Source organism: Paramormyrops kingsleyae, chromosome 8, assembly GCF_048594095.1.
Source record: "Paramormyrops kingsleyae isolate MSU_618 chromosome 8, PKINGS_0.4, whole genome shotgun sequence".
Lineage (NCBI taxonomy): Eukaryota > Metazoa > Chordata > Actinopteri > Osteoglossiformes > Mormyridae > Paramormyrops > Paramormyrops kingsleyae.
This window is the reverse complement of record NC_132804.1, coordinates 17,923,355-18,065,690: the sequence shown is the minus strand read 5'-3', so window position 1 is coordinate 18,065,690 and position 142,336 is coordinate 17,923,355. Positions and strand designations below refer to the sequence as shown.

The 142,336-nt window shown below is 42.6% G+C and overlaps 7 protein-coding genes, 1 long non-coding RNA gene and 1 other non-coding gene across 34 annotated transcripts; 5 read left to right on the top strand and 4 right to left on the bottom strand.

Annotated features, from left to right (window-relative positions):
* The first annotated feature begins 5,160 nt into the window (after positions 1-5,160).
* Positions 5,161-49,802, top strand: LOC111854512 (nck-associated protein 5-like). Of its 12 annotated transcripts, none has more exons than XM_023832544.2 (14): positions 5,161-5,226; positions 31,777-31,871; positions 33,640-33,784; positions 34,022-34,159; positions 36,649-36,717; positions 36,895-36,933; positions 37,706-37,825; positions 40,303-40,395; positions 41,318-44,496; positions 44,757-44,892; positions 44,975-45,050; positions 46,341-46,628; positions 46,858-47,003; positions 48,669-49,802. In XM_023832544.2, exons 3-14 carry the CDS (start codon positions 33,713-33,715, stop codon positions 48,924-48,926), a joined length of 4,614 nt encoding a protein of 1,537 aa, XP_023688312.2. In that variant the 5' UTR covers positions 5,161-5,226; positions 31,777-31,871; positions 33,640-33,712; the 3' UTR covers positions 48,927-49,802. The 12 variants fall into 12 exon arrangements, with proteins under 12 accessions (XP_023688312.2, XP_023688338.2, XP_023688375.2 ...); XM_023832580.2 differs by lacking the exon at positions 5,161-5,226 and adding an exon at positions 8,296-8,597 and having other exon boundaries at positions 33,640-33,679; XM_023832528.2 differs by lacking the exon at positions 5,161-5,226 and adding an exon at positions 8,296-8,597.
* LOC111855270 (small nucleolar RNA SNORA2/SNORA34 family) lies at positions 5,759-5,895 on the top strand. The gene has a single exon (XR_002840844.1). It is a non-coding gene; the product is annotated as a small nucleolar RNA SNORA2/SNORA34 family (small nucleolar RNA).
* A 5,409-nt stretch (positions 49,803-55,211) lies between the features above and the next one.
* LOC111854918 (ly6/PLAUR domain-containing protein 1-like) lies at positions 55,212-59,833 on the top strand. Its single transcript, XM_023833414.2, has 3 exons — positions 55,212-55,718; positions 57,550-57,687; positions 58,789-59,833. Exons 1-3 carry the CDS (start codon positions 55,610-55,612, stop codon positions 59,025-59,027), a joined length of 486 nt encoding a protein of 161 aa, XP_023689182.2. The 5' UTR covers positions 55,212-55,609; the 3' UTR covers positions 59,028-59,833.
* Positions 59,834-60,142: 309 nt separating this feature from the next.
* On the bottom strand, positions 60,143-75,326 carry tegt (testis enhanced gene transcript (BAX inhibitor 1)). Of its 2 annotated transcripts, none has more exons than XM_072715373.1 (11): positions 75,215-75,326; positions 73,347-73,439; positions 73,066-73,174; positions 72,765-72,885; positions 72,623-72,671; positions 72,143-72,240; positions 70,831-70,910; positions 70,229-70,329; positions 69,723-69,798; positions 63,235-65,152; positions 60,143-61,897 (listed from the first exon to the last, which is right to left on the bottom strand). In XM_072715373.1, the coding sequence occupies exons 2-10, from the start codon at positions 73,400-73,402 to the stop codon at positions 65,129-65,131; spliced, it is 714 nt and encodes a 237-aa protein (XP_072571474.1). In that variant the 5' UTR covers positions 73,403-73,439; positions 75,215-75,326; the 3' UTR covers positions 60,143-61,897; positions 63,235-65,128. The 2 variants fall into 2 exon arrangements, with proteins under 2 accessions (XP_072571474.1, XP_072571475.1); XM_072715374.1 differs by lacking the exon at positions 75,215-75,326 and adding an exon at positions 74,598-75,172.
* Positions 75,327-75,649: 323 nt separating this feature from the next.
* On the bottom strand, positions 75,650-86,480 carry avil (advillin). 5 transcript variants are annotated; one of them, XM_072715372.1, is made up of 20 exons: positions 85,175-86,480; positions 84,726-84,910; positions 84,553-84,627; positions 83,845-84,041; positions 82,081-82,189; positions 81,283-81,393; positions 80,929-81,134; positions 80,718-80,796; positions 80,456-80,554; positions 79,219-79,372; positions 78,827-78,927; positions 78,605-78,742; positions 78,333-78,491; positions 78,028-78,207; positions 77,792-77,937; positions 77,430-77,574; positions 76,685-76,873; positions 76,451-76,519; positions 76,150-76,269; positions 75,650-75,973 (listed from the first exon to the last, which is right to left on the bottom strand). In XM_072715372.1, exons 2-20 carry the CDS (start codon positions 84,783-84,785, stop codon positions 75,860-75,862), a joined length of 2,451 nt encoding a protein of 816 aa, XP_072571473.1. In that variant the 5' UTR covers positions 84,786-84,910; positions 85,175-86,480; the 3' UTR covers positions 75,650-75,859. The 5 variants fall into 5 exon arrangements, with proteins under 5 accessions (XP_072571473.1, XP_023688973.1, XP_023688948.1 ...); XM_023833205.2 differs by having other exon boundaries at positions 84,726-84,813; XM_023833180.2 differs by having other exon boundaries at positions 85,237-86,480.
* Positions 86,481-86,630: 150 nt separating this feature from the next.
* ctdsp2 (CTD (carboxy-terminal domain, RNA polymerase II, polypeptide A) small phosphatase 2) lies at positions 86,631-105,989 on the bottom strand. Its single transcript, XM_023833314.2, has 7 exons — positions 105,625-105,989; positions 96,843-96,994; positions 92,903-93,004; positions 92,741-92,797; positions 91,818-91,910; positions 91,242-91,427; positions 86,631-89,877 (listed from the first exon to the last, which is right to left on the bottom strand). The coding sequence occupies exons 1-7, from the start codon at positions 105,683-105,685 to the stop codon at positions 89,752-89,754; spliced, it is 777 nt and encodes a 258-aa protein (XP_023689082.2). The 5' UTR covers positions 105,686-105,989; the 3' UTR covers positions 86,631-89,751.
* A 50-nt stretch (positions 105,990-106,039) lies between these two features.
* Positions 106,040-117,767, top strand: LOC111854888 (HIG1 domain family member 1C-like). Of its 5 annotated transcripts, XM_023833369.2 has the most exons (6): positions 106,046-106,152; positions 108,084-108,173; positions 114,876-115,001; positions 116,409-116,513; positions 116,721-116,855; positions 117,223-117,767. In XM_023833369.2, the coding sequence occupies exons 4-6, from the start codon at positions 116,426-116,428 to the stop codon at positions 117,285-117,287; spliced, it is 288 nt and encodes a 95-aa protein (XP_023689137.1). In that variant the 5' UTR covers positions 106,046-106,152; positions 108,084-108,173; positions 114,876-115,001; positions 116,409-116,425; the 3' UTR covers positions 117,288-117,767. The 5 variants fall into 5 exon arrangements, with proteins under 5 accessions (XP_023689155.1, XP_023689147.1, XP_023689137.1 ...); XM_023833379.2 differs by lacking the exon at positions 114,876-115,001 and having other exon boundaries at positions 106,045-106,152; XM_023833387.2 differs by lacking the exons at positions 108,084-108,173; positions 114,876-115,001 and having other exon boundaries at positions 106,040-106,152.
* Positions 117,641-136,704, bottom strand: slc11a2 (solute carrier family 11 member 2). 6 transcript variants are annotated; one of them, XR_002840767.2, is made up of 18 exons: positions 136,570-136,704; positions 129,703-129,778; positions 127,985-128,109; positions 127,710-127,832; positions 127,505-127,624; positions 126,872-126,978; positions 126,710-126,780; positions 126,530-126,597; positions 126,280-126,435; positions 125,883-126,041; positions 125,708-125,794; positions 125,091-125,210; positions 124,846-124,995; positions 124,679-124,752; positions 124,367-124,520; positions 122,247-122,300; positions 120,302-120,508; positions 117,641-119,954 (listed from the first exon to the last, which is right to left on the bottom strand). XR_002840767.2 is itself a non-coding variant. In XM_023833219.2 (17 exons), exons 2-17 carry the CDS (start codon positions 129,734-129,736, stop codon positions 120,377-120,379), a joined length of 1,734 nt encoding a protein of 577 aa, XP_023688987.2. In that variant the 5' UTR covers positions 129,737-129,778; positions 136,570-136,704; the 3' UTR covers positions 117,641-120,376. The 6 variants fall into 6 exon arrangements, 5 of the variants coding, with proteins under 5 accessions (XP_023688987.2, XP_023689010.2, XP_023689001.2 ...); XM_023833219.2 differs by having other exon boundaries at positions 117,641-120,508; XM_023833242.2 differs by lacking the exon at positions 136,570-136,704 and adding an exon at positions 135,792-136,542 and having other exon boundaries at positions 117,641-120,508.
* On the top strand, positions 128,693-133,840 carry LOC140592278 (uncharacterized). The gene is made up of 2 exons (XR_011992619.1): positions 128,693-132,584; positions 132,993-133,840. It is a non-coding gene; the product is annotated as an uncharacterized lncRNA (long non-coding RNA).
* Positions 136,705-142,336: the final 5,632 nt, after the last annotated feature.

Sequence of the window (142,336 nt, the reverse complement as noted above, 5' to 3'; positions counted from 1 at the left end):
AACTATTCCCCCAGCTAAATCATTCCCAAGAATAAAAGAAACCCCTGCCACTGGTAACTGAGGCCGGAGTGCGACTTTAACAAACCCAGAGACAAGGTCAGAACGCAGATACACAGTATGCAGAGGAACCTTGACAATAGCAAGTTCAATGCCCTGAATCAGGACATCAGAACCACAACTAGAGTGATTAGAAAATGGTAGGACACTCTCCAAAATGAAGGACTGTGCGGCTCCAGTGTCCCTCAGAACACGCACGTACTTCTGCTCCGAGTCAGTGTCAGACAAGGAGACCATGCCATCCAAAACAAAGGGTTCAAAAACAGGGTCCACAGAAGAGAGCGAGTGCGTGGGGCTACTACACCTCGGCACTGTATGGACCAGTGCAGCACCCTTTGGAGGGGTTGATGCTCTCGGCTGGTTTTTACGCCTTAGTGCAGGACAGGAGGCAATTAGATGCCCCTTTTCATGGCAGTAAAAACATTCACGAGACTCGGATGGGAACACAGAGGACTGGCTGGTCCGGAGTGGGTTCTCAGGAGCCCTGAATTCACGTTCATAGGTATCCCGACGCGGAGTAGAAAAGCTGCTTTTGTGGGTGAGCACAAATTCATCTGCTAAAACAGCAGCATCAGAGAGTGCAGAGACTTTTTGCTCATTCAAATAAACAACAATCTTGTCAGGGAGGCAGTTCTTAAATTCTTCTAACAAGATCAATTCCTTTAGGTGCTCCAACGTGGAGACTTTAGTTGAAGCACACCATTTATCAAAGAGAGCAGTCTTCTCTCGAGCAAATTCAACAAAGGTTTGACCGGAGGTTTTACTATGTTTCCGGAACTTTTGCCGGTAGGCCTCAGGGACAAGTTCATAGGTCCGCAACACAGCAGCCTTAACAGCCTCATAGTCCAAACTCTGCTCTAATGATAGGGCAGAACACACCTCTTGTGCTTTCCCAACAAACTTGCATTGCAATAGTAAGGTCCAGATATTCTTTGGCCACTGTAACGTGAGAGCAATGCGCTCAAACACAGGAAAGTAGGTGTCCACTTCGCTTTCCCTGAACATAGGAACCAAGGCAATATGTCTGCTAATATCAAAGTCAGGGAAACTTACGAATGATGATCTCTGAGGCACAGGAGACGATGCCCCGACAGGCCCATGTGAAGTAGGCATAAGAGGAGTAGGTGCAGGTAAACTGGAAGGAAGAGGACGATCTGGATCAGACTTTCTTCTGAGCTCCAACTCCAACTCTTTCAGCCGGATATCCCTTTGTGTCTCAAGCTCCAGTGCTCGGACACGTAACTGCTGCTGTTGACACTGCTGTCTGCTCAATTCAAGCTCCAACTCCTTTAGCTTCAAGGCAACCAAGGGGTCTTTCAGTGATGGCTCTGGATCGACGGGTTCTATGTGTACTGGCTCCTCAGGTTTGGTTTCAGCCGTCGCCATAGCCAATCCCTCAGAAGGCCCTGGCGGAGATGCAACACCCAAGATCTTATCTCTTTCTGGTAAGATCTGCTGCTTTACCAGCTCGAGATACAGTGTGCTCTTCACAACCTTCTTAGCTGCACTCCGTGGCACAGGAATCCTGAAAAAGTCTGCTATAAGTAATAGATCATCCTTGCGGCAGCGCTCATACTGTTCCAGGGTAGGGTAAACAACAAAATTGTCCAACTCAAATCTAACGGCCATCTAACCAAACCACCAGATAACCGTTAGCACACAAAGCAAGAAAGTAAGACAATGGAGGAGATCCCGGACGAGCCCCCAATTTTGTTACGTCCCGGTCTAGGGTCAGGCGCAACAAAAGGTGGAGTGAGACCACTGTTTTGGTATTTGTGGTAGGTTTATTAATGGTGGGAACCACTTCAGGAGCCGACAAGGCCAAAATAACAAACAAAACACCTCTAACTGGAACCTAAACAAGATACCACTTACCTAACCAAAACAACAGAAAACAAAGGTACACAAAACTAATCTATCTCCCTGACTAATTCCAAAACAGTGAGAAAACTTAATCAAAGCAAAATGGCGTCGTGCTCCCTACTTCCCTAGCTACCCACGGAGAACCTCAATGGGTGCAGATAGGTACAGAAATTTACAAATGTTTACAAAACAGAATCCACAGCAACCAAATCCAAAGAAAAGGGCTAGGCAGAAATCAATGGTCAAACAGCAAAAAGGGGTCAAGCACAATAAATCATCAATCATATAGCAAATAACAAGCCAAGTACAAAGCAAGAGGCCTCCTTCTTCTTGGCCTGGACAGGCCTTATAAAGGAAGTGATAGGAGGAAACCCGGCCAATCAAAGCAGAGGGGAAGGTGATGCAACAGTGGGCAGGGCCAGGAACAGAATGACACACCCCCCCCCCGGCAGAAACATCCGCCCCTATAGGGAGTAACTTGTCCCTGGGGGTCGTAACACTAAATCAACCATTTATCGGATCATCAAGAACATCAAGGAGAGAGGTTTGATTGTTGTGAAGAAGGCTTCAGGGTGTCCAAGAAAGTCCTGCAAGCACCAGGATCATCTCCATTCAGCTGTGGGATCCACCAGTGCAGAGTTTGCTCAGGAACGGCAGCAGGCAGGTGTGAGTGCATCTGCACGCACAGTGAGGAGAAGAGGAAGGCCTGGTTTCAAGTCGGGTAATTTTCTCTGTTGAATCCCCTTTCCGATTGTTTAGGGCATCCGGAAAAAAAAGATTTTCTGGAGAAAAGGTGAGCGCTACCATCAGTCCTGTGTCATGCCAACAGTAAAGTATCCAGAGACCATTCATGTGTGGGGTTGCTTCACAGCCAAGGGAGTGGACTCACTCACAATTTTGCCTAAGAACACAGCCATGAATAAAGAATGGTACCAAAACATCCTCCGAGAGCAACTTCTCCTAACCATCCAAGAACAGTTTAGTGATGAACATGCCTCTTCCAGCTTGATGGCGCAGCGTTCCATAAGGCAGAAGTGATAACTAAGTGGCTTGGAGAACAAAACATCAACATTTTGGGTCCATGGGCAGGAAACTCCCCAGACCTTAATCCCATTGAGAACTTGTGGTCAATCCTCAACAGACGGGTGGACAAACAAAAACCTGCAAATTCTGACAAACCCCAAGCATTGATTATACAAGATTGGGCTGCCATCAGTCAGGTTTTGGCCCAGAAGTTGATTGACAGCACACCAGGGTGAATTGCAGAGGCCAACACTGCAAATATTGACTCTTTGCATAAACTTAATGTAATTGTCAATAAAAGCCTTTGACACTTATGAAATGCTCACAATTATACTTCAGCATACCATAGAAACATCTGACACTGAAGACGCCCAAGGGGGGAAGACACTGAAGCAGCAAACTTTGTGAAAACCAATACTTGTGTCATTCCCAAAACTTTCGGCCACGACTGTAGATATCATGAAGAGTTTTACTTTATTCCCGTTGCTGATCTGTATAAGTGGCGGTAAACCAATGTATGGAGTCATGTGGAACAGCAGAATTGTTATAATGACAACATTTTAAAATAACATACTAATTTATTTAGATTTTAGCTGAATTAAAATTCAATGTTTTGGGATAAGATCGAAATCTAAATCTGGAGAAAATTCAGTTTCTGCATTATAATATGTGCTTTATAATTCTTTCTTATCACTCATCTTTGGTGCCTTTTTAAAATACCTGCTTGCCTAACTAAGCAAAATAATAACAAAAATTGTCATAAAGTTGCACCAGCCACAGATGGCAAAAAGCAGCACATTCTATACTTCATTTCTATAATAACTTGTCATGTAAGCATGTTGAATAGGACCAGGACTGGACAGGGATTAAAAATTGGTCCTGGACTTTTCCTCAGACCCACCACCCATGCATTCCCATAATGAGTTTTGCAGGCACGGATATCCATTGGCCTACCAGAAAATTGACCGGTATGACAGATGGCCAGTCCGGGTCTGAATGGGACTTGGCTGCCCTCCGACCAGCCTGTCAGGCCTGAAATTTGGAGTGACTGAGGCTGACCCAAAATTTTGAAAACATTATTTCCCATTTTAAAGCAGGTGGTCTTCCCTGGGAATCAACTGAAATATGACAACTCAATACTGCAGTCAAAATAAATAGGCCTGCTGCAATCATGATATTTGTGCTGACTTTGCAATACAGTGCAGATGCTCCTGTAGTGGGGATCACAGCCACATGTGACTAAATAATGAGAATCTTTATTTACCCTAGTGAGCTGTTCAGGAATAATGAACTGGGCTACATTCCTGCTATATTGAATGTCTCCTGTAACTGTTGTGGAGGCAGAGACTGGCCGTTCTCCAGTAATTATGCACTTGCGTGATGTGTGGCTCTCTGATTAGAAGGTTGTTGGTTCAAATCCTGTGGTCACCTGACTGATTTAACTATTATGGCCTTGAACAAAGCCCTTAACCCCCAACTTCTCCAAGTGCTGGCTGCTTTTCAATTGTTTTGTTACTTTGGCAAGAAATGTCTGCCAAATAGATAAATGTCATTATATTATTCTGAATTGCAGAGGTTTCTCTCCTTGTTTTCTATATAAAAACTGCAAACAGTTATTCGGTCAGGGAGACAGATGAAATGCTGGCTGCCCAGGAATAGGCACAGTCTATCTGATTTATGTCTTATATCTGAGATTAAGTCATGGATTAAAATTTTTAAAGGAAACATGATAAATAATCTAATTAAATGTACTGTACTGGATTTAACATACCAATCATCGCATTACACATTGATACATAATTAGTAAGTATTTAATTTTCCTTGAGTGGCATGGCAGTTCAGTGGGAAACACGGTCATTTTATACCTGGATTGGAGGTTCAAATCTCACTACTGTGTGTGTGTGCGTGGAGTTTGCATGCTCTCCCAGTGATGGGGGGGGGGGGGGTTTCCTCCTGTAATCCAAAGACATATAGTTAAACTTTTCCTAATTGCCCATAATGTGTATGTATATATGTACGCTGTGAAAGACTGCCATGCAATCCAGGGAGCACTCTAACCTGACTGGGAAGAATGGGAGCCGTCCAGATCATTATGTAGTTTAATCAAAATGAAAAACCGCCCCTTTCAGTGTGGTCAATGCAGACGCTTTACGTCACACTCCAGCGCGGTAGGTGGCGGTATCGGCCTTTAAAATAGGATTGAAGCGCCATTACTGCCGTAGAGTAAGTGGACAGAAACGTGTTTAGTGTAGTTGGCGCTGCGTTCCAGTTAAGAGGTAACAGGTAAGGTAATTAAAGAAATGCTTTATGTGTTAAGGACTAAGATAATTTGTTGTGACGCAAATGCGAGATTTATTTCTAAATTGGGCTGTTTACAAAAAAATACACGTGTGTAACTGTTTTGATAAAATGGCTGTGCTTTTAAGCAAGACGTGGTGTGGACCGATGACGGCAGTATATCGTTAATGAAGTAGAAGTATTCCCATGTGTTTTTATCATCGGGATCTGCTGACTGTCTGCCAGTAATCCAGCATTATCTTTCGGTTCGGGCTCCTGGCGCTCGCCACGCAGTGTCCTGGCCACGTGAGGAGCCCCTCCGGACCACCGAATTGTTTTATTAATATGACTTCTTTAATGATGACGTTGTTATAAAGAATAAACAGCATCGGCTATATTTTGAAAATGGGCCCAATATGGTAGACTTTGAGAATGGACGTTGCGGGTACTTCTGCAGTTAAAAATAAAACGCAGCCCTCTCGTGCTCTTCGTTTTCCTTTGCATGCTCCCTTCCTCTGCCGGACCTGGGAAAGGTACTACGGCCCTGAATCAAGACCAGCAGTTGGCTGTAACTGCTGGTTTCAAACAGAGGCCAAAATTATAGCCTTTCAATGGTCTGTTGGGTATCCTCTGTGTTGGAAAAGGGGAAATCCAGTTCAGTTGGAAGGAACACTTGCTATTTTAAAGCCCTCGATTTTCTACTTGTAATCGAACATGTTCCACACTCTTGGTGCAGTGCTCCTCACCCCCAAACTCTCCACACTGTTCTGCTGTATAAAAATTTCCTCAAATTATTTGAATTCTTTCTTTGCACAGATATACAGCATATCCTGGAATCAGACTACCCGTGGCAGCCGTTGGCTGTTCATCACACTGGAGCCATGCTTGAAGGGATTAAGAACTGAAGGCTACACTGATATCTACTTAATTGTGTAGTTTTCTTGAATGGAATAAAGTTTAAAGTTGTTTAATGCTTTTCATTGGCTTTTCTTGTAATTTCCATGTATCAGCTTTAATATTTGCATGTTTGAATTGACTAGTTGTTTCTTTGGATGTACTTGGAATAAGATTATAGGTCAGTAATGAGGTGTTTGTATGTTTTTAAGATTGTGATGTAGGTGAGTAGCATCAGTAGGATCTCTTAATCTCTATACAGGATGCTGCAACTCCTCCATTGTGGAACAAAGCAAAGGGTGGTGAATTTTATTTTTTTATTTTTTTGCATATACTGTTTAAATAAAAAACCATTTCTGAAACTTAATATTAATTTATTGAGCACTATTAGTATGCAGTCCTTTTTAAGGGATCCTGAATGGGTGGAACTGCACTGTAATGTACATAGTACCCCCTGAAGGTCTGTGCTGTGATGCCAGAGACATGTCTGCCTTTCTAGTCTTTTCTCTTACAAGTGGCTTAATGACTTAATCTTTTCATATTTATGGGTGTGTGTATATATGTATATCTCTGCAAATACTTCAGTAAGTATCTTTCATTTCCTCTCTTCTGTATACACCCTAAATATAACTAGGTGACTAAGTGTTGGCTTGTCTGGAAGGAAGCAAATATTGTTGGTCTGCTTCCTGTTTACGGAAATTTTTGATTGGCCACTGTGTCTGAAATGAGGGCTGAGATTGATGTGGTTGTGTATTGAAAGGCCACCTTCCATTTAGCTTGCTATGTTGGTGTTTGGCATGCCTTGTTCTTGCACTAATGAGACAGATGGGGGCGCTTCTAAACTTCTGAAGGGAGAACCTAATGAAAAGAGCAGGGCCTTAAAACTAGCAATTGTGAGAGCAGGAAATTTGCTTGCCTGTTTTGGCTTGTTTAGATTAGAAAATTCGCTTTGACTTTAGAGGGTTCAGTGATTGAGAGTTAAGCCAAATAAGTATGTAAGTAAAATGTCATTAGTGACCCAGAATCATTAAAGTTCTCTGTAATGTCTACCCTGAATGTTTCCTTTTACAGATTATAGCATTTAAAATATAATGGACTGCATGATTAGTATGATTACATTACCAGTATATAATCCTGTGGGGTTTCCTGATAAAGTGATTTCAACTTTTTCCTGCAATAATTCAGTGAAAGTATCTTGTTCAAGGGGACAACTGCATATGTAATTAGATTTAAAATGTGTGTGTGTGTGTGTGTGTGTGTATATATATATATATATATATATATATATATATATATATATGTGTGTGTGTGTGTGTGTGTGTGTTTTGCTTCTAAGAAAGTGGTCTGAGATACCTGTTTGTTACACCTAATTCACAGTATGATTCAGATTTCATAGTTGGGGGGTGTGGATTGGTATGGTATAGTATTTTTTGTGTTTGTGTGTTTTTTGTTTTCTGATCTGGCACCTAAAGTAGTAACCAACATGTTTTAAGAAGTAGAATGTGGTGCACGTTAATGGATCATTTTACCTGCCTTCATCAATATTCAAGTTGCTCTGCATAATACGGAGTCGTTTAAGGCGTGAATGACCTTCCTATCCGGGAAGCTTCTGTAGGTCTTTTAAAATGGATTTTAAACATGGTATTGACGCTAGTATTAATATTGCCAACTCACCAACTAGTAATGTTTCGCCTTAACTGAGTGCTAGACTTAGTTACAGCTTTATGGGAAAACAGTGGCTGGATCAAAGACTTTTAAGCACAGTTGCTTTTTACTAATGAAGCTGTCCTCTGTCAAAAACCAGTCAGCTTGTAAAGACAGACGTTTGGATGTACGGGATGGGAACCGTGTTATTGTTTGATCTGTGTTTGCTTAATTACTAAGTATTCACATATCCATGTCTAATCTTTACGTGACCAGATTTTCGCTGGTTATTATGCACGTTATACACCATTCTTTTGGGCTAGTATTTAAAACGCGTGATAGAAAAAAAAACGCAACTTTTTTTCCCCACACTGGCACGGGATGCGACAGGAAAGTGAGTAAATACTACAGGCGGACAATCGGGTGAAGCGAAAGCCATGCAGATAGTCCCTTGCCTGTTTGTTTGTTTGTTTTATCTCGCCCAGTAAATCTGGCAGCACTTTAACATCGCATACCGTTTCCATCAGTAGAGCGTCCATTAGACGGAGCGATGGGCTTTTTAAAACGAGCCGTAAGGGGCCGCAGAGACTGGCTCTGCCGCCGAGCCCTAGGCGGCGAGTGCGCTTTAAAGCCATGACGTCACTTTTCCTGCCGAGAGTCTCCCGACGCGGAAAGACCTCCGAAAGGGTCCCAGCATAAAGGGGGAAATGCAGCTTTTTTGAGCAATAACAGATTGGGGCGTTTTTTCTTTCTTTCTTAATGTATGCGCGGAATGAGCAGTCGGGGTTGTGCCTGCGCCGTTATTTGCACTCCTTCCACGCTAGACTCTGACAAATGAGGTTGGTGGGGCTTTTTTTGTTTATTACCTTTATTCGCGGATTTTAATGGGTGCGCAAGCCGTGGCTGCGGCTTTCCGCGTAAAGATGCGGCACCGGGAAGCCGGGGACGGTGACCGATCGGAACCCTCGACACGGCTGCTCCTGTGTTCGGCTTTCAGATGCATTCTTACACCTAACAAAAAACGGCAGTCTCAGGGTTTATTCGGAGTAAAATAAGCCGGACCCATAGCTGAAGGCGTTGTGCTTGTTGCTTAGAACTGGACATTACGCGTCTGATGGTTGAAGGCAGCTTTACCCCGGGGATCTGTCGCAGGCCCCCCCTCTTTCCAAGTCCCCTCGCCCGGCAAGGCGCCGCTTATTTCTATCCAGCAGGCCTACGCTTGCCGCTACATTTTTTGGTGATTTAATGTTATCCAAATGACATTTAAGTACCAAGGACCAGGTGGGCTTCCGCTTACCGTAGGTGTGCCTGAATGCGGACCATAGCATTACATTGAATGTGGATGTGCATGTTTGCATCCAAAATCAGCGCATGTCTGTCTGCAACTCATATATGTGTGTTATTGAATAGTGAAAATTACATGGAAGCTCTACAGGATAGCGGTTCTGTGGCATTGCCTTAAGCTCGCTACCGGCAGATCAGTCATACTATTGGCTTTAAAAATAGCAACAGATATTTCCCCTCCTCTTGTTTTATTGACCAGTAATCGCTCTGTTATGGACTCCTGTCCTCTTCCAGCCAGACTAGGTCATGGAGATCTCTAAGCGTTAGACCCCGTCAGATTTTACCTGATGCACAGCGAGACAATAGAGCCGAATGTGTGTAAAACACACACGGTGCGTCCATGTGGGTGATCGCGAAGGTCCACATGCCCCGTGTGTGTGCAGCTGGTGTTGTTTGAAAGCCCCTTTACCTACCATAAAGGGAAATGTGGCTTCGCCGGTTTATTTTGGAGCCAGTGGACTGAGTTTTTGATTGCAAATTCACACGCACATTGTTCCTTTTGTGTGTGGGTTTTTTGTGCATTTATCAGTTTACCTTCGTCTGCACGACACGTTTTGTATCATTTCAGGCTTTGGGACAAAAGGTATAATATTCCGATAAAAGGCATTTAATCGTAGGTTAATCAGTCCGCAGTAAGGCGTCTCGATTTTATGTGTCTAATTTCTGGGTCTGGGGTAGCCTGGGACGTCACAAAATGAGTTTGAATATTTGAGTCTATGATGGTATAAAGAAAGGTTTATGGAGAGTGGATGGTATGGTATACCTCTTTTATATATGCAACACATGCGTTCTTAGTGACTTTTATTGAAGATATACATATGAAGACAATACTGTTTTCAGTCGGAACGGTATTTTTTCTGTCCTTGGGTTACCTCGTCCTTGCCAATATAGGTGGTATTACATTTTAATTCGTGTATTAATGCAAGGGACAGGTACAGTCTGAATTTCATACTACTTTATTGAGCTAGCTTTAGTCCATTATGTATTTGCATAATATGTGAAAGTCAGTGTCAAAGAGAGGGAAACTGAGGTTCTGATGGTTTTTCTACTAGAAACTGAATTAAAATATCTCTGCTATAACACAAGTGGTGTTGGGGGGTGGGGGGAATAATTAATATCTTGGCGATAACTTGAGTATGTACAGCTTAATTCTTATGAGAAAGAACATGAAAGCACCTTTAAGGGTAACATTTAAATGGTGTGCTAATTACAAACTACCCGCTGTGGCAGAAGTATTTGGAAAAGCAGGGATGTCTGTTACACTTAAACAGGCAGTCGGCAGACAGCCCTCTGCATCCTCCCTCCAAATCCTTATTGCGTCTCGTTATTCCAAGGCTGTAACCCCCTTTACATGCCAAGCAGTGGGTGGGCTCTTGGGGTTTCACTACTCTTCACCCCACCCATGCCTTCTGCCACAAAAAGAAAAAAAGATGAAATCAGGGAGCAGTTCAGTCGAGGCGTCCTTGCTGTTTGCGCTGACGGCATCTTGCTGCTGTGCGTGGACTTGTTTACTATCCTTTGCTGGGAGGGGGGTTAATCTCCCCCCAATATAACACACAAAATGTAAAAGGGAACAGAATTAGAAGAATGAGGTGCCCCCCCCCCCCCAAAAGATAAAGTTTACCATTTTTACAAGTTGCATGGTGTTTTTAAAGACATTCAGGTGTATTTTTGTCTAGATCAGGGTCACCAACATGGTGCCCGTGGGCACCAGGATGCCCCCAAGGACCACATGAGTCGTCCGCGGACCTGTTCTAAAAATAGCACAACTCACCAGTGTGCAGAGTCTAAAATTTAATTTTATCCTGTTGCTATTCTTCTTTAATCACATTTGCATTTATATAGATTTGAAAATGACAATATATAAAAAACATTTTAAACATGTTTATTATACTGAGCAAATTTGTTATTTAAGAAGTGTATGAAACTGGTATTCCTTCGTATGGCTCAGTACCCGTGAAGTAGCCCGTGAAGGATGGTGACCTCTGGTCTAGACAGCACATTTGTCGAGGCAGTTCACCTACAGTTTTTACAAGATTGGTTAGTACCTTATTCAAAGGTAAAACAGCAAGCCGTCTTTCTTCTGGGGCTTGAAGCAGCAAACCTTCTGTTACGTCAGTGTCCATAAGCTCACTTCTGTATTTAACATGTAGGGTTTATAGTTTTCATGGAATTCTTTTGGTATTCATAGGTTACTTGAAGGTCGCACTGCTCTGGTGCATATTAGTGTTGAAACAGTGATCTTTTGTTATGTTAGCTGACTATTACTGATGCCATTTGACCTTGTTAAAGAATCTCCATTACCATCGTGCCATGGTGATCACACACAGTGGGTTAAGCCCCCCTCTCCATCTCCCCAGCACACATATGAAGTTTTGTGCCACTGGTTGGTTTGAGTAACCCCCCCCCCCAACTCCAAATCCCAGCCTTCGTAAAGGTTTGCTTGCGATTGGCACTGCCTGTCCTGCCTTCCTCCAGATGCTGACTCTGATCCCTCCTGTTCCTCTTTGCCGTTACTGTAGCTCTGTGGAGATTTTAATTATTGACGCAACTGCAGTTCACAGAGAGCGGCTGTGGGGTTTGTGTGCATTTTGAGTCTTTTATTTGCTTCTATTTATGGATTCAGCTGTGAGTGTAAGACAGGAATGTGTCCAAAAAAAGTTGAGTAATAGAAGTTGCTATTTTCTCAGACTAGTGGTTTACTTTGGGTTTTAAGGGCATTTGGGCTCTGTGACTTCAGCCCTTGGGCCAGTCGTTGTGGTGCTTCTCACAGTGGAGGAGTGTTCATGTCACCATGGGTGTAACTCGGCTACTCAAGTGACGCTATACAATCAGTAATGTCATGGGATTGCATGTAACTCCCTTTGTATTTATGTTGTTTTAAAGCTGCCCCATGACCCATAGTAACGATCCATAATCATGCTGAAATCTGAGCATCTTAATTCTTATTCGACTAGAAGACTTTGATATGAAAACTGTAACTTCTGCTGCGTAATAAATGCTTTGCTTTTAAAAAGGCTGTTGGACCAGGAAGTGGTTTTAGGAAGCATGTATAACATTTTGGGTTTCTGCCCTTTAAAACAAAAAATGTGTCCATCCTCCCTCAATAAATCATATAGAAGTATGGTGCAAATGAACATGTTCCAAAATAACAAATCTTTTTTTTTTTTCATGGTGGTGAACCATTCTGTGCAGTCAATGATTCTCAGGAGCTGGGGAATTACACCGGTACCGTTTCATTCTCCGGTAGGATTAGAAGCGTGTTATTAGTCCCCTTTCAGAGGGCATTACGATTCTGTGTTTAAATGTGTAGCACATTGCAGCATCTTCGATTTTCTGTTGGAATTAAGATTTAAAAAATATCTGAATAATGGAAAAACAAAGAACAAGCTGGCATGGGTGGGTATTTTAGTCTCTCACGACGATATTTATTCAATGATGACAAAATACTCTTAGATATTTTTAAAAGGCTTTCATCTGTGCTGTTTCATTCAGTATTAAGCAGTTAATGGCGTATTTAACATGTAATTTTCATGATCTTATGGAAGCACAGTAGAAATATGAAATACAGTACAGATTCGTTTGGTCACTGTCCAGTGTTACATGTTGTATCGCATGGGAAATTAACAATAACAATTATATAAATATCTTTAGACACTTTATTCGTAGCATATCTGGGATTGCAGAGCATTGTTTCTAATTTATCGCACTTCTCTTTTCGTTGCTATATTGGTACAGTGTTCTGTGAATCATAATGCATTATGGGAAATAGTCTTTGCGCATTCAGCATCTTAATAAAATATGAACAGATTTTTGCTGGCGTGTGGTTGATGGTACCCTGTCTTCTTCCAAGTTACTTTTTTTTCCGCCTGTTTAAATAGTTTCTGTTTTGTATGGTGATAAAAAATGTACAGGAAGAGATATGAAATCTGACTTGGACCGTCTTCGCTGTCTCATCTGTCATTATCCGCTGTGTTTGTTGGCAGCACAATTCTGCCATTATGCTGAGAAATATATCCTGCAAATATGCTGTCTAAAGCCGCATCCTAGCTCTTCTGAATCACGACGGCAGGGAAGGTGAACAAGAAAAATCTGGCAGGTATTGAAGATGGGAATCGTAGCTAACAGGTGTGAAGGGTTTTCGTCTTATTAGGAATGCTGCAATGTTTTATACAGCTGTGCTGGATCCGCATTTCGGCTCCTTTAATGCGAATAAAAGCAGTGTTATCTGCAAACTGCACCATCCGCAGCAGAAAACACTGCAGGAAAATCATAAATTAAAGTGTAGTCCACTTAATAAACACAGCTTTTGGAACAGGCCTGTCTGTTTTTTGTGGGTTAGTTGTTAGAGCATATTTGTTTTATTTGTGTGTTTACTCATGTGCAGGCAGATGTGCCAACGTGTCATTTATTAAATCAACTTTGTGTGCCAGATGCCTGATTTGTTTTGAGCTGCAAATCCAGCAGATGTTCTCCATTTAACATCATGTTTCACCCATTTTCTTTCTTCAAAATTTTGGATCTACTGCCATGTCCTTTTAACTGTTAGTTCTAAATGTGATTTGCACATCGTTATGTAATGCTGGTGCTTCAGAGAAGAAAGGGAGTTTTGTTTAAACTTGCCAGTACCGCATATGTAAATAAGCATTGTATGAAATTTTTGTTAAACTGAAGTATATGCTTAGTCTGAAAAGAAAGCACAGGCGTAACGTTACTGGTTCAGGTCCTGTCAGGTGTCCTGATGTAAATTACTTCAGGTATTAAACTGTGTGATGTACAGTGATATCATAGTCAATCTCCTATCATAGTCAATGTCATGGGAGGCAGGGGGTTGGCTCTGGAGTGTCTCCCAGGTAATGCGACGCATGAGGCTGTGGTGCATCTTTGGTGGGATGCAGGTCCGTTACATACACATTCACAGTTATACCCTCTGGATGGGATGCAGGTCCGTTACATACACATTCACAGTTATACCCTCTGGATGGGATGCAGGTCCGTTACATACACATTCACAGTTATACGCTCTGGATGGGATGCAGGTCCGTCACATACACATTCACAGTTATACGCTCTGGATGGGATGCAGGTCCGTTACATACACATTCACAGTTATACGCTCTGGATGGGATGCAGGTCCGTTACATACACATTCACAGTTATACCCTCTGAGTGGGATGCAGGTCCGTTACATACACATTCACAGTTATACGCTCTGGATGGGATGCAGGTCCGTTACATACACATTCACAGTTATACGCTCTGGATGGGATGCAGGTCCGTCACATACACATTCACAGTTATACCCTCTGGATGGGATGCAGGTCCGTTACATACACATTCACAGTTATACGCTCTGAGTGGGATGCAGGTCCGTTACATACACATTCACAGTTATACGCTCTGGATGGGATGCAGGTCCGTTACATACACATTCACAGTTATACCCTCTGGATGGGATGCAGGTCCGTTACATACACATTCACAGTTATACGCTCTGGATGGGATGCAGGTCCGTTACATACACATTCACAGTTATATGCTCTGAGTGGGATGCAGGTCCGTTACATACACATTCACAGTTATACCCTCTGGATGGGATGCAGGTCCGTTACATACACATTCACAGTTATACGCTCTGGATGGGATGCAGGTCCGTCACATACACATTCACAGTTATACGCTCTGGATGGGATGCAGGTCCGTTACATACACATTCACAGTTATACGCTCTGAGTGGGATGCAGGTCTGTTACATACACATTCACAGTTATACGCTCTGGATGGGATGCAGGTCCGTCACATACACATTCACAGTTATACGCTCTGGATGGGATGCAGGTCCGTTACATACACATTCACAGTTATACGCTCTGGATGGGATGCAGGTCCGTTACATACACATTCACAGTTATACGCTCTGGATGGGATGCAGGTCCGTTACATACACATTCACAGTTATACGCTCTGGATGGGATGCAGGTCCGTTACATACACATTCACAGTTATACCCTCTGAGTGGGATGCAGGTCCGTTACATACACATTCACAGTTATACGCTCTGGATGGGATGCAGGTCCGTTACATACACATTCACAGTTATACCCTCTGGATGGGATGCAGGTCCGTCACATACACATTCACAGTTATACCCTCTGGATGGGATGCAGGTCCGTTACATACACATTCACAGTTATACGCTCTGGATGGGATGCAGGTCCGTTACATACACATTCACAGTTATACGCTCTGGATGGGATGCAGGTCAGTTACATACACATTCACAGTTATACCCTCTGGATGGGATGCAGGTCCGTTACATACACATTCACAGTTATACGCTCTGGATGGGATGCAGGTCCGTTACATACACATTCACAGTTATACCCTCTGAGTGGGATGCAGGTCCGTTACATACACATTCACAGTTATACGCTCTGGATGGGATGCAGGTCCGTTACATACACATTCACAGTTTTACGCTCTGAGTGGGATGCAGGTCCGTTACATACACATTCACAGTTATACGCTCTGGATGGGATGCAGGTCCGTTACATACACATTCACAGTTATACGCTCTGGATGGGATGCAGGTCCGTTACATACACATTCACAGTTATACCCTCTGGATGGGATGCAGGTCCGTTACATACACATTCACAGTTATACGCTCTGGATGGGATGCAGGTCCGTTACATACACATTCACAGTTATACGCTCTGGATGGGATGCAGGTCCGTTACATACACATTCACAATTTTACGCTCTGAGTGGGATGCAGGTCCGTCACATACACATTCACAGTTATACCCTCTGGATGGGATGCAGGTCCGTTACATACACATTCACAGTTATACGCTCTGGATGGGATGCAGGTCCGTTACATACACATTCACAGTTATACCCTCTGGATGGGATGCAGGTCCGTTACATACACATTCACAGTTATACGCTCTGAGTGGGATGCAGGTCCGTTACATACACATTCACAATTATACACTCTGGGCAATTTAGAGACTATTTTGGCAAACTGCATGTCTGTGGTTAGGCTGAGGAAACGATCAATGCAGCACATAGAGAACATGCAGGATCTATGTACAGCACAGAGGTGTGATTTGAACCCCCAGCCTGATAGGTGTGAGATCACCATGTTGCCCCAATAATATCTGACAGCATGATTTGATGCTTTGTAACCCAGTTTGGATCAGTGTTTCAAGTGGAATTCGGTATTGATGATGAACGTACTATGCAGAGACGCTACAGAATAGGATTTTGTTAGTGCGTGATTAAATCTGTACAGCGACTGCGAGATGGTGTTCCCTTTACACTGCGAGATGGCGTTCCCTTTACACTGCGAGATGGCGTTCCCTTTACACTGCGAGATGGCGTTCCCTTTACACTGCGAGATGGCGTTCCCTTTACACTGCGAGATGGCGTTCCCTTTACACTGCGAGGTGGCGTTCCCTTTACACTGCGAGGTGGCGTTCCCTTTACACTGCGAGATGGCGTTCCCTTTACACTGCGAGATGGCGTTCCCTTTACACTGCGAGATGGCGTTCCCTTTACACTGCGAGATGGCGTTCCCTTTACACTCCGAGATGGTGTTCCCTTTACACTCCGAGATGGTGTTCCCTTTACACTGACATGCTTACTGTTAACCCAGTGGCTGTGTTTGTGTGCAAATTCTTCAGCACGGGTTTAACCTCGTTTACCTTGTATGTCGTGTGACAAACAGAAAGCTGAAACCTTACAGTACCCAGAAAAAAAAACATTTAAATAAAGATTTGTGTAGATTTGTGCTTGGTAAATTCTGCTTTTTCCAATGATTCAGTCCTTCAGGGGAACTTGGTGGTTCTCATGGTGATCTGGGGGAATACAGATGTTCTGCCTAAATTCAAGATTATGAGAACATTCATTGAAAATACAATACGATTCCTGTGTTGAGATTGAGTCACTTTCATTGTATTTACTGGATGCCCTTTGTACTGGGGAGATGGAAACACAGAGGTCAGTGTCGTGACAGAAAGGAGGTTGTGACCTCACCACTCTGACACAAAGAGAAACCCCTTTGTCCTTTGCCCTCTAACATCTTATGTGGAGTGGGGGGGGGGCAGTAGTTCTTCTCTGAAGCTCTTCCTCCAGATGCTTGTTGTTAATTCTGAAATGGTCCACACTGAGTTCAGTGAAGCTCCAAGCTTTTCTAAATGTAATACTCCTGTACTTTCAACCCCCCACCCCCCCGCCGCCCGGAGAAAAGTTTAAGTGACACAAATGCACACAACCCTGAATATCTCAGGCACCACAGTACGGGCACTCCATCCGTTCCCCCATCTTTCTCTTTCTCTTGCCCTCTTTCTTTCACCCTTCCCCCCCCCTCCCTTTTTGGTTGCCATGGTTCTGCATCTGAGGACCAATTTGAAAGAGGTCTAGCATGTAGAAATATTCCACAGTTGCCTCCTGGAGCAGGAGAGCGATGCCTGGAACCCAGTGAGGTGGGGGTTGGACCTCCCACGGCTGGTGCTTTGATCTTTCACACACAGGAAGCCCCGTCTCTCTCTGCATCGGAGTCTCTTTGTAGCACAGCTGGCTGGGATGCACACCGGGTAATTACCATGTTGATGCAAATGCAATAATATGATATTAGGTATCAGATCTAGCTTGAGAGAGTTCAGAGGAATAACAGGGGATGCTCTGGTTCAGCAGAACCAGTGTAAGCCTCCCATTTCGAAACTGTCTCCTTATTCACAGCTTGTTTTGAAGATGGATATTTGATAAGTGGCCTTGCTATCGGTCTGAGTGAATGTCGATGCTGATGCAGGTACTCTGAGGTCTGGTATGACATGATAAGAGAATAGCTCTGTTATATTAAAGACTGTGAAAGTATTTGTGCATTTTTCCATGAATTGAGGTACATCTGCACATCATCGCCGTGAAAACTGCTTAGCTTCAATACGTCCAGTGACTTTAAAATGCAAAACTGGGTTTTGATGTTCTTGGTGTGTTGGAAATGAGGGCACATTTTGTTTGTACTAGAGAGAGTTTTATCAATAACACGTTTGAAGGGGACTAACCAGCTATGTGGGCTCGGTGGGTAGTTGGTGTGAGCTCATGGGTGACCTATGATGTAACCAACAGGTTTTACAGGTATTTTCCTGATACCAATGAAATGAGGAAACTCCAGTAATGCAACTTCCAGGTCCGCTGGCAAGCGGCTCCTAACAATGTATAGGTGGGCAGGTGAAATTTTGCATACTAGATACTGCCCATGCCAGTGTACCTGCAGCACCTAGTGCCAAAAAATGCTGGTGTTTGCTGTCTCAGGGGTGGCAGTTCTATGTCTGCTATTTCTATGTTTCTGCTAATTCTGGAAGCCATCTGCTGCCCACTGATTTGTTAAGGGCTTGATGTCTTTTTCACTTCAACGTCTTAGCGCATCGTGTTGGCCAGATAACAAGAGGCTGAGAGTGTGTCTCCTTTTCCTACTTACTGGTCTCACTCTGCTATCTGGTTTAACCCACTGGGAGTATTATAGAAATTTCCTTTCTCGCAATGCATTCGGATTCAAACAAAGAGACAAACAAAAGCACAAGTGTGTGTACTATGTCCTCAGAACCCCCTCCCAGGAGTGACGTGAGTAGAAGAGTCTTGCATCTGTCATGTTCAACTGTCACTATAGTGTTATGGCTCCCCCCAAAGTCAATACTGTGGTATTGCTGTGTTATTTTAATAACTTGGGAATTGCTAAGTATGAATGGGCTTTACTGTCTTACTGATCTTTTAATTCTTGAAATGTGGACTTGGTAGCATAGCCTGCGAGGATGGAACAGGCCCAGACGTAATTAAATTTGATCGAAAATATTTAATCTTTTATTTTCATTAATGGAGTATGTAAATGAATCGAAGGCATCTTTGCTGCGTCGAGCTTAATTCCATTTCTGCTGTGGGGGTTAGGCTTAGGAGAGGGTGGGGAGACAAAGATAAAAAGCTGAAATAATTGGAATTATTTTCCGCAGAGTGTGTTGTTAGACGTCCTCTGAGGTCTTCAGTGAGCCTGCGGGAGTCTCACCGTCCAGAGGCGACTACTGGGCTTGATCATGGCTCCTCTTGTGGTTCAGGGCTGGAATAAGGCTCATTAAGCCTGAAGATAAATCATCTGGACCCCCCCCCCCCCCAAAGATTTGTAATCCAGAAGACCAGGTAGTCACCAATTCATGCTCTATTGCTGAGCGATACTGGCATGAATTCCTGGCAGACTGAGATGTTGGGATGTCTCTGAACCACCCCCGATGCCCCCCCCCCGCCCGTGCTCCCGTCTAGGTTCAATCCACTGCCTCGGCTCCGCAGCCCCTAGAAATCCCCCCCAGCAAGTGGCTCAACCCAGATCGGACTGTTGAGCCGCTTGATCGTAAAGCTGCCGCACTCTAAGTATGACCGAGACACCAGCGCTGAGACTTGAACCGGCTTTAAACTTAAATGTAAATCCTCCAGAAGCAGTAGGAGCGAACAGAGTGTCGCTCTTCCTGTACATGTCTGGTGCATGTGGCACTCATATGAAATGGGGGCAGTCTTACCCGCACGGCTAAATCCTGACAGAATGGCATTTTCATTCGACTGCTAAAAGGGTCACTGTACTTTGTGAAACATCTATTAATTCGCTCCATAAGCCCTCACATGCTACAGTATGTTATTGCTTACAGATGTTGCCCCCCCTCCGCACCCCGCCCTGATGTGGATATAGGCACATAAGTGTTTGTGTAGGTGCAGCTTAGCCCAGGAGCGATAGCGGTCTGGGGAGAGGTGCAGAAAATCTCAGTAGCTTGACTTTATTTGGTCATGTCTTGAAGCCCAGGTGAAACTTTATTATTTTTCCTTCTATAAGATTTCCAGCAGTCATGTGAAGGTAGTTCAGCTGGAGTTTAGGTAGGCAGATGGACTGTAAAAACTGTCGCCTTATCTGGTTAGAGGTTGGGCCCTACCTGAAGAATTGGCCTTCTAACTGCTAGTTTATTTATCTATTTTGTACTGGGGAGAATCTTTGCTGATTTTTTATTTATTTATTTTTATCCCTGACTCCATGTGAAGGTCTTGGGTAGGTAGCCGGCGTGGGATGTGAGCAGTGCGAGTCCCGTCCGCGAGCGACTGCCACGTGGAGAGACGCGCAGCTGTGCGCCCTCCTGACCCAGCTGGAAGCCGCTCTCCTCACATTCGGCGCTCAGACAACACAAGGCCTCTGTCTCGTTGTTTTGGAGGGGGGGGAGCAGCGCTTGCTGTGATGAGCAGACGTGTCAGGGGCTGGATTAATATTGGTAGCGGGAAGGAAGGGGGGTGGCTTCTGTTCTGGAAAAGCAATACCGAAAGGTGACCCTGTTATGGCGACACGCTCAAGGTGTGTTCTGTCACACGGTAGCATCGTGAAAAGTGTAGTTACATACAGTATGTGCTGGTCAGGTGATCAGAGAGTGAAGAAGCTGGTACTTTTGGGTGGGATACTTTTTTATGAAAAAATATAAATGCAATGCTGGATTGATCATGATTGAATAATATGTGACACCTATTCAAAGAGCTGGCTAAGCATTATCCTCCCTTTCCCAACAGGATTGAGGTGGTCACTGAGCCAACCAGACTCGTAATCATACAATGACACACAGCTAGCAACCTAGGAATAGTAATTTCCCTTTTACCTTGGGCTAATCACTCATCTTTTCCATATATTGTCAGGCTTTCCAGTATTAAGAACTAGTAGCATTTGCATAAACAGAATTCGATTTACTTGCTCGTACATCTGAGTAATTTTAATTAAGAGGTACGGGTGTTGTCCATGAATGTGATGTCATATTTGGGAAGCTCATGTAGACTGTTCCCTGGGGAGGGGCACTTGTGAGGTCTCTAATAAGTGTATTTAACATGCATATTGAAGCTCTTCTGAAGTTCTCTGTCTGCTAATTTTTAGCATAGACACTTTATAGATCTGTAAAAGTTTAACTCTCATTGGCTGGTGTTCTGCTTGTAAAAGGTGTGGTTTATCTTGGCAGACTTCTGCTTCGAGTGAAGGGGAAGTTGTTTGACAGTCAGTTGACTGGATCCTCAAACGCTAAAGCGAATCCAATCTAAAATATTACACCTGCATCGTGAACAACAAGCCTCCACAAACTCCACGGTCGTGAAGGTTTCCGTTTATCTGTGCCTGGTTTATGCTGAGTCACATGTTGCAGTGTCAGGAAAGCCATACCATTCAGAGTATGGCTTGTTCCCGCAGTTTCTCAGTAGTTTGTGTGATTGGAATAATGTGCTCTGGGAAAAGCTGTAAGAGGTTTCGTTCTATTTATAGTAAAGAGAGTTTTTCAGGGAATTAACGGGCAGAGTGATGTTGCAAGTGCGGCGGCTTTGTTGTGTCAGACCTTGTCACCCGCAGGCCTCTCGCGTACCCAGTTCCTACCTCCGCTGGGAACGGCTCTTCCCACTTGCGCCGTGCACGTAGCGAGAGAGAGAGAGAAGCCCAGGGTTGGCCTCCCCCTGGCTCACTCCGCTCACCATCCAGCCCGCACTGGACTTCGTGTTCGCTTGAGGCCCGAAGCCCATGTAACCAGCACAGTTTACTTCTGGACAAGCCGTAACAAACAGCACTGCAGGCTGCCCTCGCATAGTAATGCACCTCATTACTGGCTCTATTCTACAGTGAACTCTGTTTCTGCCTATGAACTGAATGGGGTGGGGGGGGGGCAGGGGTGACCTTCTTGGGTTTACTGTCACTGATTATCAACACTCAACCTAATGAAGGTCTTTATGCTGGTTTGTTTATCGAGAGAGTTTAGCCCCGCCCAGCTGCCCTTTTGTTCGCTGTAGCCCCACTGTGATTTACACCCAATCCCTTCCCAGCTTGGTGGACCGAGTCTCGGTCAGAGAAGCGGGATTAGCCGGTCCGCCCCGCGATTTATGGCCCGCAGAGCTGTCCGCATCGCCACAACGGGGCCTCTGTGCTTTACTTTGATTTACACTGCGCTTCCCCAGATGCTGGGTGTTGGGGTTGGGGGGGGGGGGGGGCGAACCGGTGCAGGCAGAGAGGTCAGAGGTCACCACCATGGGTCCTCTGTGCAAATCCAGAGAAGAATGGGATTTAGAATGGAAAGACAACATGCCATCTGTTAATGAATTATTTTAATCTGAGATTCTTCTTGATGAATTATTCAAGTTGTCATCAAAAATAGTTTCCTTCCTCCCATCCATCTCTCACCCTGTTTTTCCTTTTGCGTGTGTGTGATTTCCTCTGGGTGACACGAATGCCAAACAGCATGACACGCACGGTAGTGTGCATGTGTGTGTGTGTGTGTGTGTGTGTGTGTGAGAGAGAGAGAGAGAGAGAGATTTTCCATCTGTGTCTTGATTAATTCTGTTACTTTACTACCGGAGTGTCAAACTCATTTCTGTTACAAGGCCAATCAATATGCATTATACCTTTAACTCTGAGAAGACCCCTTCAATTTTCTTTTAACTTAGAGAGGTCCTTTTTTTAAAATATTAGTTCACTCATGGTGAAATTATTGAAGATTAATGGTGCTCATTGAAATGTGATTACTGGTCTAATGTAAGATTAACAATATCTGGCAACAAACTGTCATGCCTGTATGAACAGAGCTTCACCTGGCTGTAATCTCACATTCGTTCAGCTATTCTGTCTGTTCTGAGTTGCCCTCACAAGCCATTAAATTTTTCAGCAAGAAGAGTGCAGTGCCAAATGCCCTCTGTAGTAAAACTGTCAAAATTAACACAATCATTGTGATTAAAATATTTTACGTGTTAACGCAATTAACACAGCTGCACTTTGTTTACTTCCTGTGTGGGGGCTAAATTATAACGTGGATGCCATGAAACTCTTTCTTGCCAGAGGCAATAGAACTTGGCAACCGATGTCACTGTGCGGTGCATTATGGGGCAGCTGATGTCATCGCACAGTACATTATGGGGTGGAACCGCTATATTGTGTAGCCACAAACCAAAATAAACCGGCAGACTTGTCTTCGTGCTACAGTGACAAACTACTACCAGACTGCAAAGTTCTCTGTGTAGTTCTCTGATTAAAGATGCTATTAAACAACGGTGTCATAAATATACATACTTTGTGATTATTCTACATTAATTTGGTGATTGATTTTATATTTAAATATGCATTACGACAAGCTTAATCGTGACAAGTTTTTAATCACGATTAATTCAGTGCAACGTGCGATTAATTTGTTTATTTTTTTAATCGATCGACAGCCCTAGTAAAATTATAATGCCACATTTAGAACCTTTTTTTTTTTTTTAAACAAATTCACCCAGGTCACATGTAACGAGGCAATGGGCCCTGAGTTTGACACATTTGCATTTACTATAGTAATACTAGTAATTTTTCTGATACTGTTCTCCTCAGGAAAGAACGTTTCAGTGGCTGACAGGTTTTGCCGGTTTGAAAATTAAATCTTTAACTGCTGTCTGTGTTACATTTGTTCCATTTTCCAAGATGGCAGTTGAAGGTGGGAGAGGTCTTCGTGTCGGGTGTGCGGCCGTTGGCTCGGGTGTCGTCTGACAGCTGCAGGCCCTCGAACCGAAACATCCCAGGGGGGGCGGGGGGGGGGGGGTTGGCAGGTTCGCCACGGTTCGCTGAAGGACCGCCTCGCGTGGACCAGCAGCTATGGCGAAACACAGCTGCACCCACCAGTACAGCGTTCAAACCACTTTTCTGTGCTGTGAGCTGGGGTCTCCATCTTGTACGTCGACTGACACCTAAATAATGGCTATAAAGTAGCGATTAGTGCTAAACCTGGGGAGCAGGTGCTTGTGACCTACAGTTTGACATTGTGGACCACATGCAGTTTCCACTCAATCCTTCTCCACTAAGGAAAGCTGTCAGTCATGGTGCTCCTGGACCATCAACCATAGTACCTGCATGGTCCTCATTGTTTTTATGGACAAGGGTGTAGGACGTCAGTTTTAATGCAAAAGACTGGGGGTGGGATTAATGAAGCCAAATAATGGTACATGCCCCCCCCTGGCACCTACACCCCCCATTACAGACGACACTGTGCATCTTGTGAATGGTGGTAGATCAGCCTGAATTAAATGAGTTTTTTTTGCCACCTGTGTTCCGTAAAGTTTAAACTTAAACACCCATTTACTGAAATTAGACATCCAAAAGCTGTTTCCACAATGATTGTAATTGACGCGGCTTTCTGTGATCGAGGTCTCCTTCACCCGCCCGTACTTGTCTGATGTTCCGCTGGCCGTTTTTTATCTACGCTTCCTTTCCCTGTAAGTTTACGGCCGGACGTGTGATTTATCGCGGCTGCGGATGGGCAGAGGTGCAGATGCCGTCCGTTCCTGTCAGCGCTGCATATTTAAGGTCCAAACTGGATGCGACAACCAAAGCAGCCTCCGCTTCCCGCAGCAGAGAGCCGCATTAGGCTTTGCGGAGAAAGCAGATTGTCAGGCCTGTGATCCTCACACACACACACACACATACACACCCTCCCCACCTCACAACCAGCAGCACTTTGATCTTCAGCCCAGTCGTCTGTCCTGTTCTTATTTACTTATTCATTCATATTCCCCCCCCCCCCCCCCCCCACTTCTGTCACGCCCCGCTTCCGAGGTCCGGGGGTAATAACAGCTGAGCGGAATGGAGGAGAAAGGTTTGGGCCCAGATTTGGAATATCGGCGTCTTGCAGACTGAGCCAGGTTGGGCTCTGGAGGGCTATGGATGGGGGGTGGGGGGTGACACTCTGCCCCCCCCAACAAAGAGCCGCTTCATCCCTCCTCGTGCCCAATCGCTGGGAGGAATATAAATTTCAAAACTCATTTAGAAAAACGTGCCCGTTAACGACTCTGTGGGGATCTTTGTGGCAGAGAGCCAAGGGACCGTCACGAAAGATTTGGACCGGAGGGAGAAGCTGCGCTTTAAAGCCGTACTCTCTGCAATGATGGGGGGGGGGGGTGCTTTATGCCTCTTGAAGAAACGCTGGATGTGAGCGGCTTGAGTTGCAAGATGCTGGGTTCATTTAGGGTGAGCTGTGAGTTCAGTCTTGGCAGAAGTGCAAAGAATCGGCGGCGATACAAAGTCTGTAATGCACAAGGCATGTAACACCACTCTGGTGTGTGTGTGTGTGTGTGTGTCTGTGAGTGTAGGTGGGTGGGTGGCTGGGTGAGTGTGGGTGGGTGGGTGTTGTGCTTCTTTGTATACATGTTCATTTATTGATGGACGTGAAGCTGATTTCTGGTGGTTGTATCCCTGTGCCCCTTCATTAAGCCATGCACCGGCAGGGCTGGGCTGTGGGACTGACAGCTTGTCCCTTTGTGGGTCTGTTCAGCTGGCCGCTTGAGGGAGGGGGGTCACCAGCTGTCTGTGTTTATTACATCACTGTGCTGATTAACTATCGGGGAAGTGACAGTCACCCCCCATACTGAAACACGGGGTGCGCTGCCGTGATCCTGGGAGACCCCCCTCTTGGATCCTCTATCTGTAGCCTCAGTGGACAATGTTTTAGGAAGAATAGATTCACCGGTCAGAGCTGGTATTCATTTGTGCCCCCCCCCCCCCAATTCATTATAAATTCAGTATATGGGTTACAGTATAATGCAGAGATTATTTCCCCTCTTTACCGCTGAATTCCATGCTTTAATTTGGTATTTTTATCTCCCTACACCAGATGAGCCAATGGTGCTTTGTAGCTCTAAATCTCTTCTGCTGGAAGATTCAGACCATGGTGCAGCCATTCCTTAAGCCCCTGCCAGTTGTGGGACAAATCCTTCAGAATGGGGTCAACTGGTCCGACGTGTAGGACGGTGAGAGAGACGCGCGTGTGGCCTGCCGTGTACATGCGTGTGCACCCACGCCCTGGATTGCCAAGGATGGAATTTCAGAAACAGGAGACCAAAATATGAGAATCTGGGCAGTTTGAGAGTAATTTTTTTTTTCCTCCCGGTACTGGTCGTGTCGTCATGACGGCGCACATGCATGTCTCTGGTCCAGTGTGGCTGATGCTCTTTGCCGCTTGTAGGATTCAATGCAGGATTTCCTTTTAATAGTGTTTTTGATCATGTTTATCAGGCATCAGTCGACTTCCTGTTAGTTTACTGAGGTCGAACATAATCAAAATGGGCCATATATGGTTTGTGTTCTGTTTACTGTGTGTGTGTGTGTGTGTGCGTGTGTGTGTGTGTGTGTGTGTGTGTGTGTGGGGAGGGGGGTCTGCCCCCAGTCCTTCGTTCATTTAGTGCCCGACTTCCAGACTGCCGAATGTGCAGAACGTGGACGTGTAGTTCATTAGCATTTACGAGCTCCGCGCAGCACTCGGCCACATTCTTTTTTATTAGGCTCATGCTTCGAAATCTGGCACAGATTTGACAATAAAGCTGACGTCATAAAGGAGGTATGTTATGTCACAGGAGGGGATGCCCCCCCCCTTCCCCAGTTAAGCCCAAACACGCCTCGAGTCCCTGCCTTAAATGTCTGTAAGCCTCATTCTGGGCCCAAGTGTGTAGGTGGTTAATTGATTCATTACGTCCTCGTCCAGTTATGCTGCCCGCTGGATGCGTTTAGCTCCCTGACTTTTGTCTTTCAAATACTTTTCTCCTAACCCTTGGTGTCTTTATAGTACTATAGAGCCCTTTCTGGATAATTGCAGCAATTTTGAGGAATTTTCCTTGAGTGTAAATGGCGTGGGGGGGTTGGCTTAGCTGCTTTATGTGATAGTTTGTTGCAGCTTTGGGGGGGGTGTCCTTTAGGAAGGTCTGTGTTGGGCACTCCTTTCGGGGATCAGAAAGGTGCCTTTTTGTCACGGGGGGGCAGGAGCTTTCAGCTCGTCACACACACACACCAGTGCACAACAATTCTGTCCTCTTTGATTGGCTAAGTCTTCCTTCTGTCACGCTCTGTGGGCCGGTGCGGGGGGGGTCTAGCGTGGGTCCTGCCCACCTGTCCAGTGTCACATGCTGTCTCGACGCTAACCCCACTTTTCAAGACACAAATAAACTCCTCCTCCTCACCTCCCCCCCCCTACCAGTCCCTCAAGGTTTGGTAATCAGGTGGTTAAGTCGCCCAGATCACAATGGCTGGCTTCCCAAACACCAGCGTCGCCTTATGGATTTTTACCCCGTAACTCTGTTGAGCAGGATTGCTGGAATTGAAAATGGCTGCTTGCCTTGCTAACATCTCACCAAATCCAAAATGTATGATTTCTTTTTCTTTCCCCCTTTCCCCCCATCGTGACCCGCAGCGCAGTCCCCAGTTCATGTGATGATGAGCAGGGTGTGAAAACGCTCGCGGCGGAGCCGTGCGCCGGGCCCCGGGGCTGGCCGGATTTCCTGCCCGGTCCTTTGGCTTTGTTCCTCGCCTGCCATTGTTCCTTTTGAAGCCGCGGCTGCCTTTTGTGGTCCCTCCGACCCCGGCGGCTAAAGGGTTAATTTCAAGCGGTAGCGTGAGCAGTGGGCGAGGGGGGGGAGGGAGGAGAGGCTGGAGGGGGGAACCCACAGCTGTTGTAGTAGGCAGGGCCTGGCAGTCCAGGAAGCTTGCCTCTCCCTCTCCCTCTCTCTCTCTCTCTCTCTCTCCCTCCCTCTCTCTCTCTCGCTCTCTCGCTCTCTCACGCTCTCATCTCAGCCACTGGAACAATGGGAGACATGGCAGCCTCTCCTGTCGGCGCAGCCACACAATATGCTGTAGGAGTGCGGCGGTAATTTCTGTGCGGCGTGCAGAAGGAGAGCTGGGAGGCGGCTGCGCGGCGCTAGGAGAGGCTGCTCTCTCGGCTTGGCCAGCAACGCGGCGTTAGAGCGGCGGCGGTTTGTGCAGCCCGCGCTGCCCATGCTGGGAATCGCAGGTCTGGGCTTCCAGGACGCTGCTGCTGGGGGAGCTGAGAGGATAGCGATGCGGAGCTTCCGTGAGGAAGGACGTCGGCGTTAGAGGAAGGAAGGTACTGCTTGTTTCCATGAGCATCGTAAAGTGGGGAGTCGCTGTACGTCCCCCGCGGTCTTGGTTTGGGCCCGGCTGCTGTGGTGTGTGTTGCATTTATATCTGTGTGTTTAAGGAATTTACAGCCAGATTCCTGTTTCCAAGCTCGCTGGGCCTGTCAGGGTTTGACTGTGGTTGTGGCAGGCGGCATTTTGGGTAGGATAACATGCCGGCAAACAGAGGGAGACGGGATGGCTCAGGGGCAGGGGGTCAGGAATCCCCCCCTCCCCCCCCCCCCGGGCACACGTCGTCAGCAACGGGCCCCCCACAGGGCTGGTCATGGTAATGGGGAGTGTGCGAGTTATAGCTAATTAAGGATACATTTTCCACAGGGCCTCTTCCCACCCCATTAAGCACTCACCCCCCACCCCATAAAGACAAATCTGTATCCTCTTGCCCTTGTTCTGTTCTGCTTCACAGCAGCATGGTTGCTGAAGTCGGTAAACTCGCATATGATGGGATTTGTACATGTTTTATCTGCTTTTTCCGGTGCTAATTACACAGCCGGGTTACACAGCGTGCAGCATGCCTGAGATTCCTTACGGTCCTTTAAAATTCCCGTGTCAGCGTCTTTCTGTGTCATTTTGTCTGGGGATACCATTTGGCTGCGGTGATCTGTGACTGAGTGGGTAAGACATGCTTGTACTGTACACCCAGGTCAGTTAGATTTCCCCGGCTTTTGGTTTACCTTACTGGCCACGCCAGTGGTCCCCAGGATAGGAATGCGTATTGCGTCGTATGACAGGTGTGTTGAGGGGCGGGAGGCAGGATCTGCTTGTACTTCCTGCCATTCCGAAACCGGATCGGCCCAAGGGCTGTGCTCTGGTGAACCTGGTGACGGAAGAATGACTCTGAATCAAAATGAACAGGAGTAACGAGAGACTCCGGCCCGGCAGCCGTGAGATCGGTCCTTAAACAGAAGTCCTACAGATGTTGGGGATGCCAGAAGGACCCGCGAGTGATCCTTGTGAGTGCCTGACTGAAAAAGAGCCCTCTTTCCATTAGGTATAAACAGACTGTAAAAACACAGAAGCTGCCACTTAGTACTGGATTTATAATTTGCTTTTGACTCTGTGGTCAGGGTCAGTTTAAAAAAAGCCTCTGGTTTGGCTTGGATAGAATTTTCCTTGTAGAACTTTAGCTGCCTTGGAAATGCGGTTTGTTTTCTAGATACTGTTCAGTCAGGAAGAATGATTAGATTAGTGAAACTTTGTGCTATATATATATATATATATATATATATATATATATATATATATAATCTGAAGTATCTACAAAGTATGTTAAAGGGCATTTAGTCTAGCTAAAAGGTTTGTTTTGAATTGTATATCATTATATCACTTCAGTTTGAAATATGTACAGAAAGAGGAAAAAGATTTTTAGTGACAATATTTTTTTTTTTTTATGATAGAAGCTGCAACTTGTGATTTTACCCCCATGATGATAAATGTCAATCCCAAATTGTTGTTATATGTCATTTCAAACTATTAGTATTATTTTTAAATCCATGTAAAATGTATCCTGAGTTAGAAATGTGAAGACATTAATCCGCTCTCATCACCACAACGTTGTTTGTGGCCCATAATTTCATGCATTTTTACATTAATCAAACAAAATTTTGCACTGCTGTGCATTAACTCTGACACTGTGACTTTCACAGCTTTTAGCTGAATCAAATTGTTTATAATAGAATCAACCAATCATTTCAAACTAATTATATTGACTAATTTGAACTTAATTTCCTAATCTGTGAAGTCTGAGCCATTTTGCCACCATTAGTTCTGGATGTCATGACTCTGTATGAGATGCATCAAACTTTAAAATGACAGCCCATGAACCTTTCCCAGTATGATGGGTTAGAGTTGGCTCCCTTAAAGTGGAGGCTTTAACTGTAGTGTGACATGGATGTAAATGTGATGTTTTTCTCCGGGCAGTTTTGGAGAATGCAGCATTGTGAGGCTTCTGAGAAATGCAAACAGGTGATCCTAACTTTCCCTGCATGAGTCCTCCCCCCGGCCCCTTCCCGGACCCCCACCCCAATGCACGGCACGACTAAAGACGTTGTGAATGTGCCTTGAATGGGCTCCTGGTTGGTATGTCTGTGCCTCAGAGCCCCCGAATGACCTTGGAGCTCCCCTTCGCTGACCTTCATTCAGGTCAGAGCGCGCTGCGTTTTTGCAGATCAGCTGGACAGTGTTGGAGAATCAGCAACAATCTTCCAAAAATACTAGTCTATTAAGGCCACTGTCCATTTTTCTTCTGTGATTCTGTTCATCTGCATTTTTCTCATCTCCTAATTCTGGCTTTCTTGTGGCTCCCATGAATTGATGAACATTCCTCCCGTGTCCCGGGGCCGTTACAATGTCGCTGCTGTGCGACTCGGCCCGGAGGGGGCGCCAGCGGGACAGAACCCCCCTATGCGACTGGGGGTGCTTCCGGGGAACGACGGCACTTGCCGCTTCCTGATAATGTAATTTAGGGTCACCGTGATCTGAAGGGATCAACTGAGCCCAAAGCGATGGATAGTGTGGGGTTAACCCCGGAGCGGCTGGAGGCTCTGAGGACGCTGGCGTGTCATGGCAAAATGAAAATATATTAAATTGCATTCTTTGCAGTTTCAGTTTGTAATTAATTCCTTCATTTCTTTTTGTGTGGTTGAGTCCACCCTGGAGACTCAATCCTTTTTAACAGCAGTGTTTAAAGTAATTAGTGTGTTTGTTCCCATTATGAAATCAAATGAGTGTGTGTGTGTGTGTGTGTGTTTTATTTTTGCTTTGTCTAATTAATTAGAATATGTTTTTGCTGATGATGTGACAGTGCTATGGTCAGGAAGTTTTGTGTCCCTCAGTGTCAGTAATGCAGACCACAACGCATAGTTGAATCATGCATTTCCTCTACTGTTACATTTTTCCCTGTTTTTTGAGAGGCTCTTTATGGTGGATGGTGGCTTTGATTGGCCGTGTTAATGTAGCACACTCTTCCATGATGGTCGCGTCTGGCTATCTCCCGCTGGTCTGTGTTGGGCTGTCGACAGGACACATGGTTCGCTCTCTGGCCCTGGGTCCTCTGGCGTGGGGGTCCTGCTCGCCGTATCACACAGCAGCTCTGCTGAGTCAGAGCGAAGCAGGACCACACTGCCGCCTCACCAGGGGACGCAGGGACCCAGTGGAGCCGTAATCACCTAGGAGTTTATAGAATAGCGGGGAGAAACTGTACAGTACAGCTGGGATGACATCATTCCATCCATCAGTATAATTTTATCAGCGGTTTGTAGCTGATTTGAGGCTACATGCTACACAGACTTTGTGTTTGACCTTCTGTTTTCTCCAGCGTGGCGTTTCATAAAAAGGGGGGGAGGGGGGATGGATTAAACACGAAAGGGTGGCGTTAATGTTTGTCTGCTCCCTTGTTTGGCACATTGACTTCTGGCTTGATTTTGCAGTTTGTATGCAGTTGGCTGTTGTACGAATTCTGTCTGGTAAAACCTGGCACTTTGCTGCGAAATGCAGGCAGCAGGAAGAGATTTTGCACCCTGTGGCCTGACAGGCTGGTTACTCCGCGGAGAGCAGCCCCTGTTCTTATCAGTCTGTAAGAGGTTTTCAGTGCACTATCATTAAGGAGAACCACACGGTGCAAGAAAGGAGAGGGGTGAGACAAATGTGAAAATGATCCTAATTTTTTCTCCTCTTCCCCTGCAGGTTGTTGCCCGTCAGACAGCGATTGCAGAGAGATTGGCTGAGGGCTGACAACACCGCCTCCATCTGTTCCATTCTGAGGAAAGCCAGGTGCAAAGGTGTGGGGGTCATTCTAACTGCTGTACACACACACACACACACACACACGCACACACACGTGTGTGTCTAGGGCATAGAAACCGGAGGGTGCAGCCAAGCAGTAAGATGTGTATCAATCAAATTGTGCGTGACATGAGACTCTCAGTCATATAATAACATGCGAAACGCGTGTCCATTCATGTAAGCAAAGTGAGCAGTCTGTCGATAGCACAGACACCCCAATATCCAGTGAATCGATAACCAGGCTGGTTTTGATCCTCGTAAGTCCATTTTATTTACTCTGAAACTCAGGAAATATCGGGGGGGAAATGTGATGAGAATGGAAGCCTTTCTGCTTTGTTGCCAGAGTTTGTTCAGGCCTGAGAATGGGCTGGATTGTTGAGTATTGATTGGCTAAAGCGCTTCACAACCATTAGGGGACCATTAATGTATCTAAATTAGGACCTATTTATACCTCTTACCTATTCCTATACTCCTGAGTCCTGCAAGGACATACCTCGGTCAAAAGTAGCTGTTTTTAGCAGTGCCCCCTTCCATTATATTGATATAGTATTTGTTGTTTGTTTTACACCTTGTGACCACTAGTAGGCACCGTATTCTTCTGCTCTATTGTTTGCAGAAGACCAAGGCTGAGCATATTGATTCTTGGGACATGCCTTCTCTGGTATAAAAATCCAGGATGGTTCTTAAAAGGTCCTACGGCTTTGCGTAATTGCCTGATCGGGTTCTGCTGGGTTCCGTGTTTTGCGCACTCGGCTCCCGCAGTGGCTTGCGATTGGTCTCCGGAACCCGGCGCCGTCTCTCCCGCGTTCCTTTGGAAGGGCGCCGCAGTGTGGTCCGAGTCCAACGGAGGAGAGTTTCACCTTCATAGCAACCTGTCCAGGCTCATTCATCCAGCAACCCCTGACGTGTATAATTACTCCTACTACTTTAATAACTGCTGTTATTATTTATAATGAGGAAATCAGATCCAGGGAATGTTGTGAGGCAAAATTTATTTAGGAAATATCTGGGAAATGACCTAATGGAAAGACATCTATAGCAATAATAAATAATACTCGCCCATAGGTGTGAAAATTCTCATTCAGATTTTCTAAAGAATAACTTTTTTTTTTCTTGTATCACACCTGCTAGTGTTTTCCTTTTCCAGTTAGTCAGCAATATATTTCTGCAGAAGCCATGGTACGTCCTGCTGAACTGGCCCTAAGTGCTTGTCACACTGTGGGGTGTGTTCCCCTGTTCCCCCGGGGGCTCACACTGCAGGTAACTGAGAGGAGGTCACACGACGGACTTCCAGGATCAGCCCTCCCGCCCCCCCCCCCGCCCCCAGGCAAATTTTATTGTATGGAAAGGGCAGTGCTTCTTCGGGCTCCTCCAGACAAAAGGTTTAAGAGCCGCTGGTCTAGAGAACCGTGTGACTGAACTGTTAAGGAAAGATTCAGGGGGAGGAACCTAACATGAACCACACGAGAACTCGGGCCCAAGTCCGTCCAGAACCGAGAGAAGATTATTACCAGTGACAACTCAAGACTCTAGATAAGGCCTTATTTCTGCATCATCGTTTGTTTAATATTTCATATATATATATATATATAATATATATAAAATAAATAATATGTACAGGATCGCCTTTCAAGGGCAGCCCAAGGGTGTAGATTATTATTGTTGCCATTCTATCATTTTTCTTGTTCTGGCACTTCTCTTCTTACTAGCTAAGTTGTATTTTGTGTTAATATTGTATTGTATTTTTACTTTGTGTTGTCCCAGGCAGTACAGAGAGGACCTCTGAGTAAGCATGTAATTGCAGGTGTGTGTATCACGCAGCACCTTTTTGTGACTAATGAACATGACAGGTGTGGGAGGGGGTCGAATGGCAGCGGTGAGCATTTTACTGCCCAAAGCGAAATGTAATGTAAGCATTTCTACCCTCCTGCCATTAGTGTTGAAGAAATGCCACCAGAATTGCACTTATTTTTTATATTATATTATAATTAATAGCATTATGAACATCCAGCTGCATCAGCCAAGCTTTTCCTATTTTTCGATAAAACTCACAGGCTGCTCCTGTTTTATTTAATTTTTACTTTAGTAGTTGCTTATGTAAGCAATGACACCAGTGATCCAAGCAGGCGTTGGTTTGTTGCCTTAGTTTCAGGTGGAGATGTCTGAAGACAACGAGCCCAGAGACTGTGATGAGGCATTGGAGTCAGAAGAGGGCGATGTTGAGCCGTTCCTGGAGGAACTGGAGAGCAGCAGGGAGCTGCTGGAGAGGCTGAGGGAGCTGGAGGTAAATGTGGATCTGGGTGACCTCGCCGTCTGACACCTCTGCTCACAAAGGGCCTTTTGCGTCATGCCAGAGTATACTTTGTGTGGTACTGAGTGCAAATACAAACTATAGCCAGCTGGGGTTTAAGTTTCCCAAAATATAAAATGTTTTTCATACAAAGAAGTGCTCCTCTCTAAATTAAGACTTTAGTATAGTGTGTGCTGTTTTTTTGAATAGGGATATTTTTTTTCTTATTTTTAAATGATGCTCTTTAATTAAAAAGATGGTTCAAGGGAATTTTTTGAGCAATTGTCTTGACTGTCATTTTTGCTTTGTGTCATTTCGATTAGCATTCAAAGCCAATCACGCCCAATCAAACGTCATGGAAAAGGCTTCATGCAAGGATAGTGGCGGATTTACGGTTTCCTCCTCTGTAGACTATTAAACAGAATGCATTATAGAGGTATTTCGCTATAAAACAAACTGAACTATGTCTTGATTTAAAGATATCTGTGGCACTATGGCTTTACAGTCATTATTTGGAAACCATTGTTAGTTATAGGGCATAAATTAAAGGTAGAGTCCAGATTTCCAACATTCTGTCTCTCTTTTTGTATATAGTTGTACTATACATATTATCATTTACATTTCACAGCAATAAGCATATGCACGGATAAGACGTTTCACTTGCACACAGTGAGGCCATACATCAAAGATCCTTTTGGTTAACAGATCTCAGTCTGGCAGTACTGAAATGAAAACCTGTGTCCTTTTTTTCATTGCCTAAAGACTTTCTTTGTTGTTGGACATACAGTTAATGAGATTTTTCCTGTCTGTATTTAGTTTTTCCGCTGCCAGTATTGTTCCACCCACTTGTGAGGTTGGACACTACTTGCCTTTTGGGTTTTTGTAATCAATAGCAAAGAAATAAACTAGGAATTTTTGTTATTTCTTTTTTAATTTGCTGTGAGATGGTGCCAGAGGTTTTGTATCATGGATTGCATAGTATGTATGAGAGTATCGATGATTCATTTTATCAAATTTCCCAAAAATGTTTCTGTGGTCCCTCAGTTCAAAACCTTTTGAACTAGTAAGTTGCATGATGTCTGTCTGTCTGTCTGTCAGTCAACATGATGTATTTATAGTAATTGCTTGGTAGTACTTCTTTTTAAAAAAGTTTTTTTAGGTTCCCTAAGTGAAAGATGGTGAGAGCTTGATTAAAAAAAAAGATCTAGCCTAACATGAGTTACTAACAGAACGTCTCTGTTTGACCTTGATCAGGTTAAGTACTGTCACCTGCCCTCAGCGGGTCCTTAATGTCTATTTCATTTTAATCATATTGACTCTTGTGGCGCTGTGGGTTTCACATTTTTCACGCTTGTCCACTGAACTGTGTAGCGTTACGAAAAAATGCTGTATTGAATTTGAGTTCAAATTTATACAACCCTCTGCCAAAGTGTGAATGACGAGAGGAATCCCCCCCAAACCGTCCCCTCCTGCCGCCACATAAATCCCATGCTGCTTCTCTCTCTGGCTTGTTACTTTAGATGAAGGTTCACGGTGCGTCGTTTACATCGTCATTGCTTTGTTCCAGTTGCTAGCAGCTCGTTCTGCTCTGTCTTCAGCAAACCCTGATCCACAAATACAATTTAATCCTCAACAAGATTACAATCAGTGAGTGTTCGGCTTACAGTCCTTTGACTCTGTGGCCGTCAACTCAAGCTGAACATCAGAGTCTAATTGGCTCGTCTACCTTTCTAAAATAGCTTCCAAAGTCATCTAAAAAATGTTTGCTCTTGGTAGCCTTTATTTTATTTGATTTCAAGCATTCTTGAAAAATTCAAAGATAAGTGAATGGAAAATTGAATGTGTGAATAAACATTTGAGAAAATCGCACCATTACTCTGCTCGAACCTGGACTTTGCTGCGGAAAGGGGCCCAAGTGTTATCCAGCCCTGCTCTTTTTATTTTGATTATTTTTAAAAATTGTCCTCACTTTGCGTTATGGTTGCATCTGGGATTGTCTGTTGTTTAAATTTTGCTTAAAGACTCGGCTCTTTGTGTGCCAGGTGAGAGCAGTGTCTCACACCTGTTTTCAGGGTTGGGAAAACTGTTTTCTCTCCAAGTCCGAGATGCTCAATGCTGCAAAGACATTCCTCAATTCCACCTACGGTTCCCTCTCAAATGATCTCAATCAATTCATACAAATTCTAGGTCCGAATGTCCGGGGGAATCTTGGTCTCACCCAATGAAAACAGCTTTTGAAAGTAACCCAGATTAAAGACTACTGAAAATGTTATTAAACAGAAGGTCGTTGATTCAGATCCCAGGGTCGGCAGAATCATTTCACCATTGGGCCTTAACTTCAGTCGCTCCAAGGACTGTCCTACTTTCTCAAAATAAAAATAAAAAAAGTACGCCGCTTTGGATGAAAGCATCTGCTTATTATATACACCGTAAAATGTCTTTAATAAAAACTATTGTTTTTTCTCCTTCCCCGACCTTCACAGGCAGAAAACTCTGCATTAGCTTTAGCAAACGAGAGCCAGAGAGAGGCGTATGAAAGGTGCCTGGATGAGGTAAGTGTGCAGTAGGTTAATGCGCCTGATTAGAGGTGTGTGTGATATTAGTGCACCCAACGCCGTGTTCTTAATGCATCTAATCAGCCTTGTTAACTCTGGTAAAAGATCATTACTTTCCTTCTGTGTATTAATGGTGTTTCCAATACATCTCCATGTGTCTTTTTTGTTTTAAAGGTGGCCAATCATGTTGTACAAGCTCTACTCAACCAGAAGGTGAGGAACATGCTATTCTGCCCATTCTGTGAGAGAGTTCATCCTTTATCTAAGGGTGAAAAATCCAGCCTGGCAGCTCTTTCTGTAGCTTAATCCTTTCTCATGATGCATGATGCATGTCATAGTGCTGGCCAGTGTGTGGTTGTTTGTGTTGAACGGGTTTAAAACGCAGAGTGCCCTGAGTGTCCAAACAAACAGGGCAGGGTGTGGCCCAGTGGGCTAAGTGTGATCGGAAGGTCGCCAGTTTGAGCCTGGCCTCGGCACATCTGCGGGTCCTTGAGCGAGGCCCTCAAGCATGCATGCCGCAACAGGTGGCTGCCCCTCGTGGCAGGTTAGGGGTGAGCAAGTTGGGGGAAGCATAAAGAGAATTTCCCCATGAGGATCAATAAAGCATCAGTTATTTTTGGGACCAGTGAGTGACTCAGCAGGCTACGTCTGTGATCAGAAGGTCACTGGTTCGAGGCCCAGCAGAACCATGGTCCCTTGAGCAGGGCCCTTAACCCCCAGTTCCTGGGGTGCTGAACATTAGCTGTCCCTGCGCTGTTACCCCCAAGCTGATGGCATGATGGGGTCAGCAAGGAGATGCTTTATCTGTGCAAATGGCAAATAAAGCATGTTCAATTGTTAAATTCTTAGCAATCAATACACAAAGCATTAGATCTTCCGCAAACTCTTCCGATTTACAAATGTTAGCTGCTCCAGATGTGGAGAAGGGTCTCTTTTCTCTTCAATAACTTTAAAAAAAAATTATATTTGTGTGCATGTGTACTAGGACCTGCGAGAAGAGTGCATTAAGCTGAAAATGCGGGTGTTCGATCTGGAGAGGCAGAACCGGACCTTGACAGAGTTCTTTCACCAGAAACTGCACAGCCAGTTCAGCACTGGACAGCAGGTGAGAATCTCCAGCTCTGTGTGTGTGTGTGTGTGTGTGCCTGTATAATGGAAGGCTCTCCTCTGTATGGCTCAAACTTCCATGGTGTTCCTTTGGGGGCTGTGTGTGGCTCAGTGGCTTAGAACTTAGTGTCTGTGACTGGAAGGTCACTGGTTACATCCCGCGGCCAGCGAGTGATTTCGCCCTTTTGTAAAGCCCTTAACCCCCCCAGTTGCTATAGGGATTGTCTGACCCTGCTTTTTGAAAAATATGTGCGTGTCTTGCTTTAGATAAAAGCATCTGCTAAATAAAATGTAAATGTCACCTTTTGCTGAGTAAATATGTCGGAGGCTTGTCTTTGAGTTAATGAAATATCAGTGTAGTTCTTTAAGAGGGTTTCGGCTCGGAAGCGATGAGTTTATGGCTGACACTTAAGGCCAAAGGAACCGGTAGGTTTTCCCACTAGTGAAGATGGCTGCCGTTGCTTGAGTTGTTCGTTTAGTGTCAGGCTTGAAGGTACAACAGCGAGGCTGTTTCGGCATCCATAACCAGGGGCCTTAACGTCACTAATCTGGTCTTAGCCAACATACTGCTTCTCACTTGTGGTCCCCAAGTGCAGCCCACAATGTAGTAAGAAAGCAAATGTTCATTTTTACAGCTGAACAGAAGGCGTGCGCCATTAAAAAATATCCTGGACAAAAGGCTCAAATGAATACAGCTAATTGCTTTTAAAAATGAAAAAAAAAAAAAGTAAACAAAAAAACAACTGTGGTCATTAGTTTCAGGGTGCTTTTTTATAATTTAACTTCCTTTCTGCGCTGGCCATTATGCGAGCACAAAAATAAACGTGTGGCTTAAATGTAAAATGCAAATAAATGGAAATGATGGTGCCGCAGTTCCAGATTGGCTGTCAATTACAGCTTCAGATGTCAGAAAACTAAAAAAATGATATATACTCCTCTGTGCTGGGATAGATACTCGCACAATTTGTGCAGTGGAACTATACTGATGATGAAAGCCTCGGTAAACGGATAATTGAAATGATTTTTTGGCTCCCCCTGTTTTATGGTCTTTGTCATCCTTGAGATGGTGTCAGTGAATCTGTCTTTAAAGCTCTCTGCAGTGACACTCTCTCTCCTTTCTGAATGCTGGACCACCTGCGTTCTTGTACACCATATTAACATTCCTCGAACTCCTGGGAGATGGGAAAGGGGCGCGAGTCTGTCGCAGGCATTTGAATACAGCATTTAAACTAGACACATTCAGACTGCATTTAGCATCCGTCCGTATTCCATCCGTATCCCTGACCAGGAGGTAGTACAGTGCACCGGGCTGTGGGACACCTTGCTTAGGGTGCCATGTGACTGCAGGGCACACACACTGTCGTACTCTGTGGGCGATTCGGAGAGGCCCAATTTACCTGAACTGCGTGTCTCTGAACCGTGGAAGGGAACCAGAGTATTCGAACGAAACGCGGGAAGAACATGCAAAATCTGCTCACGCACATGCACACAAACACACGCAGGCAGTGAACGTGTGTGAATCGAACCCTGGAAGTGCTACTCGTTTTTTTTTTTTTTTGGGGGGGGGGGGATGGGTTAAAAAATGTGCTTTTATCAGAAATTAAAGTGATTTAATATGCTTGCTGTGCAGGCATCCATGGCCATCTTTCCCGGCGGGGGGGGTGGATTCTAAAAAAGTTATAGTCATTAATAATGAAGGTTGCTGAGTGTTTTGCTTTAACTTTTGAATGCAGGTTCAGGAAAGATGGGATTTTGTCCTGTAGGTCACTGAGCTCACTTTCCCAGGTGTGCACACTGCCTACATCTGACGTCCATGAGCCTGTCCGCACACATGGGCTGCTCTGGGCTCTCAGGAGGCATCCTGGCCAGATTAGTCTCTTATCTTTTTTCTGATTGCTGAAGAACCTAACCGTAAAGTATCCCCCATCATAACTATAGTTATAAGGCTATGAGGCTTCTGGGTTACCTGGGTTTACCTGTTTGTTAGACCTGAATCATTAAAAGTAGGGGCGATTTTGGCCAGTCAGAAAGCATTGAAGATAATTACAATTTCACAACAGCTCCTGCCCTAAATCTAAGCTAATACTGTTTGCCGCCTGGCAACTTATTGCCAGCCAAATGAGATTCTGTTACACTTCTTCTCGTTATTTATTGTTTGCGATTGTTTGCTCTCTCTTGTGATTCGGAGCTGTGACCGGCATGATGGCAGCCTAGCCTGGCTGAAATAGGTTTCCAACACTCAATGTTGTTCACACTTCGTAGCATAATGAAGTACCAATGTAGGGCAACTATATTATCTAAAGTATCGATGGGAGGGTTTTGGTTCAAGCATGTAGGGCCGTTTATTATTTGAATCATTGAGCTTAAGGCCTTCTTGGTTCATTGCCGAGCATTCATGCTTTACCATTGTGTTATGCTATTCAGTATTTTCAATAGCAAATGCGTATTTAATGTCTTGCTTCCCTCCCGTTTCAGCTACCATCTGAACTCCATACAGAGCACAACCCTGAGCTTCTACCCAAAGGCTCAGACAAGTCTGCCACTGTGCAGAGCGAAGGGCAGGCCAAGGTGAGGGTCAGGTGACCTGTGACGCAGAGGTCAGGTGACCTGTGATGTAGAGGTCAGGTGACCTGTGATGCAGAGTGGAGCATCGCCACTGCTTGAGAGCACACAGACTTCTGGTGGGACTTGGCATCTTAGCTGAGTGCCTCTTCAGGTCCCTGCTTGCTTCTATTTCCTTCTGAAACACCCTGATCTCATTAGCCGGTCCCATCTCAGGGTTCTGGGAGCCATTCATTGACAAATACAAGTATAACCAGTCGGCTAAATCCATCTCGTCGATGAGAAGGCAGCTGAGAGAGTTTTTGCTTTATCCCTCTTGCTCCAGAGTCCTCCGTTAAGTGCCACTAGTCTCCATTCTCCTCTTTAGACACATATCCAGTGTCAGGTTGACACGACCCCCCCCCCCCACCCCCGTTCTTAGGGTAACCTTTCATCTTATTATGCAGCACTTGTCTCCATCTCAGGAATTCGACTCTGGCGAGACTTCGGCCATTTGTACATTTGACAAAATTTAACCTCTGCGGGTCATTGATTCTTAAGGAATCTCCTCGAATTGTGCAGGATGAGCTATGATGGCGTGTCATGTTATATGATTTCATATACTAGCCATCTAAGCTTCTTATTATCATCATAAATCTTGCCTGGAGACTCGTTCGCTTACTTACTTTCATTAGTTTCCACACTTTATCTAAAAAATGAATTGGATCTGAAGTACTGTGGTATTTTCTTTAACATGGTGTGTTTGAGATTCATTAAAGCCACATTCAGGTGGGACAGATGTAGACGGGTATTGAGTACTAAATGGATATTTCCCTCACACAGGTCACTTTACTGTGACAGTTTCCAAATTATACAAAGGAAAGGGAAATGTCAATACAAATTGTATTCATTTTATGCTCCTTTCATCTGAACGTCTTTCCTGTTTCAGACCAATGGGGACTGCACACCGAACGGCGCAGCAGACACGCCAGGCCCCACTGCCTCGATGGAGGCACTTTCTCCGTTCTTTAAGAAGAAAGCACACATCCTTGAGGTCCTCCGTAGACTAGAGGAGACGGATCCATTGAAGTTCCATCCCTACCCAGGCCTTCCTGCCTATTATGACTTTAGCCAAGCCCTGATCCCCACAGAATCTGCCCTCGTCCCTGGTGTCGCCCCCAGCCATCAACACAAAGGACCCCAGTCACACTGTCGCCATTCCTGCTCGGACTCTGACATCCATGAGTATGCGAATGGCGACAGGACGCTACCTGAGGACCACGGCCTGGAGTACGAGGGCTGCCAGTCTTGTCTTATGCTCTCTCAGAAGAGCCTGGCAGGTGTCTTAAAGAGTAACCAAGGTCACGTATCTTCGCACCCAAGCAGACCAGATGACTTCAGTGGTGGCAGCTGGCCGGAGGTTCAGGGAGCCTCTGCACCGGCCACCGTGCTAACAAGTGACAACACAGACCCAGCAGCCGGGGCCGAGAAGCCAGATGATGTCCCACAACTCATAAGCACAAATTCCTATCTCTACTCAGGACTCAAGGACACCACTCATGCCGGTGTCGCTCATCAGGAGCCAAGCCTGGCCGCGACGTCGGCGGAGGCAAAGAGCGTTGGCCTCCATGGGGAGAGCTCCGAAGAGCAGCCCAGCTTTGCCCACACAGTGCCAAGGGAAGAGACGCAGAGTGAAGCCTCCCGTCCGGCCGAGAACATGAACCTTGAAAATTTTCACGACTTGAATGCAGCACAGGTTGTCGGAACAGAGCAGTGCTACTTTGAAGTGGCCGCAGAAACAAGTGTGAAGAATAGCTTGCTTACAAATACCTCAAACGCCCCAATTCCCAAGGTTCCTGACAGCTCCACGATTGAATATTGTGAGCAAGAATCTAGAGAACAGATTTGCAGTGAGCTGTATTTCTCTCCTAATGAGGCCTCCCGTTCCAAAAAGGTAGCGGCTGATTCTTACCTTCCACCCCCTTCACCTGAGAAGAACAGCATGGTGCAGCAGCCTCCTAATGAAAAAGCCAAGCTTGTGCTTAGTCCAACCTCCTTCAGCGAAGTCAAACCTTCACCCATCTCCTCCCCGTCTAGGCTGTTGAGGTTCCTGAAGATTCCGTCGATTGGTGAGCGGGCGCAAGCTGCCAATCCACTCCGCCTCAGCCCCCAGCTTACTCGCAGTTCCAAGATCCCCTGTAGAAACAACTATGAGGTCCACCATTCTCCCGTTCTGGCTCGCAAAGCCACCACCACTGAGAGGGAGAAGCAGCCGCAGTCATCCAAGGTTGACTCCTACCCATCTGCACATTCAGCTCCAACTTCCCCACCGAAGCCAGAAGATGACTGTTTGCCCATTGCCAGGGAGATCAATTTTAGTGGTGCGTCTGTGCCGAAAGCCAGTCACAGTGCCAAATCAGCACCGCTTTCTCAACCTCAAAGAGGCTTCCAGAAGGTTCCTCACTATGAAAATGTCTGTGATGTTCCTACTTCCTGTCACCTGGATTGCTCCTCCCAGTGTTTCGAGGGAACAAACATACCCAACTTTCTCCCTTATCCACAAAATGAAACTTGCATCAATAAGCAGCCCAAAATACAAGAGAAGAAGATTGTTAGCCCATCTTTCAAGCAGCACAACGTGTCAAGCACAGCTGAGCAACCCTGTGATTTCTCTCCCTCAGACCTAGAACCTCATACTGAGGGCACAGTCTGGTGCAACCTCCATGATCACCACAGCCTGTCAACCTCTTCTGCCTCCCAGAGAGCTCAGAGCAGCTGTAGCCATCCCAGCATATCTGAGAGACACGAAAAGGTCTCCGAAAGCTCCTCGAGGAGTTCGGAAGCTGTCGTACTGCAAGATGGGGCTCAAAGAGGTGATCCAACCTCCATTCCGAAGAAAACAGTTGCTGTGAAGCCACCAAGTGATTCCAGTCATCACCTATTTAAGGAACGCCTGGCAGCCCTTGGAAAGCTCAAGACCACGGAAGAACTGATAGTCACAACTCAGCCCACAGATAAGAAAGATACACAGTGTAATGCTGGTAAAGTCGTGTCCCCCAGCATGGGGCAGAAAAGTAAAACTGCAGAGAGGCACTGTGATCGAGGCGTACCGGAACACAAGCCCCCAAAACACACAGACTCACTCGACAGTAAGCCGTACCCTAAGCCTGGGGGCCACGCCACCAAGTCCCCTGCACCATGTCAGTCATATGAGCCAGGGAGTAAGTCCTTAACCACCAGCTTAGTAATACCTAAGGCCGAGCTGGAGACATTCGGATCCAAAATATATGTAGCAAAGGCAGAGGGTCCAAAGATAAAGGTGAACTTGCCTTCTTCAAGCCCCGACCCCCCCCAGGTGCTGCGTAACTACATGAAGTGTAGCTCTGCCCCGAATCCCCCTTACAGTAGCAAAACTGCTCCCAGCCCTCAGAACAGCCCCACCAAGGTCCCATCTAAATCGCCGTCCAAGCCTGCTCAGGCTGCCTCCAACCCAAGGCCGACTAAAACAAGCCAGGATGACCGTGTCTCTCAGAAGCCATCGCCGCGGTCAGAGGACAAGAGCAAGTTCACCGGCGGCAAAAAGAAGAGCCCGGCCTGTATGGAGAGCGCTCCCCCTGGCCCGCTGAAGTCAGCAGAAGCCATGGATGACAGGAGACCCTTTGTCTCTGCTCCTCAGTCTGCTATTGAGCAGAAGGTGATGAAGGGCATAGAAGAGAACATGCTGAAGCTGCAGGAGCAGGACCGTGGTCACGCGGCCGAGGTCAAACAGAAGGCCTCCAATGGCATCGCCAGCTGGTTCGGCCTCAAGAAGAGCAAGCTACCAGCCCTCAGCCGTAAGCCTGAGATGTCCAAGCTTAAGATAGGCATGCCCTCTGCTGGCAAGGAGGCCAAAACGGCTGCAAAGAAGAAGCTGGAGGTTGAGAGTCTGAACATCTCAAAGCTGATGGAGAAGGCCGAGGATCTGCGGCGTGCTCTGGAAGAAGAGCGGGCTTACATGAACGGGGTAGCCCTGGATCGGCCTGGCAGAGGTCACTCCTGTGAGGTGGTGATGGATCAGTCCCAAGGCCAGCTGTCTGTAATGTACAGGGGAGTCTCCTCTGACAACTTTATGCAGCAGTTACTGAACCGGTGAGAATTTTTTTTTTTTTTACAGGCTTAATGTGTCAGGCATAATCAGGCACATAGTGAAGTAATGGGTTTGATCCCCCCCGAAATTTGTTGGCTACCAATGAGAGAAGCATCCAGTTATGGGAAGCATGAATTCGAACCCCCTCGAAATGGGAGGGGACCCAACCCCCCCAGAAATTAAAAAATTTATTTCTGGCTATGGGCCGTGATCTCATTACTTTTATTAATCAACTTGCTTACATTCTTTGTTTCTGATATAGTGTGGATGAGAAGGACCCAGGCAGTTTTGGAATCACCTCCCGGCGCCTTTCCTTTGACTCCAAAAAGTCGAGGCCTATTTTCAGCCATCAGAGAAGTGACATCAGTCATACTAAGAGCAGTGGAGAAATTGAAAAGGTATGACAGACTATATAGAGCGTAAGGATTGGCAGCTTAAGTGACAGCTATCACATATCAGGGTTTATTTTATTTTTCCTAGGGCTCAGACCTGATCAGTAAAGATGTCCAATCAGATGAGATTCTGGCAGAATCCATAAATTCTCAACACTTCACAGGTAAGAAGGGGATTTAGTTTTTCTTAATATATAGGAGTTTCCTTTCGACTTTGTAATAAATCGACACTGGTGAAGTGCCACATCCTTTTTGAAGAAGAGGGTTGACTTTGTTCAGGCTCAAGGCTGAGCATTCTACCTCATTCTGTTAAAAATGTTTCAGCAACATTTTAAAGTTTAATTTCCGTAAGCTTCCCTGATATCTTACTGTAATCATGATTGCAGAATGAATCTTGAACTGGGAGCAGATTGTTTTCTACTGACTTTTCTTTTACTTCTTTGAGCTGTTTTGATGCCATACATATGTGCCTGTTTCATTTTACTATATAAACTGCTATCATTTGTGATTCTGTTAATGCTTTTGTTGAGTTTTCAAGCTACCTGACTGGCATGTGTTTGAACCAGCGTGTTTATGCGACAGCCTGTGCGACATATGAATGTAACATACTTGAAACGGAAGCAGCCTGTGACACTTTCTTAAAAGTACAAAATAACTGTTCTTTAATAGTATATAATTAAGAGGACTAAACATAGCAGTTTCTCTAGAAGACTGCGCAGTAAAACCTCTTCTGTTTGGTCATAGGTACACATGTCCTGGAGTTCCCATGTAATTAATGTTATATATTTTTTTATTACCTTGAATTTTTTATATTGAATAAAATCATTAGCAGAAAATGTTTTTTTTTTCTCTCAGTCAAAATTGATCCTAAAATGGGTGAGCGTGCAGTTGCATGAAGTATTTATTTAAATAATTAAGGTCAGACTTTCGCTGACAGTACAGTAGGTGGGCTGAATGGTGCCATGAATCCTGGGAAGGAGGATGAAGCGGGTTGTGTGACAGGTGGCTTCAGGCGATGCAGGAAAGTGAGGAAGAGAGAAGGGAACTGTACAGTTACAGTGGCATTCCTGCACTGGGCCAGTGCTGAAACACAAGCCTCTAGCTGCAAACCAGGTTAAAAAACAGAAATATCCTAGATCCTTCACATAATTCCTAAATTAACTGGATCATTCTCGCATGAAAGGGGGTTTTCTCCACCACCCTTCCACCCTCCCCTGAGCTGAAAAGCACCAAATGATCCCTGTCCTGTGCTGTTATTTATTTGCTTGTACTTGTTGTTCAGAGCTGAGTGACATGCCTGGGATCAGAAGTAGGTCTTTTACAGCTTAATTCTCCCTGCTTGAAGTTGCGATTACGGAAGGCAGCATGATTGACTATCTGTATGTGTTGCTGTGTGGGCCCACACCTTTGGGCTTTCTCGGTAAAACGTCCCCCACCTGTGTCCCCTCTCTAAGGTTCCGGGTCCTCCATGCGAACCCTTGACAGCGGCATCGGTACCTTCCCTTTGCCGGACTACGTCAGCGGCGCGGCTTTGAAAAGTGCCCCCAAGGCCAAGTCCCAGGGAGAGCAGGAGATCTTTGGTCCCCAAGGGAAACTTGGACCCGTGACGAAGGTTCCCCGCAAGGCTCACACACTGGAAAGGGAGCTGTCGTCCCTGGAGGAGGTTGATCCGTGTAGCTTGTACAGCTCTGCGCTGGAAGGAAAGAGCTCAGTAGTGCATCTCTCCGGCACAATCCATGAAGGTGTGTACAACAAAAAAAAAAAACCCAATCCTTTACGCTGTTTGTACCCGATGATGGAAAATTAATTGCTCTGTGAAAGCCATTGGGCCAAGGAGCAGACGAGAAACTCCTAAAACTGATTAAACGTGGGTGTTATGAATTTAAAATGTCCCTCTTTCTGAGAATTTGCCAGTTTCTCGCCATAGCACAACTGGGCCAAACCAGCTAGTGATTCTTTGTTTCTTGACAGATGCTGATGACTATGGGGCAGATGTACAGTCTCCGCCCATGAAGAACTGGACTGTGCCCAACATGAAGGCTCCTGCGGTGCCAGCAGAGGTCTACCTGGGCGTCAAGGAGGAGATGGACCCAGCGGGGCAGGCCCCCTTCCGGAGGGTGAGTTCACAGGCGCTTTCATCAAACGCTGTTTTCCATTCACCTTGCTGTTCTGCTGCGGTCCCATCCTCCTCTCACATTCTTCATATATTCCACTTGGTAAAGTCTAAACTATTTTTTCCCAACCCAATCAGCAGTCCGTAAAGACCAATGAAATGAAACACAAGATCAATGAATGTGAATAAATAATCAAATTCCAGAAGTGATCAAATGGATGGAGGCCTAATTAGTATAGCATATTACAAAATAATTAACAGATAACAACAGCAATTAATAATAATATCAGCACAAGGCACAAGCCAACTAAGGGGCTGCTTAGGGCCCGATGGCCACCAGGGGGCCCCCCATCTCAGGAGCAGGGAGGGAGCAGAAATCTAGAGTGTCTGGGAGGGAGCAGAAACAGTGCACTGTCTGGGGGTCCTTGAGGACTATGCTGGGGAAATACTTGTCTAAACTTTTTTGCATTAGACAAAACCAGGGGTTGCAGCCCTGGGAAGCGAGGGAGGTTATGAATGCAGGTCCTGGGCACTCGCACACACTGCCTCACACTCAGGGCTCATTAGAGCCAACACACAGTCAGAAATGGCAACTTGAACCCACGGACCCTGGACGTGTCACTGCACATTCTGGGGCGTCTCGCAAAAACCGAACTGCTTCTGTGTTTGCTGCGGACAGACTTGCTCCTGCATGCTTGTGTCACAGAAAAGGGCCAAGGGCTCAATGGAGAGCTGTGACTGGGGCCAAACCAGTATCTGAGCACTGCAGTGACATGGCCAAGATGGCAGCTTGGGGTTTTTCTGACTATAAATGAGAGCGATAAACATGCCTCTCTACTTAGTGCAGGTTGCTGTGGAAACTGCAAGTGAGATTGACCAAAGCAAGAAGGAATCATGAATTTCTGATTGCCTGCCTGTCTGTCTCTCTCTCTCTTTGAATGGACTCCATTATCAGTCGGTGGTGGAAATACTCCATAAATTGTAGCTTTTAAAAAATATTTTGAAGTGGGTCTTTCAAAGCCTCCTTATCTTACCGTTTTTTTTTTTAACCTTAAGTTCTTTGCATACTAGCAAATATTTCACAGGCTTTTATTTTTTGCCTTTTCAAATTGGATTCGCCCACTCCCCCTCCCCCCACAAACTGAAAAGAGAATTCTTAACGGGAGCTGCTATTGTCTTCACATGGTTTTGTGTAGATGGACTTTAAACGGAAAAGCTTCAGCCTCCATGTTTCCCTGCAGTTTTCACTCCACCAGCATCAGAGACATCCTCTAGCGGGAGGGAGACGGATGTTCCACATGATTCTATTTCCAGTTCTGGGGTGTAATCGAAACCCAGCGCTTGTAAAGCGTGCCCCAGTAAGGGGCACTGGGATGGGCCTTCCTGGTGCCATGATGAGGCCAGGCGCGAACACATGCTGTCCATCTCGTGTGTCCATGGCTGGTCCAACTCTTTTCGGGGCCTTAAGTAAAATGTGATTAACCTATTTGTCATTTGTAATCTTCCTTCCCATTCTGACAGGGTGATGAGATGGGGGGGGGGGGGGGCCTGGGGGCCACCGGACCCCAAATAGCTGCTTAATTGGTCCTGGTGGCAACTGTATGTTGTTTCACTGACTCCTCAGATATGACTGGTTCATGGTTGCTTTCTGATGCTCCTGTTTTCACAGGCCATGAAGGCCTGCACTCCGACGCCGCGTGACAGCGACCCCGCCAGCTTGCCGCTGCCCCCTCCGGTTTGTCTGGCCCGGCGTGGCAAAAGCCAGACCCCTATCGCCGCAGAGATGAGCAAAGATGGTGGGCTGGAGCTGATCAAAGAGCAGCCAGATGACATCCTGTCCCCCAGCCGGCCACAGACCCTGGAGACTCCGGAATCGCTGAGCGACTCTCTGTATGACAGCCTGTCCTCCTGCGGCAGTCAGGGATGAGGGCAGGGTCTCAGGCTCGTGTAGGTGGGCATCCGGGAAACCGCCGTTCAGCGGGCCGCTGCTCAAGCGCCCAGAGCAGGCAGTGCAGTCTTGTGACGTCAGCCCCCCGCCCCAACAGCCGCCGCTGCCCGTTTCTCAGAGTCTGGCTGCTGGGGACAGACCCCCCCCCCTCCCCACGCTTTCTCAAAATGACACTCACAATGAGACTTTCTGAAGACGGACAAACTGGCCGGGCTAAAATCCCAGCCAGAGGAAGCAGACGGTCACCAGAACTGTTTATACAGTGTGTTCTCTCACGCACACGCACACGCACACACACACACATTCACTTTACAGCTTCATCTAGGCATGACTGGCATCCAGACACACTACTTTCAGAGCAGCCTGTCCTGGAAGTGTGCTACCATTTAGCTGCAGGAGACGCAAATGCCTGCACTCCTCTCTGCCACCAGAGAGCCATTTATCTGAGTATTTCGTTCACAATGGAGTCGCCTCAGGAAAGTGGGAGATCTCATCGAATTATTTACATCTGCATTGATGCGCAGATTTCAATACAATTACCCATAAAGCATTGGGCAGCCTATAAAAGATTGAAGCCAATACTGCCAATGTGTTTAAAGCATTCTTTTTTATGATGATGATTATTATTATTATTATTGTGTTGTTGTTGTTGTTGTTATTTGTTATTGTTTATTTTGTAACATGTTATACAAATCAGGCTTCCATCCATTTGATCACTTCTGGAATTTGTTTTGAAATGTGAATGTTACTTGTGTTTTTATTTTGTTGATCTTTATTTTTTAACTTAAATAATAATAATCTTGGTGCAGAGACTCTAACTCTGTTTTCTCCAAAATAAAGAGGTCATTGTCAGGAGAGCTTTGTGTGTTTCCTGTGTTAAATTAAGCTTGGGACTTAAAAGACGCACTGGTGACAGGTGACTGAAAGGTACATTTTGGTTGTGAAATCCATCTTCACTGCCATTGTTTTTCTCCCCTGGGGGGTGGGGAGGCTTGAAAACCTTTCCAAGCTGCTCTGTGGTTGTGCCACAAGGTTATGGACTCCTGGTTGAAAACCAGTGACCTTGTGTAGCCTCTCCGGAACAAGCTGGCTGAGCACCGGATGCTGAACGGAGTGGCTCCTTGCGGTTTTTGATTGGTCAGCAGCATAAGAAGCCTAACCTGTTGCTTTCACTCAGTGTGGTATTCCTGCTATTTCCAAAGGTAATTCTTACATATGCCCTGCAATTTCATTTAATAATGTTCCCTGTTGCCTTTTAAGTCTCGTCACAATGGAGGAGACTGAGGCAAGACCTCTGGTTCCTCCAATTTTAGAACCACCAGGCACTTCATATGCCGTTCTCTGTATGAAAGGCCTCCATTTGTGTGACTAATCAGGGATGAATGGATTTGAATGCAGGGAAACGAGGTCCGAATTCTACAGCATGGATGCACGATGTTCACCTTATTTAATAATATATGCTAAAGAATCTCCCCCTTGCATTTCCAGTGGAATATCTCTTTTCAGTCTTGTGCAAAGAGTCACCTCTTTCTTACATGTGTTTTCTTATGTTCTCCGAACTGCGTGAAGGTATTTCTCTGATTTGTTGGGCGGCTCAGTTGTTGGACTAGCAGCTCACTTCCCTTGCATCATGACTGAATGGATTGACCACTTGGGCTAGATGAACATTAATGACAGATGAAATTTCCTGTGTAGTAGAAATAATGTGTTACGTTCTCCTCATGTATAATATTCGCATAGTGCCTAAAGAATCCAGTATATCTTCTGCCACCAAAATATTGCCATTAACACACACTATATGGACAAAAACATTGAAGCACCTCTTAATCATTGATTTCAGGTGTTTCATTACAACTAAATGCCACAGGTGTATAAAATCAAGCACCTAGCCATGCAGTCAGGTTTACAAACTTTTGTGAAAGAATGGGTCATTCTGAAGAGCTCAGTGAATTAAAGTGTGGTACTGTCATAGGATAATATGTCAGTGTGTGAAATTTCTTCCCTGTTAAATATTCCATGGTTAACTGTAAGTGGTACTATTGCAAAGTGGAAGTGTTGAGGAACAACAGAAATTCAACCATGAAGTGGCAGAACACGTAAAGTAACAGAGCGGGTCACCGAGTGCTGAGGCGCATAGTGCGTAAAAGTCACCAACGCTCGGGTGACTCAATAACTGCAGAGTTCCAAACTTCCTCAGGCATTAACTCCAACACAAAAACTGTGAGCTGAGGGCTTCAAGGAATTGGCTTCCATGGCTGAGCAGCTGCCTGCAAGCCTCACATCACCAAGCACAATGCCAACCATTGGATGGAGTGGTGTAAAGCATGCTGCCACTGGACCCTGAAGCAGTGGAAATGTGTTCTGTGGAGTGACTAAGATCATACTAAGATATATTGAACAATTCTAGCTTATGCAAGTTTTACTTACACAAAAATGTTCTGAGGGGAGAAGGAGAAATCATTGGTTCAGAGAGATAACCAGTCAGATTGTACAGGTGGTGGGACCAACCAATCATATGTCTTGGTCCCGCCTCCTCTATTTGCTTGGACCCACCACCTGTACAAGCTGATTGGTTATCTCTGAACCAATCATTTTTAGTTCTGCCCTCAGAACATTTTTGTGTGAGTAAAACTCTCACAAGCATAATTTTATGCTTCCAACTTTGCAGGAACAGTTTGGGGAAGGCCCTTTCCTGTTCCAGCATGACTGTGTCCCAGTGTATAAAGCAAGGTCCATAAAGACACAGTTGGGTGACTTTGGTGTGGAAAAATTTGATTGGCCCACGCAGAGCCCTGGCCTCAACCCCATCGAGCACCTTTGGGATGAACCAAAACAGAGATTGCAAGCCAGGCCTTCATGTCCAACATCAGTGCCTGACCTCACAAATGCTCTTCTGGATGAATGGGCAAAGATTCTGACAGATACACTCCAATATACTGTGGAAAGCCTTCCCAGAAGAGTGACAGCTGTTACAGCTGCAAAGGGGGGACCAGCTCCATAATGATGCCTATGGATTTAGAATGGAATGTCATAGAAGTTCCTGTAAGTGTAATGGCCAGGTGTCCCAATACTTTTGTCCATATACTATATGAATCATATATGTGTATTAGAAATAATGCAAATCGACACAATTTCACACCCGAAATGTGTCCCTGCCTGTTTTCTATGTTCTGCTTAATAATATACAAATTTTAGAAAATGTCCATCTTCAACCAACCTGATGATTTCTAATCCTTAATTAGTCAGGGCTGATCAGTCCTATAGGTGGCATGGGGGAATGCCTAAGACGCCGACTTGCCAGCCAAATGCCACGTGGCCTCAGCCAGAGGGCGCCAGTGATGATGCTCACCTCAGGTGCCACGTCGGCTGGGACCACCTCTGCCATACATGCAGAAATTCATACCAGAAATCTTACGACGTTTTAGTCCATAGGCAGGAAACCAAATAACCAAATAGAAGAATCAGTGAACTAATAAGCAAACACGTTGTCTGCAGTTTCTCACCACGGAAATCTTGGGTATATACAAATTCATTAATTAAATTTATGTAGAATTACCTAGCAAAACCTGCAATTTACCCTATTAACATTTAATTTGGTTAAGATATGTTGTTATCCAGAATGATTAAATGTACAGTTTTTCTGCTCCCTTGCTAAAACTGAATATTTGGTTTCTTACAGGTAGACATGAACCTCCCAGGATAAACGATGACCTTTTGGTCACAAGTTCCAATGTTTAATCATCTCATCATCTGCTGTCAGGTAACCAATTCTATCTCATTTTATTTCCCCCCACTTTCTTAATTAAATGTATTAAATCTCGTTTTAAGAAACTGCTAAAGCACTGGAGTTCTTGCAAAGCTGTAAGATGGATCCAGTCTGGGTGAAAAAACCAGGAAAGATAATCATTCTAGTCAATAGATGACTCCATTTGTATCTCCTTGAGGGGGGAAATGAGCTCTAAGCAGAGCTGTAATTATCATTTTGAATTGTTTTATTTGCCTTTAATGCTCACGTTTGGCAGTTAGGAAATGTATTGCCGTCTGAAGCCCAAAGAGGAAACTCTTCCAGAGACGGCATGAAGAGGCCATGCTGCGTTTAATGTCAGGCAGGGAAGAAATCGACGAGCACGCAGAGAGGAAGCTGCTAAATGCTGCGGGGTGTCGGTGGGTGTCGGTGGGTGTTGGTGGGCGGCGGCGGGCGGCGGCGGGCAGCAGGGATCACAGTGACAAGTTTATCTTCATCTCAGCGCCGGGCCTCTAGGTCAAGATGCAAACTGTGGATTTTTACAGATCCACAGTGTCAGGAACGGGCATCACATTCCTGGTTATTGCTGTATATGATCCTCTAATAACAGGACACTGTGTACAATATTCAGTGATCTGTATGAAGACACTGAACTCTATCTGAGAGTGCCTTCCAACTCAATGTTCAACTGGAGTAAATTGCAGAGGACTGTGAGTTTATAGGCTTTCTGACATTTTTTTTTTTTTCGACGATCAAAGTATAAAGGCTGTTAAGAATGTAGCAGAATGAGGAGAATTAGGGTATAGCTGTGGAAAAAAAATATATTTTTAAATCTGTATTTTTAAATCCTGGTCTTAATCGTGGTTCTGCTGAACAGCAGGTTGCTTCCAGGCTCAAAATTTCTAAGACAGCAGTACACAAGAACAAGGTGAAGCAGGAGACACTGGGAACAACCATAAACCAGCCAGGTAGAGGGCAGAAGGAATTTTCTGATGCCAGAGATGACTATTAACTTATGTGCTTATGTTTCTCATTAATCGGAGGATGATCAAGTGACTTTCAAACGGAACGGCAAACATTAAGTGCAGGTGTGAAGTGCACTGCTAGGATAGTTTACTTCAGGCTCCTAGAAGCAGGACTGAAGTCCCATAAAGCAAGGAAGAAGCCCTTCATTAATGAGAAGCAGGGAAGAACCAGGCTGCAGTTTGCAAAAAAAAAAAATGTATTATTCACAGACGCACAGCCATAAATAGAAAAATGAGTGAAACAAAAAAGTGCTGTGGTCTCAATTTTTTACACGACTGTATGAAAAGCATAGCGACTATATAAGGAGACACCTGTCCTTTGTTTTTAAAACCTGGGATGCACAATTTAAGTCTGTTATCTCAGACTAGCATTACTGACACACTATGCGGAACAAAGAGCTTCATGATCTGCTGCCTAATGACCAGCTGTACTTAATTCCTTCTGGCTCAGAAGGGTGACGCGTGCCCTGTGCCTTTAAGCCAAGATGGCTTTTCAGTCATCGCCATGTCAATTTTAGCACAAGAAAATCATCTGGGTGATGTGATAAAAATCCAAAAATATTTTTGTCAATAAAATTTGACCATTTTAATTTAAGTTATCTGTCCTAAGGATCACTCCACTGGCCAAGGTCAAAAAATGTTTGTAAAATTACTTAATATGCAAATGACATGACAGTTAACATGATTAAATTGGCTTCTTGTGACTGGTGACTCAGTGGGTAGCAGAAGTGCCTCACACTCTAGGGTTAGGGATTTGAACCCTGCTTCCAATCTCTGTGTGCAGTTTCACTCATTCTCCAAATGTTGTGTGTGTTTATGTCACCATGGCAAAGGCTTGGAAGATGGATGAGTTATTTCAATGACGATATGCCTTTTAATCAAATTACAATTAAAAGTTGAGCCTTCTGGTGTGTTTTCCCTTTAGCCTGCACATATTCTCTTCCTTAATAACATGCATTTCACTTATTTCCTTAAAACAAAGTTCATTCTTAAGCTCCGTATTGCTATACAAGCCACTTGTAAAAAAAAATGCCTTCATAGATTTCTGTGGCTCGATATGGGTCAAGAATTGACGCCTTGCAATAGTATTTATAAATATATAAATGTGGTAGGGTGACCCTGAAAGGTTCCAAGTATTACGGCGAGGGAAGCAAATTGATTCCGAGAAAGAAGATAAGCAAGCCCAAATAACACAGGGAAGTACTGAGTGTTGAAAGGCGAACCGTCTTTTTTCAAGTTCTGAAATAACCACCCACCACCATTTGTTATTAAAGGTGATTCAGCTAAACCAAATGCATGTACTTGTGGCTGCAGAACAATAATCTAAAAATTCCATACTCGTGGCGCTCAGTGGTGATGTTCTATGTCATGACTAGCGATTTAAGATGCAGTGCCTTGGGATGAACACATGAGACCAATTAAAGACCCGGTGACAGTGATGCAGGACTGTTTGTACAGCATGTCACTTTGATCGCTTTGGCTTGTCACCGCGTGTGCCGTCCAACCTACTTAGGTTAGCTGCGTTGGAGAAGCGATTCACCCACCCGGAGCAAACACACTGAACTCTACACACATGCAGTTCACATGGCAGCTGGGGGTAATCAGTGTGCTTTTTGAAAACGCTCAATTTCATTTAAGTGATCCTTTCCCAGGGAGATGCTCTGATGAGATGGAGAAAACGAACCTCGGTCCCCCACATACAGGCGAGAGCGTAAGCGGTGAACTCGTCGATACTGCGAGTCCCTGCTGTGTCGGTGAAGGATCTGCAGCTCTTTGCAACTGTGAGGTCGCACTAAATGTAATAAAGCCTCAGTCTGTGACCATCGGCACAATTAACGCTGCAGTTGCAATCGGTGAATGAACTTGCGCTCAGGATGACCTAGATCACTCGAATGGCCAGTGTTTCGGGAGGAAACGACAACGAATCCGTTCATGGAGTTTATGGGAAAATGCGCGCTCTGATAATCTACGCCACTTTGTGTGCGTGCGTTTTCAGCCAAGGTACAGTCGGACTCTTTCATATCGTTAATGCATTTTAATTTTCTTTTAATGAAGCAGTCGATAACGTAACATTTATTATTGGATTTATAAATACATCCCGATACAAAAGAAGTTGACGTTGTTATTCACATAGTTCGATCTACCGATTTACGCCAAATTGGTTCTGCGCTAAATTTTATTAGATACGCGTCAGCTAATCATTTTTGGTAAAGTTACTCTTGGGTATATTTACATGGCAACATATGTTTCCTTATAGTATTGCTGTCTTTATTTTTGTGTTATGTTAATATTCTAAAAAATGCGTCTGCTTTACGAACCTTTATGTTAGGTAGGCTGCTTCCCATGCGTTTTTACGCAACTCATGCTGCCATTACTGATGCACGACTAATCGCTAGTGGCGGTGAATGACAGTCTTTCAGTTTTCGTTTTGTTTTTCTGTTCTTTGGAAATAATGTAGCTAATTTTACCATCACCAGCACTATATCAGAAATACAGACGCTCCGAGGTTAAGTACATGAAGGCAGTATATTAAAAATTCCAGAAAGCCTTTTAATCATATATACAACATAATGTTTTTAAATGCTATTGTGCTTGCTGTAAAAAATACGCTTCTCAACCTTGGCGGATTTGGATGGATTAGGTTGTTAAAAACATATTTAGTAGTCGCGTTAATCCACATTTATAAGCCACAGGTCCTTTTAGAGAGCAGGTGTGATTTATTCTTGTTTTCTAATCCCGTGTTAGGACTAAGACTAAGGCTAAACAAATTAACAAAATATTAGGTCAGTTAAAGGAGCTAATTAAATCATAAAATGTCCGAATTGCCAATATACATTTGAAGGGTAAAAAAGACATTTTATTTAGGTTTTATTTATGTCATGAAAATTGGATGTAACATCACTCAGCAATAGAAGTATTCGTGATTTATGCTCTCCCCCCGTTTGGTAAGATTTTAATGGATTTCAGTCTTTAGCTCGGTTCAGATGAAGAAGCCCACTGGAAAGAACACCGTAAAATACATCCCAGGAAGCATATATATACTTTAGTTTAACTGTGCATTTCATTAGGTTCAGCTTCATGACAGCGGCAGGAAAATGGGCAGTCTGATAGTCTAGCGACTTTGTGAATGCAGTTTCAGCTCAGGTATAGTTGAGCTATTTTTCTTGCTTATGGGGCATATAAATTCTTAATGCATTTAAAATATGTTCCGCTATGAATTTGAGACATACACACAGTGAGATGCATATACGCGCACACTGCTTTGATAGACGTCTTTTTTTCTAATAATTGTACCCAGTTCGAATGGCAGACTGTATTACACCACAGTGTCTTGGCTCCGTTTCCTGACACTCTTCTTCTCTGACTGTAGTCCTGATTAACATTAATCTAACACTCCAGAGGAGCCCAGAGCCTTTGCAGTGATTATCAGCTATATCTCAGGAGCGGCTGTCCCTGGGCTGGCGCGCCCTGTGGCCATGAGCTACGCTGTCAGTTTTATGGAGAAGCTATTAGACTGACCAAATGGGGTTAGGCAATAAGCTGCCTAACACTGCGCTATTTTGTCATTTTCAAAGATTATGAGAACATAAAAGAAACATAGAGCATAAATTGTTCAGCTGAAATAAAATTTTTGTCCCTTTGAAATAGGGGAACTGAAATTAACGGTCTTTCCACCCCTCCATCACTACATCCAATGCACATTCTAAGCGTGATCATTGGTCCCGTGTTTCCAGAAACTGCCTCCTACTGGGTGAAGTGGGGTTAAGTGTCATGCCCTGCCCAGCTCCTGTATCATCGTTTGTCATTTTAAACCTTCGTCTGTGTCCATCAGTGTGGCCTTTGCAGATGCAGTGTTACCACTGCGAAGAGAGCCCCCTAGAGGACGATTGCTCAGCCCCGCACTTCATTGTCAACTGCACAGCGAACATCCAGAACGCCTGCCAGAAGGAGGTCATGGTGATGGCCAACGGTGAGGGAAGCCCCGCATCCTTCAGCTAAGCTTAACGTAGCATACCCAGGCCGTATTGTACTGGAAATGAACTGGGATCAGTCTGTCTGACTGTGAGCACCATGGTAATGCAGCACATTTCACAGCCCTGAGTAATGTTTGTAAGGGAAATGATTCATGAGACAGCCATGGGTATAACGTTTTTACTGCTTCTGAATTCACACTTTGCCGGAATTTACTCCATATCTATGGAAGCCAGTTTGCTTAAGGTTTCAAACGACATACGGGGCACTTAACATGTGGCCCGTGGATAGCTACTCAAAGCTAACCTTTGAGCATCACAATAGCATACAAGTGCAGCCCGAACACCAACACGTAAATAAGAATCCTTAAAAATATATAACGCACATATGAGAAGATACCGTCAGCCATCCATCTTCCAGCTTATCCAGTACAAGGTCACGGAGGTCCTGGAGAGTTTCCCAGGCAGTAAGGCAGAGACCCTGAACCAGATGGCACTCCATCACAGCGCACACAGTCACACAGCATGAGAAATCTCAAGGCTCCAATTCACCGAACTGCGCGTCTTTGCACTGTGGGAGGAAAGTGGAATACTTGGAGGAGAGCAGCATAACACGGGGCGAATATGCAACCAACAAACAGAGCAGGGGCTACTGGAACATTTGATATCTCAGAATGTATTTCTAAATAAAGTCTTTTGTTAACCGAAGAACGGTTTCTTAATGATGTATCTTGTTAGGGTCGTGTGCTGTTCATGCACATAAAATGATTTCAAAGAGTACCTGCAAAAAAATCGTCAGTTTCATTAGATCTGTACCTCTGTGCACAGTGCCTCCGTTATCTTTTAACTTTTCGTTTTGAAAAAGGCAGGAATAACATCTCGAGGTGGCTTCTCTAGGGCGTGAGACGCCAGGCAATTTTACATGTCTAATTTCGACACTTTTTGATCGTCATAGATTTTCTGTCACTATTTCCTGTTACGGCCATTGAGAACTGACAGTATTTCGGAGCCATTTCTCTAACTATAGTTTCTGGAATGTGTGTAAATATGTAAACTTTGTGTAGTAATGGCTGCTCTTCCCCATTGTGCTGCGGTCTCAGGTGTGTCCTACAGGAAGGCGTGTGCTTCCTTCACCACCTGTCTCATTGTGTCTGCCGGCTATCAGTCTTTCTGCTCTCCGGGACACATGGGCTCAGTCTGCATCAGCTGCTGTAACACTCCTCTCTGCAACGGGCCCCGCCCTCCCCGCGCCTCTATTGCTTCCTGGCTCCACCCACCCGGCCCCCCTCTCCTCCAGCTTGCTTCGATTGTCGTCGCCACCCTATCTGCCCCTCCGTGATTGCGAGGGGTGGAATGGGGTGGTGGGGGCTGCAATGTGGTGGAGCTGTCTTGTCTTGGGTACATTTACTTTCTGTATGTATTTATATAATGCAGTCATCCCTTAAGAGGGACTCGGCACAGACAAATGGAGACAGGAGAGGCGGTTGTTAGGGTAGGAATGCATGAACACAAATGCTGCTTGGAAACATGTCACTGCTTTTCCACAGCTACTGCCTGGCTGGCGCTCTCTCCCATTCAGTCTTATGCGGTTCATTAAACAACTCCACTTTTTGTACTTTATCATCTGAATTAAATCAGATTTTGGACCACTTATTAAAGAGGGACAGTGTTGCTCTGCAAATTAGCGCTAGTCACTGAAACAAACTGAATGAAATGTAAGTATTCAGTCAAAGATAAAGTTTTCCAAATTGCACGGTGCTCAGCAATAGTTTGTGCCCAAAAAACACCAACAAGTTGTACATAATGGTTACTCTAAAAAGAAGGTGACAGGCAGGGTGTGCAGCTTAACACCTGAAATTCCTTTGCTGAGAACCTGAAATAAAATGTTAAGTAAATTTGGAGGAGGGAGGTACATTAAAACTGCAGTGAACTTTTTGGACACAAGTTATTTAGCGTTTGCAAAACAATTTGCTTGCTTTGCCTCCCACGGACTTGAAAAGCAATCCTAGTCTTATGTGTAGATGTGAAATGTGTGGGGGGAGGTTACCGTGGGTAACAGAATCCCTCAGTGGTCATAGGGGGTGCCCTCCCCATTTATGCCTGTCAATTTCAGAGTGCTATTAAACTGATATTTATTTCAAACTAGACTTGGCTGACATTCATTTACTTGGCAAACCGCAGCAGCATTTTCTGCATTAGTGTAGCACTGGGTGACATTCCAGCGTCTCTATAATTCTGATATTGGTGAGACTGTTCAGTGCTTAAAATGTTATAAAATCAAACAACTTAGAAAGCAAATGAATGCTTCAGCTTAAAGAAAGATTGGGGTACAGGAGGAATTGCATACATCAAGTAGTAATGACACTGCGGACTTTGGGAGTGTTTTCCTGCACAGAGGCTGGAAACATGCGGAAGAGAGATGAGCGTGCACAAAACGACATATACACAACAACCGTCACTTATTCAGTTTATTATACAAATTTCAGTTCTACAGTCTTGCTTAATGTAAATGGCAGTTCCAAAATTTATATTTCACAGTATTAACATTCTTGCCACCCTCCCTTTCTCCCAAAATTAGTGAAGCACAAATCGGTAAACTAATTTTGTTGGCACTAATTAATAAAGACTACTTTCCCAATGAAAGGGAGGGAAACTCATTTGATATGTTACCTTTTGATGTCGACAGAACTGCAGTAAACAAGGGACAAGGCTGCGGTCCTTCCAATGGATTGTATTGGAAAAAAGCCATTTTCACATCTTAGATCAGGTGCTTGTGTCTTAAACTTGGAACACCAAGAAATATCTTCAGAAAATTTGGTTAAAGGGGCTCAAGTGATGTGTAGTGAAGGAGATGAACATGGGTGGCGGGGGAGGGGGGTAAATACGACACTACAGCATGCTGTGGGGGGGTTACACAGCACATACAGTGAGACTGGGTTCACACAGAGACCAGCGCTCCTTCTACCCCCATCATCACTGCACTTGGTACTTCTGTTCTACTTCAGAAACATTTTTCTCCAGAATTGTTCAGGGGAGAAAAAAAATATTACGCTTCTCACAGCAAGTCTGTTACTACATGTTATTTTCTCAACACGATTGTACCACCAGCAATCGTCACAAACACCTTGAGGGTAAAAAAAGCAACATAGAGAAAGGCAGCAGTAATTTCTGCAAAGGTCTACCAAGGCAGGCAGGTCTTAAGCATGGCTCTCTCACAGATCAGAGGGGACATTTTTCACTCCCTGCAAGGAACATAAAATGAAACAGGAATGAAGATGTCTGACCTTTCCTGTCAGGTCGACCCCAGGTTTAAACATCGATATTAAAGCCTTAAAGGGCCGACGCATGTCAGAAATTCACCGCAAGAACATTTCTCACGACGAAGTTCAAAGCACTGGCAAAGGCGTACAAGTAATTCAGACATCCTCATTAAGAGGCAAAAGAAAAAGACTTTAAAAAGTCATGAAAAAAGATACACACAGTCTTTCCTTCTACTAAGCAAGAGAAGCAGTAAGCCATGCAATTCAAAGCTAAACAACAGTGACACCAGCTGGACAGAACTGGTTACTGCTATACCATCAGCTTAGATTCTTGTTCAAGAGTAAAAAATATTTGAGGGGGTTCAGTGTTGGCAGCAGAGGAAATTTGATGGGGGCGGGGCAATGAGCAGCAGTGACGACGGTAAAAAATTGTCGGTTGGGTTGGGGGGATCACTGGGTAAGCAGACGACCCGTAGCCATGTATCTGTCAGAGACAGGACATGTTATAGGATGAATGCCTTCATTAAAAAAATAACATTATAGACAGGTGGGTGGAATTTGAGGGAGAGGGTGAATACCCGCCCAATGACGCCGACCCTGGGGAAAGAATCCTTTAAGCTTCAAGGCTGAATGACAACAATTTGAAACCCTGAAATTTAAGATAGATCAATCCGTAGACACTGTTTTGTTCCAATAAGAGATGACCTCGATACGATGCACATCTCCATGCATTGCCAACAATTCAATACGTTAAAGATGCATATGAAGCAATTACTGTTGCGATACGATGCACCCCTATTGCGATGCAGAGCGATTCGCCATGACACGCCTCCAACTTCCGCGAGACTTGGCCGAGAGACTAGCAAAGAATTAACCACTGAGAGCAGTGGAGATGAGAGATAGCGTTTGAGAAACAGTTTACTGGGAGGAATCAATCTAAATATTAACCCTCAATGGGTCCTTGTCAGAAAGTTACGTTCCAGGTCCTTGGGGTTCAAGTTGCACCCCTATCCATTGGCATATATAATTCAATGGTACCAAGCTCAAATTCAATTAACTAAAGTTAAGATACATTTATTAGTTAACTGAATGATGCTTGCACAGCTTACGCAGTGAGATAGTGCAGTTAAAGGGGTGCGGCAGTGGGGGGGGGCAGCAGAGGGGACTGGTCATATAATGCACATTCCGACTGTATCCTCTTGCAGAATGTGTCGAAGAGCTTCAGCTGTGGAATACCTAGCCATGGTGTTATATCTTTTCTAACAGTTGAAATGTAAACAAAACAAAATGGCTGACTTTTTTTAATATCCGAAAATGTTCTAGAATATAATAACATAAAAAATTATAGTAGCAATTATCACTAATTAACTGAATTTGTCGATCATATCAATGTCATAAATTAACCCTAAAAAGGGTTATGTAATAGCAACTGGACTTTGTTTTTCATAGAAGACGTTTTGCACTCCATCCAGAGTGCTTTCTCAATTCTGACTGACTGGCATAGCAGGTTGATGAACCCTGTGGAATCCTCAAGTTGTTAGCACTAGATGGTCACCTGTGGGTTTTTGTTGTTCCTCCTGGCTTTCATGTGTTTCACTGATACCACCTGAGGCCGAGCGTGAACGACTTTGGAAGCGTTTTGGCAAAGTTGAAAGAACTGCATTGTAGGTGGACCGGGAGGACAACTGCTTCAAATGAACGACCGTCGTTGAACAGAGGAGGTGGCCTAAGACGTCTATCACCTACCTACAATGCAGTTCTTTCAACTTTGCCCAGACTCTTCCACAGTCGTTCACGCTCAGCCTCAGGTGGTATCAGTGAAACACATGAAAGCCAGGGGGAACAACAACAACCCACAGGTGACCATCTAGTGCTAACGACTTGAGGATTCTACAGGGTTCATCAACCTGCTATGCCAACCAGTCAGTCAGAATTGAGAAAGCACTCTGGATGGAGTGCAACACTTCTTCTATGAAAAACAAAGTCCAGTTGCTATTGCATAACCCTTTTTTAGGATAACCATGACCTGGATAACTGAGAATCTCCACAGACATCTGTCATAAATTAAGTTTTTTTTGGGGTGCATTTTGCACCCCCGAAGAAAGTATGCCAGCGATAATTGACGTCAACACTTTTTCTATCATTTTCTGCATGACCGTATGTAAAACTGGTGCACTTACAATGTCCTAGAGGATAACTGCTGTAATTTTAATAACAACATGGTAGTAGCCATAGAAATGGGCATGGGGTGCAGAACGCACCCCAAGGAACCATTGAGGGTTAAACTACTGGTCAGAAATTATTTGCTGCTTTTCTAATTATAAAGGCATCGGGCATCTACTTATCAATATTTATTTTACCCTGGCCGTTGCTTCCGTCTCGATATCTTTAGTGGACAGGCCAGGCCGGGACCATCCCGTGTTTTGGTATGTTAATGATGTGACGTGGCATAGAGAGGGAGGCGCTGGCATAGGTGCGGCACAGCAACAGCAATTGCGGTGACAGTCGGATTTCACGGATTTTATGACCTGGTGGGGACTGCAATACGATGGGAGAGGGGGGTGATGGTGAATACAGTGTGGAGGGGGATGATTTACACAACAAAATAAAACTAAAGACTCGCTTGCAGGCCTAAATCTAAAAAAAAAAAAAAAATAGTAGAGGAAAAAACAAAACAATTATTATTAAAGATTCTTCCGCACTTTCCCATAAACATAATAATGAGCTGGCGATTCTTCCCCCCTTACAGACACAAAAGTGTTTTCTTTTGCGTGCAATAGTTTACAGTAGTCACAAATTAAACTTTTCAATGTTAATTCCAAAACATGGGGAAATATTACAAAATTATAGCAAGTAATATGTATCCAGTTACTGGTTTATATACATCTAATTTTGATGTATATAACTGTTAAACATATTGCATTTAATCAAAATCTTTTAAGTGAACCAAATAATCTTCTACCCAGCTCATTACTAATAAGTTTCTAAATAAAAACAAGTGGATGGCTCAGTTTTATTCCTCTAAAAGTCGGATGAGCCAGGAGCCATATTTTAGTTTCCCAAACTCAGACACAAGCAAGCTTGATCTTGCGAGCCTCAGCTTACAAACACAAGCAGGTTCGCAATAAAAGACAAGCCTTCCTGTTGTCTGGAAGCATAACAACCCCTAAAAACATTAATAACACCAATTGTGAACTAAATAAATAATACAAAATTAATAAAGCAAAATGATTTAACTGTCTATTCTACATTAAAAAATTGCATTTTACTGATGCAAAGATGTTAGAAATGATGTATCCCAAATTGTATCCAGTGCACAATTTTTTTAAATCGTAGCAGTAACATGAACTTTCATACTGGTGCACTGATGCGAATCGGTGAATCTTACCATCCCTAGTTCCAATTGGATTACACAAATGGGTTGCCTCTGTTATAATAAACGATTGTGGCTCGATTCTGTATTAGTAATAGACCGAGTTTTAATTCATATAATTTTCTTGCTAAACCAGCCACGATAACTCAAAGAATCCTATTAGCTAGACTGACCACAGGCAAGCAAACAGTGATTCAATGCAACACTCTTCCTCATGCCTTATTGTAGAATTTGTGAATGCTGGGGCAAGTAGATGTTACTCTTCTTGAGTCTCTTAGAGCCAGGATTTACCAGATCAGTTTCTGTGCCGAATTCTTGGCAAGATGCAAAGCTCAAAATGCCTGACTTCATTCTGTATTTTGCTTTGTTTTTTCAATTGTAGTTGTTCGGCGGAGTATCTGATGGTACTAATCTTTTACTGTACACAAAATAAAAAAAACAAATGCAATAAAGTATAACAATAACGACATAAAATTTTCTATCAGATGTCTTGTGCTGCCCACAGTTTAGCAATGATCCATACAAAGTACACAAATCCACCCATTCCATTTCACATGACACAACGAACTGCAACAGAAGAAACTTAAGATTACAGCTCAAATGCCAAAATTCAACTGCCTGAAAAAAAAGACTACATCATTATACAAAATCAAAATCTAAATTATTATCTGAATGTTAAAGTGAAAACATCACTGCGATTTAAGATACTACTCCTGGTCAAGGTTTCCCCTGCTGCATTCTTAAAAGTAGTTCAGAAGATCCAGGACACGTGGTCTTCACTGTCCCCTTCATCTGCTCATAACTCCTCTACTTCTTTTCTTTCTTCTTGTCCTGCACATGGAGCACACCGTGAGTGGAGAAACACAGAAAGACAGCACAGCCTAAACGCCACATAACACACAACACTACAGATATTTCTGGGAGGGAGAAAAAAAAAAAACTCACTCAGGACACAGCAGTCACTATCTCCACAATAAAGGACCTCGTTAAAATGACACGAGGAAAATGGATGGGGGAAAAAAGGAAAACTTCCTCTGAACATCTAATCCCCGCATCAAAAGCACAGAGCTGGCTGCCGTCCTTCAAAACATTACAGCCAAACTATAAAGCTGAACGGATGGATCTGTGGGTGTCGATGATGCCTCTGACTAATAGGGCTGAATCCTGTCAAAGACCATCTGCCCCTTCTGAGGGTTCTGAAAGGTGATCTGTGCTTCATTTCATGTTCAATCTGTAATTTCAAATGTCGGATATGAAAGACATAAAAATTTGCCATAAAAGGGGACCTGTCTAGGTTTCAATTTACATGTCAGAAATCGGGATCCTTCTGAGTTAATGGTAAATGGTATTTTATCAAGCCACTTAACTCTGCCCTGCAAGCCAACTTCTAGCCAATGAAGTTCAAAACTGACAAGGGTTAATTTAAGATTCAGGTCTAAATCGAAGACAAGCTCTCAGACATTCCTCTAAGTACCAATGCTGGTCAGTCTTCAGGGTTGGAGGTCCACTGTCTGCAGAGGAACATCAGCAAAACCAAAGAGCTTACAGATTTTACAGATTAAGTCCTGCACCTCCCTTGATGTTCATCCGAACGGTAATCTGAACTGTTTAAGTAACACTGTCAATGTGTATAAAGAAAAATGAGGCCGCATTCATCTGGACACTGGTTCTTTAACGTGTAATGAAAAATGCTACTGAAGTTAAGGTGGCCTTATACAGACAAAATCGATGGCATCGATGTTGTTTTAACAATAAGATGTTGTGAGAAGTGATCACCGTTTTGCTGCACCACCTGTGTAGCTCACCCGAGGGGAAACGTTTCGTTTGTCCTGATGACGCCCACTGTCCACGGTTGGCTGACATAATGTGGCGCCGTGGGATTGGTCAATAGGACTAATTACAGAGTTACTGGCATGCTTTCAATATTGCAAATTAATATCAATCAATATGTGTATTTTAATATGTGTATGTGTATTTCTGTTTATAGTAAACGTCGTAAGTGTGTAGTTAGCGTGTTCATGTAAATTGTCGGCTTCCCTGTTTGTGCGACTGCTAGTATTAAAGCGATAGTGGCTGTTAATAAAGAGAGAGACGTCCATTTTCAAAGGGCTGTCATCTCCTTTATAAAAGTGACTCGCGCACTTGCTCCGTATGTAGGTCTTCTGCACCGGAAACACCCTGCGCCCTCCAGGCTTGTGGTATCATTTTAAGCATGCAGCAGATTGTTCCCGCTGACGTGTCGTTTTCCTTCTGCCTGGACGTCGCCTGAAGCACATGGCCACCTTTCCAGAGTGGACTCTGACACCCCTAATGTGGGTCGGAAGGAGGCTGAAACTTCCACTGATGACTAGCAACTAGCTTCCCCAGAAATAACTCTTGGCACATAAAGCAGTTAGGGACCATGTCCACTCAGTTATCCTGGACAACCTGAGCTTGAAACAAATGATTCAGATGAAAAACTGAGCATGAGAATATTGTGTGAGGGCAGCTATGCTCACCTCCAACAGCTTCAGGGTTTTTTTGAATCCTTAATGGAGTTCTGTACTTTTTCAGTATGTTTCTGAACATATCAGACATTTCCAATGTTCAGCATATAATTTCCAGATTTCTGATGTCCTTTGCCTTAAAGCTCTCTGGAGCTCTTCGTCATATATTTTTCTCTACTGTCTCATTCTATAATTGCCTGGGATTGTACCTTTTTAGCTATACTGGCAAGTCAGTAGTCTCCCTTAGGGATTAATAAAATATATCTCATCTCAGCGCAGAGATCTGCCCAACCAAATTGCTCTATCGATTTCAGTCTGACTGGAAACAGATTGGAAAGTTTTGAAGTTCGATCTCTGCCAGATAACCCGTGGGATTATGCTGCAAGCTTACTTAATGGTACCCACTAAAGCATGATCTGTATTCCAAACACACTGCAGTCGGCTTACTGGGTAGTATGGTCCCTAAAAACCATGGTCTGCAAAATATTTTGGGGATTAATCAACAAGTTCTTTATCTGTAATTGAAATTTCATTTTTCATGCTCTTACATATATTTCATGGTTATATATTATATAATATATATATTTCTCTTATATTGGCCCGTTTTTAGTTCATTTTGTCCATCTCAAAGTCACAGGATACAAATCTCATGGGTTGTCAAGCGCTGAATTTCATCGTGAGGGAGCCCAGGCAAGTTTAAGGAGACCTTTTCTGGTGGCTCACAATTTTCACCAAATTTTACAGGTTTTTTACTACCCGTGACACTGTTCTAACTGCAGCTAGTTTGACATGTATGCTGTATTACTAACCTTAGATAATCCATGCTCACTATTCCTACCATGTTGCCCCAGTACCATCTACATAAGTGATTAGGGCTGCTGAACAATTTTAAATTAAAAAATGCTTTTTAGTACCTTTAAGAACTAAAAAAAACATAAGTAAAAATGCCACAGTGTATTTATATGACAGAGAGTCGTATCGGGCCCTGTTCAGCAGGCCCACAAGGCCGGGCTTCTCTCAGGGAAGTCTAAATCTGCACTGAATTGCCATTTCAAACAAAGCAAAATTTGAATGGGGAACCAAAGGGAAGGTTATGGGTTATTAAAAACGGTGAGATTTCTTTAAGTGTGATGCTCTGAAACATCCACCCATCTATTTTCTATTGCCGTTTTTCCTATGCAAGGTCCCAGGGTCTGGGGCCCATCCTAGAAGCTATGGGCAACAATGCAGGGAACAACCCAGGATCAGCATAGGGCACAATACAACAATCACACACACACAATCTCACCCTGAAACATGAAGTAGAAAGAAACAGTACGAGGGCTAAATCATCCGGTGCTTTTTCATTTAGCACGGAGTAGGAAAATCTGGTTGCTCTCTTTGAAGGCAGGATTGGATTTCGAGTAGGACTCACTTTTTAATTAACTTTTAACTTAACAACATAACTTAAAAAATAATTAACATGCCTTCAGAGGGCTAGGCCACACCAAATTTGAGCTGTCCTTGTTTCTGGCATATGCCTCAACAATCAGAGCACAAAGGAAAGCCAGAAGGTGGAGCACATGCAGCAATGTAAGGAATGCAAATATGGAAAAACTGAATTACACTAATTGTATGTAGTACTCTGGTTAAGTACGATTACTTAGTATTTATGCAACATGTTTCACTTTAATACCCAATAGATTAAAAATACATTTTCAGATACTTAAACTGATTCTCCTTAAGACATATGATCACAAGACAGCACGCGACTAAAATCCAGACTAACGCAAAATTTTTTTGTGATACATAGCGTTTACGGAAGCACTAACAAAAGAAGACAACATACAACTTTAAATTTGAACCTTATCTTTTCATTTATGTAATATGTGTTCATTAGTAAGTATTTTTGGCTTACATGTATTTTTGCTATAAGGTATCTTTGAATGGTATGGGAAGGTAAATCTGACTTAAGTAAAATTTGACTTACATAAGGGCATTACTTGCATCATTCGAAAACTGCCTGTACATGGTTTAAAGCAGGGTTCCACCCCCCAGTCGAGGCCACGGAGCACAAGGGCTTTTCTGGAGTGGAAAGTTAATTTCCAAAAATAATCTATATACAGTGGAAACCACTTATAGTGATCATGTCTGTCTGGGTGAAATTGATCACTATAAGCAAATGATTATAACCGATAACCGATTTTTTTTCTTTATATCTCAGATTACCCTCTGACATTTGTGTATTTATTACATGAATATAAGGCAATAGAATGGACAGCGTCGTTATTTACTGACTCTTTCAAAATACAGTACAGCTGTTTCACATTACAGTACTGTACAAATTAAATTACTGACCTGTGTTATAATTCAAATACTCTATAATATAGTACAATATTGTGCTCGGTGGTTCTCTTCTTCCCATCATGTTTTCTGTGCACGTAGCATTAGCCCCAGGTAGCTAGCCAAAGGCAGATGGGTTACCGCAAGGCAAAGTAGGCAAATGAAAAAAAAAATGCTTTCCATATGTTATGTATAAAAAGACCCAAAATGAACACTGCGAGCGGACTACTTGATTACTATAAGCAAATTAAACAGTATTTGTATAGGAATGATTCTGTCCCAAGCTTTTTGATTCATATAAGTGGTTCATCATGATCACTATAAGCTGTTTCCACTGTATGTTCAAACCACACCTATTTTTTTAACTACGTGTTCTGATCGAAGACATCAAAAGGTTGGGAACCCCTAGTTTAAAGGACATCGAATATTCCAACAGACAAGCAGACTTTGGGAGGGGTCCTGCAGTTATATACCTCTCAATGATAATTTCAAGACTAAAATGCTGAAATAGACCAAGGGCTTGAGAACAAGATGTTAATCCTGCAGGCCTCAAACTGTACTGCAAGTGCAAAACCAACAAAAAAAAATCTTACCTTCTCATTCAAGGCAAGGATGACCATGAGCTTTCTGAAGATGGTCACAAAGTCAAGGAACAAGTCCACACAGTGCCTTTTAAAAAGCATCAGGCAGAATCAGTCGGTCATTCCCAAACTGCTGATTTGGGATTAATGCATAGTTTAGTAAATCTGCATGCACCATTCAAACAGGAAAAGCTGAAATAATCTGGAAAATATAACGTGATTTTTATTTCTGCATATTTCATCAAAGAGGAGAACATCACCAGAAACATTACTATACACACATTAAACCACTCGCAAAATTACTCCAATAATCATAATAGTTATCAGAAAATTTTTGACCAGTGGCAAATAATCTTTTAGCAATGTCAGCAGTCATTTTACACAACACTAATAAATCCTAAAGATAGATTATATTGCAGTGCTGTGATTCACTGCACATTAGTTTTATGAGGAGCGTGACACTGCAGTGCTGCAGTGTTAACTGCAGTGCTGCAGTGTTACACAGAGAGCAGACTCACCAGATGTAGTCCTTATCGCCCATCTCTGCCTTCTCAATGATGAGCTGAGTGTCGAAGAGCACGAACCCACAAATTATGGCCAGTCCAATGTATAAATGGGCCTGGGAACAGAGAGAGGGCAAGCATGTTCAACACCGCTCCCAAAGGCATTTAATGCTCTCAGTTTAGCTGTAGCTTTTTTAGGTGGATCTACAGCAGGACATTTCTCTGGAAGCTCATAGGGGTCCACAAGTTATGGCCTGCTCCACAGGCATAAGGCCTTCACAAGGGTCCAGATTCTTTATTTGTCACACACACAGTTAAACAAGTATAACAGGTAGTAAAATGTAGACTGATTTGGTCATGAGACCAAATAATGTGCAATAAAGTTTAACAAATTAAGTTAAAGATAAATATTAAAGTGCTAAGACTAAGGCAGTGAAAGTATATAGAAAAAATATATTCAAATTAACATTACAATTATAGACAGTATCTGTACAGTGTGCAATATGATAGAATAGATATGTATTTGTTTTGTGAAATGCATTATGGTAGTTGTTGTTGATGTAAATAGACTTAAGACATAGAGGTGAGGCAGAGTCCCTTGGGAGTATGAACTTTACCTTGAAGGGAAAGGCTGATCCGATGAACATGCTAAACAAGGACACCAGGAACAAGATGGAAAGCCCAGACATCAGGACTCCTAAAGGGCAAGACAGGCCACACGTATGGTTATAGACTGTGAAGTGTTACAAACTTAAAAAGCAACATGCTTTCCAGGATCAGCTGCATATCAATGTCTGGCTATCAAAAAATTTTTAAAGGTTAATTAGTCAAACGAGTGTGTATACTTAGTATGTCAGTGACCACGTGGTTTGTTCGTCTGCTGTCCTGCAACACTGTGAAATACTGTGTGATGGCCACAGCAGCCATTAATTACTGTGTGACAGACAATCAGGTAAACAAAAAAATGGAAAACGTACTTTCCACTGAATTCAGAATGAATAAGGCATAAATCATTGAGAAATTCAATACATCTACACAAATATTTACTGGAGGAGAACTTTAAAAAGCACAACAAAAACACTGGAAGTTCATTTTAGGATGGCACTTGATGGAAGCCGTCATCCATTCCAGCACAGAAGGTGTCAAGTGATGGTAACTGACATACAACAAGCTCCACAGGTCTGTCCATCAATCCAAGAAATTCCCAATTTACCATGGTGAGCGTAAGCAGCTTAATGCTTCTGCATCAAAACTGATGCAGTTTGAGCACCAAACTGAGAATATATGGAAGGTGTTTTGTGAGAATATTCAATACATTTGTCATTTAAACGATTATTATTTATAGTCCTTTAAATGATATTTAAATGACATATACATAAATTAACACTTTAAATAAATTTTTATTCAGCCCCAGGACAGAACAGACAAAAGGAAGTTGTTTACGAGAATTCAATCTGCTAGATGTTAGGTTTTGTTTAGAGCCCACCAACTGAGTTTGATGGTGGCTTTAACAGATAATGGTTGCTGGCATAATTCAAACTGTAATTTAAATAATAATTTCAATAACAATTAAATAAGTATTTAAATAGTAATTTAAATTATTATTAAAATAATAATTTAATCGTTTAAATTACTATTTTAACTCCAATTTAGATTTAAATGACATTTATTGAATATTGTCATAAAATAGGTGCCATAACAATAAAGAGTGTGGATTTAGTAAAAGGTGACAAGCAAACCAGGCTAATGTGGCAATCAAGCAGTATTCTGAGCACAGAACAGTACTGATACACGAAGCCTCAGCAGTTAACCTCCACGCTCTGTCTGAATCACAAGCCTAGCAGCAACATGCCATGCTGACACCGACCTTGAGAGTGAACCTCAGCGGCCCAGCGGGGTGGGGGGGGGGGTGGGGGATTACAGCCTTACCTCCAAGGAAGAGGTAGCTCCTGCGCTTGGCGTAGAGGGCGCTCAGAGTGAAACATACGAAGATTACAGAGGTGCCCAGGAATGCTGTCACGATGATGCTGTACGGAGAAGACCACAAGAAGACCACAAAGGTTTCAAACAGGTCTCCATCAAGAGAAGGTACAGTGATCCCCTGCTATATCGCGGTTCAGCTATCGCACCCCCACTATATCGCAGATTTTCACCTATCGCTTTTAAAGCGTGTGGGAGGGGTATTTTAAGGCTTAAAAATGTTTATTTATATGGTCTTTCTAAATCGCGGATTTTCACCTATCACTAATGGGTCTGTAATGTAACTTCCGCGACAGGCAGGGGATCACTGTACTCGGTTAGAATTCCAGAAGCTCTGCAAATCTATCAATGCGCGGTACATGCGTTCACAATTTCACTACAGTACACTTCACAATTTATAAAAATACATTTCTGAATGTATTGTTTTACCTGGGATTGATGGCAATAGCAAAATCCAAGGTTGGCCCCAGCCCAACACCTGACAGAGAAGCACGTTAGCTTTTTTTTTTTTTACATGTTTGAGAAAGTGTAAACATCACTCTGGTGCTTTGGCAGCAGTTGACTGGTTTACCTGTGAAGAAGGCAAAGCCAGCAAGAATAGCCAGCCTCTTCTTCTCAGTCTCATGATTATGGGGCGTCATGGTCAACCAAAGCATCATAGCTAAGGAACCCAGCAAAGAGAGCAGCCCCCCCTGTAATGCATAAGAAAATCCAGGCTCATGTCTATACAAAAAGATATGGATGTTTCTAAACAGTTCAGCGAGAGTAAAAAAAAAAAAAAAACCTACTGCATAACACTAATGACAACATTTTGATAGATTGCTATTTTTTTAATTATAATATCAATTAAATCATTCCGAACACAGGCTTACCTGAAACAGCTGTGTTATACAATGGACACATGAACCAGCTGTAGCCACAAGCATGCACACAGCTAGGCAGGAGTACACATTCTTCAGGTGCTCCTGGGTGGAAGGAGAGCTGGACGGGACAGTCACAGAGGAGCAACACTCGTCAACAGAATATACACACACACACGTCCCTATTGTTCCACGCATACACAAATATCTTTTGATTAAGATAGCAAACCCAGATTGGACATGATGGGGGTATCAATAAGAGAGCCGGACTCCAAAAGACAAAACGTACTCACATCTGGGAAAATTTAAATAGAGCATCGAAGTTTATGTTGCGATCAAACACATTCATCTTTAAAATTTCCTGGTGGTTTTAATCCAGAGATTACCTGCAAAAAAAACATGTCAGTCAGTACGTACTCTGAATCCTGTCATTTGGAATATTTTTACAATACATACTTAGCTGTAATTAATCGACCAATTCATTTTTGTGTTGTGTTTATATAAAAAAAATCATAAGAGCCGACTACAGTCTACGAGGTTGTAGAGTTTACCTTTTTTGTTTCATATGAACTGCATTAACTCACACTAACCACATGATTTCTCTCACATTACAATAAACGCAAAGGGTGCTGATTTGTTGAATTTTAAATAATGTTAAACCAAATTTCCATCTCAGCTGGAACAAATGGCAGGTTTTCCTCCGAGGCTCTTAGAAATCTCATTTGGGACCCTGGTACAAGAACCTCAAGCTTAAAGGGACCCTCAAGGGGCCTCTAGTCTAATGCATGCTGGAGCATTTGTCTGCTCCAGCCCCATAGCTCATTTAACCAAACATGATCACTTATTTTAATTCTTTTCCTGCAACGATTAATTACATATGAAGATAACGTATGTGCCCTGTATTCAGTAAATTCTTAGTGTAATGACGCGGCATAAAAACAGAGAAATAAGTCACTGGTTCTCCAATCTGCCCTTTAAGAGATATTCCGAGCGTGCAACTGGACTAAAGGTTAGGGTAATAAAAACAGGTTCTGATCTGGCCATGATCATAAACTATGAAGAAAGTTCAACTGGAATTCTCCAAATAAACTTAAAACAGACCATAGAGCAGGAGAGAAATACGGCAGTAAAAGGAAAAACAGAGAGCAGGGCAGGTTTGCATAAAAGCTGCATGCAGGACCAAATCCACCCTAACACAGGACAAATGTCATACTTTCTGTACGTATGGTGCTCTTAACACCAAATAATGTTCAGTATATCAATGGTTTTGTCCCATTTATTGATTCTCCATGCCATCTTTCTATAATATCTGTTTATATAATGCAAGCTTCTGATTAATTATTCACCTGTCAACCTTTAACACTCTTCATCCACATGTGTACTTTGCACCGAAATTAAGCTACGCAGTACTTAAACTTTACAACAAAGTTAAATTGTTAATACCCGTTTTAAGGTAAGTGAACATTCTTATAGGCCTATTATAGCTAAAGAAGCATTTAATAACCCATTTCATTGTATTACTGAGGCTGTGTTGAACAACTTACATTTTGTTTACTTGCAACCAATCTGAAATTGAAACAACCACACGACAAATTGTAGTTTAATAGCAGTAGCTAGTTAACGATGAACAAACTCTATGAATAAATGATAGCCGGATCAGCACCCCTGAGACGCGAAAGCCGACAATTACACACCCCAAGACTAATGACACAGCAAGGCAACGCATAATAACGACCCGGGGGCGTTGTCAGTCCTCCTCCCTCTCCTTCTCCACACTGACAACGTTAAGGCATTTGTCAGATATCCTGCAATCCCTTCCAGCATAATTAGCTCTATGGCTAAGCCGCTCGACCGTTCGTGCCGCACTGCACAACGCTGCCCGACGCTCGCAGGCGTAAAGGCGCAGCAGCCAGCGTGATAAACGCGGTTTCCCGTACGACTTATTCTGTCGACGACACCGCTAACCCTCGGGCCGGAATGACTGCCGAACCGACGGCCGCTGCCCCACAAAGCGGACCGCCGCTCGCATCGCACCGGCCACCCGACACGGAGACAGAACAAAACCCGTTTAAAGGGAGGAAATGTTGAGGGTCGCGGGTACGCGTTCAGTACCCTACAGCCGATTTTCGCATTTAAAGCCCCCCATCCCCGACAAACTCACCCGAAATAGCTGCTTGACGGACACCCCCCCTGCTCTGTTTACCGTTCCAGTCGCGCGCCGTGCACCCGCCTCCGCATCGAGCCCTGTGTGCTGACGTCACAGTAGCCCTCGTGACACCCACTATTTTGTGTAACAAAAGCGCAACTGTTGCATGTGTGTTGCATGCGAATTGCATTGGTGGGGAGGGAGGGGACCACCGCCCACGTACCATTCGGCGTTGCTGAATGTGCCAATTTAATTGCGCCGTGTCACTTCGTTTACGTTTTACCTCCAGTCTTCCCCTACGTGTTTAAATGGTTACGGTTGTTAAATATAAAATGTAAAATTACATATTAAAAACCTGTTTTGATAAAATCGCATTTCTAACACCTATACGATTAATATATGATGTATGTGTTCACTTTACACGCCAAATAAGTCAGCCCTTATCTAATGTAAATTTCAAAAGCCTTTGTTTATTATACAGAAACAAAACATGTAATTCAGATAAAGCAATAGAATCAAAACAAATGAATGTTAAAAATGTTTATTAGTTCATAGATAAACCTGTAATTGACTGAGCAGCCATGAGTTTCCTTAATTTAAAGCATGATCTTTAAAAAAAAAAAAAATTAAAATCAAAAATGAATAATGGCACTAATTTTCTTAAAAGAGGCCTTTGTTTTTCTTCATATTCAACTGCTTCCACTGAGGCAGGTTGGCAAAATTGTCCTTGGAGACTCCAAACACCGTACAGAAGTCCGAGTCTGACAGATATTTCTGATGGGGGAATCGAAACACAGATATTAATTTTAAACAACAAAATCAGAAATTATGATTATCTAATGATCTTCTCACCATGTTAAAATGTACCACAAAAAGTGGCCATTCACCATAACGGCCATTCACCATAACGGCCCTTCGCCATAACGGCCATTCACCATAACCATTCCTACCTCCTTCTGTGCAGGGTTGATGCCTTTAGGAAGGTCATTTGCTGATTTGTTAACTAGCTTCTCTGGGGGGTAGTACTGGTAGGTCGCAGTACTCTCTGCATCAGGTGCATCAGCCTTTTGCTTGGGGACAGGCGAAGGGTGATTTAAATACGAGCTCTGAGTATGTGTGTGTCTAACCACTGTGTACTTTCATCATCAAAAAGCGTGCATATCGGTTGTTTGGTTGAAGTCATGACTTTGTGCTAAATCTGCCAGGATAATGCAATTTTTAACCTAAAAATAATCAGGACAGCGTGCTTACTGTTGGGACTGTGACGGTAGATGCAGCATCCCCAAGCTCTTTTTTCAGTTGCTCATATGTTTTTCCTTCCTGAGAGAAAAGTCAAGTTAAAGCAAATCAGGTTTACATTAGTTTAACAGAGGGAAAATGGTGTAAAACTGGCTCCAGTGAGATCAAGCAATAAAGCGAAAAAGAATCAAACAGGTACAGAAAAGTGGCCGACCAAGGCAGAGCGTATAAAGAAGCAGCACCCACACTCCACTTTGAAGGATCCCAGGCAGTGAACCACCCTGTAAAGGTAGGGGGCTCAAATCCCTGCTTGACGATGAGGATGGGGGTGTCGGGGTCCCTGGAGGCAGGGTGGGTGCGCAGGTACTCCTGGCTGGTCACCACCGATTCTTTGCACTCAATCTCATTGGCACTGACTCCCACCCAAAGGAAGATCTGCACACCCAAAACAAGACGGCAAACAAAGCATATTATACAGACAATACATTTGAAACCAAATTTGCAAACAGATATTGGGTCAGCTGATAACAAAGGGGTTCAGAGTATGGCCTTGCTGTTTAAATATGGGGGTGGTGTTTGGTTTGGTGCCGGTAAACAGAAGGTTACTGGTTCAGATCCCATGTTCGGCGGAGCGATGTCACTGTTGGGCACTTGAGCAGGGACAGTCTGACCTTACATTCTCATTTGTACATTGCTTTGACAAAAAGGTGTCTGTTAAATAAATCAATGTACATATGAGGAGGTCCTGTGGTATTTTATGCAGCAGCTTTAATCCAACAAACCTTAAAGAATGTCCGGGTGTACTGGTGGGTAAGAATGTAATATTGTACGTTTTGTGTAAGTTGCTGGGGGCAAAAGAATTTTCCAATGTCTAGCAACAATCACATGTAGTTGTAGCATCTTTTGTGTTATTTACTGTATTTTGTACTGTTTTTGTGATTATTTTAGTGTCCTTTTCTGGTTCCTATAAGGAAGGAAGTAAGGGCAGTACCTGATCCCATGTATCTAGGAGCATGATGTCATCTTCGTTGAGATCACTTTGGTTGAACTGAGTCACCTCAGTAACAGTAAAGCGACCTGTCTTGTTGGAACACTCGAAAAGGCGTGGGGGGTGATCCATCACTGACTGCTGCAATCTTAGGAAAAAGAAACCAACACAGCAGGAAATTGTAACATTTAAAACCATATGTAAAGAATTAAAAGCCTAAAAAACTTAATAAGCACAAAAAGAAATTTGCCGTAACTGAAATAACTGCTGTTCAAGGGCCGTAAAGGAGATAGTGGTAACATTGTGTTAAAACCCTAAGAGGGAAGTCATCAGAGGATGCTGTATAAATGTAGATTTATGTGCACCTCTTCTCACTGGCATAAGCTGTTTTTCCACCCAGAATATTCCAGAACTCAAGTGGCTCCAAACCCTCGGCTATGATCTCTTCAAAGCCCTGTCCAAGCACAGAGCTGATCTCCTTCGACATGGCACGCTCGTCTCCACTGGAACCCTGGTACATCAGACAGGCATCAGCCTAATGACACGCTTCACCACTCACATGCCACCGCTCTGTCTCCTGGGCCAGCTGTGTCCCACTCACCTTCCCACACCACAGGTACCTCCCGGTCTGGGTTATGAGCAGGAAGACATCGTTGGAGTTCAGCGAAGCAGCAAGTGCCGGAACCTCAATGGATTTGGTGTTCAATGGCTCGAAACCATGGATTTGGAACAGACGGATGGGTGGTTCTGGTTCCGTGCCACCTTTCCTGGAGGTGCCACCCTGAACCCACAAAGAAAAGCGAGAGAAACCATAACACGACGTCAAGATAAATATCCAGAAGCTTGTTACAATCAAAGAGGATCTTCTTGGTAGGATTACATTTAGGGAAAAAAACACTCACTCACCTCAAAAATGACCATTTTACCCTTAAACATGGACATGAAGTGGCGAGGCTCCTTGCCCATGGTGACTCGTACTTGCACAGGCTGCCCGCCATACTTCTGGTCAAGGTTTACTGCCTGAAATGCCGAAGCTGCCAGCTCGTCTTGAGAAGCGTGCCGGCCCTAAGCCAATGAAAGAGGTTAGTGCATCCGTCAGATCCCTCATACCAGATGCAGTAGGGTTCATATCAGCCCTCAAGTTTCCCAGGGGGCATAGACTATAGGTGGAGACCTACCTGCCAAATGTAGAGGAGGTAGTTTTTCTTCCCGTGGACCTCATAGGTGTAGAGTATCAGGTAGCAGTCACCACCATAGAAGTAACCATACCACTGGCGCTCGACAGGAACCAATTCCAGGTTTTCGATCCGCCAAATCTGTCAGACAGAGCCATGCTGATGTGCCGTCCAGCCTTAAACGGCTCAGTTCATACATTGTCCCAAATGCGCATCGTTTTCTACCTCGACATTTCCCGAGCCGTCATCCACCATGCGCTCCTGGGCAGCCAGATCCGGCATGGCATGCATCTGCGTGGCATCAAACTTGGTCTGCACAACCTTCGCTGTGTGCCAAGAATACCAACACTGGCGTTTGTAACATTTCGGGACAGTGGTTCCTTACTAACAATTCAACAGCCACAAAATGAAATTTGTGAAGTTTACAGCATGAAGAAGAAAGGTAAACATAATTTTTGCCAATGATGGGTAGAACATGTATGAAGCATGGACCATAGAATGGTTACTGTTCAATTAGTGAACCTTTGAATACATGACTGTGTACATAGTCAGTAAACATGGCCATATATAAACAAAGATTATCCCCCCCCCAACTCTGTGATCCTTCTTTAACTTACCCACTCGGCCCACAGTGTAGGTCTTCCCTATGCCCACTGCCTGATCCTTGACTTTCCAGTTCTGAAACAGCTGCTTGAACATGGCAGACTCTGCGGCGTCATTCACAGTTTCCACGTTGGTGGTGATGGGGTAGTTTTTCAGCTTAATGAACTCCTGCACAATGTAACTGGTCTGCTCAGTATCACCATATATGACTTCTTATCCCTTTTACTATGCATTACACTTAGCTTGGATAAGCACATTTCAGTAGGGTTGAATTATACTACATTGTTGTTTACGGCGTTGTTTACAGTTCTAGAATTTAGATATAAAATTCTAGAAGAATATATTTAGAAGTATTTGTCAGTATCACAGAAGAGCAGTTCGAAGCTGGATGGATGTAAACATAGGTGACTCCGGGCTTTTCTCCCAGGGGATTCAAGGTGAGAGAGCCCAGTCAGTCATTCATTACAGGCCATGCCAATCTGAGACACATACAGTACTGTGCAAAAGTCTTAGGCAGTCAAAGGAAATGTTCAAAGCTATTTATCCGGGTAGTAAATATATATTTCCCCCGCACCAAAAACACAATATAACACCAGAATATATGCATATTCAGAGTAACACGATAAAAACTAACAATAATTTCTTATATTCTCCCAAAAAGTTACACAAGATGAACCACTTCAGTTCCCAAACCCCCCCTCAGGCCCCCCCAGCCATTCCATGTGTTTATTAAATTTCACCACCTTCTCACTTAAATAATTAATTTAAATAGTTTCAAAAGTCAGTGATGTACTGATTAGCCGTATGAGGTGTGCTAGCGGTCAAATTAAAAATACATGGATATATTGGACAGTCACTGCAAATACTGGGTGACTTTAGGAAGGGTTTTAAAATGGCTAAGCTGACACACTTTAACAAACAGAATAGCAAAGTTTTACACCAACATGAATATCATTTAAACATCATTTTCTATGCCTGTGTAAGACTTTTGCACAGTGCTGTATGTACATTTATGAAGAAATAATAAGCACATTTACAATAAATTATTATTACATTATTATTATTATTTATATGACTAACACAAGCCACATTCTTAAATATAACTATACAATATAATTTAGTATAACTGAACTTAATATGTTCGAGCAGCATTTTCATCTGACCAGTAGGGGGTGCAATTGCTTTCATCCCCGGTACAATCGCATTTGGATTTAAATGATTGTTGGCTGTCGCTGACACACTCCTACGCACCAGAGCTCTGGACATGGCTGCCTGTCTCTCAGCCTTGTTGGCCCTTTTCCCTTTCCACACAAAGATTTTCACCCCTCCCTGATCAAGGAAGTAGCAATCCTATAAAGAAAAGTCAAACAGTCAGACTAAAATCATAATTCTGCTCCAGTCTGGGGTAGCAGTTAATACGAATCTATGAGAATGATGGAAAGTGTCAAAAACTCATTTATTTTCTCTATTTTTTCATGGCTCAGCCATTTTCAATGGGGTCTCAGCAACTCACATCGTGATTCAGCAAATCCTGTATCAGTGGCCTGGTAGCAACCTCTGTTACTTTCATTTGACCATCAGCATCAGAAACACTGCAGGAGAATCAAGGGTGTTGGCTGGAGATCAGTTCCATTACTGTAGTACTTCATTCCAGGCATTTAGCAGTAATTAAAATAGAAGTCAGTGCCTAAGAATGACGATTAAAGCTGGTATCAGGAACTCACTGGTAGAGCATGAGTTGAGACTTCTGTTCCTGGTCAGTGATGTCATCCGCTATTCCTTTGGGCAACTGGATGGTTCTTTCCCCGAGGATGCTGATCAGGAACTCCATGAGTTTTGGGGAACTGTCCTCATCATCCCCTTCGATGATGGCGATGTCTGAGCGGCCTCCCCGCTCCCGGTCTCGGATGTCCTTGGCAAGCATCATACCCTGACACAGACGGCTGTCTAAGTACCCTGCACGTTACGGGTCTCGCCATAAACCGTCACAGAGTGTAGAACCCAGGAGCCATAGAACCGGATGTGAGGTTAAGGTGGTACATGCACACGGCTGACAGTGTTGTATGCCTGCCTGGTACCTTGAGGCGCTCTTGACGGTTGCTGTCTGGTCCATTCCACTGAACGATGGTCTTACCAGCGTCGAGCAGAAAGACGTCGCCGAGGTTGAAGCTGCCCCAACTCATCTCCACCTGTGTGGCAGCACATGGGATAAACAGCACGTTTTTTTTATTATAACAGTCTGTAAATTTGGACAATATCCCTATGGGGGCTGCAAGAAAAAAAACGTACACTGTGTTGTGCATGCAGTGAAAGAAAGAATGTTTTAAAGAATGGTCCTATATTCATTAAATTGCATTTTAATAGTAATACATTTTTAAATAATATAGGGCAGTCATGGGCATTTTTCAAAAATGCTGAATGCTAAAATAAAACTGAGCAGATAACCTAAACAGAGATTAAGGGCTAACTTCCACTTCCACAGTCTAGCTCAGTAATTCTCAGTCCTGTTCCTGACGCCCCCCTGCCAGAACGTTTTCATTCCAACCCTGCCTTACTCAGGCTTATATGGTCCTTAACAGGCTCATAATGAATGTGGCAGATTGAAGGCAGTGTGGGTTGGAATGAAAACATTATTGGGGGGGGGGGGGGGGGGGGTGCACCTAAAACAGGCTAGTTCAAGCAGTATTAATTAGTGTTCCATAATTTAATTAATCTAGGTGACAGCCTCAATGAACTGAGGACCAGCTTCCTTCTCAGAAGCTTTAAATATAACTATACAATATAATTTAGTATAACTGCACTTAACATGTTCAGCAGCATTTTCATCTGACCAGTAGGGGGTGCAATTGCTTCCATTGCAACCCCGGTCCTCTCACCTCTTTGGCCATGACCCTCTTACTGCCTTTGACATGCAGCAGGCGCTTGATGTCATAAGTGTTGGTCTCAGTGTGTCTCATTCCTGATGCCACGCCGCCCTGCTTGTAGCTGTCAACGAGGAACACGAAACAGACATCTCTGGTCCTGTGTCCCCACCATGCCAGAACACTGTGCTGACCAAGCCACTGCCGTCACAAGGAGTCTGAGTCTGATGTGGTGTTATGGTTAACGAGTCCGGGCCTGGATCACAAAGCAAGATCTCTTGCTTCGCCGGATAACTTGTCTCATTTAAGGTACCCCAGTTTAAATGGACTTTGTCTTCATTCACTTTGCATTTAGTCCAGACTTCCTTAACTCTTCTACACTCCTACAATAATTATGTTACAATGAGAAAAGCCTGACATGTGCCAGGGTAGGTGTGAGACTTGAATCTGACAAGATATCCAGATTAGCAAGAAATCCTCCTTTGTGATTCAGGCCTCGGTTTTTGTGACCACAATACTGCAGGTTCAAGAACTGTAGAGTGAGAATTGAAATGATGATTTGGTTCCCATTTGCACAAGTATGAGTACAGGTCATTTGAATGCCACTTGTCACTTATCTTACATTACTCTCCTTTCAGACATACAGAGCTCACAGAAAGTCTTGAGGCACTGGCTTAACTCTATAAAAATGTTGCAAATTTATTGGTTTCATAACAAAAGTCCATTGACAAGCAGTATTTCACATATCTGCACATATCTTTTGCACAGACATTTTCTTTTTATTAAGTGCCATAATTTTCTTGACTGACTCATTCAGTTACGTTCTTGCCATTTTGTTATTAATTGCAATTGTAGTCACTGGCCCCCAAAGTGATACTGAACACAAATGTACTGGGTATTTTATGTTATGGCTAAAATGTTACTAATTAAAAAGTGCCCAATGAGACTGCTTGCCAATGAACTTTTTAACTCAAAACAGCTCTTTTAGAACTATAATTTGGGTTTCAATTTATTAGTACTTGAAATGTGTTTTACTAAAACTAATGGTGGTTTCTAATGTGATTTTTTTTTTGTAAATAAATGAATAAAGTGATGATTTGTTATAAAGCCAATCGATTTCTAATATTTTTACTTAATTAAGGAAGCGTTCCAAGACTTTCTGTGAGCTCTGTACATATATAGTCAAGAGGGAAACTGAGGGTCCAAGTGCAGTCAGACCAATTATCAGAAGGGCTTTGCTCAGGAGCCTGACGGAGGTGTGAGTATTCAGCTGCAGCTGGGGCGCGAACTAGCAACATCTGGATCACAGTCACAGGGGCTTAACCAATTGAGCCCCACCCCGCCCCCGACAGTATTGGCTGTGCAATATGGGAATTGTGAATCCATTTTTAGTTTAAGCCAATCGGAACCAATAAATAACCAAAGGGGTGTGGTATAAACCAGTTAGTGACCAGTTAACTTACAGTACAGGGTAATCCCACCCAGTATAAGGGGTGTGGTATAAACCAGTTAGTGACCAGTTAACTTACAGTGCAGGGTAATCCCACCCAGTATAAGGGGTGTGGTATAAACCAGTTAGTGACCAGATAACTTACAGTACAGGGTAATCCCACCCAGTATAAGGGGTGTGATATAAACCAGTTAGTGACCAGTTAACTTACAGTACAAGGTAATCCCACCCAGTATAAGGGGTGTCGTATAAACCAGTTAGTGACTTACAGTGCATGGTAATCCCACCCAGTACAGGTTTCAGAGCCTCACATCTTCTCAGGTACTCACATCACCCCCTGCTTGAAGTACCCACGGAAGGAGTCGGACTCGTATCCCTGCACCTCCCTGTGCTGCACGGGTGACCCCCCCAGGTACTCATCAAGCTGTATGGTGTAGACAGCAGCGGCCCCCTGCTCGTCCTGTGAGGACTGGGAGCCGATCCAATAGTGAATGTTGTAGGACAGTGAGGCGCCTACTTTGGCAGTCTGCGGAGAGAGGTGGCTGCAGTGAATGGCTGTCCTTTGCATGGGTATTCTGATAAACATGCAAAGCAGACGGCTTAGATTCGTGCAGTGAAAAGGATGCACGCATTGATTTTTGCACGGTCAGCTTTGCTGCTGTCAGGACAGAACTAGGGTGGGATGTAATTTGTTTTTAAGGAATATTACACCGTGATTTGAAACAAGTTAACGGAAGGAAAGAAAAAACAAAGCTCTCATTGAGGCTTGGGTGCATTTTAATGCTTGTTGAAAGGCGTCCATGGTGGATGCATGCAAAGCCACTGGATTTGTGATTGATGCCAGGTTCATTTGTAGCGTTACCTGTGCTGCTTGCGTGTGACATGGTTGACCACAATGGAACATTGTGAACCGCCCGACTCTCATTTCGGCATCATAAAAAAAGGATGCCTATATATGGTAGGGTTAATAGACTGTAGGCCTGAAACAGATGGAGAGGATGCCCCCGCACCTCAGGCACTCCGTGTCCGACACTTACCGCAAGTAGGATATAGCAGTCACCTTCATAGAAGTTCCCATAGGATTTTTCAGGTACCTGGACCAGTTCCATTTTCTACATGTGTGAAACAGAGTACTTATACATCCACATCATCCCATGAGCATAGCCCAAGCACATCATGGATCATCCAAAATGAGCAATTAGTACATTACCTCAATACGCCAAATTACGTTCCCGGGAGAGCGGGTTACAGCACGAAATATGTAATCCATTCTGGCTCTTTATCCTCCACAGGTTAGTCTTCTTAACGACAAAGCATTAATCGGTTAAGTTGCTCTCTTTTTTTGAATTTTGAGTTAATCAGTTTTACACTCTAAAAGTCCGGCTCAACACAGTGCTAGAAAGTACAAATATCAGGAGAGAACGCATTAGCAAAGAACGCTCGTAAAATGTGTATACACGTAATAATTGAAGGCATAAAAACAAATCTTTCCAACAGAAAAAAAACTCTTCGTACTTTGCGCTCGTGTTTTTATTGACCTCCAGTCCATAAAATCATGCCATATTTAGTCAAAACATACCATTTAATTTTATTTTAAATGTTAATACCTCAATCCTTTCATCTTAACTTATTAAATTATGAAAACGAGGAGTAAAGAACCTTTTCAGTAGGTTGAGGAAGCTTGTGAGTATGAGAGATGGGTGCCGGCAGAGGGATGGTACCTGGACTGGCTGATTGTCGAAGGGGTGCTTGTGGGTTTGGATCCGAGCTCTGAGTCCGGTGTCCCGGGTGGGAATCCAGATGAGACTGAGAGCCCGTGACATACTGAAGACGCAATATCCAAAGGCTTGCGCATTTGCTTGCGATTTGCATTTGCAAGGCCTCTCCTATCAGAATGCAGTCTGTGATGAGGAAGAAGAAGATCTCCATCCCAGCAGGCAAATGAGGATAGATCAGTTCTTTAAAGCCTTATATGGAGATGGGAGCTGGGGGTACTTAGTGGCATCAATGCATTAGGCTGAAATGATTGATTTCATCTGCTCAATTATTAATCATAATGCAACAAAAGCAGCAGAAGACAGGCAATATCATACTAGTACAGCAATAGAAATCAATGCTACAAAAATTACACATTTTAATTCCTTGTATTTCAGAAAGAATTTGCAGGAGTTTTGTAGACAGTTTTTTTTCTGATTTATATTTAAACATAGTTCACTGGCACCAGACTATAAACATGAAAATGAAACAAATATTTTCAGACACATCAGGGTTTTTGCTATCAAATCACGGCATGTTTACAAGCTTTCATCCAAAGGCAACGTTAGGAACATCACTGCCTATTACAGGGATGAGGCTATCATGAAGTGAGCGATACATTAAAACAAACTGGTACGATATTCGGATTGTTTGAGATCCCAGAGGTCGCTCATGTATCCATTCTGGATAAAGACACAGCAGACCAGGATTGCGGGACGTTCCCCATTTCCTGCTCCGTCGTTCAACTCACCTGGTGTTTCAGGCACTATATACTCAAATTGCTCATATATTGTGCAATAGACATGTATGCTAACATAACTATTGTTGTATTTCTGGCCCTATTTTGCCTGCACGCTACAGCACTTGCATTGACATTATCGCTGACAATCATAGTGTTTTTTATGTCATGTATGGCAGGACCCGCATACTTCAGACAGCACGCTGTAAATGAAGCTGAACGTGACTCTCGTGTGATTTGGTGTCTGCAAAATGAATGAAAATTTTCAACAAACAAAAAACAAAAAAACACCATACCCACTCATAGCCAAACTGGCGTGTTCACATACAAATTTCCTCTCTGCAGTCTGTCAGAACTGACTTCATGCTGCACGTTTCCAAACTCATTGAGGACGAATGGGGCTGTCCGCCACGCTGCCCCTGGAGTCCCACCCTCTGTGGATTTGCATGCTGTTTGGAAAGTGTCTTGTCAATGCAAAACCGCTGGGTTCAATATATCCACTGCCTTATAAAGTCATGGTGGCAGGGTTTACAAAGGAAAAGCTGTCGGCACCACGAGGCCAAACTGGGCCACTCCGCACACTTTATTTGCGTGTAAACACCAAAATCAAACAAACCACTATTTAATTAACGTGTTTATTATTCTTAACCACTTTTTACCATTTTCAGAAACGTTTTTCAAAAGCTCCAAAAATACAGTATAGAAATATATATTTCAAGTTTCTTCCCTAATACTTTAATACAGCATTTGGAGATTAGGAGTGTAAATTAAGAAGTTACTGTATGACCGTCTCGCCTTCCTCAAAGTCCCCAGCCCCCACTGACATATGTGCATGGTAAGGTAACACACCCTGAAAATACAAAGCTGAACAGGAACATTCAACCTCGATAATGTATTCAGTTTTTGGACCAGCAATACAACTGGGCCCAAACATTTCCAGCTGCTTTTAAACACACCTGGGGCAATGTCACAGTGAACAAGTGGCTGAACATAACTCAACAGATTCCTAGAATTATGGAAAACCTTCTGCACGTACTCTACACATACACAGAGGAGGGAAATATCCAACATCGGATTGTCAAGACTTAAACTGCACAAAAACATGATCACTGCTGCCAACAGTACGCAATCATCATGAATTCAAATACATAAACACAATGACCACCGAGCGCAAATTTTATCAATTAAGGTTACAAAATTCAGATGCATATCTGTTCAGGAGTAAATACTTTTGAAACCACAACAGTGTATAAGATATTCATTCCCCTCCAAAAATATATACCTGCATTTTAAGTATACCTTCAGAGCCTCTAATCAGCTGGGTAAAAGCTTGTTTGCTTTATTTGGATATTAAATACTAGTAGAACAAACAGCTTTCTGTAAGAAATTTGTGGCAATTCCCTCAAATCCATTCAATAAGCTCCTCCCCCCCGTGACTGTGGAACCTCACAAAGCCCCTTCAAACAGCACTTCAGTGACGAAAATAATGGGGGAAAAAAAGCCTGGAATAAGGACAGACCCCCCAGGCTCCTATTTTTAAAAAGAAACATGAGCCGTTTGTGTCTCCTGCCCCCCTTTCACCTCCAGCAGCCCAAACATTCCCAGAGTGCAGCCGTTCAGATCGCTTCTTTTTCCAGTCCTGGCTCTGCCATTTCACCAACCCGTGCAAAATGCAGCCATCGGACCCAAAACCCAAGTGGACTTTCAGGGACAGGAAAAATACTGGCAGTAGCACAAATTATTACACTGTCTTTTCAGGCTTAATAAGGATTTCCCTCCACCCACAATGAAGCTTATTACTTAGGATTAAAAAAAAAATGGTAGATTTTGGTCCCCAAATAAAGAGCAGCTGTGAAACTCTGGCCAGCACTGACCTTGTATTTGGCTTAATCAAAGCAGTACATCATCCATAAACCCCACACCACATCCCACCACCAAACGCGACAGTTTATACAAAAGGCTGACCGACGTCACGCATACGGAAACAAACACGCTTATACAGCCACTGTAACCCCTTCCAGGTACTATGACAGTACAGAGTAAATCGAGTTAGGAATGCAAAATGCACAGGGTCATTTCACAGTCATTTCACCCATTGTCACCTGCAACAATAAAATCGCAAGGGGGACAAAAAATGGATGTTAACTCAGCATCCTCTACGGGAAAGAAATGGCCTGAAATTTTTAAAAAGTTTGCAGTCTGAAATGTTTCATTATAAAAAAAAAAGTGAGTTCTTCCCCCACTCAGTCAAAGTTTACAATGAAGACTCAACTCAGGCACTTCAATGCTCATATTTTAAAAATTAAAAGGAAAAAAAAAAACTAGGTGCTTACATGGACCAGAAAGGCAAAGAAATACAAAGCAGGCAGCTCTTAACTCACAAAAGCTAGGAAGGAAAGAAAGGGGAAAAAAGCAAAAACAAACCTCTTTCCTACTGATCGCAAGTCCACCCGCCCGCCCCCCAAAAAGCCCCCCTTAAAAGACCACTAGGACTCTTCTCTATTTTCAATTTGTTGAGATAAATCACACACAAAAAAAACAATGCATGTCAACGGCAGTCAAAACACCATACTTGCACCATGAATACTATAGTACAGCAGGTGTTTACGTAACTTTACAGTAAATTTCTGTCAAGCATATTTCTGATATTACTGTGGGAGCAGGTGGAAGCGACATGATCTTCTGTGGATCCAGTATGAAATGGTGGATCTGGGTAGCAGACTAAGTGGGCCAATACATGAACCAGTACTACCACTGGCAGCTCCAGCCACACAGCTCAAGATCGCCACCTAGAGCAGAGATCTGAAATCACCTGCACAGCACAACATTTTTGGGAAAAGAGCATAGCAACAATGGTTTTAAAACCCCTCTCTGAAAACACTTGTATACATGTCGTTGCATAGAGTAAACCAAGTATGGTCACTATAAACCATAATACTGTGGTCTAAGCCCTCTCATGGATGGTCCCTAACAAAGTCTAGAGGGTTCTGTATGGCTATTCTTCCTCACAAAACCTTTAAATATGTGTAGTTTCCCATATGCTGAACAGCCAGATACACAAAATTTTAAAATATATATAACCTAAAAATCCATGAAAGAACGTAACTAAGCGGAGATTTTTTTTTTTAATAAAGGCACAGTGATGGACAGCCAGGAGCCCAAGGACCCCCCAAGTCAGATGTCAGGTAATGCTGGCTTTTCACTGGGCAGAAAGACCCACTGATTCAGCATTGTGTGTCTCCTTGAGATTACTTAAGGCTATAAAATGACTTTCTGTTCTCCGAGAGCAAAACTGGAAAACTGGCTTTCATTTGTTGTGCTTACAGAGACCAGCATGATGCATTAAAAGGTCATTCTGGTTACCACAACATCCAGTCCACCATGTGATAGTGCTATAATCAAAGTCTCAGTCAGCAAGATAGTGCTTTCTAAAGTAATGTGCAAGTGTGAACTACTGAAAATTTTAAAAGAAAAGAAAATGCTGATTTCTTGCTTTTCATGGCGATAAAAGTCCAGAGATCCTTAACACTGGCTTGTTGAACCAGCAGTAAGTGGCAGTGAGTCCTGGACATTGGCAGGTAACATCATTGGCTATCATAAGAGATGGAGGACAGCGGGCAGTACAGGATTTCACTCCAATGCAAAGTCATCGGGAGCAAACACGACGCCCTTGTTCCAGCGGGGTCCGGAGCTTCATGAGTGCGATCTGGTGCACATGGGACAGGATTGGGAAGGAGAGCTATCAGGGGGCTCGGAGCAGCTGGAGTTTGGCGTAGATGTCCTCTGTCTCACTCAACTCCTCGAAGATGGGCAGAAGGTTGAGCAGCTCCATGTCGTCCAGGTCATCAAACCAGGACACCACAGGCACCTGTGGGGCAACAAGGAGTTCAGGAAGCACCATCAACACTCAAACCACAAACTGTGTGGACCCGAGATGCTCAGTCCACTGCCATGGCACAACTATTAACAACAATATCAATGGCCACTGCATTCAGTAACAATGTTTTCACGCAATACATAAAATGTAAAGGCACTAGAACTGCTCTGCAGCTGACAGCTTTATGCTTTTAATCTATTGTACATGCTTAACAAAAAAGTCATTGTTCAACCCAGCAAGTGCAACAGCACAGGAGGGAGAGAGGAGGAGGTGGGAGAAATCCACATATGCAAACCATGAATACATAGATAAGGGAATGCAAAACGAATCCCCAGAGGCACCGCCGCTGTGTATGTTCAGGGCCCAGTGCTTGGCGCTATAACTGCAATCCAAACCCAACTGACTGAGCCAATCAATCCGATCTCTTCTGCGGCATGTCACGATTATGCAGGGTGAGACCCCACACTCGCATCGCGGCACAAAACATCACCAAAAGTGCCAAGCATAGCAACCGTCGCCATGGTAAGGGGAGTTTATCAAGCATTTATCAATATTTGATTGACCGTTCTTGTGTTTTTGGCGTCCCCTTTTGATGTCATCTTCCATTTCTGAAGTATAATTCAAATACTCAAGAACAGAAGTATGGAGGACAATGAGAACAATCCCATGATTCATTGCGAACCAAGGTCGTACTTGGGAGGTAAGAACACAAGTACGTTCTTTGCGTTCTTGGCATTGATAAACACCCTGTGCCTTGGTGGGTGATTCTCATGAAACCATCAACCTCATTTCTGAAAAGGGTCCATTTAATGTTAATTTAATAAATCAAAAAGTAGTAGTTTGCTTTTAAATGCATGCGTAGAATCTGTATGTTGTGTTCCTTCAGGTTTGACAATTTCAAAAATGTCAAGTTTCAGTGAAATACAAAAAATATTGGGTTGTGGATTCCAGAAGGTGTTGCGGTAATGACAGAATCCAGTCAAAATCCAATAAAAACGTTAGTTTTAAAAATATACATTATTTCTGAGTTTCAAGTAACTCAGCAAGACTGTTAATAAAGAATTTTTAAAAATGTGAAAATGGCTCTTTATCGAGAGTGGGCTGGTACGTAGACCATCCTACCTATGTGGGACGTTTCTGTACTTAGCAGGCAGAAGGGAAACTTCCTTGCTGCCTGGAGGGGGGGTGATCACTTTAAGAGCAAAGTGTCTGATTTTTTTTTTTTTTTTTTTTTTATTCGCACGGACTACGGGGGTGGTGGGTTGGACAGCATGCCAATGGAGCTCATGCCCAGACTGGCTTCCCACAGGCCCTAGTGGTGTTTGTGACCAGAGAGCTGCGCCGGCCGGACTCACAGCATTCTCGGGGTGGAAAATGTAGGATGCTGGGGAATTATCCAGGATGAGGGTCCGGTGCAGGTCTCGCCCCAGCCGGCTCAGGTCCTTGACGTAGAAGCCCTGGTGGAAGACACAGGACTCCCGGAAGAGCCGCGTACGAAAGACACCGCCTCTGTCCAGCAGGTCGGTCACTGGGTCTGCGTACTGGGGGGAGGGGGGCAGGCATGGAAATGAGGGCTAAGTTGGCAGGTGGTGAAGGTCTCAAGCTACTCAGGATCACCAAGGAAATGTACAGCAAAAAACTATGTTCCATGTTTTTAAACACATCAAATTCATCATATAATTTGACACTTTGATGGAATGCATGAAAATACAGACTGTTTTTCACAGCTTGTATTAGATTTATCTATTAGTTTTGTAGAACTTTAATCTTACAGCACTGCAGTCTTACACAGTGTTGCCAGTATCAGGGAGGATGGATGAGAGGCTTAGTTGGAAAAACCCCAACACTCACTCAGCACGACTCTCAAATGTTACAATACGGAGTTTTAAAGTGAACACTGGGGACACTAAGTAGCATTTTAGCAATCTTACCTTGGCCAGGCTAGCAGTGAAAAGGACACATTCGAACATCTCTCCCATCTTCTGCAGGAACTCGTCCACGTGTGGCCTCTTCAGGACGTACACCTGCCACAAGACATCACTTGGTCCCTACTGATGCTGAAACTAAACCTATGCCCATGTTTGGGAGTGATTTACAGTTAATATTAAGATCAGTGGGGTCACTAGATTCCGGATGACGGCAAACATGAGGCTGCATGCTCAACAGGACTAAACTCAAAGTTGTAATACTTCTCATGTAACCTCATATCCAGCCATTGCAGGCAGTCGATCAGTGCAGACGGTGGCCTCTTCCTGAAACAAGTAATCGAGAATAGGCCGTGCTGGTGTCAACTAGCCTATCCTGGATTACTTGAACCAGGCAAAAGCCAGAGGTGAAGCTCAGGAGAAAATGGATGAAACACCCAAATGTAAGACAAAATGTTTTTTATATATATATATATATATATATATATATATTTTAAAAAAGTACCGTCTCTATTGGTGAGAACCCATCTAACACATAGAACATTTCTCCATGTTTTTTCCCCCACATGCTTATATTTTTAAACAACATTTTGCATACTTAAAAGGCTTTTACTAGCTTATTGCTAGTGCATTGTAATTGTAAACTACTTCACGGAAAGATACAAGCCAATAATCCACATTTGACCAGTAGAGGGAGCAAGTGGCCCAATGATTAATTTTTTATACAGACGTCGACTAAGCTGGTGAACAGTCATACCGCCTAACATTTTGGTATGAAGCCGGTGCAATTATTAAAAATCTGGTGCCCCAAGAAACAACAAAACCAATTTCTAACTCCTAGGCCCTTAGAACTAACTATACTTTATAGGGCATTAAAATGGATTTCCGTTCCTTTGTAAGTTTTGGTTCAACCACTGCAGAAGCTCTACCTGGTGCGTTGTTCCCTCAATCTCCACAGGCACGATGAAGTCAGCGTTGCTGACTGGCTACAGAGCGCAGAGAAACAGCACAAGGTTAGAACCTCCAAAACAAGCCTGTCTATGAGCCCAAGATCTGAGATGAGTCACGACAAAGGAAGAATGCTGCAATACCTTGAAGGAGCTGTGCACCAGCGTCTCGTCCAGGTCGATGACCACACATATCTTGCCCTGGTCCTGGGGGGTCATCTCGGGCAGCAGGCAGGTTCCCGGGACCTTAACAAATGCAGAGTGATGAGGTCAAATCGCTTCTCCTCCTGCCACAGAAAGCACCAACTCCAGGCGTCTCGCCGGCAGCCAGAGCCACGAACCCCTTTTACATCCAAGGGTGCTTTTCCACTGCACCAGGTACCGTTACTTTTGGTACAGTACTTTCGGCACTTTCCCTTTTCCACTGTTGAAATCTCAAAAAACAGTCAGAAAATCAGTGCCGGTACCAACACCTACCAGTACCATACTTTTGGTACTTTACTGAAGTGCCAAAAGTACAGTGCCTGGTGCATTGGAAAAGCGCCCTAAGGCCAAGTCACCTGTCACTGTAAGACATGCATTCACTGGCACGTTTGAGCAGTTCTTTGGGTCTCTTAGTAAGTGTGCTGGCCCTTCCCCCATATTAAAAATTCCACATGCTTTATAGCAAAAAGATCTTCTTTATAATAATTAAACATTTTATATGTGGTTTTTAAGTAGGAGCACACGGTCCTCCCACATCACCCAGAAGAGTTTTTAGATGGCATATATTCTTTAAAATCTAGAACAAAAAGGACAGCCTTGCAAAAAAAACAAACAGATCCCAGTTACATAACAGCAGCTTAGGTTCCATGCGCAAAGCTGGATTCTTCCTTATGTCTACCACCCCCCCCCCCCCCCGCTACATGCACAGGCAGCGCGCTCTAAAATGTCTCCCTCTACATCCTGCTCTCAGCTGAAATGCCCCCTCCAGCGTATTATACCCACACATACAGCTTTTAAATCACACACCTTTTCAGAGGGGTTACACACACAGTGCAAAAGCCACAGTGAAGCAGTTCACACTTATGCGTGTCACCTTTAAAAGTAAATCCTACTTTTGCTCTCTGTCCTTTGGTTCTCTTATTTTAATTTTATCTTTTGGGTAACATTGTCCAATGTGTCTGCTTGTATCATGCATTTTATTTATTTCATTAGTGTATTATTTTGATGTGCAGCACTTTGGCAGAATATCTGTTGTTTTGAAATGTAGTATATCAGTAAATATGATTTGACTTTACTACTGCGGGCCGGTCGCTTGAGCGGTCCCTTCTCCCCGCCATTTCACATCACCTTACTCAGGTGGAGAATCCTATGAATTACAGAACAGGGAGAACTTGCAAGCTGCTGAGAGGAAGACAGGAACCATTTTGTGAGGTTAACTGGCTCCTCAGCCAAAATCTGTGTAAATTCCTCACCCATCGACTTAGTGCTGGGTGTGACCAAAAATCTGTATCACTGTATTTCTAAGATTCTGGTGGCTTCCTGGCATCAGGATTATTTCCCCCCCCCCACCCCCAGTTCACTGTTACCGTGGCAGCAAGCATTTACATCAATAAAATACATTTCATAAATATTTATTCATCATCATAAAAATCATTTACATGTAGTTTGATACTATCACGGGCACGTTTTATTACATTATTAATGTCTATTGAGCTCAACAGCAATGTTATATTGATTATAACCGTGAACATAGCTTGATAAGAATTGTTTAACATTAATGTTGCACATTTAGCTAGACATGTTATTACCATATATTTAGCTTAGTAACAACACGTTTGCTTAAGCGGCATGATTAATGATTATTACAGTAATAAATCGATAATATCAGGGATTTTGCTTTACTGATACTGATATATATATATTTTACACATAATCCAAATTTTCAGGCACAGATAGAAGCAGTAGCTATAAATACTATAGTGATGAACAGTTTTATATGGATAATTATTGTGCTATAAAGTTATAATTGTTAATAAGAAGGGGGTACACACAGTTAACAGGAGTCCCCTCTCAGTACGCGCAGCACAGCGATCTATAGCAGTTCTATAGCACCAAACAATATTGTATAATTGCTGCCCATTGAAGCATTACAGCTGGTGTTTCAGCAATGCCGCGGTATATGAAAAAATCCACACTGTGCGAAATTAAAACTGGTATAGCAGATGAACCGGTATATGGTAGACATTACCAATGAAAATCGTGAAAAACTGATCTGCCGCTGCGTCCCACCTGAGGGCCCATAGCATCAGGATGAGTGTCTCCCTCGGGTCTTTCATGGTTTGTTGCATCCTCTGTTCACAGTTTCCCATTCTCTGGGTTGGCTTTGCTAACAAATGCATTTAGAGTTTTGACCTTTCAGATGACTTACTGGGTAGCATTAGATTGTATCTCTCACCCGAAGAGGCCTCCTGACTCAACATGACACACTTAGTTACAAAACGGCCATCGTTGTTTCTAATAATGCTGCGATTCAACACCCTGGTCTCCAGTGGTATTCAAAGATTTCCCACGACAGAATAGAGAAAATCTCAGCTTTACTTTATTTATTCATTCAGTTATTTTACTTTACTTATTCAAACTTCATGTGTGATTAATTAGCCAAGACATGAGACACGGGTGGCGGCATCCAAGCATAAACAACACGAAGATTCAACCAGGAAGGCTACTTAATGTTAAAGTTCATAATGCATGACATTTAAAGTCATCGAATCACTATACCCTTCACACTACATGTCCTGTCGTCTTGTAGTCAAGAGTCGTTAGTCATTGCAGTTTACACACTACATGACTGATCAACAACAGGTCACACACTACAAAATCGTTCACCAGGAGGAATCACTGAGTCTGTCTGATCTCCAAAGTATGTTTTGTCATGAAATCACACGTGTATATACATTTATATGTGTGTGTGTATACATATACGTCCATGCCTACCATTGAGGACATCAAGGTCAAGTCCTCACTATTTTCCCTGCAACTCCAATAACCATGATCCATTATGGGGACACACCTAGGATTCGACCTCAGCATCTTAAGAATCCTGGCTATGGGGGGGGGGGGGGTGTGCGTGCGTTTTTTTATTTATTTATATATTGGTATGCATGTACATATGATACGAGTGTGTCTGTGTATACACACACTCCTCACTTAGAGTTCTGTTCATACGATTAGGTTGTTACGAGAATTGGCCGATTAGAGAGGATTCACCTCCAAACACACTGTACAGGTAGCGGGTTTGTGTCAACCATCTTTAGATATTGTTTTAATGTCACCTTTGCACAGTTTATAACATTTTTTATATATTTATAAATGTTTATACGGTAGTGTACTGTACAATAAACAGAACAGAGGAAGTCAGCTCTAATATACATTACGATGGGTCACACAATAAAGTATAAATTCATAGAAATATGTAGGTCTTGGAGATTGCGAGCACTAGTGTACTGAATACTGACCGCCTGCGACAAAGAAACAGACTGAGAGCGTGATGCCAGATGAGATTCTTGACACAGATGCCGCACAGCTATTTCCATGACCAAAATTCTCATACAGCGTACAATTCTGACTGGCCAGAGAGCTGGTCGTAAATCATATTTTCCATCCCTGAACACCAAGATCAGTTTCTGAACCTTCTTACACCTGCCCCGTCTCTTGTGCGCTCATTGGCTGTAGCTCATTGCCAGCCGCGACACTTTTCACACCTGTGGGATAAGGAGGAGCTGAAAAGTCTGTGATGCGTCGGCGACTCCGTCGGATTACGTCATGAACAGTTCACACAGAGCAGAGGGATCCAGTGCCGATTTGCCAGTACCAATCGAACACCGATTAGCCTCCAATTTCAGGGTTTTGTTGGCGATCTCCTAAATCTGTCGCTGAGCGACAAATCGCGGCTAAAATCGCGTGACGTGAAGTAAACATAAGCCAGCATACACTGCCACATGAGTGACCACACATTCATTTTAAGTTATTTAAAGATTACAACAGAAACTCCGTCCTGATAACATCTTACATCAGCAATGAACAGGAACAACGCTGTTACCTTGGCAACAGTTCCATTGTTCTCAGGTGGCAGTAGAGTATCCTGGGCTGGAGGCAATGACGGAGGGGCATCCTGTGCTCGGAGGCAGCAGAAGAGCGCTTTGAAGATATTCCTGCTCCGGGGCTTTTTGGGGGAAGACTTGCTCACTTGGCCTGTGGAAGTGAAGGGGATGACCTGTTGTTACAGGCAGGCCAGAAATGCATTGTTTACATGTTACAGTGCTAGTATCCCCAGTCCCAAATGCCGACTACAGTCATATGCATATATTATTCCCAAAGACAAAAATAAACTTGATGCCTCTTGGTAAGAGTATTAAGTAAAGGTCAAGTTTACCGTCAGAAGCAAGCCGAGCCTTAAAGGTCAAAGTTCAGAGAATAACTGTTTTTGGCAGCCAAAAAAAAAAAATGCAAACCCCACTTTACTTTGTGAATTCATCAGCTTATCTTATTGTTGTGCTAGTGGAATACCAAGATATAGAGGTAAAGAAGGACTGGGCTGATCTCAAAAGCAAAAATCAGACAGAGACAGACAAGTTACAGGGGGAAAAAAAAAACTAAAGACAATCGCCGGAAACATTTCCTAAACTCCACTAGGAGTTCGCATATAAATAAATATGCTTAGTAGTGAATACTACAAATCGAAACTGTATACTATTTGGGCCCATTTTAAGGCTACGTGTGATATTCTCATTTTTGAATTGCCATTTCATTCATCCGCGGCTGTACCCAAAGTTTTACCAAAACGTGTAGAAAGTAGCATTACAATTCATGCCATTTTTCATACATGGAAGTTCTCAGGATGTATCACATATTAATTTCCCCAGTTTCCCAGTATTGGAGAGCTTAAAATCCATTTTAATTTATTAATTCACTGGAAAAGGATACAGGGTTGCCATCTAGCTAATCCGTTGAAAGATTATTTCTAAAGGACTGTGGCTCAGGCTTCCCACGGGCATGAAAGAATTTAAGGATGAGCCAACTTTATTATTAACTTTATAATCAGCCAGTTGGAGTTTTTGTCAGAGCCATTAATCTACACTCAGCTGAGTGCGGATCACATTAATAGGCTGACAATGCACTAGCTACAGACATTAATGCCTCACTGGGGATTATTAGACTGTATATTTAGGCACAACTCTGGCTCCAAGAGCTGGACTTCCACCTCTTGTTAATACATCGCTTTCTAAAGCACATTAAAAAATATCAAACAATCAAAGATATACACAAGCGACTGAAGATTTAAAAATGCACAACTGAGACTAAATTAACCACAAATTAAACCAGAAAGTATTTTGCCTCATCAATGGGAGAATCAATATTTTGCATGCTATGTTGCAAATATTAAACAATTTAGCTGGTTTCAGATGTCATTGACTGGTTTTGAGTTTGTGAGATTTGCTGTTTTTCAGTTTCGTTTCCCCAAGTGACAAAGTCCTAAGGCTCTATAATTATCTATAGTGAAAAACAGGAGCACATATGAAAAGCCAACGCTGTCTTCTTGTGGTTATTCCTGATCACCCACCTAACGTGACAGCAATGTCACATGCACCTTAATGACAGTAACTAGTATCCCTACACAGTTTTGTTTTTGAGGCAAACATTAGTAACAGAGCACTCAGTTATGGTTAAATATTATCAGCTACTTCACAGTAACCATCACTGCTGCGTACAGATGTTTATTCTGATATAAGTAATTATCGAAATTCAAGCTGAAACATAATATTAAACTGATTTAAATGGTTTACTTTCCCAAATGTTTTGATACTATTTTTATTGAAATTAGAGACAAAAACCCATGGTTTACCATAATGCAAACATTCATTCACTTACTGTGTTGCTCTTTTAACATGGGAGCTCAGTAAAATCTGGCAATTCAGCAGTATAATGTAATAATAAAAAAAAAAGTTGTGTTTTTTTAAAAAAACACAAGATAGACAAACCAAAGTACCTTTTTTGAAGGTTTAGCAGAATACTAAATAAAGATCGTCTAGACGAGAGCCGTTTCGCCTGTCACACCCAGTGAGGGGGCTGCACCTTAACACTGTTTTCATGTTTCTCCCATGAAACTACCTTCAGGATTAATAAAGTTTTCTGTGTATCTGAATGTACCATGTGGGAGATAAGTCCTGACCACTGAGCTTCATACAGTCAGTGCTGTTACACTCATCTTGCCCCCCCCCACCCCCACCCGACTGTGGTGGGTGCCTCCCTTTCTGGTGCCTCTCTTGAGCAAAGCTCAGAGCCATCTGGTCCCATGCTCACAGACCACCTACTGTAACCCAGACACTGGTCTTGAGCCGACGCCCTGGGGGAGGGGGGGGGGGGGGGGTCAGCGAGGCCACTCGTTTTGCTTCATCTACGCCTCAGACGACCCGAGCGTGATAGAAATCCCTGATGAAGGGTAGACACGTTCACAAATACTGAAGGGTTTCCCCTCTAACGAGCATAACACACTTGAAATGTACTCATAGTTAGGAAGCAAATTCTTCCCATGCAACCACATATTCAGAATACATAAGTCATGACGGAATAGCAGCAGCTTCTTGGAAATGCCAATTATTAAGTATAATTTTATGCAAAGCCAAGAAATTACACACCCATGGTTCTCCTTCTACAGAAAGACAGGAATATGACCACAGGGAACATGCATTAAATATTTATTGTAGTCTCACCACAGAGAAGTAACAAGGACTGGAAGACAAGTGGACAATCACAGCCGGACAGAGGGACTCACGCCACACGGAAGACAAATGGATAAACACAGCTGGACAAAGGAAAAGACCTCACAAGGAAGAAAATTGGATAATTACAACTGGACAGACCCCACATGGAAGTCAATAATCATAGTCGGAGAGAAGGACATACCTAACACAGAAGACAAGTGGATAATCACAGCCAGACAGAGGGACAGGCCCCACACGGAAGTCAAGTGGATAATCACAGCCGGACAGAGGGACAGGCCCCACACGGAAGTCAAGTGGATAATCACAGTCGCACACACCCACAGAGACATGCCTACAAAAATGTAGTGTAAATATTAGACAATTAAAAGGAATGAACAATGCAGATAGCTAGTCAAGTTAACCAAGACAGGAGAGCTGAATTTAAATGAAACCAAGAATGGCATCCAAGACGTTCAACATTGCAACACTGACAGACTAATAATAATCATTCAAAAATTGGCAAGTTGAGAAATAGGACACTTCACAATGAGCTAGATTTCCACTCTGAAGACCGCACACACTGGAATGCATGACACCTCAAAGTAGGCCCTGAATGCTCGCCTCTCAGTGATGGCAGATGAAGAGTACCTTTTTTCAGAGATTCCCTGAGCTTTCCACCAGCCAGGAAGTGCAGATTCCCAAGGAATGGGCACCTCAGACCCCATTAGCTGTGGGCACTCTACATGAACACCAGGGCAATTATTTCCATGACCATCATAAAATTTCATCATATATTACTTTTGTCTGGGTCTTTCATGTCAATTAAAACACACTACTCAAAACAAGCTGACATCAGGAGGAAACTGTCTCCTGAAACAGTGGTGGAAATCACCACTAACTATGAAAATTAACTCACCCAAAATTGCTTGGTCCACATTCTCCACAGTGCCCACACACAGTTTATTCACTTACTAGAAAGGAAAACATGTTGGGCTCTTGCTTTAAGAACCAGTAATCCTTGAACATACTAGTTTACTAAAGTTAGACAGATAAAGAAAGTTCCTCAAAAAAAACTAGTTTAAAAATAAATGTATTAGTAAAGAAAATACCTGGACTTATGGCTGAAGGACTGATTGCGCTGGTGGTATTCAGCAAGATCCTTGACTCAATCAAAATTAATTTAATCTCCATTTCTGACCAAGAATCGACGGTTGATCCAGACACGTTCTCCAGCAACAGTCAGAGCACTGAGAAACATCTACGACTGCGCAGATATCACATGGTTGACATCTGAATGCCACATTTTAGCTGACGGATCGACGTTCCCATTGACATCTATTTTTCCACCACCTTAGATGGCTTCCGCATTTTTTACTCAAACATGCCTCCAGGGGCAACCAGTCAGTCTGGCTTTATTTGTTCAGGAAGGGAAGGTGAGCAAAAAATCTACAATATTAACTAAAAAAAAAACGTACAATATGCCAGACTAGGTGTTTTTGCCACAGAAACTTCCTGAGTGACTGGAGTTGATATACTCGACTCTGAATGCGCTACTTTCAGTTATGGAGGGAAACGAAATTTGAGACGTGCCATTTACATAGCAAACATTTACCACTCAATCTGCAACTTTCACAAACAGAAAAAGGAAAGGAGGGGTTTAGCAGACGGTCACTTCAAAGCTGTACCGGAATCCCAAAAATGCTAGAAGTTTTTTGCAGAAATTATGGCACACTGGGGGAAAAAAAAAATCTATACATAAATGCTCTAATTGCTTATCCTGGTGAAGATCGCAAATGGAAGAGAAACCAATGTCAGGCAGCATAAGGGTGGGGCACACCCTGAATGGGACGGACCGCTGCACAGCACATACATGGCACTCACTCACTCAGGCACTAATGCATTATGGGTAATTCAAAAACCCCATTTAGCCTAACTGTATGTCTTTGGACTGCGGGGGGGATTAAGCAACAAATACTTTAGCCTTCTACATCATGAGTTGTTTCTCAACAGTTGCTTTTATCAGTCCACCCAACCACTTTTAAGAACAGATTCGATAAGAGGCATTGCAATTTGTACCATACCTAAAGAAACCCCAAAAAAATGTAAATAACAAAATATAAGCACATGCACATGCAGACTCTCAACACAGGAGCAGATTCAAAACCTTCATCTTCACCGAAGATAAAATGTGGCCAAACGACAGACACGGTATTCTTTTTAGGTATAAGCTGTTTGGGCTGAGACCCATTTATTGTGTCATCCATGCTGCCAGCTTTGCTTTGAGTGAACGCGGACTAACGTTAGCCGGAACAAGTCGGAGGAACGTGACTGAACATGACGTAGTATTCTTTTAAGGGGATGGTTCATGAATGTATGCATTAGGGATATTAACCAAATTAACGAACATGAGCAATAGAGTCAGTGAGAGGTTCTAAAGGCTGGTTTTGATACTTTTTTGGTGAATTGTCTGCCTCATTTTGCATTACTCTTTTATACATTTCTTACTTTTCCATCATAATCTAAAGAGTGATGATCATGGGAGACCATAGATAGTGTAATTTACAGCTGATATCGATCTACAAAGACTGCAGACTGGACAGACTGCAGGTGTTTTAGCCACAAGACCCTCAAGCTTAAGTGACTTCATGTCAAACAAGGAGATTTGGTACATAGCAGGTTACAGAAAGAACCCTTTTAAACGTTGTGATTCATGAAAAGGTGAAACTAGTATCATTAAATGCTGATAAACCAGGACCGACGGAAAACAACAACAGATTAAGGGCCAGCATTCTGCACATCCCTGTTTAGATGTGAAGAGCGCAATGTTGACTTTCATGGTAAGGACTTATGGAAAGAAAATGAGATACAGACACACCTGTATATACAGGTGAGAGCAAGTCCTGGCATCAAAGAGCAGCGTGCAGCACCCCTGCAGCAGCTGGAGTTAAGGCCTTGATCAAGAACCCAACAGTCATATGATCACCCAGCCACTCATGGGATCTGAACCCATCCCATCAGAAATGAGCACAGCTCCCTATTCTCCTGAAAAAGACCCTACAGCAGGTTTGACAAAAATAATAACAATGATAAATTTTAGATGTAAATTATCAGACAAATGTAATTTGTTCTTCAAACTGTAACTTTGATGAAGAAACAGAGGTTGAGTAAATGATCCAACCAAGGTGGGGTTAAAACCCAATGCAGAGTACTGTAAAAATGCAATTTACCTTGGACATCACTTAAAATCCACATATTTCACTGTTTATAATGTTGCAAAAGGAAAAAAAAAAGACACCACAAGCATTCTCACAGTATGCTTCACTGAGAACAACCCAGGAAAACAATATTAAGAATGATATTAAGAACAAAACATACAACTGGCAGCAAGGAGATTGTGGGGCCCAGTGAAAAGTATCCTTCCTTAAATTTTACCCAGCATTCATTCCAAATGGTTTTTCAAGTGCAGAGAAGAAGCCAAAAGCAGGATTGCCCCTCCCTGCGTTAATTTTCAGGAGAATGGTGACAGCTGGAATTCGATTATTATCTACAGCAAGCTTTGAAAACAGTTTAGCTCTTCAGAACAAATCCATATTGGGGACCCAAACAAAACATCTTATGTGCTTCTATTTCAAAGGGCCTTTTTACCTCAAGCATGAACATGGAATACAGTAAATATATGATTGTACAGTCGTAGAAAGGGATTTAAATACATGCATATCCTGGCAGTAGCTTGTAACCAGTCGTGAATAGGAATATATTATAGTCTTTACAGCAGGGATGGGCAGTCTTACCCAGAAAGGGCCGTTTGGTATGCACATTTTCATTGCAACTCCCTAATTAGATTACTAATCAGAGGATTGATTGGCTGAAGAGTCCTCACATCTGGGTTTGGACGGCTATCCCAAAAACCTGCGTACACAACGGCCCTTTGCGGATAAGATTGCTCTCCCCGGGAATGCAACCCTTCAGTCTGCACATGTATTTTCATCGCACTTGAGTTTGTTTCTTAGCCCAACATGCACAGTCAAGTGAATGTATAGACATCAGAGACGAGAGCAGCTGTGATGTTGGACTTCCGTCAGTCTCTCAGTGTGAGTAGCGCTTGTCAGGAATGGGAGATGAAATCCACACAAAATGTGCCCAGTGCCGTGCCACACCACTTTGGCAGACGCTACGTAAGCATGTGAACTGACACGGAGGGAGAGAGTCAGAGACAGTGAGGCGCTTCGGCCAGCTGAGCGAAAACACTGGACTCCAGCCAGACAGTCAAGGGATAATTCGGTGTCAGAGCAAAGTGCTGGAGACACGATCGTTCAGTGTCTTATTGCTGCAGGCATGTGACTCAGGGGGCCAACGGAGCACAGACGACGACCTGGTGAGGCCACCAAGCAGATAATCGATTAACTGATGTGCATTTACCACAATCCTGGGAGCACATCTTGTTCAACTTACTACAAGCCAGAGGAAGTTTGAATGTGTTAGGTGTTGCAAATAAGTAAGGAGACCACTACCAGGTCTTACTGATCTTCTGTGGTTCAGAGTGAGGAGAAAAATCTAAGCCAAGACAGTAACAGTGGTGGGAGCCCCAGGTGCTCACAGGAATCTACACGCTGTGCCTAAAAAGCATCACGTCCAGGATGCTGTATAGCATGAACTCTTACATGGACAGTCATACAACTCCACAGGGTCACTGGAAGTAAACTGACTCTGCATTAAGTTACAAGCACCCCAGTCATCCAATATTCCATGAAAAAGAATCTATAATTTCAATAAGTCACTCAAACCCATTGGTTCTGATTAGCCAGCAAGACAATTTATAATCAGCTTGCATGTAAAAGTATGCAAATCCTAACCTATTATTGACCAGAGTCACATTTATTATGTTCTAAACCCCTATAGAGGTACCATCAGTGTTGGATGCTGCTTAACAGGGGGATCAATTTATCTCATTCAATAAGGGAAAATGTTATAACGTTTTTTCAGACCTCCTTAACGACAAAATGAATATCCATTTTAAATTACTAATAATGTTGCAATACAGACAGATAGTTAAATAAATACAAGCAAATACAGGTGTATATTAATTTCTACTCAATTCTTTGAAAGTTCTCTCATCTAATATGCCCTATTACGACTTTAAAATTTGTGGACAATGTCTATTAGTTAATGCTTCCTCCTACGTTTACACTACAAAGATCACGGCTTCCTTTTGGAACATTTGGTTTCCTTTTCCTGTTTAAGATGGATTTAAATAAAAACATTGTCCAATGTCCTTTAAACCCCACCACTCCCCCAAAAAAGATAAATGAAAACAAATATCGACATTCTGTGCCATCCTTGAAAAAGAAAAGTCTTGAATTAATGGAGGATGGCTCCTGGTTTATGTCGGTTCATACAGCTGAAGCTTCGTATATAACAACAAAAAATATACACTGTCAAAAACGTGTAAGATTTAATGAGACAAGAAGTGATTCACTATCAACCATTGCCACGTGTAGCTGAAAAGGTTTTAAAGTTGCAACGTCCAACACCGCAAATAAGCCCGGAACCCCACTTTGCAACGCCTTTTAGGCTGGCTGCTGTAACAAAAAAATCTAGCAAACAAGGTTACTAATTAACAAACCATTGAATTTTATTTTCAAAGGAAAATAACCGCATTGGCAATGCCCTTGACAGGACTAATTCTTGAGGAAAAAAACCGCCAAGCGACGAAATGCAAGAGGTCTGCACTTCGGGCACGCGGACTTCACGGTGATAATTATTTACACTACAGCATCGAGCACAGACAGCTAGCTGACCACGGAATGGCTTCACAATCACACAATATTTATGGTAGTAATGCTTCCCGGTGTTTTTCCCGCTCTGCACATATTAAACGGGATCCCTAAGTAAAAAAAAAAACTGATCGATTGGCTGGCTTTCTAGAGTAAAGATCGGGACAAGCAGACAGGAAAAAAATACAAATGCTACTGAACACACCACCAAAAAAAAACGGGTTTTTTTTTTTGCAAGTGGTGTCCGATCGGGCGTCTCTTCGCTGCATCGTTTCTGCAAACAGCGCCAAAGAGAAGCGATCCCAGCCAGGAAGCCAGCGGCGGATCGCTGGCACGCTCGGCTTACCTGGTTTCGACTGCAGTTGAGGGTCCTCTTTGTGTACTTGGGTGATAATAGAACTTTCCATCTAACAAATGCACAGTCCGACAGCATCCAATCTGTCCCCCCTAAAAGCGAGCGCTTGCAATATGTATATGCAGTCGTGCTATAGTGCAAGGAGTCCGTTTTGCTGTTATTTCTCTTGTTGCCTAAATTTCTGGTTCACGTGGCCGAGGGGCGCCGAGGTGATCGTCTTGTTCCTTTCTAGCGTTGTCTTCGCCAGCAGTATATTTGTGTACATTCCCCCCCGTCGTTATGAAAGACCTCGCTATTGCTCCAACATGGAGAATTCAGGCGAAAAAAGCAAAACAACCGAGGAAATGGGGCAAGGGGGTGGGTGGGTGGGAGGGGGTAGGCGGTTTCAAGTTCCCCTTACTACTGATAAACAACCCCAGCGCGAATGGGCTCGCAGTGGAGGCAAAGAGAAACTGGGCGGCAGAGTGCAGAGCCCCTCCTTCGACGTGCGGGGCACCGCGGGTCAGTGCGATCGAAAAGGTGAGCATTTGGGGGGTATTCGGCGCTTTGTTTTCGGGCTTTCTGGAGATCTGGGGGGCGCCTTGAAACTGACGCTAAACGCGGATTGGATGGCCCACAAGTGGGCGTTTCCTGGGCATTCTCCGCTCCTTACGCTTGGCATTAAACACATTCCACCGCTTTGTTGCGGGAGTCTAACCCTGGCTGCTTTACACGCGTCAGTGCATGAAATTATACCTGTAACCCGCAGCTCAACCTGTTCAGGATATAGCATCATGTATTACAAAACAAAATGGGGGTGACGTTAAAATGCAACCTACGTGCGTTTAAATTTGGTTTACTCGGCATGCAGTTTGCAAGCGGGGTTTTCGTCAAGTTTCACTGCCAGACCTGCGTGCGATGACGCAACGGGAATGTATTGACAAACTGATCACCATTTTGTGTGCTGCAAGGACGAAAATATACAGTCGGTGGTTTGACGATATGATTTCACAGTGTAAGATGAAGCCATATGTAGTATATTCGAATGGCTCCTATCACAGTTCGGCGTTTTACACAAAATTTTACTTATTTTGGACGTGTTACATGAAATTAAGATTACGGATGTCCTGATTTGAAATATTGAAATAAACGGATTTGTAAAACCACCATTATTTACTTAAGTTTAACGAAAATGAAAGTGAAAACCCTGGTAATATTTACAGAATTACCCAACAGCACGCCTGTTTACTGCATATAAGATATTTCCTGTTGTTTTTTATGGATACCTATCCAGGGGGCTGATCCACGAAGCAGGATTTCTCACTTACCTGGGTTAATTTAAGCTTTCCTATTGGACAATCGTGATTTACAGCTTAAGCTAACCCAGCTAACTGAGAAATCCAGCTTCATGGAACACCCTAGGTGGATCTTTAACTTTCCCTTGGGGTGATTTCTTTCTGATGTTAAGTGTCAGCAGGTTCCGTAAACATCATTCTTGCAATGATTTTCTTGTTGCCTGTCTCAGTTAAGGAGACATTTGGTCCTAACTTTGCATTTTCTGTGTATTATTGTTGACATATTTTCTTTCTGTGGAAAATTTAAGATTAACTTTGTGTATTCATTGTATTGAATCTAAATTGGCGTGTATACTTTGAATGTTATTCAAACACTCAGGAACATTTTTTCCTTTTTGGGCTGGTCATTTAAGTTTTTAAGAGAGAAATCTTGGAAACCAGTCCTGATTTCTACTAAGAACATGCAAAGGTGGTGGATGGATCAGACAAAATTGACTGTTGAATACTTTAAATCCATACCATTTTACTAGAACTTTCTCACTTATTGCAATATATCATTTATCAGTACAGTAATTAGTGGACAATTACCAGATGACTCTCCTAGTTTGAATCAATCAGACCTGTTTTATTCAGTCTTTTTGACAGCCTTGAAAAGGATTGTAATACTTATAGTACTTGTAGTCTCAGATTTTTAGGATTATCACAAGATAACCTTTCAGAGACGTAGGTATGGTGTTACTGATCTGTATTAACCATCCTACAGAGGGTACCTGTGTCTGAACGGTGTCCCCTGTCCTTGGTGCCCCAGCCACAGTAAAGGCCACGCTGCTGCATGATGTCACCCTGATATAATATTGAAAATGTTTAAGCTTGATAATAAAATCACCAGTCAAACACATTTATATTTTACTGCTCTAAACTAACTTACTCAGATGCATGAGGAATGGAGCCGGATTTGGCTTTGCTAGGGAAATTGTGGAAAAACTAAGCAATTAAGAAGGTCCATGGGGTTTGACTTTTTCAAGGAGTACCCCGATGTGTCCTTGGTCTTTCCATCTGAAGAAAAGGCTTATTTTCACCTTTACATAAATCTCTTGTTATAATCTTACCATCTCCTTGACTACTTTGTTATTAACCTCCGGTTTCCTTCATAATGTCTTTCTTTGTGTTTCGTAGAGACAGTATTGGGCTATAAAAATGTGGCTCCAAACTACAGGTCAGGTCTCACGCTGAAAGAAAACACGTACAGAGCCGGGGCAGGGAACGGTATGTACAACTATGCGTACAATGTTGTTGCCTGTTAAAGGAAAACTTTTTGAAAAGTGGAGCTGGAGAAAGGTTGAAAGGTTAGACTGGGAGTACGAAGTAGTTTGAGTAGGATTACTAGCACAAGGAAAGATTTAGAGTCAGTTCCTGCTGCTTCTGGACGTGGTCACAAACAAGTCTATTCCTGTACCACAAAACCAAGCTATAGTTTGAAATAAAAAAAAAACCATAATGCTAGTAGTTGGTCAAAACTCAAATTCTGGCACGCAATCAAAAAGTTTGTTGTCGACTTTCTTTGAGCTTCAGTAGGCATGAGTGATGGGATTCTGTCATGTGACCTGGGATTAAAGGATCCTGGCTTTTCAGAAGTGAACTGACACGTCACAGCACACGCCTGCATTGCTTAGAGCAGTCAGATGGTGTCAAGTGCCATGAATCACTGTTAAAAAAACAAACACGTTAAGTTTCTTTCTGCCCCTTAATTTCAAGTCTCCCTGTCTGCTGTCCCCTCTCTCCTTGTAACCTTTGCAGTTTCCTCCTAAGAGCTAAGAGCTTTAGAGCGAGACAGCTGGTGCTGAGGCTCTGCTGATTCAGGGGAGCCAGAGATGTTCAGGAACTAAAGGGGCTTAAGTCTCACATTCACTCCGCGCTCACATGTACTCTGATACGGGCTAAACTGCAGTTTTAGGATGCAAGTCAAAGTGAGCATCATCAAACAACAGCAATATTACAAAAAAAGCAATATATTTTGGTGTGTAGTGGCTTTCACCCCTAAGAAGAAACCCCACTTTACATTTTACAGGGAGTTTTCTCTTTTAGTTGAGGCTTATTAAGAATTTCCAAAGCTATATTACTTATTAGCCAATGTTTTTCCTGTTTCATGCACTTTTGGGCGTCTGTGTATGCATAGTCAATGCAATAAGAGCTCCAGTCAAATTTGCAACTGTTATAAAATTTTTTGTTTGCATCGGGATGGACTGCATAGAAACAGTCATGTTGCTTGCTTTCAGACAGCGAAACAGTTCAGTATAGATACATGCTTGGGAAACGCTATTTCTGCAAAACTCAACCAAACAAAATCTAGTATGCGTCTTTTAAAGCAATTATTTATGGTAATCAACATTGGCAATTCTGATTCATTTGCAACATTTGTTGATTTATTACTAAAAAAGTATAAATAATAGTAGTAATAATGATAGTCAATTGTATGTATAAAATTAGATTTAATTTAAATATGTCTTGTAAGAAAATACAAATTTTATATTCTGTATTCTGTTGATCTGGGCTTTAAATATTCTAAGTATACATACATACACATGTGTAGGTAAATATAATTTTAACAGATTCTCTCATAATTTATATTTAAGGTCGCTGAAAAATCATTTCACATAAAATACTAAAAACTTTAATGAAACATCTGGAATACTGTCCTAACTGAAAATAAAGGGGAACATGAAATTACTTTTCATATTGAAATAAATCAAGGAAAATTTGGGTTTGCTTGATATAGCATTAACACAAATGTTTAGCATCAGACATATGAACTAATGCATAAAATGCATTCCAGATCTATGAAATTATTTTTGCTGAACTTTGATCACAAAAACTATCAAGAAAATGTGTGATCTTATTTTACAATGAAAGCTTTTCCATTTAAATTCATGTTTAGTGCAAGGCATTATGCTATCATTGCAGTAGAAATATATATATATATATATATATATATATATATATATATATATATATATATAAAAAACTTTTCAATACATTCACAGTAGGTGTGACATAATTTGTTAGATAAATTTACCACATTTTAAATGTGAAGCATGGATTCATATGCTACCTTGTACTCTACCAAGAAATTTTATATTTAAGGACTAAATAAAATGAAATTATCTTAAATTACTTTGTTAGGTAATCTATTTTCTGTTGTTTTATTCTTTTTCATTTTCTTTGTTGTTTTCATGGTGATAAAGTAAATATTAATACTTACTCTGTCATAAAAAACACAAAAATACGTTAATCTGGCACTAAAAATATTGAAAACATGGCCAAAATCCCTCTGTTAATGAGAAACATATGAAATGATAAAGCAAACTAAAATCAGTCAAAATGGAGTACTGGTTATATATTGTTAGAATTTTTTTTCGTTTGTTTACTTATATTTGCAAATATGCAAAATTATGACTAAAAACCTGTCAGATAAATTGTATATTTGTTTGTTTTTTTTCATGTTACAGAAAATTCCTGCTAATATTTTAAAGTTAATTATGTAATACTCTCAAATTTAACTTTTACAGGATAAGCATCTGGTGAATTCTGAGAAACTTAAAAATCGACATGCATGTGTACATAACTGAAAAAACTATTTCTGAGTTCTTGAAACATAGCAGTTGAGTGTGAAATGCTCCTCACAGAGAAACCATAAAGACAAACAGATAACTAGGAGATTACTTGTATAACTGAATGTTTCCACTTTCAGTAACCATGCCTATATTTACTTAATGTTTCTGAAGTTTACGGATGAATACAACTTTCTACAGGTAGCAACATAAATGTTGGTTTTGACTGGAGGACAGATTCATTACATGCAACTTAGCAGCTATTCATTACGAGCTAAAACATCCAAAAATGGAAAGTGGTATAGATTTTGTTGACAAGAAGTACAACTGAAAGCCGTTAAATAATTCTACCTACATTTTTGGGCACATTTTGAAGGAGCTGTCAGCCTTGGGTACAACATTCCATTATCCACTAACATCTATTTTATCTGGATCTATATTTTCCTTAAACACACAAAAATATCTTTAGAAGTTAATAGAGGAAAAATAGTAGTTTCATTAGCTGTGAGACAATAATTGTTGTTAGTAACCTTGTTATCACTGGTTAATCTTTTTTTCTATGCATTTCTATGCTGCGCACACCTAGTAAAGCACACAGAATTTAACTAAAGCTAAGAAACCCTGTTATCTAGAAATGGTTCCTGTGAGCAATTATGTTAAAAAAATATGCTAAATAAAAGTTCTCCAATGTACGTTTTTTCTGTCCTGTTATCATTGCTTGCACTCATATCGTATTAAAGGCCAAATCTTTATATAAGTGATATTTCATTTACCTTCTGTCACCCAAGGTCATAGAAAAGCACAGGAAACAGCTGCAAACACAGCACAGAATTTAGCTCACTGTAAAAATATGACTCCGTTATGAAAATGTAGAGAATGTCTGCAAGAGTGATGCATACTGTGCTCGGTTTTTTGTTTTTTTTTTGTATACAGAAATGCATTTCTTCCCTTTTTTTGCAAAAATGTATGCATCTTTGGCTTTGAATTCCAGTTTAAAAAATTAATTTGAATCAAACAATTATAATTATTTTAGAAAAGACTGTTTCACCTCAAACACATTTTTATGTTTAGTAGTTCTGACATGTCTTGAATTGTTCCACAAAGATGAAAAACATTTTTTTTTTATTATCTAATGCAGTTTGCCTTTTGATATGGGGCCGGGAACCAGGACAGAATACAAACAGCTGCATTTATTCAAATAAATTGTCTGGCCACATATAGCACACTCCCAGACACATACCAGCTTTTTTTTTCAGACACCCTGTACAGTTTCATGCAAGCATGGCAGGGAATAAATGCAGTCTTCAGTCATGTGATTTGCAGGAAGCAGCCTTCAGCTCCTCCCTTGCCCCTGAGTGGCCCCTGCTAGGCTCCGTTTCCAGGAAAGGGGCCTTCTGGGCAGTCTGGATAGAGGCCTGAGCAGGGAGAGAGCAGGGGGGTATTCCAGAAAGCTTGGTTAACTTACCATTTGGTAAATCTTAACCTCTGGGTTGATATACCCCAAACCCGCATACCATGAGTATGTCGGTTCCTAAACACCTGAGAAGAGTAAGTTCAATCAACCTCCTATTGCTTACCCAGAGTTAATGCGCGTGCACCGTGCATACATAAAGACGTTTTCAATTGATCGCCGATTTCACGAGTCAGAATGGAAAATCAAAGTGAAAAAAAGAGAGCGGCATACTTCACAGAGGCGGAGTTGGAAGTTTTAATGCACGCATATGAGGAATTCAAGCCAATAATAATGAAAAAAAGCAATACGGCTGCATCGGCTAAAGAAAGAGTTGGCTTGGCAAAAAATAACGGACAGAGTAAATGCGTGTGTATTAAATTGCAAATTTGACATCGCCTCCCGTTTTATTATAATGCAAAATAATTAAACACGTACCTCTCCGCATCCTTTTGACTGTTAAATCACTATGAAAGCATTTACTTTTCCTGCCATTCATTTCTTTAGGTTAAAATAACAATGTGTATCGACTAGGAATATATGGTTTCTTATTTAATAAGGTGTAATCCTTCTGGAGCCAGAAGAACTTTGAGCCAAGTCAAAATGAAACACAAAAACATTCTGCAAAAAGGTCACGATCACTTAACTATTTATTAAACACGATTTAGTATATTCTTTCTGTCATGTAGCTAATAGAAAAAAGGCTTAAGCCCATCTAACTGGCGGGGGCCCACCACCACCTCCCCTCACCCCATCTGAGGGCAACCAGTGGTAACCAGCATTGTACTGTCCTGTAATGATTACCTATAGTTAGTGGAAAAAAGTAATGAGTTTGATGATTTTAACAAGGCAAAAAATTAAGGATACAAAATCAAGTTACCTGCACATTGATACTATGAATAGATTTCCTCCGCTATCTCGCTGTACTTGTATAGTGACAATAAAGACATCTATCTATCTATCTATCTATCTATCTATCTATCTATCTATCTATCTATCTATCTATCTATTAACATAGTCTCCCTTATTTATTGAAGGAGCTTTAATAGGAATGTAGGTGCCATCAATGCACCCAATTATGAATGAATGAATGAATGCCTTTTATTGTCACTATACATGTATTACATGTATTCCAAATTACATTTGGAAACCCTGAAATAGAAAGTCATATATGGAAGCATCAAGTGTGTGTGTGTGCAGGATGAATACATGTAGGCTATAGATATAAATAGTATGACTATATATTAAATATGCATCATAGATTTTACTACAAAGGACAAACCTACCACTCTGTGGAATTCCTCTTTAATAACACGCAGAGCTTTATAGACAGGGAACTGTATAAACGTGTGTAAGAAGCGTTAAGTACCAGACATACTGTGCGAACGGCTCTACACACAGTTGCCTTTCCTATATGCTCTGCGTCGCCCATATTGTACAAAAAATGCCCTGACGCAAAAAACCGAAGTGCTATGCACAGAATGTTTTCTGTGCTAAGCGCAGACCCACGGTTTGGGTTTGTGACATTTGCAATATGCGGTCTCAAGAGATGTTAGGTAAATGAACGATTCTTTTGAAAACTGATAACGCTTTTTCAAATAATCATTAGGAAATGAAAATATATCAATACGCGGTCTTATAACTCTCTCCCGGCGAAAAAAACCTCGTATAATTTATGCCTCCACGTCCACAGGATCGTCATCAAAAGGGCACGCCATGCTCAGTAACCTTCTGCAACAAACTGACCCTGGAACATAACCTGCTCAGTAGCAGGTTATCTTCAGAGAGTAAGCTGCTATGGTTACGTACATACCCAGAAAGTTACCCCCGTTTTTGGAACCGAAAGATGAGGTTATCCACTAACTTACCCTTAAACTTACCCGGGTATGTCACATAACCTGCTTTCTGGAATACCCCCCAGCTCATTCAGAAAAACAAAACATGGTGGGGAGAGAAACGACGACGGAGAGGCGGGAAAACGCTCTTATATAACGCCGTTTACCGCCCCAACCCCCACACAAGAATACATTTGTGTTCACAGATTCGGCCTTGGTGTCATTTTAAACCGAATGATCAAAACAAACTATTTTAGTTATGGCTGAAGCCGAATGAATTAATTATATAGAGAAAAAAATATACAAAGTAAACGTTACCTTGGTAAGGCAGAAAATGTTGTTGTTTAGGTGGGCTTTATGGGATTTGAGTGATTCAGCCCCCAAGAAGGGTTTGTTTTTATGACCAAGGAACTTGACCTGAATTACTTTATTGCTATCGTTACGGAGGTTGCCCAGGGTCATATAAATACAGTGAAAGTTAAGCGTTTCCATATACCTGAGCGCATATACATGCACATGGTCACTCCAGTAGTGTTCTTAGGGCTCGTGTGTCTCCTTGTGGTGAGAGCGAAGACTTACCGAAATCACCATTCCGATAGCGTAGTCTGAAATCACCATCGTTAACCATATATATTTTTATAAATCTGCAATACAGATTGAATGAATGATGAATCTGCTTCCACGTTGATTTATGATTAGGCCTGTTTTTTTCGTGTAACATTATCACCTGGCATCGAAAGTGCAGAGAAGAATTTCACCCCACCCAGTTAATTTAAGTATTATGTTATTATCTAACCCTAACCACAAATAGTATTCACTGAGGCCAAACCTGCCGGTTGCATTTCAAATATAACGATCATTTTTTATTAGTCAATAAAACTTTATTATTGTTTTTTTTTTCAATAGTGATTTTAAGGTACATAAAGTACATTCAGGGTAACGTTCTGATGTAGGGAAAAACAACCTGGACTATCATATGATTGTCTATTTTATGGAAACGCGGCATTTAGAATTTTGAGTTGATCTCTTGGAAATTATTTGTGATCTCTTGTGATGATGGGAACGCACGGTCAAGGTGTCGCGTGAAACTTGACGTCACCCGACGTCGCGCATCGAAGACACAAAAACGGAAGTCGGAGCGGGCGTCCTGTCAGATCACAGGTGTTTGACCGACGTAGTAACATCGACCGGTACCGGGAAGGTAAGTCACTTTTAATATCATAATCATTGGAAGATACTGTCAGCTACGTGCATAAAGGCTAAATTCCAAGTTAGAATCTGGGATGTCTCGCAAAAATTAAATGGCCGATGTTCTTCAGGAAACGTAGCCTAATAAATAATATGTAAATATGTAAAAATAAAAGAAACAGCATAGTTACACTAACGGAAACAAAATGCTTGCATAAATCTCAGGTTTCCATTATCTAACCGAAAGGAGGAAACCGGATAATTGTATTACAAATGCAGTCGACAATATTAGCTTTTAAATATTTATTCGTTTTCTGTATTGCATGTAGGATCGCCATGTACGTTGTATACTTGACTCCATAATCCCCATAAATTTCTGTTCTTTCCTGTTCTCGCAAATCGCACAGTATATTATAAATGGACCGGAATTTGTGTCCTGGGAGCGACACCGTACATAAAATGTCAACCTAGGCCATCAGCTAGCCTATAGGAGCTGTGAAGTCTCCTGAATCGGGACGTAATGTGTCTTTTCCTAACATGCACTGTCATTTGTTTGCTTTTTCTTCATTCGCTGTTTTTGTAAATGATATTACGTCTGTAGAAAACAGTGCTAACCCATCTCCCTTCGGACATGCACATTTTACTGCGCTCATACATACAGCATATGCAAATGATGTCCTCAAGGTCATAATCTGTGAAGAAGAAAGTCAAGGGTAGTGTGAAGCTCAGTAGATTATAAGGCTAGCCCTCTGTTTTGACCCCAAGGTTTCCTAAGTTGTCTGTTGCTTTTGACAAAAGCGTTTGCTAAATTTAAAATGTTGTCCATACCAATAAGTAATTTGCATGCTCTGGTATAAACATGCTTTTGTAAAATGAAGAAGAAGCATCACACCTTCATCCACAGCCTTAATCACATCATCAGGATCAATAGCGACATAAAAGGCTGTAGTGCTGTTTGAAGCACAAATGACCAGATTGATCTTATTTTGAGCCTATTACAAAGAGATCCAGGTCACTGGAAAAGAGTATAATGCTCAGAAAAGTTGATTTAAAAAAAAGAAAGAAGATGGTTCAGTAACAAGGTGGCATGTCCATCATAGCAGGGCCAGTCCAACCCTTTTTAGGGCCTTGAGCAAAATTTGATTAACACACTTGTCATTTGTCATCTTCCTTCCCATTCTGACAGGCTGATCGAATGTGGGGCCCCCTGGTGGCCACTGGGCCATAAGCAGCTGCTTAGTTCGCTTATGCCTTCGGCCGACCCTACATCACAGCAATGGTCAGGCCACTGGGAAGCCAGAAGACATTCTGGAATATTTCTGTTTATATGTTTACTAGGAGCCAATACCCCCTAGACAGGACCTAGTAATTATCAATAGTTAATCTTATGTTCACTACATTTGACGTTTTCCTCTTTCAGGTACCCCAGCACTCATAATGTCTTCAGACAAAAACTGGTCTGATGACGATGGAGCTTCTTCCAAGTTGGTGAGAAAGGCTAAAGAGTCCCCCTTTGTACCAATAGGTAAGTTAACAATGAATCGATGTCTCAGAGAGCTGTCTCATGCTGGCAGCTGTTATCTATCTCCATGCCTGCTGTTCTTCACGGACGTTTGTTGCTGGTGAGTGGGCGGGGCCTCATCGGGATGTTGTGTAATGGTTGTGGTGCGAAGCGCGCGTATGGTAGCTGGACGGCTCTTCAGTGCGGCCCTCGATGCTGTGTGCACTGCAGGCATGGCCGGCTTCATGGGCATCGTCGCCTACGGGCTGTTTAAGCTCAAGTCTCGAGGGGACAAAAAAATGTCGCTGCACCTCATCCACATGCGTGTCCGAGCTCAGGGCTTTGTGGTGGGTGCCATGACGATTGGTGAGTGGCTTTTACTAACTGGTCTGAGGGAGCGTTTGCCTTCCATGCTGTGTTTGATGCAACTCACCTTTTGCTTGTTTAATGTCACGTTGACTGTGGTTTGTTGCATTTTTAATTCAGATGGTCTGTCATGGTGGATGTTCTATCCCAGCAAATCATGCAGATGATGGTTTAAAAAACACAGCATCAGACATTCATGCTTATATCTCCAACATTGGCTCTCCGTGTTGGTTATGCTGTCAGAAACACTGATTTCTTGGTGCAGAAATATGTTAATTTTATAGTAGTCGGCAGCAGACTAGCAGAGCAGAATCTATATGACTCCTGACAATATTCTACTAATGCTCACTAATATATTTGCCTTCAGGTGTCATATATTCGATGTACAAACAGTACATGTCACCAGAGAACACCAACAGTGATGAAAAATGAAGGCGTCTCAGCCCATGTGACCTGTCCAGCACTGCTGCACATGTATGGTCCATCTGTCACCAAGGAAATCCACCACAGTGCTGTGTCCCTACATCCGGACAGCCCTTGGTGTCCCCTCTAGAGGCCTGGTTTTCCATTAACCAATTTAAGCAGACTTCACAAGCAGGCTTGTTGGTGCTGAGGTTGCAATTTGCAGTTGGATTTCAGTACATTTAGATGTGGATATGTCTAGGGTGAGCTCCAGAGTGCCAAAAGTGTGCTTTATATTAGTAGAAGAAATGTATAGAGCTGCTCAAAAGCTGACTGAACGTAAAATTCCCTTTAAAGGTAGGGAGAAAACCAGAAGAGAAATATTCAGGGATACAAATTTTATATGTTTATTTTGGTACTGTAATTAGTGTACTGTACAGGAAGTGTCAGTAATCTACAAATAAAATAATACCAAAAAAAAAAGTTTTTATTAATACAATTTCAAATTTTTTCAGGTGTCAGGTGTCTTTGTATGGAGCATTTACTATGTGCAAATACTATGTTTCATGTTTTCCATTTAAAGAGGTAACTACATTAGACATTAGAACAGTCATTTAGTAATATTATTACATTGGTATATAAGATTGTATACATTTCTCTAATGTATCTTGTAACAGAATGAAGTTAAAAGAGCAAAAACTTGTAACAGTGAAATGCAAGTTATTTAAAACATTTAATACCACTTTGTCTGTAACGTGATCAATTTGTACTGTATGTCCACACATAGCATATCAGTTCTTTAAAACGCCACCTAGTGGCAAAAATGTCAGCATCTTTGAGATTTGATTCTTTTGATTTGTCTGCCAAATCCCCTGAAAGCGCCATACTGAGGCTGTAAAAACATCACATGGATTTTATCCTTCTATTATTGGAATATCCCTCAAAATTTATTGATATGTTTTTTTGTTCTCACTGAGTGATAACGTGTGCCAAAATAATCAGTACATGTTGACATATGTAAACAGATTTTGCCACATCCATGTAGCGCATCATGGTACCATCCCATAATCCTATAACTGATTTTAAGCAAAATCAAATAACCATGAAACAGGATTCCATGGACCTGTAAAAGAAGAGGATTAAAAAAACACAGCAACGGTAACGAAACCTGCTAAATGATTTACACTTAGTGGCCTCTTTATTAGGAACACCTAGTCAGTACTGGGCAGGACCCGCTTTTGTCTCCAGAACCACTTCAAAGCAGATGAGCTTTTAGAGAAGCTGTTCTTTACCCCACTGTTCTGTACTGAGCTGTTATTTTTGCACCTGTTGACTTCTGGTTGGTTTTAATAAGTCTGGCCATTCTCCTCTGACCTTCCTCATCAACACGCTGTTTCTGCCCACAGAAGTGCCACTGACTGATGTTTTTTGTTCACCACACCAAACTCTACTAGACACAAACTCTGGACACTATAGTCCGCAAAATCCCATGTTAGAATCATCACGTTTGGCACCAACAATCACACCACATTGAAAAGCAATTTTCAATTTTCAAATCCGGACCTCGATTCCAAATCCAGGCCTTGTTTTCAGTTCTCCCAGGTAGTTAGTTTAATAATTCCTGATTCTGATTGGTCAGAGGCTTCACAAGGGATTTAGGGGTTCATTCAGTTTAAAAATAATCACAAATGGATGCAGCATCTGTTTTATGTTACTGAAGGGTAATACCTACGATGCGGATCTATCCAGTTATTAAATGTACTTTCATTGATTGTTGGGCTTCTGTTTTTAGAACCGTTGGCCAAATTGATTTTAGATTTAGTATTTTTTTGTTCCTAAACCTTCACCTTCTGTCATAAACTGACGAAAAACAAGTTTGTTGATTGATATAGTGGATTGAAACACTTATGTCATAGTTGCTTTACTTGACACCATGCAATACTAATAAAGGCATAATTTTTGTCTTTATTTTTAGACTTGTTCTAATTTGTCTATACTAAATAGTTACGTTTGCATTTAATTTTTACCACACTCTGTTTTAATGCACATGTTTGTGACATCACACACATGCCTTTGACTGAAAAACTACACATGTAGCCTCCACTTCTTAGAAAATACTGAGATTTATAGCATGTATTGATATTCTGCCTAAAAATACCCAGATATGGTTTTTGGTCCATATCACCCAGACCTAAAAAGCAGGTAGATCAGGCGTCTCAGCCACTCTCATTTTTAGTCAAACAGTAACTGAACCTCTTGACCTTGCCTGCGTGCTGCAAATATCTGCAGCCACATCATTTAGTGTTTAAAAGAACAAGCAGTTTGCGTAAGCAAGCTGGTGTAGCTAATAAACTGGCCACTGTGAGTGTAAAAATATATTTAAAAATCATCCATCCATCTTCCAACCTCTTTTCCTGGACTGGGTTGAGGAGGGGCCCAGAGCCTATCCCAGTGAGCACTAGGTACATTCGGGATGACTATCTGGATGTCTGTCACACTGCGCATACGTACAGTGAGCAATTTAGAGATGCCAGTTGGCCTCAGGGCACATCTTTGGACTTTGGGAGGAAATGAGACTATGTAGAGGAATTCTGAGCAATACAGAGGGAGCATGCAAGCTCCACACACACAGATTGGATGATGGATTCGGACCCTCAACCTTGAGGTCATGGGGCAGTAGCGCTGTTCAATGAACCACTGTGCTGCCAAATATACAAAGCACAATAAAATAAATACATATGCATATTTCTACTAAATGTTTTGTAAACAAATTCATTTTAAATTATTAAAAAATTCGTAATATTTTCAGGATTTAAAATTTAATTTCCAATATGTCAAGGTTTTCAAAAACCCTGAAATATACAGGAAATAGTCAAGAAAATACAGGCAACCAAGTTTTGAGAAGAGGTCAAAGTACACCACGATCTTGCAGTTTAGAACAGGTTTACACTCTGTTTCACTGCTAAACTTAACTGTTCCCTTCACACCCACTATAACCAAAGCTGACACCGAAAGAAAAGCCATTTTTGTGCAACGTTACTCACGTTACACATAAGGCACAGCGAAGTAGCACTGGCTGAACAGGAGCCATTTCCGCTCCAGCAGGTATCCAGGGGAGGTCATTCCTTCTGCCCATGCTTGTCGTCTCCACTCTCATTCTCTGTCCTCACATACGACACCTCAGTGCCCTCTGGCACCTCCATGTCGTTCAGTAAGTAAACGTTCCTGTGGCCTGTGATCCCCATTTTCACCTGCGAGGGAGGAACACAGACGGGGCGAGAAGGGTTTCCCGATGGTTAACACAGCACTCAAACTGTACTTCAGTCACACTACTGCAGTAAGAGCATCACAGTTATGACGACACTAATGACACAAATCAAAATCTCGAAAGGATACACAATATTTATACTGTGTTGCTGTCAGAACTGGCGCTTTACCGGATTGATTAATCAATCACAGACACAGCAAAACAAAAAAAAAAAACAACTGGATTTGTCTAAGGTTTTAGTTTTTATTTGGGGTGCAATTCAAGTTATTTCAATAAGAAATGAAATACAAGCTTTGCCATACATCTTAGTTACACTGATTTTTTTGGGTATTACAGTTAAGTTATTGAATTGATCTCATTTTGAGTGATTATGGGAAAGGCAGATGTAACCAGTTTCCACCAAAACAATCACTATAATACAAGGTGACATCGATTCAACAATCTAAAATATTGAAAACTGTGTAACTGACAGAAGTTTTCAAACCCAGTAGTAGTTTTATAGTATATTAAAGGAAACCGTACAACTTGAATCATATAATGCTTTAACATCTGCCCAATAAAAGTAAAATTATTTCATAAAATTAAATGCAGACAAGTGTACATAGAGAACCTTTGGTAATGTAAATTAGTGCAACTATTTCATGTGGTACCCCAGTTTTAAAAGTACCAATATCCTGTTTGATAATTCACCATTCAGTGTCAAAAAGAAATAGATAACAAAACCAAACACATATAACGGAAAATATTAAATTAGACAGAGTGGCTTTTACAAAGATGTCACATGTATGTACTGTGCAGTCTGTCCGTCACCATTCCCGTTCTTTACATTAACACTCAAACACCAGTAATTTATATTAAACCATTGAGAACTCTGCAATAATGAAAAGATACTTGAGTTCCCTTTTATTACAAATCCTAGTCATAAATAAAGAACAATCTCCGCATCTAACAATTAGTAAATACAAAGCTGAAAACAGGAAAGTGCTTGTTTCAAAAGAACTGAATTATACAGAACATAAAACTCAAGACATAACATATTCAGCATTCAAGCATCACATCTCTTGATTGTCTAAGAAATACTTAATAAAACTGTCTGAGGAGTCTAACAGAAAACAACTATTGAACCGAACAGCTTACTAACTGGTGAGTACGAAATACGTTTCACTGTGGTCGTACAGGGATCTGACCTATTAAAGTCAAGTGCAAACTTAGTTAAGAAAAACACAGACCGAAGGCTTGATAATTCCACATGATTAAAACCCATAAACCCTGAATGCTCAGTGCACAAATTATTTGTCTTACTGCCAACTCACTACTAACAATTCAAAATTTTGACCTGAAAACTTACAGTTGAAGGTACTGAAGAAATTAAAATATGTTATTCCAGCTGATATCCTTGTCATGGTCATAGGGTAGTTATTGAAATATTCAGTAATAATTTCTATTATATTAACGAAATATTTTTAAGTTACACGCAAAGAGAAACTGTAGCTGTCTCTGTAAATAAACCTCTGAGAACTAGCTGCACAGACAGCTGTGTTTACATGCAGCACTGGGGCCCCTGTTAAGCACAGACACCCCAGGCGTGACCCTACACTTCTGTGACTCCCTCTTCGTTTTGGTGTGTGAAGAAACCTGGACGGCTGTGGGAACTCTGCCGCTGTGATTTAACAGTCGGGTTCGGACTCTTCCTCTAACAGCACGGTGGGGCCATTCCTTACCCTGCTGCCAAAGTCCAGACAGGACAGCCCCAAGGCGACCAAACACTGCCAAGCCTGTGGAAACAACGTCAGGGAAAAGGCATTATGCACAGATGAACTGCAGCGTGGAATGGTGGCCCACTGGGTATGGGTTCCATTCCCACTTCCGGCTCTGTATGTGCACTTCCCGATGCTCCCGGTGTTTGTTCCAGTTTCCTCCCATAGTATAAAAAAATTCTAGTTGGTTTAAGGTGTGTCATTGTGGGGGAAACACCCGTATTTCTTAATTTGACAGTATTTATAAAAAGCTATGGCTAATGACACCATGACATCTGAAATACACGGCTTGTTTCATCTATTTTCTACGATTTTGGGAAACTTATTTTCTCAGAATATGATTTCCCAGTTCAACATTTCCCCATGAGACACATTGACGACACAGCATCCATTGCCGTTTTCATCCAAATGGGTCGAGACCCTGCGTCTTTTCTAGGCTGTGCTCTGAACCCAGATTGGTTGTACGTTTCTTGATGGTGCAACTTATGGCTGGGCGATATGGCTAAATATTTTATCATGATAATTTTTTCCCATGTCGGCTAATATCGATAATTATCACAGTATAATTCGTAAATCGTTATTTTCAATAATAATGAATTACTTCTTTACTTTAAGGCTGCATTTATGCTTACAATTGTCTTAGGATTCCCTGTAGGATTTCCCTTAAATAGAACATTTAATAGATGATGAACTGAATGGACTGCAAACTAAAATCTAATTTAAATAATAAATCATAGTCATTTTTTTGTAATAGGGAGTAACACTAGTCATACACTGACAGTGCAGTTTATCACTGGCTTTTTCCCTCTGACTACCTCTCTGCTGTTTATAGGGGGCAGGTTTGATATTGCTGATAGTTTCCATCTGTCTTATATTGTTCAATAAAAGCCTCTGTTCCATTCCGTACCAATAAGGGGCACGACTGAAAGTTGCAGCACTAATTGCTAGTGTCTGTGACTCTAAGCGCTTGCATTCTGTATGTTCTGAATGGAAATGCTTCTAGTGGTGAAATAAATTTGTAATATTTCCAGATTTAGTTGCTGCAAGTTTTCGGCAGAGACTGCAATGCACAGCGTCAGTCTGTTACGTGTCGTAGGCGTCTGCCACGTCACCAACGTCTTTTTATTGGTTTATCCACCATATCTCCTTTTTTGAAAGTAGTTGTGGCTGCTGTGCTTTCTTTCCCATGACTAACGCATGTTACCAGCACAGTAGTATGTGCGGTGCTCCTCTGTTAACTCAATAAACCTTGCTGTGCATTTGCTGTGCGTTTGCTGTGCGTAGGCTGCCCATTCGCGAAACACTGCCATCGGTAGTGGGCCAGGTTCTTCACTCCGCCCCAACAAAACACAGCAGTTCGTATTCTTCCTAGTGTTTCTGAAATCTCTGTGGATTATTTCTCGTTGGCTTAATTTTACTGTGGACTTTCATTTTGGATTTCTCTGGATTACCCTTACTGGATGGGTTGCTTGGGACTTACTTGCTCTCTCTGAGTTGCTCTGCTTTTTTGACTGTGATGTCTTTCTGCTGCCTGCCTGTTACATTATCTTATTTATTCAATAAATCCCCTGTTTGTGTTTTTACGGCTGTGTCTGCGCTTGTGCTCCACTGCTGTTACTGACAATCAGTCACAGAGGAAGTGACATCATTGAAATAGGTTATAAATCATACTGAACAGATCGTGTATTTGTCACACTGACATTGAGGAAAATTATATCGTGATAATTATCATTATCATTTTATCGTCCAGCAATAGAGTGACTGATTCCTAGAATTAAAGAATTAACTTTTTGGGGGAAAAGTTCCAGCAGACATAAGTGCTGTACAAGCATGGACATCTGTTGCTCTAGAGTGTAGAAATGACCAGGAACATCACCATGGAAACATCTCCAGGTATGTGATTAGTTCAGTAACAATAGTAATTGTGCCATGAAGTCAAACAGAAGATAAACACTCATGGTACTGGAAGTACAATCACTATATATTATCTGCACTGGCAAAATGGACGGGTTGAGAAAACAGTTATCTTCTTTGTTTCTTTTAAATGGAGGTTTTGATTCATGTCAGGTGTATGATCCACTCACCAAGTACACCACAAAGCAGAGGTAGGCGACAGAGAGGATGGAGGCCAACACGTAGAGCAGAACACTATTTAGGGTGGTGACATACACCACTACGAAGTACATGTTGATGGCGCACACCAGGAGGATGACCGTGCCTCCAGCAACCTTCCAGGCTCTGCATGGGAGAGAAGTTCTCAAGCATGGAAGGGAAGCTCAACTTTAGGGTTAGGGGCCAGAAGTACTCATGGGGGCGGTGGGAGTGTAGGAGAACTCAAGCATGATGGGGCAGAAGATCTAAACCATCACTTTGTATCCATCTTCTGTTATACTTACATTCCATTAGCAAACTCATTCATGAGAGAAGACAGGCTGGTGAACGTCAATATTGGGATCAAAGCAAACGGGAGCTAGAAAACGGAAGGGGAGAAAGGAACCCGCTCGAATGACTCAAAAATGAAGGGAAACCACATTCATCCACGCCGGAGAGGCAGCGCTCCAACCTGCATGCTCTGCAGCACGTTGAGGAAGTCGTTCATGCCCGTGAGGCGATGCACGTCCTGGAAGATGGCCACCAGCAGGGTGGGTGTGATGGCGATGGAGCGTGTCAGTAGCACCCGCGCGAAACGGGACCAGCGTAGGTTCAGGAATCCCTGAGGCGGACGCCAGACGGAAAGGGGTTAAAAAGCCAAGCCAGTGACCAATTTAGGTGCGTCCCGCTTCGGCGGTACCCTCTTCCGCCACTGACCTCCATGACGAACTGCCCGGAATAGGTCCCGGTCATTGTGGAGCTCTGCCCTGCTGCGAGAATGCCCAGCGCCCAGATGTACAGCGCCGCTGGCCCAAAGAAGCAGCCCAGAACCACGCCCTTCCAGTCCAAAAGGCACGGGGGATGTCAGTGTTACACACAATTACACAGTGATAGGGCTGTCTGATCACGTCGCCATGCCATGGCGATTATGTGCCGCATGTGAAATAATCACCAGGGCTTTTCATGATGGGCGAAACACTGGCCTAGACACCAGCTTTTCTACGCGGACATTTATTTACGCCAACAATTTGATAAGCAGACTAGTAGTATGGCTAAACTATTAATGACGATGCATTTTGTGATGCCCAAAACTCAGTAGTCTGTAGAAATTGTGTGTCACAATATGCATCTCATTAATATTTTAGGCGCAGTACTAATCTGCTTATCAAATCGTCCAGATAATACTGAAAAGCTGGTGTCCGTTAAAATGTTTTGCCCGTCATCTGAAGCCCTGGTGATTATTGTGCAAGTGCCCTATAATTCCGACTACATCACGATGTGATCGGGACAGCCCTACACAATGAGTAGCACCCTTTATAGAACCATTTACTTACCCCTTTGTAGATGTCCACTTCTAGCGTGCCGTTATTTTGGGGGAAAAGGGCAGCGTGTGGGCTTCCTGTCTGGTTACATTTCTCATGCTGAAAGATGGGGGGTGCAGGGATGATCGGCCTGTTACTTGCAGGAAATGGGGCAAACTGACAACTCAAGTGATGGTTTGAGACTCACCACGTAGAGGTTGGTACGATCATAGAAGGCCTCAGCAAAGACCGCCACCACAAAGACATTGATGAGGAAGGACACGAAGAGCGCTACTGCTGACTCTATGAAGAAGTATTTGTTGGCTTCCTTCACTTCCTTCTTGTTGGTTCTGTCAACCTGGCGAGACTGGAGGAAAAAAAAAAGAAGAAAAGAAACTGAGAGGACCTGCTCCGTGGGAAGGAGCTTCCTGAGAGATTCACAGCCTCGCTGAGGAGTGGCCAAGTTACTCCACCTTGACCTGCAACTATTTCATGCTGTTCCAGGCAATCAACTGTGCTTCGGCCTTGAAGCTACTTTCCGTGACCCTACCACTGATTTTCCCTAAGCAGCACATGAACATTCCTGGAGGCCTGAGGCCTGGTACCTTAACGAGGGCAGAATGTAGATAGATGTTGTGTGGCATTATGACAGCTCCCACGATGCCCACAGCTTGCTCCAGCTGGACAGGACCACAATCCTTGCAGTAGGGCAAAAACATCCCCTTCAGCAGTTCTCCTTGGTTCGGTCCTGCAACCACGTACTGTGGAGATGAATTGAGCATATGGACGAACATTAAAAAAATATAACAATCAGGTCAGTTGGCCGTTCTGGTCGTCAATTGAAAACTCAGTTACCTCGTATCCAAATGTGATGGCCATAATCGTGATGAGAAATCCGAAAAAGGCCTCGAGTTTCCTCAGACCTGATGTCCAGGGAATAAAATGGGTGAGAGTCTTTTAAGATGCTGAAAAGGTACAGAGGAATCGGGGGAAAAGTTTGTGGTGGTGAGGTCTCTAGATGGGAGGGCCACCTACCGTACTTGTCCAGAAAGAGGAAAACGAACGTGTCAAAGATGGTGATGAGGACGCCGGCCCACAGCGGGATCCTATGAGGATGGAGAAGCATGGCTCAGCGTCATGATCTCGTGCCCGGCGCCCTTGACTGCTGCTCAGTGTGGCCCCGTGGCGCCTACCTACCTGCCCGCGGAGAGGAGGTTGAATGCAATGGCACAGCCGATGACCTCCTGCATGTCTGAACCGATGATAGCCAGCTCAACCATGAACCACAGGATTATACGAGGAACCTGAGGGTGACAGAAAAACAACTACTGAATCGGAATTGAGGTTTATTCACTAAGCACAAACACGCACAAGAAATTCTACTTGGTGCAAACGGTGCAGACGTAAGGATAGAACAGAGAAAAATACAGTAAATACACTAAATATACAGCATATAAAGTCATAAAAATTTGATATTAATATACAAAAGAAAATTAAAATGATGATTAAGGTCAAGATGCCAGTGTGAAAATCTGACATGCAAAAGAAGCAAAGAGATTTGCAGGTAACTGTCCTCTATAGTTTCACTTGCATGCATGAATGAGAAAGACGCATATATTCAACATAAGACAGAAGGGAACTCAACATAAATAACAAGTAGAGCAAGTCTCCAGTGCAGTGCAGCATGACGTGAAAAGATACTAAAGAAACAAACAACAATCACAGCACTGTGTACTACCTGACTTTTTACTGGTTTTTTTGCAGCCACCTGTTGCTTTTTCTGCCCAGTCTGTGTGCAGACGTCAAGCCGGCGGCGCAGTGGGGACTTACGGTGGGATACTGCCTGTTGCAGACCTCCGCCAGGTGCATGCCGGTGACGACGCCCAGCCGAGCCGCGAGCCGCTGCAGCAGCAGGCCGATGATGGTGGCGCCCAGCAGGACCCAAAGTAGCTAGCAGTAACCAACGCACAGACATGGGTGTAATCGGCACGTTTATAAATGCAGCCAGTACAAAGACGGAGGAAAGACAGGGTACCTTAAATCCAGCTTTGGCACCAGACTGCAAGTCAGATTCGATGTTTCCTGGGTCCAGGTACGCAATGCTCATCAGGAAGCCAGGCCCAGTGAAAGCCCACAGCTTCCGAAAACTGAAGCCCATCTAAGGGTTTTGAAGGATCCGTTGCATTGGCATTGAGAGAAGCATTCATCATCAGCTGTATTCATTGATAATAACAAAATGATTATAGTAAATTGGATCTTTATCTGAAAAGCTGCACATGCTAGACGGGTGTAAATGGTTCTTCACAGTACCTGACCACCATGTTCAGGAACAGGGATCTTCTCCTCAAAGTACGTGGAGAAAGCATCATCGTCTGTCGCCGGTCCGATGGAGCTGTACACCGAGTTTTGAACAGCTCTGTTTTCTTGCACCTCCTCTGCACCATGGGACAAGGGGACAAGAAAATAGACAATGGAGCAAGGCAGTGTGGACAGAGATAACGAACGTCCCTTGATGTCACTCATAAGCAGCGTGTTTTGGGTCATCCTCTGCCAGACAGAATGAAGTAATAGATTCTTGCCCTGACTTTCATAGTAACAACTTTTACTAAATAGAGTGACCATCAACATGCCAAAGTGAGGCTAATAAGTATTGCATTCCAATTGGAAAGCAAAGTTTAGAAAACCTTTAAATAATGGTCCCATGCTCCAACTGAGAAGCTTAATAGGTGTCGACTGTTAATCACAAAGCCCACTGGCCTGAATTTAACCACCTGAGCCACCCAGTTACTCACTGAGCCTGGAGCGCTCGCCCATCCTGAGCTCCTAAGCTGGCAACTCCCTCCGACAGGCGAGCACGGCTATGCGTCGGCCTCCACCGATCGCCACCTGCCTCTCAGCTCTCCCTCTGCTCGTCTCATGCTTTCTGCCTCCAGCCTCAGCCCTCGGGCAGCTCTATATTTAAGGCCCGCCTAGCCACAAGCAGAGTTGCCACCCACTTCCTGTTTCAACAGCCCACCGCGTGCTGAACTCTGTCTGCATGCACTCTCACACATTCCTGCATCAGAACCTTTGACCTCTTTCTTGTAGAATTAAATCAAGACCAATTTACTCTGCAGAAATATTCAAAAAAATGTATTGAAGCCTCATACAGCTTTATTTATATTTATGTTGTTTGGTTATATGTAGCATATGCAGTAAATTAAACTGTCTCTTTCAGGAAGTGAACTATTTCAGTTGGGCACTGAAACATACTGCATGTGATCACATATTACCATAATCATACTATTACCATAACTGGATGCTACATGTGTTTATAAAGTATTGTCTAGGAGATAAATACTTAATGAACATATTACTGATTGCTGGCAAAAAAACAGGAAATGGTTGTCACATGAAAGGCCAACTTTAAATTCATGGATGGAAATTACAATGGACATTTACAAAATGGAGAGGATAACAGCATTTGTTAACCATAAATTAGAACAATTTGTTTCATACTGGGAAAAATGGATTCACTATGTGGCACCCCATAGGCCCAATTGGACTTTTGTAAATTAATGGTGGTAAAGTTGTAAGGCAAAGATCACTCCCTACCTATATATAGTTTTTTTTTCTTTCTTTTATTCTGTATTTGTATTTTTGATAAATAATGGGATGCCTATTATATTGTACAATATAAAAAGTATGAAGTATGATTTTGATAGGTAAATCCTGGAAAGATTTGGTGTATGTGTCATACCAATAAAAATTATAATTATATATAAAAAAATAAAGTATTGTCTATACAAAACAGCCTTTTGTCAAAGGAACTGCATAGCACAACTTATCATATCCAATTAAAAATGACATAGAAAAATAGAAATTGCTTTATTTCAAGTTATACATATTTCAAAGAAATCCAATACTAAATTTCCATGGTGCTGACAGCATTATTCAATTAAAATGTCTGTTGCTCTGAATGTCTTCCCCAGTCCTTATCAACAAGCCAACATGATTGTGTCTTGAACGATAACACTGAAGTCTTTTACCTTCTAGGAGATCCGGCTCCTGGTTTGTGGTCATGAAGACAGAGGACAAACGGGCCAATACTCAAGGGGACGAAGGCTTCACCAAAGGGAAACAAACAACAATCAAGGTGCAGAAAACAGAAATGCATTCATTTCTCCAAATACGGCATTTTAATTGTAGCTGGGGGGGGGGGTTCAAACCTCAGTAGAGAAGTAAAGAGATAGAGGTAAAAGGTTGGAGAATATTGATGACACACAAGTTTTTTTAAGGCAAGACAAAAACAAACGAACAAAAAACATGGTGTGACACAGCAGAAGGGAAAATCTGCACCATCATTATGATGCTGCAAAAATCGGAAGAATGTGGTACATTTACAAAACAAAAAATAATGAATTCAGAAAAAGGGAATCTGTGGATAGCAGAGTCGACTTTGTGGTTAGAAAGCCTTGGTTCCTTTACTGGCAAATTTCACTTCCCTGAATGCAGAATACCCAGACACTTTCACATCGCATTCAGTTCATTATAGTATGAAAGTAACATTTTAGTGAAGCAGCCACCGTGACCAATTAAAAAAACCCACAATCTTTAAAAGGAGAGACATAAATGAATTATTGAGACATACTTATATAGCAACCTTTTCTCAGGGATGGAATGGAAGAGAATAAGCTTTCACTCACATTGCAGATGCTTCATGACAGGGTTACTTGCTGCTGTCATTAAAGCAAACTCTGAATCATCTCTGATGTTATAGGCCTAGCCAAGAAGAATTCAGCAACTACCCAGCAATCTACTGTATTTCACTGTAGTTAAACTGTTATATCTATACATTCATCTTCTAACCACTCTTCTTGAATGGGGTTGTGGGGGAACTGCTACAGTATCACATACGTAACTTGTGAAAAGTACACAAGAGGCACTTTCCCACTTAGGTTCTTGGGCTGTCTCACCGCATAACAGGAACCATGACCTTTATGCCAAATAAGCATGGGAGACCCAAAAAACTTGTAGGTTAAACTTCACATTCAATTTCTCATGGAACTACACCGCTACCCAAAAACAATGGAGGATGAACAGATTATTTTGTTAGTTCTGGCTAGATATTGGGGGGATCGGTCCAAAAATACAGGTTCAAAACAGGACACAGCATTTTATTTATATTTTATTTATAGAGCCTGGGACATGTTTATAGTTCTTTATTCAATCTGGCCAGCAGATTGATTTTTAATTTTCCACTGAATAAAAATGCTGTAACATTGTTTCACTAATAAGCGCTGACAACTTTCACTGCCAGCACCAGCATTACTAGACAAAAATACATCAGCTAACAAATCTGAAAAAGCAGGCGAAATGTATTCATTAATGTATTTAATTTAATTGAAATAGGAAAATAAAAACCATCTGCTTAATTTTTGCTCCACTACTTCTATCTATTTCCTCACTAAAAGCCCCACCCAGTTATTCACAGTCCAGTGAAAAGTACATACTCCAGATAAGATACTAAACAAATGGGTTCTGTAACTACCTCCGAGGAACTCCAGTCGGGCTGAGTTCCTGAGGTGGGAATGCGACAGAAGTTCCCGATTCCTGTAAAAGATTCTGGTTCCTAAAAAAAAAGTTCTTGTGGTGGGACAGCGTCTACTATTACAGTATCAGAGGGTCTTACTGATTATGCCAGTCTCAAGGTCACACTAAAGTTACTTTTGCAGACTTACGGTCAAAGCTCAGCCATTCAGCACCTTTGCAATACACTTTCAACACATTAACACCACAAAAAATTTGTTTTGCTCCCCTGCTCTTCACTCCCCCTTTTTTTCTATGGTGTCTGTGGTCTGTGGCCTTCAGTGCATGATACTGGGAGAATGTCATGGGAAGTGCTGTCTCACGAGACTCTATTTTAACATCACGCACCGCATGACTTTGTCAGCAAAATTTTAAACCACTGCAGACTTTCGGCAACACAAACGCGCTTCATTGTAACATTATCGTTCCTTTAGGTGATTAATGTATTATACTGTATTCAATAAAGACGAGTATCCAAGACAAAACCAAGTAATTTATGTTTCTTACTAAGCAGTGATTATGAATTTGATATCATACACTACCGGTCAAAAGTTTTTTCCGTTTCCCCAATTTTTCGTTTTTTTTATTGAAAATTATGCAGTTTAATGTCTCATTGCACTCTGAAATGAAAGCATTGTATGAATAAGCAATTGGAGTTAAAAAAGAAATCATGGAATCAATTTATAGACCAAAATGTATTCTAAACTTTTGACTCATCAAAGTAGCCACCTTTGGCAGATATAACAGCTGAACACACTCGTGGCATTCATTCTGCAATAGAAATGAAATATTCTTCAGAAAGTTCTTCCCATATCTGTTGCAGAAGTTCCCATAAATGTGTGGCACTTGTAGGTTGGTTTGCTTTCACTCTTCTGTCCAGTTCATCCCAAACCTGCTCGATGGGGTTTAAGTCTGGAGACTGTGCTGGCCACTCCATGTTTTCAAGCTTACCATCTTGTTCTTTTTTCCTGAGGTAGTTCTGGCATAGCTTGGACTTTTTTTTTGGTCATTATCTTGCTGCAAGATGAACCCCTGACCAACTAGGCACATACCAGAGGGTATTGCATGGCGCTGCAGAGTGCTGTGGTAGCTGTTTTGGTTCAGGGTGCCTCTCATTCTGTACAAGTCACCAGCCCTGGATCCAGAAAAACAGCCCCAGACCATCACACGACCTCCTCCATGTTTGACAGTTGATGCCATACACTGTGGAACCATCCTTTCCCCTACTCGACGGCATACAAAGATCCTGCGTGATGAACCGAAGATTTCAGATTTGGGTTCATCAGTCCATAATACCTTCTTCCAGTCATCAGTAGTCCAGTGGGGGTGTTTCATGGCCCAGGCAAGCCTCTTTGTCTTATTCTGACGTCTTAGCAATGGCTTTCTTGCTGCAACTTGTCCTGTCAGACCTGCAGCTCGAAGTCTTCTCTTCACAGTTGAAAATGAGACTTGCTTACTATGACCACTATTAAGCTGTGCTTGAAGCTATGGTCCTGTGAGCCGCCTATCACGCAAGCTGTTAACTCTCAGAAACTTGTCCTCTGATGCAGTTGTGGCTTTGGGTCTGTCAGACCTCTTCCTGTAGAGTTTGCCCCAGTTTCTCAGTGCCTTTTGATGGTGAAGGAAACTGTACTCATTGACACCTTGACTTTCTTTGCAGTTTCTCTGTAGGAAAGACCTGCATTTTTAAGTGTTATGATGGTCTGTCTCTCTTCCATTGTTAATTGCCTTTTTCTCGCCATTTTTGTAGCAACACACTACTTTCTGCAGGTACAATACTGTTCAACTGATGCTCATGAGGATATGATACCACAGTGTGGTCCAACACTGCAGACAGAGGCGGCTGTAAGTAATCCAGAAAAGTTGGTTTCAAGCTTTCAAGGCTTGATCAACTTCCATTGCTAGAGAACAGCTTTAAATTGTTAACTCATTTTGTGTTCCCTGAAAAAGGTCTTTTTGTATAATTCTGAAATGTACATTATTTTTTCAGTTTTGGGCAACCTTACCTTTTTTTAACCTCTGGCAGTTCACCACTTACCTTTGTACCATTTCAAACTATTCATTGGACTTGAACGACTTCAATTGCAATAAATAACTGGAAAAACTGGGGTGTTCTAAAACTTTTGACCGATAGTGTACTTGATGATAATACATTTTATTACATAAACAGTATATATTTAATACATTATATAAGAAAAAAATAAAACAAAGCTTCCATTTTTCTCAACTGTAACTGCCATTGGAAAGAGAGTATTAATATTATTTGTGCTTTCAGAAGTACAAATGCTAAATTGTGACAAAGGTCACAACCAACAAGGCTGTGTTCTAACTTGCCAGAGTGGACATCACATTGCAACCACACGCCACTACACACTTGTGGGCTCCACAATGATATATAGAGGATTGTGAGAAATTATGAGTATGTAGGCTACAGCCTGTAGTTTGGGACAAGGCCATAAACCAATGCATTGGCTATCCATTCATTTGAGGTGCATCAAAACAAAACTGACAAACAATCAAACTTTTTAGGTGTCAAAAAAAGAAGCAACTCAAACTCACCTCCTCAGTGTAATCCACATTAATAAACCGTTACATGCATTTGAAAGCCACTGTGTCATTTATTTCACCTCAGTTTCAATGTACGTATTTATTTTTGGAAGGCAGATGTTTTGAATCAGAATCATATGACATTGGAGGAGCACAAATATTTTTCGCACATATCTGTTCCTCAGCATTTCACCAGAATTTCAAAAAGCATTAAATGTGTGTTTTGGTAGTTAATGAACACCGACTCTTATTGTAAAAATGAGAGTCTGTTTATTGCTACCTTTTAATGGTACCAATCCTTATAGAGAATCATATTATTAAAGTACTCTTAGATACCTCTTAATGGTACTGCCCAGATGCTGTCCTTGTTCAAGAGGAAGTTTGTTGGGTTATTTTGACTATGTCCCACTCATTTGGTACTGCCCTGTAGAGCAAATTTCCTCAACTCTATGTAAAATAATCCAAACTAACTTCTAAATGTGCACAAAACCAGCAAACATAACGCTTTTTACAGTGTTTCACACAAACTGCACTTGTTTGTTCTTTGAAACTATAGCATAATTTTAATAATAGCCAAACATAGAACATAATCGGCACGACTCAGCTCTAGACACACCATGCAGATTATATACTAACCACTAGTTAATTGCTCACATTTTGAATAAGTGTATGGTAGCAACCAATTGCCTGCTACCTTCACACCAGACAGATCAAACCAGTTACCCTCTACAAACAACATTTATCTGTATTTGGCTGGTACTAATTTCCTATGAATTTCAGTTAAGGTCTTGTTCTAAAAAAACATGCTTTTTCTAAAGAAGTTTAAATGCAACGGTCATTGCTTCTCACCTTTTATACTTACTATTACAGTGAAAGCATAAAGTTAACAGCATTAATCTGTCTGTTAGTCCAATAATGTGCAGAAAAAAAATGAAACCGAAGGAATAACAATACTGGAAACTCACAAAGGCAGCATGTACAGTTTTTAAACTCTCCCTGCCTTCATCGCCTCCTAATCTCTAAGCAGCAGTACACTCCATCACAATCTATCTCCTTTGCCAGCCTAACTGAACAAAACCCTCTCACACACCCAAATGCATGTCACAAAAAAGAAAAAGACTTGCAATCTAGAGCTGAAGCATCTAGCTTAATTCAAGTGAGTCTGAGATGCCCTTGCCCTCTACATAAGACGGCTGATTTTCAATATAAAAACGTATACTCAATTGCAAGGAAAATAACTGTTATATATGCACAGTTACTGCCAAATGTCTATAGCCATATTCCCCAGCAAGGATCTAAAAAAACAAGTCACCTTAACACTTTATTTAGCCATTCATTGAACCTTCAGTATAATTCGAGGCATCATGACATTTTAGCAGGATGGGGGATGGAGTGTGAGAACAGTGCAACTTTCAAGTAATTCAAATAAATGAATGTATTAGTTCATGAACTCCATTAGACAGACAGACGAATAGACGACAGATAGATAGATAGATAGATAGATAGATAGATAGATAGATAGATAGATAGATAGATAATCCCAAAGGAAATTGCATAATACTGTATTGCATAGTAGGAAACCAAACCTATTTCATAATGCGAACCGGACGTTACGAAAAAATAGACACTGGGACTTAAAGTGATCAAAGTTCTTGTAGCAATACTGACTTCTACAATTTATGACTCATAATGAAAAATATTCAAAGCATGTCAGTTACATTTGTACATGGTCAAAACGAAAGCAGAAGCACACAATCATCCAAATTGAACAAAACGTGTTTTTTTTTGTTACCCAGTATAATATCAAGGTAACTCCTTAACTAACTCCTTAATGTCGGGCCGTCGACGACGAGGTGGGGGATGGCCCTGGAAGGGAAGCCTTTCCGTCGGCAAAATATACCGAGGGGGGGCAAGGTGACATTTTGTCCGGTGGGCCAAAGCTTCTTGCTACACCCCCTCCTCAAAGTAACATACCCAAGTTAATTAATCGAGGTATACCTACACTGAATATGTGTCCGTGTGTGCCCGTGTGTGTGTGTGTGTGTGTGTGTCCTGACGGGTTTGGCACCCCGTCTCGCGCCGTTCCCTGCCTTGACTCCGTAGCTTCCGGGACTGTCTCCGGACCCAGACAACCTTGCACAGGACAAGCGGGTATGGAAAATGGTTGGATGCATAACTACACTGGACATAGCGGCGATCACCACCTGGCGGACTTCAGTCCGCAACTGGACCGAACAACAATTATATCTGGACCGCGCAGACCCCCCTGGAAAAAAATAGTTGGGGCCCCTGGCTTCAAGGCGTGATGACACTAATCAAATGCTATTTATAACTTTACTACCAACATACCAAAAACTCTGTGAAAACAGGCAATTTATTAACGTATTATAGTATATAAAATACCAAACGTCAAAGATCAACCCCGTAAATCGGCGAATCTGACGCCATCGTGCTCCTGGGAAACAGGAGCGAGTGACAGGAGAGTCACCAGACCGTTTAGTACAGTACGTAACATTAACCGCAGTGTGCACTTTTTATTTTAATTTACGAGTGTTAATCCAAACCGAAGCAGTGGTTACATTCTAACTGAATAATCAACCTCTGATTTGACTGACATCCTTTAACCCCCTAATGGTTTGATCAGTCACACGAGAATGCGACTAACCACGAGTAGCCAAAGTTTGATTGGCGCCGCTTACTGTATACTCTAACTCGGATGTATGGAAATTTTATAAACGGAAATACTGTTCAGAGAATGCAACATTAGTTCAAAATCTTACCTCCACAGCTTTATTTTCTGTACATAAATGCGCGACAAGTTAATTTATATGTTAAATAAAATGTCAAACAGATAAATAAGAAGACAGGACATCAGTACACGGACTACAACATAATCATACAATGTCACACATTGTATTCGGAAAACACACCCACTTTCTGCGTATTGGCTACAAGGTTTGCAGAGTTCCCGCCATTGGCTATTGTCTTATGTCAGTCATGTACAAAACCGGAAGCTGTAAAATGCCGGCGAAATGGCGTCTTTGGAAACAAGTGTGGATTCCGACAAATGCCACCTACTGGTAGTGCAATCGTGACAGCGGCTTCCTTACCATTTGAAACAAACAAAAAAACATTTCTATATAAGGTCACTTAAATAAACACTTAATAAGTTATAGTTACAGCGCACTAAATGGAATGATATAAAATGTTTATAAATATGTCATATTTATTTTATTTATTTATGATAAATTTATAGGAGATATTTCAAAATATTTTGCCTGGACAATATTTCTACAAGGTCACCATACATTTTCAGTTCTATAAAAGTTTCAATACAAACATATTGCTCTACAGATGTACATTGCCTTCGTCCTGTTTGCAAGACATACAAAGACATTTAAAATACATTAATGTGCAAAAATCTTAGGCAATCAAACGAAATGCTTAAAGTTGTTTATTTGAGTAGTACGCATATTTGCTCATGAAAACACTTAATGTAATATTATAATATATGTAAATTAACAGGAACGCAATAAAACTAACAATTCTTTTTTCTGTTCTCCAAAAAGCTACTGATATCTTGTTGGATGGCCAGAAGGTCATTGCTTCAGTTCCCAAAACTCTCTTGACAGCGCCCCAGCCATTCCATATATTCAATGAATTATACCACCAGCTAAATTAACTCATCAATTTAATTAGTTACATAAGTCAACAAGGTATTGATTAATCAAACATGGTGTGTTGACTCAAAAAGGACATGGTGTATCAGATGATTACTGGAAATACTGAGGTGAGGAGTGGTTTTTAAATGTCTAACCTAACACACTTTGACAGACATAGTTTTACACCAACGTAAAGATCATTTACACATAATTTGTGACTGCGCAGCACTGTATAATTATAAATGGCTACAAAAATTATTCCAACATATTCCAACCTTTTAACCTTATCAGGGTTGTTGTGGGCCTTGATCTTACCCTTTGGACAGAATGCCAGTTGTTTTGCGAACACTGTTTAGGAAACTGATGGGTCAGATATAAAAGTGGATGGCACAGCAAAGCATATTTACAAAAAAAAATAAGTGCTATATCAGTGATAATCATATATTTTTATTTGAATAACATGTGTGTTATATTCAGATATATCCAATAACAAAATCAGCAATCATTCCATATTCTGTGCGTTCCAATAATCATAACTTGCACTAATGCAAACCTAGAATAATCGTAATACTTAAAAATACATCTAAAAAATACATCTAAAAAACAGGTAACGGTGGAGGAGAGAATTTGATACCGGAGTGGGGATACCGGAGTGGGGATACCAGAGTGGGGATACCAGAGTGGGGATATCAGAGGGGGGATACCAGAGTGGGGATACCAGAGGGGGGATACCAGAGGAGGGATACCGGAGTGGGGATACCAGAGGGGGGATACCAGAGGGGGGATACCGGAGTGGGGATACCAGAGGGGGGATACCGGAGTGGGGATACCGGAGGGGGGATACCGGAGTGGGGATACCAGAGGGGGGATACTGGAGCTTGAAGTAGGCTGGTACTCCTCAGTACACAGTTCCAGCACCTCTTTGTTTTTCTCTTCAGAGTACTGGCACTTCTCAATATCTGCTGGTACTAACTAACGAGGGGAGTACTGGCACATGTTTTTCCCCAGTTCAAGCACTGGGGGGCACAACTTAATTAAAATACAGGTCTGTGTATTAGGGGGCAGTGTGAATTAACCTAAATTAAAGCAGTCTCCTTTTAAATTTCCCTGATCCGGAACAATAGCCATCTATACAAATTGTCCTCGTTCAGAGTTTTCCCATTCAGTTCATGAGGTCTTGTCCTGGGTCTTAACTGCCACAACTGTCTTCCCTTTTCCTGTTCCAGAGGCAAAATTAAGTCTGGACATGTCTGCTTTCATTTCACTATTGTTACTTTCTAATCTCCAACAAATGTTCTAGTGTACAACTCTTGGCTTGCATATCTTCCAAACAATGGGTTTCTTCAGTAAGCACTTTCCATTTAAACTTCACCTTTCATGGAAAACGTTTTTCCTTTTTTCTTCAGTTTTAGTTTGGTCACATGCCACCTCAAAGTACAGAGCACCTTCTATGCCATCACTCCAAACACAATTTTCTTCAGTACTTCTCTAGTTGTTAATTTCCCCTTTTTCATTTATTTAGAGACCTTGAATCACACATTCATGGATCCAAGGAGTAAAATGTATGTCTACTAATCATGTCCACTCTGGACTTTCCACTGCTACATACAGTCCCTTAACACCTCACCTTTACTCATGCAGTAGACTTTGGACTGCCTATTGCTTCCATCCATGACACATAGTCTCTTGCCTTTGGCATCATTTCCTCACTGATCTCCTGTGTTTCTTGACCCATAATCACAGTGCCTGTTGAAGTGTGACTGTCAGAGCTGCTCCAGGACAGTGTGTCATCCTCACATTGTCTCTGCAGTTCATTCTCATACCGTTCTATGTCTTTTAACCCTGTCTTTTCACTAAGTGAAACATTCTCCACCACCTGCAAACCACTTGCTCCATCTGCAGGGACAGGTTCTTTATTCTGATCTCCTGATCTCCTATTTGATCCATTTTCCACCAAAGCTAAATCCTCTTGACTCTGTGACGCATTTTTTTTCTCACTGCACTTGTCTACTTCCTGGCGGCTACCCAGGTCAAACAATGTCCCGTTAATTTCTGCTTCCTTCCTCACGTTTTCTTGATTGTTCCATGTTTCACAGGCTTCTTCTTCTTCATTCTCAGAGTCCGGGGCTGTATGTCTACGGATTCGACTGACGGCATCCCAGAGGGAACAAGGTAATGAATGACCCTCTGAAGAATGAGGAGATGCAGCAACTTTTCTCTCTGAATTTGGAGAGATGGTAATTGGATGACAGAGGGGAGGAGGGAGGGAGATACAATCTGTATCTGTTGTATCTAAGCTAAGGGAGGGAACACATGAAAGTGATTCAAGGTTGATGTAGGGGGGAGTGTGTGACAGGGAAGGAGAGAGAGAGTAGGATACAGAAGGCAACAGCAGACTTGAGACAGAGTGAAATCTAGGTGGTGAGAAAGGAATGTCCTCTGTATAATGAGACACTTCCTGTTCGGTATGAGGAATGGGTAAAGATTCTTCGCTGCAAATTTTCTCAGTCACAACGATGTCTTGTTTTTCAGCATGATAAATAACTGTATACTTTTCAGACACATGTGGCATTGAGTGCCCTATGTCATTTAACTCTTTTTCTTTGCTGATTCTCAGATTTTGTCCCAAAGCAGTAGCTCTATCCAAATCTGATAAAAACTGGTCATCGAAGATAGAATCAGTTCCTTCAAAATTGTCACTTGGGTACAGAGAGCTGGAACATGCCTGAGGAGGGGATGGAGCAGGCTGTATGCAAACAGATGCATTTGACAAGCCAACTACCTCAGGTTGGCTGGAAGCTTCATGATTAGTATGAGGAGACAGAGAAGGTTCTTCATGGTGGATAATTTCATGCCTATAGACATCACAGTTTTCAAATTGACTAACTCTTATATCATTCTCAGACAGATTTTGCATTGTTTGTTTCGAGGTCATTGCTTCCAGATCAAGACTTTTCCCTAGATCTGTCAAAAACTGATCTACAGATAATCTTTGAGTTGTACCATGTGTTAATACATGTGTCTGATCTCTGTTTGTTGCCTTGTCATTGGATTTGTGGACAGTGCCCCCCAGAATTCTCAAAGGCCTCTCCACCAGTCTCTCATTTTCAAAAGCTGCTGAAGAGAGCAGGCTGGTCTTCCTCACATCTTCCATATCAGCATCTCCATTACTCTGGGGCAATTCAGAGATGTGCTTTTGATCATCTTCACTTTTTGGTTCTTCTAGAGGTATCTCTGGTGATACATCTGTTCCACATTGCATAATGATACTTCGTTGTGAAATATCCAAATCGTGTTGAGAAATAGCACTGCTTGGACCTCTACAAACCTCATAATTCCCACCCTGAGGTGGGTATATGTACTGTACTTGTTCTTTTTTTGGAGGAGGAATAAATTCCGCTCTGACAACAACACAGGTAGCATCTATAACCAGAGTGCCATCACCCCTGTTGGATGCAGTACCTTCCTTTTCTTTAGCCATGTGTTTATTGATGAAACGACTATTGTCTCTTTGCTTTTCATAATGGTCCACTTCACTTTGTTGTTCCAAATTACTTTTAATGCACTGAATTGAAGATATATTTCTGGATCTGGTCATATGACTTGGCACTTTCCATAAAGGAAACTCACTAGAGGTTGCACTACAGGGTTGCAGTGTTTTCTTTTTCATTACAGGAGGCACTTGAATCTTAGAGCACATCACCATAGTCTCATCCCGGTCTGTTGGATTTTTCATTTTGCCTGCGATGTTCTTTGGTCTACCTTGAACAACACTGACCAGGTCTTCTCTGTATGAAGTTACCTGCTTGTTCTGCAGCCAGGATGGAATAGAGTACTGCCTAGAGTCACAGCCCACATTCAGGTGAGAAGTCTGATTTGCAGTATAAGTAGGAGGCTTATTTGGCTGTTTAGATTGTGTCACTCCAGAATCAACCTCTGTCTGGGAACCACAGATGCTCTCTATCCATGCTCTCTTAGATATGTCCGTCCCGACATCTTCTTTGTGGGTAAGTGGTGCATCACTCAACCGTTGCAAACACGACTGTAAGTGTTCTTTAGGGGAAGCAGTCAACCTGGCTACACCCTGAGACTGTGACACTCTCTTTTTCTTAAACGTAGTTCTAGAACTAGCAAGAGATGGAGTTGACACCACTTTTCCAGGTTCCGCCATCATCTCTGAATGTTTAGAAGGAACCAGCTGAGCAAAACCTTCTGGAGGCAATTGTAATGCAGCCATGGGTTCTTCCCATGTTCTGCTGCCAACTTGTCCCTGACTGCTGTCAATATCCATCCACTTTGTTCTCTTCCACTTTTCATAAGCTTCCCTCTCTTCTCGTAAACCTCCATAAAATCCTTGTCTTCTGGAGAATGGGAGTGTGGGATACTTGTAGACACTTTCTTGATGCTTGATCGTATGAGGGGCATGGTAGGGTGGTGGTGGAATGTACCGCGGAGGTTGATTAAAACCTCTTTGCTGTAAACATGGATTGTTTTCCTTTCTATCCTGCCTCCAGTTTTTTCCAAGAATTGGTGGCTGAGGCAAAGTATGGGGCACCATAAGTTGTCTATGATATCTCTGTTCCCATCCTCTAATGTGATTATATTGTTCAAATGAATGGAATATTCTTTGAGCATCATTGCTCCTAGGTCTGCTTATTCCATCTGGGATCTTCACCCAATCTTGCACTCCCTGGGCACCGTATGTCCCCCATATTCTGGCATCCGTGTGTTTCTTTCTGGGTGGTGATTGGCTGTATCGGGCTGCCCAGGCCTCCATCTCAAGGTGGCTGCCATAGCTCTGGTTTGCCTTTACATCTCCCTTGTAGTTAGGAGGGGTCTTTCGCTCCCACCTCTTCCTCCACTCTTCAATTTGCCTCCTACTTTC

What these genes read in the sequence shown, in the direction of transcription:
- tegt (XM_072715373.1), bottom strand. Translation starts at nt 73,402, where the DNA reads ATGAATGTGTTTGATCGCAACATAAACTTCGATGCTCTATTTAAATTT. An exon ending in GTATAACACAGCTGTTTCAG is followed by an intron (nt 72,886 to 73,065) that starts GTAAGCCTGTGT and finishes TATGCATTACAG; the next exon opens with GGGGGGCTGCTCTCTTTGCT. An exon ending in GAGCTACCTCTTCCTTGGAG is followed by an intron (nt 70,911 to 72,142) that starts GTAAGGCTGTAA and finishes CTTGCCCTTTAG; the next exon opens with GAGTCCTGATGTCTGGGCTT.
- avil (XM_072715372.1), bottom strand. Translation starts at nt 84,785, where the DNA reads ATGGATTACATATTTCGTGCTGTAACCCGCTCTCCCGGGAACGTAATT. An exon ending in CAGCCATGTCCAGAGCTCTG is followed by an intron (nt 79,373 to 80,455) that starts GTGCGTAGGAGT and finishes TACATTGTGCAG; the next exon opens with GAGTTCATTAAGCTGAAAAA. An exon ending in CTACCGTCACAGTCCCAACA is followed by an intron (nt 76,270 to 76,450) that starts GTAAGCACGCTG and finishes CCTGTCCCCAAG; the next exon opens with CAAAAGGCTGATGCACCTGA.
- slc11a2 (XM_023833219.2), bottom strand. Translation starts at nt 129,736, where the DNA reads ATGACCACAAACCAGGAGCCGGATCTCCTAGAAG. An exon ending in GGAGCCGGATCTCCTAGAAG is followed by an intron (nt 128,110 to 129,702) that starts GTAAAAGACTTC and finishes CCCATGGTGCAG; the next exon opens with AGGAGGTGCAAGAAAACAGA. An exon ending in GTGCCAAAGCTGGATTTAAG is followed by an intron (nt 127,625 to 127,709) that starts GTACCCTGTCTT and finishes GGTTACTGCTAG; the next exon opens with CTACTTTGGGTCCTGCTGGG.
- LOC111854918 (XM_023833414.2), top strand. Translation starts at nt 55,610, where the DNA reads ATGGCCAGTGTTTCGGGAGGAAACGACAACGAATCCGTTCATGGAGTT. An exon ending in TGCGTGCGTTTTCAGCCAAG is followed by an intron (nt 55,719 to 57,549) that starts GTACAGTCGGAC and finishes TGTGTCCATCAG; the next exon opens with TGTGGCCTTTGCAGATGCAG. An exon ending in GGTCATGGTGATGGCCAACG is followed by an intron (nt 57,688 to 58,788) that starts GTGAGGGAAGCC and finishes CTGCGGTCTCAG; the next exon opens with GTGTGTCCTACAGGAAGGCG.
- ctdsp2 (XM_023833314.2), bottom strand. Translation starts at nt 105,685, where the DNA reads ATGGAAAGTTCTATTATCACCCAAGTACACAAAGAGGACCCTCAACTG. An exon ending in ACAATGGAACTGTTGCCAAG is followed by an intron (nt 93,005 to 96,842) that starts GTAACAGCGTTG and finishes GCATTTGTTAAG; the next exon opens with GTCCCGGGAACCTGCCTGCT. An exon ending in TCACTGCTAGCCTGGCCAAG is followed by an intron (nt 91,428 to 91,817) that starts GTAAGATTGCTA and finishes CCCTCCCCCCAG; the next exon opens with TACGCAGACCCAGTGACCGA.
- LOC111854512 (XM_023832544.2), top strand. Translation starts at nt 33,713, where the DNA reads ATGAACATGACAGGTGTGGGAGGGGGTCGAATGGCAGCGGTGAGCATT. An exon ending in AGAGGCTGAGGGAGCTGGAG is followed by an intron (nt 34,160 to 36,648) that starts GTAAATGTGGAT and finishes CGACCTTCACAG; the next exon opens with GCAGAAAACTCTGCATTAGC. An exon ending in ATGAAAGGTGCCTGGATGAG is followed by an intron (nt 36,718 to 36,894) that starts GTAAGTGTGCAG and finishes TTTGTTTTAAAG; the next exon opens with GTGGCCAATCATGTTGTACA.
- LOC111854888 (XM_023833387.2), top strand. Translation starts at nt 116,426, where the DNA reads ATGTCTTCAGACAAAAACTGGTCTGATGACGATGGAGCTTCTTCCAAG. An exon ending in GTCCCCCTTTGTACCAATAG is followed by an intron (nt 116,514 to 116,720) that starts GTAAGTTAACAA and finishes TGTGCACTGCAG; the next exon opens with GCATGGCCGGCTTCATGGGC. An exon ending in GGTGGGTGCCATGACGATTG is followed by an intron (nt 116,856 to 117,222) that starts GTGAGTGGCTTT and finishes ATTTGCCTTCAG; the next exon opens with GTGTCATATATTCGATGTAC.